Source organism: Symphalangus syndactylus, chromosome 18, assembly GCF_028878055.3.
Source record: "Symphalangus syndactylus isolate Jambi chromosome 18, NHGRI_mSymSyn1-v2.1_pri, whole genome shotgun sequence".
In the NCBI taxonomy this organism is placed as follows: Eukaryota; Metazoa; Chordata; class Mammalia; order Primates; family Hylobatidae; genus Symphalangus; species Symphalangus syndactylus.
The window spans coordinates 102,222,247-102,362,889 of record NC_072440.2 but is presented as its reverse complement, the minus strand read 5'-3'; the positions used below and the strand labels follow the sequence as shown (position 1 = coordinate 102,362,889).

General features: G+C 49.3%; 3 protein-coding genes, 1 long non-coding RNA gene and 1 other non-coding gene across 14 annotated transcripts in view; 2 read left to right on the top strand and 3 right to left on the bottom strand.

Annotated features, from left to right (window-relative positions):
• The window catches only part of GRHL1 (grainyhead like transcription factor 1), a 51,640-nt gene extending 4,802 nt beyond the window's left edge, over positions 1-46,838 (top strand). Inside the window, exons 3-16 of the mRNA XM_055254341.2 lie at positions 2,337-2,407; positions 4,590-4,980; positions 5,995-6,071; positions 7,426-7,582; positions 7,775-7,886; positions 8,837-8,931; positions 30,922-31,080; positions 35,495-35,546; positions 36,808-36,947; positions 38,007-38,044; positions 40,623-40,714; positions 41,060-41,145; positions 43,237-43,301; positions 45,167-46,838. Coding sequence (XP_055110316.1) covers positions 2,337-2,407; positions 4,590-4,980; positions 5,995-6,071; positions 7,426-7,582; positions 7,775-7,886; positions 8,837-8,931; positions 30,922-31,080; positions 35,495-35,546; positions 36,808-36,947; positions 38,007-38,044; positions 40,623-40,714; positions 41,060-41,145; positions 43,237-43,301; positions 45,167-45,281 — 1,650 coding nt within the window. The 3' untranslated portion in view covers positions 45,282-46,838. The remainder of the gene's footprint in view (positions 1-2,336; positions 2,408-4,589; positions 4,981-5,994; positions 6,072-7,425; positions 7,583-7,774; positions 7,887-8,836; positions 8,932-30,921; positions 31,081-35,494; positions 35,547-36,807; positions 36,948-38,006; positions 38,045-40,622; positions 40,715-41,059; positions 41,146-43,236; positions 43,302-45,166) is intronic.
• A 30,134-nt stretch (positions 46,839-76,972) lies between these two features.
• On the top strand, positions 76,973-101,496 carry KLF11 (KLF transcription factor 11). 5 transcript variants are annotated; one of them, XM_063623981.1, is made up of 4 exons: positions 76,973-77,153; positions 92,824-93,093; positions 94,323-95,265; positions 98,886-101,496. In XM_063623981.1, exons 1-4 carry the CDS (start codon positions 77,109-77,111, stop codon positions 99,164-99,166), a joined length of 1,539 nt encoding a protein of 512 aa, XP_063480051.1. In that variant the 5' UTR covers positions 76,973-77,108; the 3' UTR covers positions 99,167-101,496. The 5 variants fall into 5 exon arrangements, with proteins under 5 accessions (XP_063480051.1, XP_055110322.1, XP_055110319.1 ...); XM_055254347.2 differs by lacking the exon at positions 76,973-77,153 and adding an exon at positions 89,725-89,838; XM_055254344.2 differs by lacking the exon at positions 76,973-77,153 and adding an exon at positions 90,234-90,451.
• LOC129468593 (uncharacterized) lies at positions 81,515-89,633 on the bottom strand. Of its 3 annotated transcripts, none has more exons than XR_008652717.2 (4): positions 89,404-89,633; positions 87,932-88,409; positions 85,246-87,730; positions 81,515-83,387 (listed from the first exon to the last, which is right to left on the bottom strand). It is a non-coding gene; the product is annotated as an uncharacterized lncRNA (long non-coding RNA). The 3 variants fall into 3 exon arrangements; XR_008652719.2 differs by having other exon boundaries at positions 85,246-88,134; positions 88,313-88,409; XR_008652718.2 differs by having other exon boundaries at positions 85,246-88,409.
• Positions 101,497-105,704: 4,208 nt separating the features above from the next.
• CYS1 (cystin 1) lies at positions 105,705-129,235 on the bottom strand. Of its 4 annotated transcripts, none has more exons than XR_010117259.1 (4): positions 128,186-129,235; positions 112,313-112,365; positions 107,038-107,614; positions 105,705-106,640 (listed from the first exon to the last, which is right to left on the bottom strand). XR_010117259.1 is itself a non-coding variant. In XM_055254349.2 (3 exons), the coding sequence occupies exons 1-3, from the start codon at positions 128,501-128,503 to the stop codon at positions 107,509-107,511; spliced, it is 477 nt and encodes a 158-aa protein (XP_055110324.1). In that variant the 5' UTR covers positions 128,504-129,235; the 3' UTR covers positions 105,705-107,508. The 4 variants fall into 4 exon arrangements, 1 of the variants encoding a protein (XP_055110324.1); XR_008652716.2 differs by having other exon boundaries at positions 105,705-107,183; positions 107,289-107,614; XR_008652715.2 differs by having other exon boundaries at positions 107,289-107,614.
• A 9,635-nt stretch (positions 129,236-138,870) lies between these two features.
• On the bottom strand, positions 138,871-138,986 carry LOC129468719 (small nucleolar RNA SNORA26). The gene has a single exon (XR_008652797.1). It is a non-coding gene; the product is annotated as a small nucleolar RNA SNORA26 (small nucleolar RNA).
• Positions 138,987-140,643: the final 1,657 nt, after the last annotated feature.

Genomic DNA, 140,643 nt, shown 5'->3' with positions numbered 1-140,643 from the left:
CTGCAGTGAGCTGAGATCATGCCATACCACTACACTCCAGCCTGGGTGACAGAGACAGACCCTATCTCAAAAAAAAAAAAAAAAAAATAGGGTGATTATTTCCTAGTATGAAGCCATGTGTCTAACTAAGTTGGGGCTGAGGGATTGAGGTAAGCTCTTTTGTCTCTGAATATGAGCAGAAACTTGTGTAATAACTAATGATGCTAGAAGAAACCCTTACCAGGGAAACATAGCCATGAAGAGTTCCTTTGAAGTGGAAATTATTATATATCTGTTCTTACAGCTTGTTTTATTGACTTACTATAAATTCAGTTCCTAAAACATTAATTATGAAGTTACATATTTTTAACTGAAACTTTTGAGAATGGGAGAAACTTGTTGGTACAAGTTTCGTGCCAGAAAGAGCCATGTAATAACACTAGGTATACTACTCCTGTGTCTCATAAGCATATAAATCCTCATGTCTGTCCATGAAGGGTGACAATTTTAGTGGTACTTATTTGTCAGACTTCTTGTGATAGGTGTAAATTTATTTTCTTCTTCTTCTTCTTCTTCTTTTTTTTTTTTTTTTTTTTTAATAGAAGCAGAGTCTCCCTCTTGCCCACGCTGGAGTGTGGTGGTGCAATCATAGCTCACTACAACCTCAACCTCCTGGGGGTGACTGATTCTCCTGCCTCAGCTTCCTGAGTAACTAGGATTACAGGTCATGCCTGGCTAATTTTAAAATTTTTTGTAGAGATGGAGTCTCACTATGTTGCCCAGGCTGGTCTCAAATTCCTGGCCTCAGGTAGTCTTCCTGCCTTAGCCTCCCAAAGTATTAGGATTACGGACATGAGCCACTGTGCCTGGCCTATTTTCTTTTTCAGATAAACTGAATTATTTGTTTCAGGTTGTTGGCTGTATAAGCATCAGTCATTATTACATAATAATTTTGATAAAGCTTAAAAAGCATATTGTTAATACATGAAGCAGTATTTTTTTTTTTTTTGATACAGAGTCTCGCTCTGTCGCCCAGGCTGGAGTACAGTGGCGCAGTCTCAAGTCACTGCAACCTCTGCCTCCTGGGTTCAAGCAATTCTCCTGCCTCAGCCTCCCGAGTAGCTGGGACTACAGGCGTGCGCCACCACGCCCGGCTAATTTTTTGTGTTTTTAGTAGAGATGGGGTTTCACCATGTTGGCCAGGTTGGTCTCGATCTCTTGACCTCATGATCCACCCGCTCGGCCTCCCAAAGTGCTGGGATTACAGGTGTGAGCCACTGCGCCTGGCCAGCAGTGTTTTGTCTTTAATGGTGAAAACAAGGATGCAGGAATAGAGTTTTCACTCTGAAAGCCATTTTTAAGCACCTTAGCCATTTTGGAGTGTGCAGTGGGGTTAAATCTCAGTTGAGTTGTTTCTACAGGACACTTACTAACGTTTGCCTACTTTTCACTTCCCTTGCAAAGAAAAGAACCAAAAAAGGAATAGAACACTGAGTTAGACTTGTCCTTTGGGTGATGGACGTATGAATCCCAGTGTGTCCAAAGACAGTGATCATATGAAGCCCTCATTTGGATCTTAGAAGAAATGAATGGTTAACATGGCTGTTCCTTCTGCCTTTGCATTTGATCTGAATGGAGGGTGGTAGGAAAGCACACTGAGAAAGTTGGAAGAGCTCCGTTGTGTTTTCAGTAGCTTCTTCTCTAATGTTGTGTAGATAAACGAGTAAAACCAGGGCAGAGGTATTTCTTTTTTTCTTTTTTTTTGAGTCAGGAAGGGTCTTGCTCTGTCGCCCAGGCCGGAGTGCAGTGGCGCAATCTCTGCTCACTGTAACCTCTGCCTCCGGGCTGAAGCGATCTTCTCACCGCAGTCTTTCTTGTGTAGCTGAGACTACAGGCACATGCTACCACGCCTGGCTAATTTTTAAAATTTTTTTGTAGAAATGAGTTTCACTATATTGCCCAGGCTGGTCTCGAACTCCTGGGCTCAAACAATCCTCCCACCTCGGCCTCCCGAAGGGGCTGGGATTACAGACATGAGCCACCAGCTTTGGCCAGCGGAGATATTTTTTTTTAAGAGATGAGACCCAAACTCCATGACAAAATAAATTTATCATGCCCTGAGTTTATTTGGCATCTCAATAACAGCTGCTTTTTACGTATCAACCAGATGGGTGACTAGATTTTAAGCTCATTGAGGGCAGATATTATTTTTTGTGTGTCCCCATAGCCTGGTGTTTGCTAAGCAACCAGTAGATAAATGAATGATTGAATTTACTGAAAAATAAAAGGCTGTCTCTTTGGGTAAACTGTACTTCACTGGATAAGAGCTAAATTCTTTTCATGTGTGCTAATATCAGGTTCCAAGAGAGAGAAGGTCATCAACAGCAAAGCCAGAGGTGGAGCACTCCGAGCCAGATCACAGCAAAAGGTAACATTCAGTGCATAACAGCATAAAGAGTGCAGGGGGAAATGCCACGTTTCTGTAACAGCAAAATGGGAGTTTGTTTAAATGAACAACCACTAGTGAAAGAGATAGGTAAGTTGGACTCTTACTATCTAAATTCAGATTTCATCACTGATTTGCCTCTGTTGCTCTGAAAAGTTCCTTTTTTCTTTGGGTGTAGTAGTTGCCTTTTCTAGGATGAAAGCACTAACTTTCTCCTCCTCCAAAGGGATAGTTTTAGTAATAACTTCAGTATTTGCTTATTTGTTTTTGAGGTTTTCTTTAGAAGGATGTGGCAGTAGTCCGTTAAAAAAATTAAGCACCAATGACTCTTGAACAACTGCCTGAGTAAAATTGAATGAAGCAAGTTAAATTGTATTCAAATTCCTGTCGAAATTATTTGTGAAATATTTTAGATTAAAACTTTCAGAAAATTTAATTAACGTTTGGCTAGCCATGAAAAACTTTAAAAAGGCACCTTTTAAATTTTCTTGTGTTTTATTATCAATCAAGGAATAAAACGTATTTAAAGGAAGAATGATCATCACCCAGTATCCCATTATCCTGATGATTGCTTTATTCATTGTTTTGATGTGTATGCAAATTTTATGTAGCCGTAGTTGTGTTCACAGATAGGATTTGGTAGTATACTTTCTTCTACTTAGTTTGTTTCATAAACATTTTCTCTGTGTTTTAATCTTCATAATTATCCTTTGGAAGAGGATTTGTGGCTTTTATTTTTACTTTTCATTATGGGCATTTTCAAGCATAATAAAAATAGAGAAACAGTACAAGCCCACATGTATCCATGACCAGCCTCAACAGTTATCAACACACTTCTTGTTTGATCTGTTCTTCCCTCTTCTTCAACTTTGAGATTAATTCATGTTTTTATTTTATTTATTTTTGCTGGAACATTCTGAAGCAAACTGTAAATATCCTTATAATTGCTGCTATATCTAGTTTTCACTATTATGAAGCCTCAAGGAACAACTTTCTAGACTTTTTCCATTTTAGGATAAATTCCTGGGAGTGAATTTATGGTTCAGGGTTCAAACAGTTTTATTGATCTTGAAATGTACAGAATTCTCAATTTGTCTGTTTCTTAAAGCTTCAGCCTATATGATTTCTGGGGGCTTTGAAAATTCATTCATTTTACCCACTGGAAATCATCTTGTATTGCTCAAATTATTTATCAAACCAAAATTTAATTTTATAAAAAGCAGATGTGTCTACTGATATAATGTAACAATAGGTTTTCTTGGGTGAAAGAGAAAGCCAGGCCTGGTGCAGTGGCTCACGCCTGTAATCCCAGCACTTTGGGAGGCTGAGGCGGGTGGATCACCTGAGGTCAGGAGTTCGAGACCAGCCTGGCCAACATAGTAAAACCCAGTCTCTACTAAAAATACAAAAATTAGCCGAGTGTGGTGGCACGTGCCTGTAATCCCAGCTACTCGGGAGGCTGAGGCGGGAGAATCGCTTGAACCCGGGAGGCAGAGGTTGCAGTGAGCCCAGATCACGCCATTGCACACCAACCTGGGCCATAAGGGCAAGACTCTGTCTCAAAAAAATAAAAAAAAAAAAAGGAGAAAGCCAAATAGCATAGGTGATAGGAAAAGTGGTGACCAAGTAATAATAGCTCATACTTCTTGAAGACTGTGTGTCAGGCATTATTATACACCTTTTAGTGTATCATCTCATCTCAACCTGATGAGAATGGATGCCATTATTGTCCCCATTTTACAGATGAGGATTCAGTTACTAAGAGATGAAGTAACTTGCTCAGGTGACACAGAACTTGAACCCAGGCAGTTTGACCCTGGCATCTATGCTGTAACCCCAGTTGATCAGATCACATAGCTTCAGGTTTCTAGTAAAACATAGTAATTGTTTTTGGGATTATGGAAAGTACAGCTTGTTAGAAGAGAGCTCTGAGTCCTTAGTATTTCAAATGAAATTTTACTTAGTATGTTTGGATTTTATTTGACCAATAACCATAAAGCCTTTTTCCCTTTATCTAGTAATGGGTAGTTTTGATGTTTTCTGTTTATTCTGTCAAGTGTATTGTTATTGCACAGGACCCAACAGCCCAATGCCATTAGGAAAATAAAAATTGTCAAAGAACTACATCAGCATTGCGTTTGAAAGCAGTTTTCTTTTCTTAAAGAAACAGCATACCAATTGTGACAGAGCAGCCCCTCATCTCTGCTGGAGAAAACAGAGTGCAAGTACTGAAAAATGTGCCGTTTAACATTGTCCTTCCCCATGGCAACCAGCTGGGCATTGATAAGAGAGGCCATCTGACAGCTCCAGATACGACAGTCACTGTCTCCATAGCAACAATGCCTACCCACTCCATCAAGACAGAAACCCAGCCACATGGCTTCGCTGTGGGAATCCCCCCAGCAGTGTATCATCCTGAGCCCACTGAGAGGGTGGTGGTTTTCGATCGGAACCTCAGTACTGACCAGTTCAGCTCTGGTGCTCAAGCCCCAAATGCTCAAAGGCGAACTCCAGACTCGACCTTCTCAGAGACCTTCAAGGAAGGCGTTCAGGAGGTAAGGAAATAAAAACATCTTCCTAAGACGCCTGTGTGTTTGTATAAGTATTGGGTTCCACCTTTTCCTTGTTATGTAAGCGTGAAACTCAGCCTGAAATGAATGGATTAGGAATAAAAGATTTTTTTTTTTAAGAGAAAAGGCCCATGGGTATAATTTGTAAACTAAACCTATACAACCAGAAGTTATTATCAAGAGTGCAAGGCTAATCTTACCAGCAGCTGAGTTAACAATTATGATTTCAGCTAAGGGATTTGCTGGAGAAAGAGAACCCCATATATAATCTTCTGTTGACCACAGGTAGACTCTCATAGTCTGTTTTCAGCACTTCTCCCAGTGCCAAACAAGCTCCCCGGAGCTCATATAAAATGAGTTATTATGCCTTTGCTTGGTGTTTCTTGGTTGGTAATATAGTCAGGGAGAGCACAAATGCATTGTGTGAAGTTTACAAATTAATTCCAAATAGTTCTGGGGGTTTTATGGTGATGAATACCTCACTCAGCTAAAAGCCACTAAAGGTGTTAGAAACCATCCTTAGTGACTTGGTGGGGTAAAGAGCATCCATCTCTGCGTATGGAGTTAGGGGCAGAATCTTAGCCTTTCCTGAGAAAATGCACCACATCTCTTCAGCTGTGGTGTGACCTTGATGCTGTGTCTTAACTTGGTATAATGATAGGGTGACTTTTAAAAGTCATGAAATTTTGGTTGCAGATCCTAGTGTTTGAACAGAGTTGGGATGTGTGTGAAAGACAGAAAAGGGGGTCCTGAGTCAGAAGCACTTAATGGGAGTACCTACACAGCTTGTTGTAATTTACTTGAGTGGCATATAAAAGTGGATTTTTCTCCGTTTTAATTTTTTAAATATTTGTAGAATCAAAATTTTTATTCAAAAATAAATATGGAAAGGATAGTGGGTTGCTGTAAGCCACATACTTTTATGCGGTACCAGAGCTTGGTCTTTAGTAACCATGATAACCAGTTAAATAGTTGTGGCTTATCACATTGATATTTCAGGTTTTCTTCCCCTCGGATCTCAGTCTGCGGATGCCTGGCATGAATTCAGAGGACTATGTTTTTGACAGTGTTTCTGGGTAATAGATGTCTTTTAATTTGATTTTTAATTTGCAGCTTTTATAACTTATTCCTTTCTTGTTAACTTGATAAATCAAAGGTGGCTTTAGCAGGCTTTCCCCTTATCTTACTACTTTTACTGTGGTACGGTCTTGGGTAGAGGACATCTGCTTCAGTGCTTTTAATTTTGAACTCTTTGAACTATGTTTCAAGTTTCCTTAATTCTTGGTGTTGGTGCTTTCTCTTTCTTTTGGATTCTTTATGTGATGGTAGTAGAATGGAATCTAATAGGAGAGATGAGGGGATTAAATTAGGTCTCTGAGGTCCTTTCTGTTACCAAAAATATATAATTAGGTGAGAATTTAGGAGTAATATCAAGTGACAAAAGCTTTTTTTTTTTAAATCAGCCTCACTAATGATAAAATAAATTAAGTCAACTTTTTTCTGAGCTGACAACTTTCTTTTGACCTCACAAAATTGTATCTCACTCTGGGAATATGAATATTTTCCACGTTAATTAGGAACTCATATTTTGTTTTATGTGTTTTTTACATGTGTTACATTTTACAGTTTTAAAAGTGTCTAAGATTTTATGGGAATTGAGACTTCCCTTATAGATCTGCCTCAAGATGCAGGAATCCCAAACAGAAATACCTTTAGGGTTTAGGATAGGGGTCAGCTAACTTTTTCTGTAAAGAGTCAGCGAGTAAATATTTCAGGCTTTGTGGGCCATACAACCTCTGTATGTTTTTGCAACTACCCCAGTCTGCTGTTGTGCAAAAGCAGCCGTAGGTAATATGTAAACACATGATGTGGCTATGTGCTAATAAAACTTTAGTTACAAAAATAGGTGTAATCTGCTGAGCCGTGGCCTGGGAAGGTTCTTAAGTAACTTTAGGGGCATATATGAGTGGTAGTGTTAGGTAATAGGTAATGTCGAGAATTGTGGAGTGCCTGCCTATTAAAGACATTTAAATTACAAGTAGAAACAACAAAAAGGTGCTATATAGGCCAAAAGGAATTTAGTCAGAGGAACACCAGCCACCTGTCTGAAACCTCTGCTGGATAAATATCAGATTGGCAGCATGTCTTGTGAGAAGTTCCTTCCAAAGTCCTTTCCACCTATCAGTATCTTTAATAATCTTGAGCCCTCAAACTCAGGATGTCCGATTACTGACATCCATAACATCATAGAATTTTTAATCGGCAATTTGTACTTCCACATCTGAGAGACTTGAGAATTTTTAGCTGCTGAGTACTTTTGTTCCAGATTTTCTTTAAATGAAAAAGATAGCAAATGCTATTTATAATATGATGTATAGCAAGCTTCCACGAGAGTAGATTTAGAGACCTGTGACTTTTTTTGTCCTTTAGGAACAACTTTGAATATACCCTAGAAGCTTCAAAATCACTTCGACAGAAGCCGGGAGACAGTACCATGACATACCTGAACAAAGGCCAGTTCTATCCTATCACCTTAAAGGAGGTGAGCAGCAATGAAGGAATCCATCATCCCATCAGCAAAGTTCGAGTAAGTTCTGCTCTTAGTCCTGTTCTCTAGGAAAGCTAGTCAGAGCCTAACATTTCCAGGTCTGAAGCAGCTCTGAATGACTGCCTGAAATTGCAGCTTTAAGCCTTCACTGTAAAATATAGTACTAAATACGTTTTCCAAAACATACTCACCCTTTAGTGTCTTTATGTTGTAATGGATTCTCTTTCACAGAGTGTGATCATGGTGGTTTTTGCTGAAGACAAAAGCAGAGAAGATCAGTTAAGACATTGGAAGTACTGGCACTCCCGGCAGCACACTGCTAAACAAAGATGCATTGACATAGGTAAGCAGCTCAAGAGCCCGCTTTTATTCCCAGAGGTGCAGCCATCCAGTTTTCTAAATCCAATTATTTTTGGCAGTGATCAGCTTCCTGCCGAAAGCATTTGAATTTTTATGCCAGCTACTGATCTGTTCCAAACACTGTCCTCGGCCTCCTGGAACCAGTGTTCTCACCATTCCTCCCATGCAGTAATGGGACATGTGCCCACGTGGTGGCTTTCCACAGGACACTAGGGCCAGAAGCCATGTAGCTGGCTAATCTGAGAATGTCCCCACTGTTCAGTCTGCAATTGCTTTAAGGGGTAATATCTTCTTTAAAAGATTCTGATTATTATTTGGAGATGATGGAGGTAGAGAAAAAAACAAGTAAAAGAAAATAAGTAAAAAAATGATACTGCTGCTGTGCAGTTGCCTAACAGTCTTCTCTAGTCATGTGCTAAACTGTGTAACCTATCTGTGAGCTGTAGTGGCAAACCTGTGCAAATCTGTATTTACTGAAGTAGCGTTACACAGACCTCTGTTCTTGCCATGTACGTAATTTTCTTGTAAAACCATTGTCTGTATCACAGATGGCTGTTTAATATTAGTGTTACTTTTTTTCTTTACCTTTTGTAATGCTCTTGTTGCCTTTTCAGGAGAATGAGAACGCAGTTCTAATTTTGGTTCTACAGAGTAGTTTTGTGGCCTTGGGACTGTTATTTAAACTTTTTAGACCTAAATTTTCTAATTGTGACATAATGAGATTGAATTAAATATGTCTAACCTTGCCTCTATTACAAAAACTCTGTAATTCTTTTTCTTCATATTTTGAACTTCTTCTAACCAAACAAAATGTTAATTTAAGTTGTCCAGAGGTGATAATGTTAAAAACTAGATCTTATTTTGAACTGCTGGGATCCCATGTTGAAACTAAAACTCATGAGTTTTCATTTTCTCTTCCACTGCTTCCTATAGCTGACTATAAAGAAAGCTTCAACACTATCAGTAACATCGAGGAGATTGCGTATAATGCCATTTCCTTCACGTGGGACATCAACGATGAAGCAAAGGTGGGTGGTGAGGTCTGGGCGCCTTATGTCCAGCCATTTGAGAAATGGGAGGAATTTAATGATTTGACAACTGATTTTTTTTTTCCAGTTTTATGTGTTTTCATTCTCAGGTGTTACGAGACTATCCTCTCTGCTTTCTATTCTCCCCTCATCCAAAACAGATCATTTTTGTTGTCATCCTTTGCGTGGAGTCCAGTGTGTGAAACATTGAAATTAAGTGGCACTCTGCCACTTCCTGCCTGTTCAGCCTTGAGTCTGACTCCTCATTTGCTTTGCCTCATTTCCTCATTTGCACAGTGGAGATGATACCTGTCTCCTCCCTCTGTTCCAGGAGGTGTAAGGAGTAATGAAACAATGTCCATCAAACTGTTGGAGTGGCTTTGAGAAAGGCTCTTAAATATAAGTGATTATTAGTAGTACTCTGTTTCATATCATCACCTTGTAAATATGACTCCTCGTTAAGATTCTTCTGTCTTGGGCTCTTCCCATTGAAGAATTGCCTCCAGTTCAGATGGAGTAACTTTAATTGGCTAGACTTACTCTATCTGGGTGACTCTAATGGGAGTTTTTGTGCCCTTTAAGAAAAATTCAGCATATTCTTAAGTCCTTTCTGCCTTTCCCCTGCCTTCTTCCCTGTGAGTGTGATCCTTCTCTTCACTCAATTATTAGAGTTCCTGTATTTCTTTCTTTCTTTAGATTACTTTAAAAATTGGGAGCTCAAGAAACTGAATAGAGGCCGGAAGTGGTGGCTCACACTTGTAATCCCAGCACTTTGGGAGACTGTGGCGGGTGAATCACTTGAGGCCAGGAGTTTGAGACCAGCCTGGCCAACATGGTAAAACCCTGTCTCTACTAAAAATACAAAAAGTAGCCAGGTGTGGTGGCACACGCCTCTAATCCCAGCTACACTGGAGGTTGAGGCAGGAGAATCGCTTGAACCCAGGAGACGGGGGTTACAGTGAGCTGAGATCATGCCACTGCGCTCCAGCCTGGGTGACAGAGTGAGACCCTGTCCCCCCCCAAAAAAGAAAAAAAAACTCAATAGAAACATAGGTGATTTTTCAGACAGTTGTTAACAGATGACTGATCTTTAGTTTTCCTTACAATAATAGGTATAGCATTCTCTCAGAGACCTGGTAGAAAGAAGTGATGTTCATCTTCTTCTCCTTTTTCAGTCTCTTTTTTACTTTTTCTTTCATTTATTCAATAAGAATTTTAGTAACTTTTAGAATAAGACACTGTATTAGGTGCTGACTATTAGGGTTTCATTTTATCCTGCCCCAGAATGCTTTCGAAAATCATGTGACTGGGTCTTGAGAGCCATGTTCTGCTTGTATTATAATTGCTTTTCTTTCTTATCGTTGTCATCATGTCCAAGACAAACATGTGCCTTTCAGACTGCAGACTCTAGGCAGTTGGGCCCACCAGGCAGTGAGGAAGCTTAGGTGATTGTGGCTTTAGAAGAGTTTTCCTGCCAACCACCTCAATCACATACAATTGTCAGGTGGCTGCATAGTCCAGAGTTTGTTGCTTGGCTAAGCAATAAATAGATAAACTTTCCATTTTATATAATTGTTGTTACAGTTGTTTTGAAATTAAATATCATAATAGGACTCAGTCCACTGGCTACTACGAACAGCCTATAAAAAGTGTTGGCCTTGTGCCCCAGGATGCTTCTATTCTTAAAGCAAACTGGAGTGTTACTTGCTTTTGCCATTGGGGCCTCACTGAGAAATTGTGGAGGAGGTGATAAAGAGCCCGTAAGTCCCAAGTTCCCTTTTCCAACGTATCCATGACCTTGGGTTCGTCCCTCAGTTCACTAGCTCAGTCCTTTCGCCTTGATCCCCCAGGAGAGTCACGAGGTTAGAGTGGCCAGCTCTTCTTCATTGGGTGTTGTCAGGATTAATAAGCGCTTGTCAGAGGCTTGGAGATCTTGGCCGAAAGGCCCAGCGCATGGGCAGGGCGCTTTGTTTGTTTGATGTGTCACTCTTTGGGGTGGGAGTAATGAAAGCCAAGATGACGGGTAGGGATAATGGCTTGTTTTATTCTGAAGGCCTGCAGCATATTTGTATTAGAAATATTGTTGGAGGAGTGGCTTAAGTAGCCTTAATAGCATTGCTAATTAATGTGGGTAAATTCAATTTCATTTCCCCTTTCAGACCCCTAGCACTGACGTGATTTTAAGCCTTTGCCTGCCGCCAGAAGGGTGTTGTGCCATTTCTTAATGAGGCTGCTGTCTTTTGAAGCTAATATCAGGCAGCATCTTCAAGCGTGTGTTCTAATTAAGTATCGAGGTTTTTTGCTTTCCCTGGCCAACTCGATGTTTTCTGTTTTTATTCTTAAAGTAATTAATGCCTCAAGGCAGCAAGAGCGAACAAGTGTACACGCAGAATCCTGTAGAGTTGTTTTTTTTTTTTTTTTTACTATTTTCTGAAAATATCTACTTTCTTTGCCCACTTTCTTGTTCTCATTTAGGATGCATTTGTTGATTTCTTTTTTTAATTTTAAGATTTATACTTGGCACATAATTGTACATATTTTTGTGGTATTTGTTAATATGATTTCCAGTTCTTTCTCCCTCAAAAACATAAGGGTTTATTGGAGCTATGTGGCATTTCCTCCCCTCCCCTTTTAGTGATCTCTAATTTACCCTTTTGGCCATGCCAGGATGAGTAAAACTGAAAATCTGGCCCAGTGTCAACATCTGAATCTTACCTGTAGCTTTTGCTTCTCTGTTTGGAAATGATGATAGTTTGAGGATGTTTTGGGTTGGAATGCTTTGGCTTACATTCCACTTTGGGAAAAACACTGACGAAGCTAGGACCCATCTTACACTGCTCCTGTGTGCACTCCGTTCATCACCATAAACATATGTCTGCCATTGTCATGGAAACTTTTGGAAGTTTTGGAACTTGTGAAAATTTGTTCATTTTCAAAGTGGTGGAAGAGAAGGAAGTTGCTTTTCGAAAAGCAGAAATGTCTCAGGAACAGGCCCTTAGTGGGATTTGTCTGCTGTGTAGATGTATTTCATTCCTTTTATTGTCCTCCCACAAAATTAGATTTGTTTGGGTAGTTAAGAGTCAGAGGTCTCTGGACAGGTTAAAGGCCATCAGGCATTCACATTTCATTGTGAAATAATCAGTTTTCTTCCTGATGCACAGCTGAGATTAGCTGCTTGAGGAAATTTTTGCAGAGAGAAGAAGCAATTGCCTTTGAAGCATTAAAAGATGGAGCTCTGGTAAGATGCTGAAGTTTAGGATTTGCAGGACAAGATGAGGGCACTGGTCTCCTGCAGAAGAGAGGCCTAGGAGCTGAGGGGAGGGGTGCGTACAGCGAGGTGGGAGAAAGATATACACAAACTCGGCTGGATCAACATTTTCTCTGGAGCCAGCGGTGCAGCTTTGCAGGAATTCAGAACTGAGCCCAGCACATATGCGAGAGCCTGCTGTGGACAAGGCGTGGACTGGATCTAGGCTCCTGGCACTAGTTCCGCAGGCCAGGTAGATAGTGGCATAAGTGTCCCCATTTGTGGGGACAGCCTGAGATCTTAAATATGACATCATGTTTTCTTAGGAAAAATGTTTTTATCCCACTTTAAAAATGAACTTTGGGAACACAGTTTATAAATTGGGGCTATTTGTTCTGCGACAATTTCAGTATTTTCCAAACCAAGCGAGTTTAGAATAGGCTGAACTGAATGGGCTGCGCATCTTGGCCTAGAGTGTAATTTCTTGCCTGAGTTGTAAATCTTAAGAGTCTACAACAGCATTGAGATTTGCTGAGTGATAAGAAGCAAGGGCCTCTCGAAGCCTGAAGATCTAAAATAAACAGAGGAAAAAGAAGTTCGGGAGAGAGAATTAACTTCTTTGAGTGCCTGTTATATGCTAGGTGCTGTGCTAAGGTGCCTCACCTATGTCCATAGTGGAGCATGGCTGCCTGCCCAGCACCTGTAAAAAGCACCCAGGACTCTATGCTATTACGTGCTTGGTGCTTGGTCATCCAAATCAGGCCTTCTGAGGAAGCTAAACTCTAGACCTTCAAATGGATAGAAAACATTCTTGACAGGGAAGATTACCTAAAAATGTAGGTATTACTATTAATAGAGCAACATTATGGACTCACTAATATAAATAAGAGCACCTTTGCTAGTAAGAAATAATTTATGTTGGATTATATTATAACGTTTGAGTTGGATGAGTAACATTTAAGCACAGAGGAGAAATTACAAACTAAAAAGCTGCTGTACTGGAATCCAGTGAAAACTGGGCCAGCCAGCTCTGAGGGAGGCCTGTGAGCCAGCAGGCACTAAAGGAGGGGATGTCTAGGGGTGGTGTAGGGACACCTTTGATAGAGTCAGCTACCCAGTATGGCAGATGGGAAAACAGCTGCGGTCAAAGGAAATTGCAGGATTTCTCTGATCATCTGTGCATAGGTATGACCTTCATGAATAGTAAGCACACTTTTAAAGGATGTAATGAATCCTGGGAATATAAAATAAGAGGTTTTTCCAGTGGTAACATCTAAATCCTTACACTGTAAGGTGAATTATGTTGTAGCTTTCATTCACACATTTAATTTTAAAAATAGTAACAGCAAGAACTTTCTGCCAGACACGCGCCAAGCTCCCGCTGGAATAAGTGGCGTCAGAGAAGTAGATAGATGTAGAGTCTGACTTGGTTTTACTGTGTTGTGCGTTCCATGCTAAAACACCCTGGAGATTTGGGCATTTCTCCTAAAGAGCTGTTTTTGGAACTTGGTTGCTTTGGAAAGTCTTTATCAAACCTTCGGAAGGAAGCTCTTTGTCCCAGTTTGTGAGCAGGTTGCTCGCAGACAGATGGAACTGCGTCTTTTTCTTGATGGCGTGATCTTATCTCTGGGTGTGCCAGAGCCAATTTCAACATACTTTTGTCTCTTCCCAGTTCAGTCCCCGTCCATTTTTTCCCTTCAGTGTGGTGTCTCAGCCTGTGGAGAAGGGGAAGGGGCAGTCAGAGACAGGACAAAATCAGAGTGCCTTGTTCCGTGGGGGAAGAAAACCCTGTCAGATCAGAGGACGCTGTGCTTTTAATTATAATCTATCAACTATAAGAAGGAACTCCGAGGCCTTTGGAAGGGTTGTCCTTCAGAGCCAGATGGTTTATGTCATGGAAAGGCTCATGTTACAAAGGAAAGAGGATTAAAGTAGAATTTGGAGCCCAGCTAAGTACCAAGAAGCTTTTCCATGAGGGAGCCTGTGTTTGGATGGGAAATCGGTATCTCTCTGTTTTGTCTCCTTGTCTCAGCGAAAGCTGATGGAGTTCTTGGTGAGGGATTATTGAGGCTTGTAGAGTCCATTCTGTAAAAGAGGGGTGTAACCATCCTGGTAACCTGAACGTAAGTCTTTCTGCTTGTGGGATGCAGGTTTATGAGTTTAATAAGTTTGTTGTTTTGTCTAAGCATAATATTTGGAATTCATTGTGGGAGTAATTTTTAGTTTGTTTGAACTGAACATATTGCTTGCATTTATAAGAATTCCATTCTAGTGAAGCACCCATCAAGTGTGCCATTAAAATAAGGTGTTGCCACGTTTGGTTCCATTAGGCAGGGACAGGTTTGGTTTGTTTCACAACTTTGAATTTCCAGTGTGATGGGAGGAAGGAGGGGGGAGAGAAGTGAGTCAAACATCCTACTTGCAATTGCAATTAAATGAAGACAGGAGATTTAAAACTAAAGGGCATACTCCCTGGCCTAAATAGAAAAAGAAGTCAGGAAGCACTGTTACTTTTAAAATGAAGGAGAAGAGGCTTTTAGTGTCTAGGCAGATCACGAAGCTAACTAGACTGAGCTGGATTATTCATGCATTTCTATCCCTAGACCCCAAGGAAAACTCAAGGTATAGCCGTGGAGGCGTCTGAATTGAGATTCGTTTGATCCCAGGGGTTTTCTCTTATGCAGTTTAACAATAAATATCTATTAAAATAAAAAATGAAATGCTCTTGTACCAGAATCGCGATAGTCACATTCCTTTATAGGGAATTTTAGAGTTGTAGCTTGACCAGTATTGGAAATAACAAGAAAAGCTCCTTGATTGGAAATTTGTAGAGAATGCCTTTAATTAGCTGATACAGAATGAAGTATTTAGCAACTGGACATTTTGCTTTGACAAAGCTGCTGTTCTGGGGTTGATTGTGAGGATGATTTTTCCCAGAAACTTCTAATTTTTTTAAAGCTAAGTCTGTTGGACTTTGTCTTGAAAACACGTTCCATGCAGATGTAAAATAAGTACATCGAACCACGGTAGAACTTGGAGTCCACAGGTAACAGAAGCGTACGTTTGTCATCACGCAGGCCGGAGGGTAACGGCCAAGCGGAAGCTGTCTCTGGACCAGGGAGGGACTTGGCAGCTGAAGAAAGCTTTAGTTTGGTAGTGAAACTTGCATCTTGTGAAACGGGTTTCAAGCACCCATGTCTATGTAGCCTGTATCTGGGCTGTCACTTGAATTCCTTTTTCTTTTTCTTTTTGGTCAAATTTTTCCCCTTTCTCCACCCTGCCACTGTCAAGAAACAATGGATTCCTGTATAGAACTTTTTTGACAGCTTGTCACCTTAACCCTCTTTCTCCTAGGTCCTTCCTGGAAATTCTATCGGTGGTAGCTTTCTTTCTGTCTTTTCGACCACTTTTGCTACTTGGAAACTAAAGCAGAGAGCTTGACTGTGACCTGACATTATTAGTAGTAACTGAACTTGCCCAGCATAGCAATTTCAAGGCAGCATGGGGCCTTGGAGTTCAGATTTCTTTTATGTGGAGCTCTTCTGCACACAAGACCCTCAGTCCTTTAGTAAATACAGGGCACTCCCTACATTCACTTAGGGATTTTGCTTTTAGCTTTTCCTTGTAAATGAAAGAGAACTTCTGATTGGAAGGCAGCCTGCCCACCAGATCTTCCTTTCTGGCCCATGGGCTTGCCTGCCCTGTTCCGTGCCTGGTGAGGATGGAATGTGGCCTGTGTGCCTTGTGTCACACCTGCATCCAGTTCTACATATTTCAGAGCAAACATTGTACTTATTTGAGACAACAGGTGCCAAATCACTGTATATGCCAAGTGTCCTTAGGTTCACCAGCTCCTGTTTACAGGACCGTGACACAGGGGAGAAGAGTGTGCAGGTACCTCCAGAGTGGTTTTTTTTCTGTCTCTCTTTTTATCTCTGTGACTTTTTCCCTGGCTCCCTGCACTCCACAGAAACCAAGCCCACATGTGGGCGGTGTGGGAAGGCGGTGCTGAGGCAACAGCCAGGCTGCTGACTTGTCCTTGTTTTTCTTCAGGGAAACGCCCCACATAGATGTGGGAAGATTTCAAGTTAGTGCCTCTCTATTCCCACAACCCTGTCCTCCCTGCCCGCCTCCTGCCAACTCTTTTTCTTTTCCCTTGATGGTGATTGGATAGTCTGAGAAATAACACAAATGCTGGCTGCTGCTGGAAGTCTTTTATTTCTTGGGGGTAGCATTCTGCCCTGGGAGAGGCTGGTCTCCTCCCACCATCAGAGCAGGCGTGCTGGGGTTCTCTCGGTGGGACTGGGTTCTGCTTCCGAGTCTGTGACTCAGTTCCCAGTACCTTCTTGGGCCTCATGAATTAATGGAGCCCGCACACATGGAGGACTAGCAGGGGACCACGAGGCCCAGACAGAAGGAAGGTCATCAGTGTTGTTTGTTTATTTTGGGTTGGGGAAGGAATGCTATGATGATTGTCTGCCACATCATACTTAGTAAAATGTTCCTGGCTAATTCGACTTTGATTTGTTGGTTTAAACTATTTCCCACTCTACTGGCTTCAGTTGAATTCTATAACTGTATATAAATGTCTTAGAAAATGGGGATTTCATTCTCTTTAGTGCTGTTGGATTCGGAGTTAGAATAAACTACATTATGGGCCTCACATTTTAATTTTGGTTGTTAGATTTCTATGAATTGTCTTAGAGCAATCTTTTTGACTGATTTAGAGAATTAAATTAGAAATTTCCCTAGGGTTTCTACATTCAGTTTAGTAGATAGGTTACTTTCTGAAATGATACTATGTTGGCATTTGACTAAGTTGAATTTAAATAAATACAGAGATGGGTTAAAATGATAAAGACTCTCAGAGGCAACTGGGCCTGTGTCCACAACCGCTGCTGCTGTCTCTTGGAACCACGTCACCGGCTAGACTCATGACTTATGTGAAGTCAAATAGGAAGTTTGGAACAGCCTAGCTATTTGGTTCGAAATGTAGAGACCTTTAATTTCATGCCTCATGACCAAAAAACAACCTGCTCAGAACCGTTTGGGGTTCGCCCTTTTCTCTAAGTTTGTCTGCTTCACCAAACAATTTTTCCACAGGGTGCTTCTCTGGCTGTCTATCTGTCACTGTCGCAGTGTGGTTTTGAGAAAAGAGCCTTGAGGTTGGAGTCAGGAGACTTGGGTCCTGGCCTTGGCTTTGTCACCTGTTTAACTGTGTGTCTTTTGCCATCTGTATCTTCAAAGCCTGAGGCTCAGTTGCAGCTTGACACTGTCTCTTGAGTTCAAAGATATTGAAAGCCAGAGACTGCGTGCTGTGTGATATTCTCTGAAAGGTGAATGTTTTTAGGGTAGGCAGTGAGGATAAGTGCATTTTGGGAATGTAAAACTTTTTTCTGTGACCAACTTTCTGAAGCATCTTCCACAGTTAAATCAACCTACATTACTTTTTTCTTCCTTCTAACAGATATTTTCTTGATATATTTACCAGGCAGTTAGAACTCACTTGAAGCTTTTTAGTTGGGCGTGATAATACACACATGACAGCACGCGATACTGACGTGGGCCAGCAGGCACTCTCAGCTCTACGGGCTAGTGCTCCCAGAAACCTGCTGTGGATCATCCTCTGATTCACAAAAGCAAAACACTTCCTCAAAGTATTTTTTTTTTTCTCTCTCTCTCTCATTATTGACCAATTTGACTGTTTTCTAACATCCAGGAAATTCTATGCAAGGTGATCACTCTGTTGCTACCCTGTGGAAGAACTGGCTTAGGAAATCATGTTGCAGGGAGTCAGCTTCCCGAACTATACATCCATTCATTGAGCGAATTGTTCGTTGCACTTCTCTATGCAAGCACTGCAAAGGAATAAGAAAATGACTGAAGCATAAAGCCTGACCTTAGAGGAGATTACACTCTGTATTCTGGTCCATATTGTAAGTGAGGGTAAAAACATGCTTTTAAGATTTCCAGGGAAATGGACTTTCAGCTGAGGGAATCCCCAAAGTCTTTGCTGGAGCTGCAGAATATTTTTGCAAAAGATGTTTGATTGGGTCTTATTTCTTTTTCCTTATCTTTCCCCTCATAGAGTCGCTGTTGTGAATGTAAGTGGAAAAGGGGCAGCTGGAACAGCTTAGTCTGAGGAGGTGCTTTCACCTTCTAAGGCCTGTGTAGTGCAGAAGCAAGAGCTGCAGACTTGTCTTCTGCAGCCCTAAGTCACAGAGGAGTCTGAAGTCATGGACATTACCACATGTGTAAATGCACCATGAAGGGATAAACCTGTATTTATCAAATAAAAATTGTTAGGTACCTGCAGCTTCTGTAACAGAAAGATAGTCACTGGAGATAGCAATTGAAAACTAAAAGTGAATACACACAATAGGAAACCAGGTCATAGCCTGTGAGGTGGGTTTATCTCTACCCTGGCACTTATCTTGTATATCTCAGTGTATCTCAGGCAGTCTCTAAATACTATAATCTTTTCTGAAATAATTCAAGGAATATAAATAGTCAATTTAAGTATTCAGCAAATATTTACTGTTCAGTATGTGTAGAAAACTGCTTGGCATTTTGGATTCTACCCAGATAACCTAGGAGTTCAAGTCAGCTTGAAAGAAAGATATAAACACAGTCCAGGCACAGTGGCTCTTGCCTGTAATCCCAGCACTTTGGGAGGCTGAGACGGGCGGATCACCTGAGGTCAGGAGTTCGAGACCAGCCTGACCAACGTGGTGAAACTCCATCTTCAGTAAATACAAACAAACAAAAAAAAATTAGCTGAGTGTGGTGATGCGTGCCTGTAATCTCAGCTACTTGGGAGACTGAGGCAGGAAAGTCACTTGAACCCGGGAGTTGGAGGTTACAGTGAGCCTAGATTGCATCATTGCACTCCAGCCTGGGCAACAAGAACAAAAACTCCATCTCAAAAAACAAAAAAAACAAAAAATAATAAACACAAATAACTTGTGGATTTGGACAACAAGTTACCTAACCTCTAAGCCTTGGTTTCCTCATCTATAAAATGGGTCCAAAATAGTACCAATTTCATAGGTGTTTTTGAGGGTCAAAGAATGGTATAAATGTAGCCCAAATACCACAGCAGCATGCAGTTTTATTTGGCTGGAGTTTAGGAAAGTGGGTCATTCGTCCAGGAAACGTATTTTTAATTGGCCAGGCACTGCCAAGATGCTCTTGGAATGGAAAGATGAGTAATCCATGATCCAAAACTCAGAACTCAGTGGGAGGATTCCACTCTAGTAAGCGTAGGGATGCAGGTGACACGAAGGAAGGGAACCTCACTTGGAATAGGAAGATTCGTCACGCTTCTCAGGTGACCCTCGGTGGGGGGTGGTGGTGGGGGTTCCTAAAGGGTAGTGGAAACCAGGCCGGCATGCAGAGCCCAGAATGAGCTGTGACCTTTGATGTCTTCTGAGCCAGGAGCCGTGGGGACTGCAGAGGAAGGCCCTGGGGTGCCCTCGCAAGGAGCTTGTCTCCAATCCGTGGGGTCTGTGGACCAAGGGTCTTGGGGTTGGAGGTTCTTTGAGGCTGTGTAATGTTGTGACCCCAAGGGTCTTGGGGTTGGAGGTTCTTTGAGGCTGTGTAATGTGTTTTCAAGTCAGTGATGAGACTTCTTAGTCAGAAGCATATCCTGCATGCCACCACAGCCAAATGCTGCCAGGAGACGTCAGTGCCAGGGTGTGCGCTTAGGTTTGGGGTTGAAGCCAGATAAAGGCCACATGAGGTCTTGGGGTGCTGGGTGATCAGACAGTTTGCAGTTGTTTGAATAGAGTGGCATTTCTCAGACTCAGATCTGGGTTTATTTTTAGGGGTGAAACAACTTTTGCCTTTTAAAGAGGATATGTATAGTGTTCACATTTGGGAAATACTGTTACAGGTGGTACAAAGTATGGCTGGAAAAGTGGATTGGAGTCACATAAATAGCTTGAATGCTAAAGAATGTTGTCTTTTTCACATAGACTGTGGTAAGCTACTGAAAATGTTTAGGAATACATGATTAAGATTCTGAAGTGACACTAATATTTGGCAATTGCCTAATATTAAGCAATCTGTCTCTTTTTCATTTAATTGCATGATTTGTAGCCATTTTATTGTTTAGGGGGTCCTCTACTAGAGGTTGGAAGAAAATGTTTAATTTCTGTAACTTTATATTAGCTCTTTTTATTGTTTGTGTTTATTTGGTGGGGGCACTGTTGTGTATTTAAAGTTTTATGAGGATTTGAAACTTGTTGAAATAAGATTTGGAGACCGTATATAGATTTTGTGTGCCCATCGTTTTTCTTTCTCTTATTACTAGTATTTAATTCAGTACTAATAGATAACAATAAACACTGGAAGAAAATTTTTTTTTTTCAGACGAAGTCTTGCTCTGTCACTCAGGCTGGAGTGCAGTGGCATGATCTCAGCTCACTGCAACCTCCACCTCCGGGGATCAAGCAATTCTCGTGCCTCAGCCTCCCAAGTAGCTGGGATTACAGGCATGCGCCACCTCACTCAGCTAACTTTTTATATTTTTGTTAGAGACGGGGTTTCACCATGTTGGCCAGGCTGGTCTCAAATTCCTGGCCTCAAGTGATCTGCCCGCCTCAGCCTCCCAAAGTGCTGGGATTAACAGGCATGAGCCACCACGTCCAGCTGGAAGAAATTTTTAAAATGAACAACATCCCTGCCTTCGAGGGACCTAGGGAACTTACTAACTGCAGTGTTACAGGGACAGGAGTTAAACAGAGGTGAATGTTAAGGTTCTCGCTCCGTCCTCCCTGTCCTTGATTCAGGTGATGACCTTGACTGAGGCGATGAGAGTATAGAGAAGTGGCCATTTCCCTAAAGAATCTCATAGTCTGGTGTATTAGTCCATTTTCATGCTGCTGATAAAGACATACCCGAGACTGGGTAATTTATAAATAAAAAGAGATTTAATGGACTTACAGTTCCATGTAGCTGGGGAGGCCTCACAATCATGGCGGAAGGCAGAAGGTGAAAGCCACATCCTACATGGCGGCAGGCAAGAGAGAATGAGAGCCAAGCAAAAGGGGTTTCCCCTTATAAAACCGTCAGATCTCATGGGACTTATCCACTACCACGAGAACAGTATGTGGGAAATCGCCCCCATGATTCAGTTATCTCCCACAGGGTCCCTCCCTCAACACGTGGCAGTTATGGGAGCTACAGTTCAAGATGAGATTTGGGTGGGGACACAGCCAAACCATATCATCTGTCCTCACAGGGAGTGTGAGGGAAGGAAAAAGCTACTTAGTCCAACTTGGTAAGTGGTAAAATGGAGCTGTACATAGAGTGAGGTGGACACAGCTGAGAGCGTGAGGGATTCCCTTTGGGCAGATGAGGGGATGGTGATGAGAAAGGGTGTATCCGTTGGTGCTAGGTCTTTATCCATAAGGGAAATGTATGTCAGTAGACAATGGGGGAAAGGGTATTTTAAAATTCAGGGGCAGAGAAAATGAAGATCCCCAAAGTTTGGAAGTGCCTGTAAAGGAGATGTGAACGAGAATGGGCATTTGGAGCTGGATTTTGGAAGGCCTTGAGAATTTGGATTCCTGCCTTCAAACTGCAGAGAACCATTGAAGGCTATTAGTGGTTTTTCCTAGCTAGGCTCTTTCATTTTCCCAAGCACTGAGATGATGCTGCCTCAATGAGCACCTGTGACATTTCACTTGGTCTTATGAACTTACTCTATTTTAGTTTGAAAATCAGGTCTTTAAAAAGGAAACCAGCCAGGCATGGTGGCTCATGCCTGTAATCCCAGCACTTTGGGAGGCCGAGGCAGGTGGATCACCTGAGGTCAGGAGTTTGAGACCAGCCTGGCCAACATGGTGAAGCCCCATCTCTACTAAAAATACAAAGATTAGCCAGGTATGGTGACAGGCACCTGTAATCCCAGCTACATGGGAGGCTGAGGCAGGAGAATCACTTCAACCCGGGAGGCGGAGGTTGCCTTGAGCTGAGATTGCGCCATTGCACTCCAGCCTAGGCAACAAGTGCGAAACTCCCTCTCAAAAAAAAAAATTCAAAAATTAGCCAAAAATTAGGCAGTGGTGCATGCCTGTAATCCTAGCTACTTGGGAGGCTGAGGCACGAGAATCGCTTGAACCCGGGAAGTGGAGGTTGCAGTGAGCCGAGATCGCGCCACTGCATTCCAGCCTGGGCGAGACTCTCTCTCTCTCAAAAAAAAAAAACCTTATCCAAACTGTCATAAAGTTGCTTCATATTTTTTTTTTTTAACTCTAAAGACAGGGTCTCATTCTGTTGCCCAGGCTGGAGTGCAAAGGCATGACACAGCTCATTGCAGCCTCTACCTCCTAGACTCAAGCCATACTCCCGCCTCAGCCTCCCAAGTAGCTGGGACTACAGGTGCACACCACCACGCCCAGCTAATTTATTTTATTTTTTAGAGACAGGGTCTCGCTATGTTGCCCAGGGTGGTCTCAAACTCCTGGACTCAAGCAATCCTCCCACCCACAGGCGTGAGCCACTGCCTGGCCAGTGCTCAAATTTTGAAATTGTTTTATTCTATTCATTTGAGCAAACTATATTATGAAAGTCTTATGGAAATTATTTTCAGCATTATAGCAGCAATGCTACAAAACCATGTAAAATTCTACCTAAATTTCTCAGTGGAAAAAAAATTAAGATTAATATTTGGATGTTGGATTATTTTCTTGTAGTGAATGATAATACAGAATGAGTATTACTGTCATTGTGGTAATTTTTAAAGAGTAACAGCCTTTTTGCTAGTTCATGAAAAATAGCCTGATATGTATTAAACATTTTCATCTCTTAGCTCCTAACTTCACCACTTAATGTTTTTTAACTTTTAACTGATGAACTCCAAGTGCTTTGTTCATGCATTCTTTTCTGTGAATTAGGAGATTTAAAAATATTTCTATAATTTCTCTCCACAAATTAAATTCACTTGTTAAAAGTTCATGTTCCTGACTACTCTCGTTAGACTAGACAGTTAGCAAGCTTTACTGGAATTGTGTCTTGGTTTGTGGTGTCGATAAAAGCTCGAAAGGAGTGGGTGAGTTGGGGGTTTTATGAAATTGATTCTCAGTTACTTTCCCTATACCTGCTGTGAAATGAACCTCTGATGGTGATCTCTGAGCACACTGGGTTTTTTTGTTTGTTTGTTTGTTTTTGTCTTTTTCCTCCTTGTTTTCTCTTTGAGGACTAACTTGGCAGAAGCAACCAAGTGTGAACAGTGTTTATGTGGCTGCCGCAGTGCTTCCTGGAAGAATCATTATAAATTCGTTCAAGATCCAATTTCTTGTTGGTTTCTGTGCTTGTGAGCATTTAGAATAAAAGTCTGTATCAGTTAATCCTTTGATCATGTAAATAATTTTATTTTGTTTTCCTCTCATTTTCAAACTGAGGTTTGGAAACCAAAAAAAAAAAATTAAATATTTTGAAACATTCTAAGTGCATAAATTCTTGGTCAGGAATGAGGAACTATCCTTAGAAAAATGGGCTAGACATTTAAAAAGGAATCTTGTAGAGCACCTTGGCCTGTTCAGCAGTTTTTATGTTTGTGGTTAGTTTTTTTCTCTTCCGATAATTTGGGTGGGAATATTAGTTGCTCATCTTTTGAGATTAATGTTCTAATTATCTGAATACAAATGTTTTCTCTCAAAATAAGTGGGAAGGAAGTATGAAAACAGAAAAGATCATCTTTTGAGTTCTTAAAGTTTTATGTCAGAGATCTTCACATCTTTCTAGAGAAGGAAGGTTGTAAATCATTCAGCCTACTCCGATTCTGAAATGGGGCTTTTTAAGCATGCGTGCACTCCCGTATGTTTTATAGAGGAGGAGTTGGATGTGTCCTCATTCATCTTACTTTTTACCTCTTTCCCATCCTCTGTAAAGATAGTGGAGTGCTTTCTGTAATCACACTGATGATTTGTCTGCAGGATAAGAATGGTCCGAGCCTGGTTTTACCTGGATTTGGGTGAATAGCCCTGTGGTCTTGCTCACTCAGGGCTGCCCGTTAGGTAGAATCCATGTGAAGTGTTAAAACTGAGGAACAAAGTGTGCCCATCTTGTTGCTCCCAGTGGACCCAAGGGAGAGCTCTGGCTTGTGTTTCTACACTCGCCATATGTGTATGCCAGCAGGTTTTTAACATTAAACAAAACTGTTTAGTTGTAGACTAAAGAAGGCTGCCCTCCTGACCATAAAGCTCCCCGGAAGCTGCACTTCTCCCTCAGAACTTACCTGGTCCCCTCCATGAGTGTGGGCTGCACTGATGGGGACAGTGTGTTTCCACAGGCGAGTGACGCATGGGCACAGCACACACTGGATGTCTTGCCAGGAAGTCGCTTATGCAGAAAGTGGAAATACTCAATTACAAACAGAGAAATACACCTCCTCCCTATTTACTCCGTCGTGATGATGTAAGGATAAATTAATGTCCAAGCAACTTAGAGGATGGTTTAGATCAGTGGTCAGCAGATGACAGCTCTGAGGTGCGGGCCAGCTAGCTGCCTGCTTATATAAATCAAGTTTTATCGAAACACCACCACACGATATCTGTGGCTGCTTTTACACTATTATTGCAGAGTTGAGTAGTTGCATATGACCTACGAATGTGAAAATAATGTCGGGCCCTTTACAGAAAAAGTCGCTTCTGATTTAGATAAGGGTATGAAAAGATATTTTATATATCTACATTGTACTTATTCTTAGCTATACTTATTTACTACCCAGTATGCATTTTCCTCCTTTTATTAAAAGCATGTGTTAAGCATATGTTATGAGCCAGGTGTGAGACATAGAGATGATTAAGACAGGGTCATCTCAAGGAGGTTGCCATTTAGTGAGGAAGACATCACATCATGCTTTGTCCCGTGGTTCAGAGTTACAACTGTAGCCTTCAGCTGAACACACAAGTTCATCCACAAATGCAAATCCCTATGAAATCAAACATAACATGAGTAATAAAAATAAGCGGGAGAGTTTAATGCGTGTGTAATTGTTTTTTTCTGGTTAATATCTTCAGAATTCTTGAGTATTTGAGGATTTGCATGACCTTATTGAATAGTAGGGTTGAACAAAATGGCTTTAATCTAGATCTTTCTGTTGATTACATGAATATTCTTATTTGATAGGGCTGTGCCTTTGTAAAAATTTTGTTTAATGTTAAAAACCTGCTGGCATACATATAAATACATATAAAAATATCTTAACTCTTTAAGGAAAGGAAACCATGTATTGGAACTTGCTTTAATAATCTCAGAGTTTTGGAGCCAAGGTAGACCTTTTGTGGATCACAGTGTATAAGCAGCTAGAAGACTAATCACATTACCGCAGTGGTTTCTATCTTGGCCAATCACTCGAATTACTCGAATATGGTAGGGAGCACCAAAAAAACAGTCCCAGCATCTAGAACCCACTCCAGGACAATGAAATCAGAATCTCTGGGGTGTGGCCAGGATATCCGACATCCGTATGTTTTAAAGTCCTGCCAGGCGATTCTAATTCAGTCAGAGTTGTGAGGCACTGTTGTACAGACAGGATTCTGAAACTTTAGTGTGCATAGAATTAGCTGGAGAGCTTGTTAACCTCCCCCTCCACTCTCCCTGAGTTTTCGGATTCAGTGAGTCTGGGGTGGGCACCAGGATCTTCATTTCCAACAAGTTCCCTCATGCTGATGCTCCTGGCATCACACTTTGAGAGCCATTGCCGTATGAGATTCTTAAGTTTTACCTAAGTAGTTATTGTGATGACTTTAACTGGCAACTTACATGGTATTTTTAAACTAATACGACTTATAAAAAGGTGATAGGTAAATGTCTTACACAAAATTATTCTCACCAGTAAAAACAGTATGGATATAGGATTCATCCTTTGTCACTATAAGTATATAATCACAGAAGTCCAGAGGTGGTCATCTAGAGATCCACGAACTCACCCTACCCTTTCACAGGCAAGGACCCTTGCACTGGGTGGCAGCGCTAGTTAGGGGCCAGCTCAGATGCTTTGATGTTCAGACCTAAGCTGCTTCTGTTGGGCACGTGGCTCCCCTTGTAGACTTTGGTTGAGGGTTAAACCCAGCACGCATGTCCCCTCTATGCCAGCATGTCCCCTTGATCGTCTGTGTTCTTACCTTGGATCCTTTCCTAAGAGCAGGGGCATCGTGAGCACCGGCCCCATCTTCTCTTCGGCATCTTCGGCCCACTGCTCCGTCTCTTATGTTCCTGACCTGCAGTGCTTACATTTCACAGCTTTGTCACTTTCTCCTGGGATGTTTGTGTATTTATCTAGGCAAGGTAGCATTTTTTTTTAATGCTGAATTAGGACCATTGTAAACTTTCCTTAATACATTTAGAAAACTGCCAAGTTTGGAAAGAATTGATTTTTTAAAATAAGAGAGAAATGTGTATCAGTAGGAGACCACAAACCATCACGAATGCACAGTAGCATGGGCAAAGCTGTGCCGAAGCTCCGTGTTTGCCCCGATCCTGGGATTTGGCCCCTGCTCATTTCTTTTTTGAATAGAAACTTGAAACTGGGAAACCAGGGGAGGTTAGGTTTTGGGTTGGATTACTGTGAAATCTTCTTATAAAGGGAATATCACTTCCTGGAATCGTGAGGGTAAAGTCGAACTTTCCCAGGCAGCTGTTTTCGAACTAGGAATTGAGCCATGTGGCCTAGAATGACAGAAAAAAATCAGATTTTCCATTTGGTTATAAATTGAAAAATATATGGTGGTTTGGTTACTTTGCTTAGTTGTTTGCATGGACTTTTTTTTTAAACCTGAATGCATTCCACAGACTCTCCTTACCTCTGATTTGTGGATTTGGGGATTGTACTTGAAGTGTTTAAAAAAAAAAAAAAATTGTGGCCGGGAGCGGTGACTCACACTTGTAATCTGAGCACTTTGGGAGGCCGAGGTGGGTGGATCATGAGGTCAGGAGTTCGAGACCAGCCTGGCCAATATAGTGAAACCCTGTCTCTATTAAAAATACAAAATTAGCCAGGTGTAGTGGTGGAAGCCTATAATCCCGGCTACTCAGGAGGCTGGGGCAGGAGAATCGCTTGAACCCAGGAGGCAGAGGTTGCAGTGAGCCAAGATAGCTCCATTGCACTCCAGCCTGGGAAACAAGAGCGAAACTCCATCTCAAAAAAAAAAAAAAAAAGAAAGAAAGAAAAAATGTAAAGTCAAAGCACATATTTTCTGTAATGCTGTTGAAATTTATATGTGCCACTTTTGCTTATATATCTAGATCTAGGTATTCTTTAAATTAAAGCTATTTGCTTATTTACTGGAAATAAGTTTTAAGTGGAAAGAAAAATCATAGCAGGCAGGATAAGGTACTGTGCTCGGTGTTAGAAGGGACACAGTGTAGAATTATGGACCCGGCCTGCTAAATATTTACAGTCTAGTCAGGGAGATAAACCATGCACATATCAAAAGGCAAACCATCCCAGGTAGGAGATCAAAGCCAGCTAATCGGGGAAGATGTTGGTTTGGGAGATGTATTGGGGTGTGAAGGGGAAAGCCCTCCGATGAACTCCAATGCATCGCTTTCTACCTTGGGACAACTTTAAACACCATCGTGGGCTTCGTCTGTGCAAGAAGGACCATGGTCCCTTTCCCTGTGTGGTGATTTGGTGAGACAGTGCCTGACATGCCCAGCACAGGTCCTGATGCCAGGCGCGCAGTGTGTGGTTCCTCTGCTGTGTGGCCAGCCCCGTGCTGCCATCTGTGTGCTTGTGACCATGTGTGGGGTGGGACTTGGGCCGGCCTTACAGATGGAGACAGATGGGGAGCTGTGGAGGCAGGTCTGCCTGGGAAGCCATGAGCAGGAAGCGGACTGAGGTGAGGTGGGAATGGATGTGCAGATTGTGTTCAGGGATAGCGAGGAGACTAGCGTGGGTGGAGGGTTTGTGAAGGGACAAGATAAGAGATGACTTTTAAATCTGTTAACTTGGACAAGTCCTTCATCTTTTTAGGACGTGTTGGTCTTTTCCTGCTGAGAAACAGTGTGTAGCCTAGAGTGAGGGTAAAACCCCGACCTCAGCATGCCTTCTAGAGAGCTGTCTTTGTCACCATGATCCTGACTTTCCTCTTCTCCCTCCCTTCCTTCTCTTTCTTTTTTTACTTCTTTTTTTTTTTTTTTTTTTTTTGAGACAGAGTCTTGCTCTGTTGCCCAGGCTGGAGTGCAGTGGCACGATTTCGGCTCACTGCAAGCTCCGCCTCCCAGGTTCACACCATTCTCCTGCCTCAGCCTCCTGAGTAGCTGGGACTACAGGCGCCCGCCACCACGCCCGGCTAATTTTTTGTATTTTTAGTAGAGACAGGGTTTCACTGTGTTAGTCAGGATGGTCTTGATCTCCTTACCTCGTGATCTGCCCGCCTCAGCCTCCCAAAGTGCTGGGATTACAGGCGTGAGCCACCGCGCCTGGCCTCCCTTCCTTCTCTTTCATCTTAAAGTTTTTATAGCTGGGCCAGACACAGTGACTCACTCCTGTAATCCCAGCACTTTGGGAAGCCAAGGCGGGCCGATGACTTGAGGTCAGGAGTTCGAGACCAGCCTGGCCAAAATGGTGAAACCCCCTTCTCTACCAAAAATACAAAAATTAGTCGGGCGTAGTGGTGGGTGCCTGTAATCCCAGCTACTTGGGAGGCTGAGGCAGAAGAATCTCTTGAACCCCGGAGGCGGAGGTTGCAGGGTTGCAGTGAGCCGAGATTGCTCCATTGCACTCCAGCCTGGGCAACAAGAGCAAAACTCCATCTCAAAGAAAAGTTATTATAGCTGCCCCCCAGCCCCATTATAACTTAAATTTCTCCCCATCTGCCCTAGTTCAGCCAGTGACACCCAGTGCTGCTCATGGTGGACCCATTCTTGGTTGTTGACCCAGGGGCTAGAAGGAATCTTCCCCTGTCAGCACGTGGTTGGGTCTGAAATGGGCCAGTCTTAGTTTTAAAAACTGTAATTCCAATAATGTCCACTATGTGGTGCACATGCATCCGAAATAAATTCTAAAACTAGTTGAAAGGGAGCTCAAAAACATTTTAAAAATCTACAATGATAAAAAATAGTGGGGAAATGGCACATGTTTATTTGCTGTACACTAGGTTCCTCTTAAGTACAGCTTCCAGTGTCATATTCATAATGTGACCCAGCTTATTTTAACTTTTGAGAAAATGTACTGGGAGATAACTGATTTGGAGCCCAGGAGAGGAGAGAAGGGTGTGACATCTTCTGCCTTCCATTTCGAAGGTGGGGGATCCCCCTGGATGGGTTCTCGCTGGCTTAGTGCATCGCTCAAGCACATGCTAGCGGCTGGAGTGAGTGTAGCCGGTGCTAACCTACTGCACTTGGAAGTCATCTTTAAATATTGTTCTTGTGGGCTGGGTGTGGTAGCTCCTGCCTGTAATCCCAGCACTTTGGGAGGCCAAGATGGTAGGATCGCTTGAGCTCAGGAGTTCGAGACCAGCCTGGGCAACATAGTGGGACTCTGTCTCTAAAAAAAAAAAAAAAAAATACAAAAATTACCTGGGCATGGTGGTGCACACCTGTGATCCCAGCTAGTTGGGAGGCTGAGGTGGGAGCATAGCTTGAGCCCAGAAGGCAGAGGTTGCAGTGAGCTGAGATCACACCACCACACTCCAGCCTGGGCGACAGAGCCAGACTGTCTCAAAAAAAAAAAAAAAAAAAAAAAAAAAATTGCTCCTGTGGGAAGTGGTGGCTTGGGCACTGATAGGAAAGCAGACTTTTGAAACTGTGGGTTGAGAAGCTCAAAGTCTGGTTTAGACAGTTTCTCTGAAGTAATTTCATTATTGAATAGTAGAACTGTTGCTTAAGGAATTGGATTCTTCTTTTCTCTCATGGAAATAGAGCCACCAGCATAACATCTTCCCCGGTTATTCTAGGGAGTTTTGACCACATCTGTGTGGAACTTCTTGAATGAGGAACACATTCCTGAGTGTTTAGTGATCGTTAAGTTCTCAGCCTATTAACAGACTTTACCACTTTTGTCTTAGGTTTAATCTGGGCATGTAAAGAATCCAGTTATGTTTAAATAAAAGACCCTTGCACTGATATTTCCATACCTAGAAAGGAGTATGGAAATAATTGTAAATTACAAATCATTCCTTGAAGACTGGGCCCAATGTGATTTGATAACCAAAAGATTAATAAGAACAAACTGGAAAGCAATGAGGACTGTTTAGTCTGGATGGGCAAAGATTGAGAGAGAACTTTATTGGAATCTTATAAAAATTGTGGATTAGAGGAACACCGATGTCATAAGTTCTAGAATATGAGGACACAGAGTACTACAGGTTATCCTAAGAGGTGGTGTCAGCGCAAATATAGATGGATTCCCAGGAAGTTTTTACTAAGTTACAGGACAGCTGCAGAGGGAACTATGCTATTGGTAATTTGGAAAATGACATCAGGAAAGCTAACCAGCCTCTTCCTCTGTCCTAGCTGATATTAAATAGGGATTCTGGAAGGGAACATGAACAGAGGTTCAGAGCTGCCGACTCTTCCTCCTCTTTAAGGTCTGCTATTTCTATGACCAAAAGCAGTTTTAAAATAAACCCCTGATCACCTCTTTCTAAAAACCCTTTTTTAAAAAATGAGAAGCTGAGCTTCTCATTTAAAATAGACTTGAGTAATTTCAGTGATGTTAGTATTTTCATGAGCTGTGCTAGGTTTGACTTGGTGCCTGTTGCTTATGGAACCTTCTCTTCCCTTTGCAGGTTTTCATCTCTGTGAACTGCTTAAGCACAGATTTCTCTTCCCAGAAGGGAGTGAAGGGGTTGCCTCTTAACATTCAAATTGATACCTATAGTTACAACAACCGCAGCAACAAGCCTGTGCACCGGGCCTACTGCCAGATCAAGGTCTTCTGTGACAAGGTAAGATCGGCAGGGATGCTTGGAACAAGTGTTTGAGACACACTCATGGAATAAAACCAGGGGCTCTTTAATATTTAATGTCAAAATGAGAATATAGCTGTTAATATAGAATAACTTTTAAAATTATTTTTATTTATTTATATATTTATTTTTGAGACAGAGTCTCGCTCTGTCACCCAGGCTGGAGTGAAGTGGTGCAATCTCGGCTCACTGCAACCTCTGCCTCCTGGGTTCAAGCAATTCTTGTGCCTCAGCCTCCCCAGTAGTTGAGATTACGGGTGCTCACCACCATACCCGGCTAGTTTTTTGTATTTTTAGTAGAGACGGGGTTTCGCCATGTTGCCCAGGCTGGTCTCCAACTCCTGAGCTCAGGTAATCTGCCCACCTTGGCCTCCCAGAGTGCTAGGATTACAGGTGTGAGCCACCGTGCCCAGCCTTTATCAGAGATGAGGTCTCACCCTGTCATCCAGGCTGGAATTGAGTGGTGCAATCACTGCTCACTGTAGCCTCAACCTCCTGGGCTCAAGCGATCCCCTGAACTCAGTCTCCTGAGTAGCTGGGACTACAGGCACATCCCATCACACCTAGCTAATTTTTTCATTTTTTTGTGGAGATGGGGTCCTGCCATGTTGCCCAGGCTGGCCTTGAACTCCTGGCCTCAAGTGATCCTCCCTTCTTGGCTTCCCAAAATGTAAAACAGCTTTTTTTTTTTTTTTTTTTGAGACAGAGTCTGGCGCTGTCACCCATGCTGGAGTGCAGTGGCACAGTCTCGGCTCACTGCAGCCTCTGCCTCCCAGGTTCAAACGATTCTTGTGCCTCAGCCTCTCCAGTAGCTGGGATTACAGATGCACACCCACCATGCCTGGCTAATTTTTGTATAGAGACAGGGTTTCGCCAGGTTGGCCAGGCTGGTCTTGAATTCTTGGCCTCATGCGATCCGCCCACCTTGGCTTCCCAAAGTGCTGGGATTACAGGTGTGAGCCACCATGCCTGGCCTAAAATAGCTTTTAAGTATTGTTTTGGTCTTGCAAAGACACATTATATAGAGATTTTTTAAATTACGTTTTAACTGAAAGATTAGAAGTGTTGATAAGTACGTTTTGTTGGGCATGTCTGATAAGTAAAGGAGGTGCACACAGGACCCTCTGAGCCCAGCTGCTGGAAGTGTAGGCAGTCACCCCTGCACGGGAGCTCTTCTTTAGCTGTCTCTGTCCGTGTAGCTGAATCACAAAGGGCTGTGCCTTCACAGCCCTCTTCCGCAAAGGCCCTTCAGTAAGCATGGGGAAGGAGAAGTGCAGATTCTTCTCTACAGCCACAGGGAGGCAAGAAGAGAAAGTGCAGGGCCCAGAGGGATCTCTGCATGACCTGTTTTCCCTGGTGTGGCTCTTTTTTATCTGGAGAAGAGAGGCTTACTTTTGCCCAGTGCAGAGCCAGGGGCTGAGCTGGATTTGATGCAGGGAGAGTCTGGAAGGTGCATCGAGTCTTGAGGGGAAGGTTTGTGCTGGCTCGGAACCGGGGAGCAACCGTGGATGAGTGGATGGTCCATTGAACTAAGACAGCAAGATCTTGAGTTTTTCCTTCTCAAAAATATTGAACCTATTTTTGGCAGGGAACGGGGGCAGTTCTTTTCATCCTGTTAGGGGAGCTTGTCTTTTATTGAGATTTTTAGAAGGGGCTAGGTAACTGGAAGTATGTTTGCTGTCAGAGGCCTGGTCTGTCACCCTGGCTTTTGCATCAGGTACACAAAGCGCAGTGGCTGAGCACAGTGAATAAGCCTGAGGCCTTTTTCGGATTTTTTGGATGGTGTTTACTCTTTGTGTGGCATTTTGGTGATTTTCACCTTCCTGGGTGCTCGACATTTTTGTATTATTGTGAATCTCCTTGGATTTTGTCCTGAAATCTGGTTAAGTTGCTTGGAAACCATTTGCTCGTTAAGATCTTATGTCTGTGATTTGATAGGCGGGTCTGGAGCTGTGCTCAACGTCAGGCTAATCATTCTGCGCTCCTGGGCAGGATTTTTCGGAATATTCTACCAAGTGCCCTGCTCATTACAAGTTTTTCCAGTCATATTATTTCCTTGTAATAATCCTCATGACAGGGATTTCCAGTCCACCCCATATGGTGGGAACAGGTACTGTTTCTGGCTCTATGTGAGTTTCAGGCACTGTTTCTCTGATCTTTTCGGATGTCAGTTCCCAACCCTGACCCCCAGGCTTGGGCAGCTTCCTGGTACCTGCGTACCTGTTGGTACCTGGCCACGTACTGCAGTGGGGCTCACTGAAGATCTCGGAGCTCTTTCCTCTTTGGTACTTTGTCCTGCTGCCTTGGTCTCTGTGGACTTTCAGCTCTGCTCAACCCTGGGCACCTGGATTGAGAATACACGAGAATTCCCATGCCGTGGCCTGGGAACTCTGAAGGCAGCAGCCAGCATGGTTTTAGGACTTGCCACGGGTTCCTGTCTCCCAGGGATCACTGTCCTTTAGTTGCCTGCTGGTCAGGGCCTTCTCATTCTTGTTTCATGCATTTCATCTGGTTTTTGTTGTCGTTTCAGGGTGGAGGGTAAATCTGATCTGTGTTGCTCCATGTTATGTAGAAGCAGAAGTGCCTTATTCTTCGTAGATACACAGATAAATAAGGAGCGACAGTCCTATTTTGTAACAGGACTGCACCCTCCATCTTTTGAAGGAGGGTGGTGTTTATCATCAGAATGAAGTTATGGTTAGACTTGTTAGAAGGGACAGAGAGACCCAGACCAACTTCATACAGTAATGGCTAGGAGATTGGGGATATTTACCTGTTTTTCTGTGTCAAGGAGGGACTGTTGTGTCAATGTTACATAGCAATTTTTATAAGCAGGTTTTATATTTACTATGTTGTTATGCTACCACCTTCTAGAAAAGGCAGAAGGTGGTTTTATATTCTGTTTTTAAAATGTGGTCCTTATTATATAATAATGCTAAGATCAGTGGGATTTTTGTTGCCTCTTTTTGCTATCAGCAAATTGATTTAACAGAAAAATAAGCTACCAGTTCATCCTTAACTGGAGCACTATGTAAAGAAATCTGTACCATCCAGAAATTAATTCCAGTAAGTCAAGCAAAATGATTAAACGTAATGTTTTTAAATATGCTTCATTGCCTGATTTTGGGTTGTGTTTGTTACTAATATGGTTCTTTTGAACATTGTTGTTGTGGGTTCAGCTGCATGGTACTATCAGTCTTTGCGCAGTTGATACACAGAGTACATGAGTGTCTTTTTCTGGGACTCTGAGTATACTTTTTCTCTTTTTTCTTTGAGGGAATCTCACTCTGTCACCCAGACTGGAGTACAGTGGTGCGATCCCGGCTCACTGCAATCTCTGCCTCCCGGGTTCAACTGATTCTTCTGCCTCAGCCTCCCGAGTAGCTGGGATTACAGGCGTGCATCAACACGCCTGGCTAAATTTTTTGTATTTTTAGTGGAGACAGGGTTTCCCATGTTGGCCAGGCTGGTCGTGAACTCCTGGCCTCAAGTGATCCACCCACCTCGGCCTCCCAAAGTGCTGGGATTACAAGCGTGAGCCACCCCGCCCAGCCCACTTTTTCTTTTAAGTAATGATGCAGATTTCTAGTTCCATCTTCACTTTGTGAATTCTGCTTGGTCAGATCTGCCACATGGTTGATGCCAGGCCCTTGGACTGAATCACAGCTTTCATGATAACCTTGGCCATATAGGAGAGTATACTCAAGAGTAGGGCCAACTTGGGTTTTTTCTTTCATTTCCTTTTCCTACTGGACAAAGGGAAAATACCCTTGTGTCTTTGCAGGCATGTGGTATACTCACAGATTTTCTCAGCTTTCATTTAACACAACCACACCCACTATAAGGAGAAATTTTGCTTTTTTTGAGACAGCGTTTCGCTTTGTCACCCAGGCTGGAGTGCAGTGGTGTGATCTCAGCTCACTGCAACCTCCACCTCTCAGGAGTGCAAGCAATTCTCCTGCCTCAGCCACCCAAGTAGCTGGGACTACAGGCGCCCGAGTCCACGCCTGGCTAATTTTTGTATTTTTAGTAGAGGCGGGGTTTCACCATGTTGACCAGGCTGGTCTCAAACTCCTGACCTCAAATGATCCATCCACCTCGGCCTCCCAAAGTGCTGAGATTACAGGCATGAGCTACCGCTCCCGGCCGGAATTTTGCTTTATTTGTTTTTCAAATAAATGTTGTTCCCTGTGATTTCATAGAATTAAAAATAATTTTAAGACTAATCTTTTTAGAAGAAACTACTATGATAAACCTCATGAATATAGTAAGTAATGGAGTTCCTGTCCAGAGAAGGGAGAAAGGCTTCTTCCTCCATTGGTCAGGATAAGAGTTAAATATTTTAAAGAAGATCAGAAAACAGAATCATATCTTGTCTTCTCTTAACCTACAGGGAGCTGAGCGGAAAATCAGGGATGAAGAACGAAAGCAAAGCAAAAGAAAAGGCAAGTGTCCTGACCCCAGCTCCCAGTTGAATGCCTGTAAGTAGAAATGGTCCCAGCAAGCTTCAGACCTTTTCCATTGAGAATGGTGGCTGGAGTTTGCACGCAGAAGATAGTGGGTGTTCTTCCTGTTCTGCAGTGTGGCACTGCCTCTTCCTTAGATCAGCAGCAGATGCCAGCTCAGCGGGGGGGTTTTCCTGAGGGCTACAGGATAGATCCCTGGGTTTTCCCGACCTCGGCGTTTTTGGCTCTCAGTTCTAGTTCAGACTCCTGTTTCCAGTCTTGAAAAATGACAACACGTTCTGCGTGAATCACTGTTAGAACTGGGACTTGTCTGGATTTTTTAAAGTAATAATAATGGTCTTGAGAATTCAAGATGTCTTAACTCCAAGTAGAATCATATTTTGTATCTAAAGTATAGTATTTTAATATTTGCAGAATCTATAGGGCTTCTGTTTGGACATTTCACCAGGAAAGCTTTTTCTTTTTTTTTTTTTAACTGTGACCAGTATTCATATTCACAAAATCTTGTATCTAAAATGAAGAAAGTGCTGCTCCGTGCCTGTAGGGTTCCATCTGTAGTACATGGGCTTCTGGCATGCTCTTTCAAATGGTCTGTCTGGCGCAGCAGACATTTGCCCTGCAACACCTTAGTCAGGATTCTCCTACTGGTATCAAAGTGCAAACTCCCAGTCCAGTGACACCTCAGAGAGCAGCTGACTAACTAGGAGACCTCATTACTGAGTACTTCAGGGCCAGATCATTGGGGAAGATGGAGCCTCTAACTTACTAAATTAAAATTGGATGGGCATGCTTACACTTCACCTCATTGTCAAGTTTCTTGGTATGTTCTGAAGTCAGTGGGTCCATGAGTGTTGGAATGTAAATTATTTAATGAGGACAGCTGAGATGAAATTTCTTCCAAATTATGTCTACACAATTATAAATTGTAGCCTTTCCAATGAAAACTAAATACGCTGTGCCTCTGTCGCACATCTTCTGTGGATATGTGTCTGTGTGTGTTTGAAGATACCTTTTCCCTTTTGATTTGATAAGACATTCAGTTGATTTTAGTGGAAATACACACAACAAATTCCTTTACATAAACTGGGATTCTTAGGCAGGCAGCGCGCCCTGTTGTATCTTACAGAGTGCTACACTTGGAGCATCTTACGCAGAGGCGAGCGCTCTGTGGCCTGCATCCAGTCTGTATGTAATCCTTTGACCTTGGCCTCCTCTTTTTTAATTTTTTTTTTTTTTTCAGTTTCTGATGTTAAAGTGCCACTGCTTCCCTCTCACAAGCGAATGGATATCACTGTTTTCAAACCCTTCATTGATCTCGATACTCAGCCTGTCCTCTTCATTCCTGACGTGCACTTTGCCAACTTGCAGCGGGGCACTCATGTAGGTAACCAGGATCCCAGGGGAGGTTACCAGGAAGGAAGGCATGGCAAAAGGAAATTCTTTGGCATTATTCATGGGAAATGGAAGCCAAAATTGAATGAGGTTTGACCAGTTAGTCAGCTCTTTGGAATATTCTGCTGGGGTGACATGATGCCTGTGCAATAAAAATGGTAAGCATCGTTGATTTGAAGGTGCAGTGCAGCCTGTCAGCTTTATTCTGTTTGTATTCATTCATTCATTTGTTCATTTTTCATACCTACATATCCTAGCTCATTTAAAAGATTCTAGAATAGTAGCATAATTTGGAGTTTCAGCCTGTGATCTTTTTAAATTTAACTTGGGGGAATACCTAGGTTAAGCAGCTCTCATAACATAAGAACATCCGAAGGCTTTTCTCACGGTTGCAGTTACTGAGCGTCCTTGCCACGTGTAGTTACCAATGGCCATGTCTTAGCAACTAAAGCTAAATTTTAAAAAACAGCCATGGCCTTTTTTGTGGCAAAGGCTTACAAGAGATAGGAACTTCAGTAGAATGAAGCATGGTTTTATGCTGAGTGCAAATAAATATCAAAAAGACAGTCTTTCATGCACTTTGTAGACAGATTTATAAGGACTAAAGATTTGTCAGAGTTCTTGGGGCCGTGGCCAGTACGTTTAGTTTCTAATGGGAAGCTGGAGGTGAGCAGGGGTTAGCACACTGTTTTTGTGAAGGGCTAGGCAGTAAAGGTTTTCGGCTTTTGGGACCCCATGGTCTCCACTGTGCTGCTCAGCCCTGCCGCACTAGTGCACACATGGCCATAAGCAGCATGTGAATGAATGAGCATGGCTTTGTTTCAGTAAAGACTTTATTTACATAAACTAGCTTTAGACCAGATTTGGCCCAACCATTGAGTTAGAGGAGTTCAAGACATCTGTAAGAATCTGTTATTGAAAAATAAGGTTAAAGGATTTTATATTAGATTGGTCAAATTCAAAATTATTTCCATTTTAGGAATAATTCATTTATGGTCAAACATTTTGAGCATACATTTGAAAAGCAATCTATTCCTTTGGTCTTAGGTCCTTCCCATTGCCTCTGAAGAATTGGAAGGTGAAGGGTAAGATTTATGTTTTGTTTTGTTTTGTTTTAATAATGGAAACCATCTCAAACTCGCAGAAAAACTGCAAGTACAGTACAAAGAACTCATTTTTCCCTGAGCCATCGAGGATAAGTTGCCAACCTGATGGCCCATCACTCCTGAATATCGTGGTATATATTTCCTACCAACAAGGACATCCTCCTGTGTCACAGTCAAGATTAGAGTATCAACATTGCTACATTAGCACCAATAATGTCCTTTATAGCAAAAAAGGATGCAGTTCAGGATCACACATTGTAGTTGGTTGCCATGTTTGTTAATCTTCTTCAGTCTAGAACTAAGCCACTCCTTAACGTTTCTGACCAAACATTTTTGAAGATTACAACCGGTGGTTTGTAGACTCTTCTCAGTTTGCATGTGTCTGCTCCTCTCTCATGGTTAGATTCCAGGCCTGGCAGGGATGTCATAGAGGCCAGGCTGGGTTCTCTGTGTGTCCTAGCAGATGGCGCTTGATGTCAGTTTATCTGTTACTAATGGTGTTCTTTGGTCACTTGATTAAGCTGGTATCTGCCAGCTTCTCCACTGCAAAGTGGCTCCTTTTATAGTAAGTGTTGTCTGGGGAGGTGCATTGTAGCTTTGTAAATATCTCATTCCCCATCAAACTTTCAGTTTACTCATTCATTTATTGCTATCAGTATGAACTCATAGTTTCCTGTTTTATTCAATAAGTTGTGATTCATTAGTCATTTACTTTGATGCTCAGGTTGTCCCAGAATTGGGCTCTGCCTTCCTGTGCCGGGCAGCCCCCTACTCACGCTGCCTAGTGGAGGGGGGCTGACACTACCCCTCTTTGGGCCATCAGAACCTTCTTGATGGCTCTGGGACTTTTTCAACAAGGCAAAGATTCTTTTTGTTTTTATTTCATTTTACTTTTAGAGACAGGGTCTTACTCTGAGGCCCATGTAGGAGTGCAGGGGTGCAATCACAGCTCACTGCAGCCTTGAGCTTCTGGGCTCAAGTCATCCTCCTGCCTCAGACTCCCGAGTAGGTGGGACTACAGGCACATGCCACCATACCCATCTAATTATTATTATTATTATTGTAGAGATCCTGGTCTCAGGCAGTCCTCCCGCCTCAGCCTCCCTCTTTCTGTTATCTACCCTCAGAAAGGTGCATCCTGATGGAGAGAGCCAAGATTACTATGGGAAGTTCATTCCTCAGCATCCCTCTTCCCTCATCCTCCATCCATTCCCAGGGCTTAAACCATCATACTGGGGACATTCATGCCCCACACGTTACCCATTGTGCCTCTCTTTGAAGGCGAGGCCTGCACTGCCCCTTTGATTCTTAGTGTTTCAGCCTTGAGTCTTGCAGGCACTTTCACTAGACGGCTGCTGTGTGCTAGGAACTGAGATGGCAGAGTCTCGGAGGCTCAGCCCCTGCTCCTGAAGTGGCCATTCTGCTCCAAATCCAGCACTCCCTCCCTTCACTTTCAGTTATTTACCTCTTCTCTTGCTCACCGTGACACCACCTGCTGGACCCTCCATGCCAGGTGCCCCTGGTAGCCAGGCGTTCGATCTGAGTTTTTCTTTCCTCAGACTCTCCGTCTGTTCTCACCTTTTGGCTTCCAGGACACCACCATATTTTAAACCCGTGGAATCCTGTGCTCGGATTATACCAGCCTCCTTCCCCTGTTTTTTCTGCTTGAAGGTCCTCGGGTCCCCTCCAGTCTTGACCACACACTTTGGGTACCACACTCAGTCTCACAAAACTTTCAAATATTCCCTCTTCTCTGCCATGTAAAATTTAATTCCTTAGAGCTGAATGATCAGGACATTCACGGTAGAGCTGGCTTCCCGAAATTTCTAGATATGGCTTCCTGTGGGCCATTCTGTTTGAGCCAGGCTAGCCCTGCGTTTTCCTGCTCACACTTCCTCAGTGTTTTGAAACATCATCTCCTTTGTCACTGCCTGTACAAGGTTATCTCAGATCCTACCTCCTCCATAGAGTGTTTCCTGAAAAGAAGCACCCGACAGCCAGGCGTGGTGGCTCACGCCTATAATTCCAGCACTTTGGGAGGCCAAGGTAGGAAGATCGCTTGAGCCCAGGAATTTGAGAACATCCTGGGCAACATAGGGAGAACCCATCTCTACAAAAATAAAAAAATTAGTTGGGCATGGTGGTGTGCACCACTTGGGAGGCTGAGGTGGAAGGATTGCTTGGGCCTGGGTGGTTGAGGCTGCAGTGAGCCGTGATCCATGATGGCACCACTGCACTCCAGCCTGAGCAACAGAATGAGACCCTGTCTCACAAAAAAAACCCAAAGCGCCTCATCTTCAAGAAGGCAGCTTTATCTAATGAGAGTGCAGATACCTGCAGGGAACCTGAGTGTGGTCCCGTGTCTGCCTGTAAATATCCATGAGCCCTGGAGTCAGGATCTTCCTTCAGCCTGATTTTTCATCCACAAATAAGGAAGCTGGACCAGATAAAGAATGAAAGTCATTTTAAATCGAGTTCCATGATAGGCTCTAAAAGACCTTATGTTGATGCAGCTGGTTAAGTTGAATCACTAACGGCATATTTTGGATCACTGCAGCTCTGTCTTGAAAAGGGGGCCGTATGGCACAGAAGATGACTTTGCTGTCCCTCCTTCTACCAAGCTGGCCCGGATAGAAGAACCAAAGAGAGGTGTGTTGGTTTCCATTTCTTAGTGGGAGTTTTAAATCAGAAGTGAGTTCAGAATCTATCAAAAGCATAAATGGTTCAAGCACATTTTTTCCAGTTTCACTTGCTTGGGAATTCTTCCATCAGACTGACATCTAGCTTGAGCTAGGACTTAGAGCAAAGTTCAGAGAAGCCGAAACCTGTGTTCCTTAAGACAGAATTGATATTGGCCGATGCTTGTCATCCTTGATGTGAATGTGGTTTTTATTTTAGCTGGTACCATGGTCTGTTTTCCTCTTTTGCTCATGTGAACTGTATCCTTTTTTTTCTCTCTTTTCCCTTCCTTATTACTGGTTGGGGATTGATTAGTGCTGCTCTACGTTCGAAAGGAGTCAGAAGAAGTCTTTGATGCCCTGATGCTCAAAACCCCATCTTTGAAGGGCTTGATGGAAGCTGTAAGTAGGATCAACTCTGTAATCCCCTGTACAAAATGAAAGGACAAGTACACAGGATTTCATTGAAATACTTTATCAGTTGATCCAAATCCTTCGTCAGACCTTCTGGAGTCCCTGACACCTTTCTCGAGTCGTCGTGCGTCCCACATTTTATCCTCACCCAGGGGTCTTAACTCACATAGTCACTCAGTCATACCTGTTCCACTGAAGTGAATGCATCTGTGATGGCCTATGAAATAGTTTAATTTTTATATATGTGGTTAAAGGGAGATTGCCATTTAGCAAACCACTTAGAAGCTAACAAAATTGATTTTTAATCAAGTACAATCTTAAAAACTTTATACATAAAAACAGTGGCTCCTCAGTCTACCTTTAAAACTCCCAATCCTAGGAAATTACCGAACTTGTATCAAGACCTCACTACAGCCTGTTGCAGAGAAAGCAGACGTGTAACCAGTGATGGCCGTAAGTCCGTCTTACAAGGATCTCAGCATGAGGCTGGAATAAACTGACCCCCTTCTCCCTGTGGGGATATCAGTAAGAGAGGAAACATGGAAGGCTGCTGTGTTAATTTCCCGTTCCAGCTGTGCCCTGGAAAAACGCATGTCATCAGCACTGAGTGCAGATATTTACCAGCCTGTCTCCTAGAGACCATAGAGACCTTTAAGCTCAAAGTGTGTCCATAATTGGGCCAAAAGCATCTACCCCAGCTCCCTCTGATGACTGTAGTGTGTTGAATTCATTTAACACATCTTGATAAAGGGCTTGCTTCATGCCAGGCGCTGTGGCGGGCACTGGAGTTATGAGTGTCAGTGACACAGTGCTGAATGGAGTTTATTTTCTAGTTAGGAAGACACAGACACCAAAATAAGCAAAGAAGTTGAGGTCATTTTTCAGGTACTGATGAGTGCAATGAAGATTAATAAAGCACGGAGATGGGGCATGGGTTTGGGAAGCTGCTGTGCGGTCTCTCAGCCAGGTGCCTCAAGTCCACGGGTGTCACTCAGTGCATCCCTGCCTGCCCACAGCACAGGCAGCGCCGTTCCCACTGTCGCTTCCTGCCTCCTGGGATGTCCCCTGGGTTTCTCTCTTCTTGCCTTTTGATGACCCTTCATCATGTCTTAAGAATCATGCAAACTGGCCAGGTGTGGTAGCTCACACCTGTAATCCCAGCACTTTGGGAGGCAGAGGCAGAAGGATCACCTGAGGTCAGGAGTTCGAGACCAGCCTAGCCAACATGGAGACACCCTGCCTCTACTAAAAATACAAAAAATTAGCCAGGCTTGGTGGCAGGCACCTGTAATCCCAGCTACTTGGGAGGCTGAGGCAGGAGAATCACTTGATCCAGGGAGGTGGAGGTTGTAGTGAGCTGAGATCCCGCCACTGCACTCCAGCCTGGCATAGCAAGACCCCATCTCAAAAAAAAAAAAAAAAAAAAAAAAAAAAAAATGCAAATTCTGATTACAGGGAAAGAGGAGAGTGAAGAGGATGCAGAATTACTGGGCCAGCATAACTCTTCATGGCTCACAAGGAACTCATAACAGGTCTTATATGTCAGAACACAAAGTATTATCATCCACTGGTACAGAAAAGAAAAAGGGTTTGTGTGGTGAGAACTCGGAGCTGGGGTCTGGTCTGAAACACATGTGTTTGGAAGGTTGGTGGGATCTGCAGGTTCGCCACCTGAGGCTCCGTTTCTCAGTGCCACCTTGAGCTTTGCTCTGTGGCTTGAGGTGAAGCTAGTGATGTCAACCTGAGGATGGTCTGGATGACAAGTGTAACGTTTGATCTAGAGTGAATCACCTGTTTGTCCTTGGAGCAATTCACCCATTCTCTTTAAAAATACTAAAAATAGCCTCTGTGTCCCAAAAGGAAGACAGCCACAGCTCCCCAGATGCTCATTACAGTGAGGGGCAGCGGGGCTGAGGAGAGGTGGAGGCCCCCAGCACACAAGCTGGGGCTTTTCCATGTCTTTGTGTCTGCGTTTTTGAAAAACAAAAAGTCGAGTGACTATGCATATATATATATTTGTTGTTCGGTTTCTAAAGCCTTGATACAGGGTTTTGTAATTATTTTTCTTTCCTCTTTTAGATCTCAGACAAATACGATGTTCCCCATGACAAGATTGGGAAAATATTCAAGAAGTGTAAAAAGGGGTAAGCAGCCACTGTTTCCTGTGTACCTCGGAAAGTGCTGATGCCCCCCGCAGTGCTAGTGTGACGCACCCCCCAGTGCTGTTGACACCCCCCAGCACCAGTGTAACACACCATGCACACTAGTGACACCCCCCTGTGCCAGTGACACACACCCTGTGCCAGTGTGACGCGTGTGCATTGTGCCCAGTCCAGAAGCAGCCAAAGAAACCTGGGTGCTAGAATGTGGCTTTTCTAAATTATATATGAAATTACTTAGATAAAATTGATCTGCCTTGAGGAGATCTTTGTGTATTGTTTCTCCAACTCACCTTCTTTGCCCTCATGCCTGGCAGCAGTGCCATGGCTCCACACTCCAGGGTGTGTGGCCAGCACCACTGAGGATGGCCAGGGCAGCACCTCCATGTGTCGAGCCTGTTGGAGCCAGGCACTGGGTTGGGCACGTCCCACGGTGCTGCACTTGGTCTTCACGTCTTCTTTCTGAGCTGGTCTTAGGGCTTGTTCATAGTTTATAGACAGGTGGCTGAGGCTCAGAGTTCAAGAGGCTCTTCGGGGCTGTGGTTGATATCCCCTGCCTCTACAGCCCGTGCCCTGCTCTACCCTCCTGCCCAGGATCCTATTTCCAAGTTATATCACATTGCTGCTTTGTCCAGAAATTAGTATTTTTAGTGTTTTTTTTGCCTGTCTGTGATGTTTGGCATGGATAAGCAGTGGCTAGCATACGAATTTTTTGGCTTAGTTTTAAAACAAATTCTAATGGGAAATTTCTAGATGGTTCTAGTGGAAAGAGTTGGACTTAATAGTAGTTAATTTATTTTTATTTTCTTTTTGTATTCTTTATTTTTGTTTGGTAATAGTAGTTCATTTAAACTTTAAGGCTCACTTGCTGGAGTGTGTAATTTGTCAGGGGGCTGTGACTTCACATCATGTAAGTTAATGTTATTGATGTGCTTTTGCTTTATTCGTTTAGAGATGGTTTCACTCTATCACCCAGGCTAGAGTACAGTGGTACAATCAGAGCTCACTGTACCCTTGAACTCCTGGGCTCAGGCCGTCCTCTCACCTCAGCTTCCCAAGTAGCAGGGACTACAGGCATGTACCACCATGTCCAGCTAGTTTTTAAAATTTTTCTGTAGAGGCCGGGCGCGGTGGCTCACGCTTGTAATCCCAGCACTTTGGGAGGCAGAGGCGGGTGGATCACGAGGTCAGGAGATTGAGACCGTCTTGGCTAACACGGTGAAACCCCGTCTCTACTAAAAAATACAAAAAATTAGCCGGGCGTGGTGGTGGGCGCCTGTAGTCCCAGCTACTCGGAGAGGCTGAGGCAGGAGAATGGCGTGAACCCAGGAGGCGGAGCTTGCAGTGAGCCGAGATTGCGCCACTGCACTCCAGCCTGGGCGACAGAGCGAGACTCTGTCTCAAAAAAAAAAAAAAAAATTTCTGTAGAAATGGGATCTTGCTGTATTATCCAGGCTGGTCTCAAACTTTTGGGCTCAAGTGATTCTCCTGCTTTAGCGTCCCAAAGTGCTGGGATCACAGGTATGAGCCAAGTACCATTTACCAAGTGACTACTATTAAATACATGCTGGAAATAAGAATCATAAATAAGCTAGTATATTTCATTTTCCAAATGCTGTGATATAAATATATCACCTGATTTCCTCCTAACTCAATTCTCTCAACAATCCTATAAGATAGGTACTATTATTATCCCCATTTTATAAAGGAGGAAGTTGAGGCTTAAGGAGATTTAAATAATTTGCCTCACATGCCGCAACTAGTAAGTGGGAGAGCTAACAGTTAAATCTAGACCTGACTCCAGAACCAAGTGGCGGTGAAGTTGGTTTTTCTTGTCCCTCCCGATCTAGGATCCTGGTGAACATGGACGACAACATTGTGAAGCATTACTCCAATGAGGACACCTTCCAGCTGCAGATTGAAGAAGCCGGGGGGTCTTACAAGCTCACCCTGACTGAGATCTAAAGGCCTGCGGGCCGCAGCTCCCCAGGAGTTCAGTGCAGGCGTTTCTGGATCTTATGGTTTGGCAAGTGCAGGTAGCCGCAGTCAGCCGTGTCGCCAGCACAGGCCTATGTCGAGGGAAGCGGTTCCTTGCAGGTTGGAGGCGGGGCTGCATCTGGCTTGGTGGTAGCATTTAATCTATTGCATTGGCATTTTCAGATGAAAGAGAAATCCATATACCATTATGTTTGAATTTCCTGATATATACAGGATTTAAAGTGAAAACTTTATTCCAAGAGTTAACAGAGTCTCTGGGAAGCTTTAGGACGTCTGCTACGTTACTTATCAAAATATTGGGATATCTGCCTTGTGCCTACAATGTCGTGGGCCTGCTCGCTAGCAGAAGTCAGAAAAGGCTTGGCTTTAAGGATGTCGTGCCCTTGCCTGAATTCAGTACAACTCCACTGCCTCACGTTAGCGGGAGCGCACCTGAAGAGTACAGGGGTGAGCCCGCTCTCCCCTACCCTCTCACTCTCCAGCAGATGTTTACTAAACAGGGCATGTTACTGAAATCTTCCTTTGCGACTTTCTCGGACATATCAACTGCCTTTCTCATGAAGAATTTTAATGGGTTACAGTATGAAATCAGTTAAGATAAAGCTGCATTGTATATAAGTGCAATATATTTTTGAAGGTCTGTAAATGTGTACATACATGTCTTATATAAATATATAATATATAAATATGGTGTCTGTGTACATATAGTGAAGATACGCAGTAAGAGCTACCTTAAAGACTTTCCCTAGACAAAGGTTAAGTTATTTTTGATCGTGTATACCAAGCAGATAGAATACTGTGCTTAGTGGAACTCGCTAAAAACCTTTTTCTCTGTTTTTCCAAACACAGTCATTCTGTAGCAGAGCAAAACCTTCTCAAATGACAGAGATTCTGTTTGCTGTTGAGAATGTTGTTACTTGGATTTCTGCACTGTTTAACAAATGAAGTAAAAGAAAAACACTACTGCAATCATGTCTTTTGTTATGCTAGTATCAGTCAGATGCACTTAGAGTGAAGAAACACTGTAATTACAGCACACAGATTGCAAGTATTGCGTACCAAGTGATACAACTCGAAATGCAGTTCTCATCTTCCTGTTTTGAGAAATGATTATTTTATCATGCATCAGAGCCTTCGTGCTTTGATTATCTGGTATGTTAACAATTCTGGAAGACATTCATGAATTCATAAGAATACGTTACTGTGGCAGGGGAACATTTTGTACACATTTAAGTATATAAAAATACTAAAATATGTAATTTTATAACAAAGTCATGGGTATCTTTAGGTTCAGGGAACTAGACTAGGTCTTTTGTGTAAATGGACTGGTAGTTACAGTCTTGGGTTAAAGTATTCTAATGAAGTATGGGAACTAAATTGCTGGTTTTCTAAGATAAGATATGGGATATGGGTCATATAACTTTTATATTTTTTATGAAATTGATTTTGTCTTGTGTGTTATTTTTAATTGTATCATTGAAGATGTATTTTAAAACAAAGGGATTAAATTTTATATGTCTATTTCGTAATATGTCATTTCCTGTTTTTCAATTTGACTTTGCATTGCTCAGTAAAACATGAGAGCTGAAAAGCATCTCATTGCTAGCACTTTCTGCTTATTTCTTAATATGTGCACTTAGGTTGTTTTCTTCATGTTAACTTTTCCTTACTGATGCCTGAAATGATCCACGTAATTGTTAAGTCAGGGATCCCTGAATGATTTTCCAATTCTTACCAAAATTTAACCACTAAAGCTGAAGATAAATGCTTTCATACCTAAAATCTTAGTATGCTTAGTGTTTAAAAGCCTAACAGAAAACATTTAGTTAAAAAATTTACCAATATTTAAATCATCAGAATCTCTAAAACAGGCGTCCTGAACATATTCCAGGGTAATCCAGGGCCTAAATATGATAGACGCTAGGATATATTTTTAATGGATACATGATCAGATTAATGAAGTAAATTCCCTGTTAGGGCTCCTGGGACATCTGCACTTTTCACAGTAACCCTCGGGCGAAAGTCGAGACTCTCCTGCAGCCTGGGTTCCCGTTCACTCAGTGGTTCCAGAGTCCAGCTCCACACAGGAAGCCTGGGGACCCGGCCGGCGCATCCTCTCCGTGGGAGCCCTTCCTCACACCGTGGGTTTCCTTCACCCCCTGGCTTCCTGGGACTTACCTTTGCCTCAAAACTCATCTCTTCCCGGGCCTCCCCAGGGCCATTACCTCTGCTTCCTCAGCCCAGCACCCACTCACTGCTCTCACGGCTCCAAGTGCTGACAGACACCTGCTGGCCCTCTTCGCAGTCTCTCGTTTCCTGGAGATTAGGTTTTGGTGTCTTAGTCAGCTTTGGATCTCTGGCACCCAACCCAATGCTGGTTACATAGCCGATGCTCAGTGAATGATTCTGTAATGATAAAGTAACTAGTTTATCATGGGAACTGCCTTCAAGTAACACAGTCACTTGCAAAACATCAGCAAGGAGTGTTTTTAGACATTACAAGCCCAGAAATCAGTCGGGGATGGACTTGGACCAGTAGGCCACAGAGCAGGACCAGTAGGTGGAATTGTCTGGGACTCAGGTGTGTGCCACTGTGCCTGGATTTCTGGCCTGGATCTTTGCAGTAACCCAACTGGACTCATCATTTCCATCCCTGGGCCCCTTCGTTTTATTCCTAATCTAAGAGCCATGATGATTCTTCTAAAATATAAATTAGGACTCTGCTCAGAACCCTGCAGTAGCTCTCTGCTTCACTCATAATGTAGACGGGATCTGTCCTCCGGCCACTGACCTCAAATTACACGATAGCTGAAGGTCCTGCAGAGTTAGGCCTGCTGAGGTTACGTGATGTCGAGAGCAACTGTGGGCATTCGGGTAAAAAACCCCTTTGACTCTTAGTTTTCCGTTGCTGAAAGTCATGTTGGAGACGTTTGCCCAATCTTGGTCATGTTTCCAAGAAGAAAGACTCGTTTTATGAGCCCCATGGGATATTGATGGTATTAATAACAAGATGAGTTGAAGGCTGAGTGTCAGGATTGCCATTCTTAGCAAATACTTCTTTCTCCCTATTAAAATTCATCAGAAGCAGTTCACTTGCAGCTGGCAGGGCCAACGATACACCTTCAGTGTCCCCCCTCGGGCTCTCCTGGATTCCTCAGCCCGGCATTCACTGTGTGAGGGGGTCTGGTCTTCAGCAACTGTGGTCACCTTTCCAGCCCACAGGGCGTCAGTCAGCCCATCCCATTGCCGAGAGTGCAGGAAAGACCTGGAGAGCAGGGGGTAGCATCTTCCCCAGACAGCATTAGGAGGTTACGTGAATGTCAAAGGGTATAAAACAACCCCTGCAAAAATGCAGAGGCCACCTTAGTAACATTTCTAGGGGACCAGCAATCTGGGGCATGTAACAGATCCCGTACAGGGTGAAGGACAAGTGTTGCGTGCGCCCTCCACCCGCTCCAGCTCTTTGTTCCCCGCCACCCCCTACTCTCCAGCCTCCTTCACCTGCTGTATTTTTTCCCATCACATTTATCACTCTCTAACCTGTTATCTATTTTACTTGATTATTGTACTTACTGCTTGTCATTTGCCTTCCTTTGCTAGAATGTTCCCTCCACCAGAACAAGGTTTTTTGTCTGACCTGTTTGCTGACAAATCCCAAATGCTCAAAATATGCCTGGCACCTTGTAGATACTTGTGTGCATACCTCCTATTAGCCCTCCAGGTCCTCTCTCCACTCCTGTCCCCGGGAGGCTCGCCTGTGGGGCCCACACCAACCCCTGTGGGTTGGGGAGAGATGGAAGGAGAGCGAGGTCAGGTATTGATTCCCCACCTCTCACAGGCCTCTCAAGCAGGGTGTTCCCGAAGCCCACTGTGCCTCCTCTGTAGAACTTTCCATGTCCTCGCAACCACGTCTTATTCCCTCAGGAATTAGGACGCTAGCCCTGCAGGTTCCCCTCCATTCCCATCTTGGGAAATAGTCCCTTAAAGAAGCCCTTCTTGAATTATCCTCTTTTGAATGTGCCATGTTTTCGTGTCGCAGTCCTGGTTGATACAGTGGTCAATACATTTTCACCAACTGAATGAATGATGTAAGTTCTGGTCTGAGTCCAAAGGTCTCTTAGTGCAGAGTATCTTCTATTGGCCTTTCCAGATCCCCTCTCCACCCTTCTCCCCGAAAGGGTCACCTGTGGGGACCACACCAACCCAAAGACTAAAGGCCCCTTAGTCTATCCCACTCCCCACCCAGTTCTCAGGCCTTCAGACTCTGACTGACACCATCCGCTTTCCCGGTTCTCCAGCTTGCTGACAGCAGATCTTGAGGGGACTTCTAGGCCTCTAGAATCGTATGAGCCAATCCCCATCGTAAATAAATACAACATACTGGTTCTGTTTCCCTGGAGAACCTAGCACAGATGTGGTTCCCAACATGGCTTCAGACGAACAGAAGTTTTCCAAGCTGGTTCTGAGGTTTCCAGACCTGGCTCTCTAGATGGATTAGATTTAAAGGTGCTAATGACACCATTTCAATTAGTAAGGAGAACAGCAGTAGTCCATGGTGTGAACTGTTTATAGTGATACACAAAATATCTGTATTGAATACTCCTAATCAACCACTTGTAAAAATCAAGAAGCTAAGTGATTCTGTGGATAACTTCAAACATTTTTTTGAAGACTAAGAAATATGGCATTGGTTGGTTGGTCCTAATGTCACCAGACAAAGTGGCGAAAGAAGATGAGCTCAGGGATTCAAATTCCCACCCCAAGCCAGCTAGGTTTCCCTCTGGCCCCCCCCCCCATGTCTGTGTCCTCTTGTGTCCAGAATTGGTGGGTTCTTGGTCTCGCTGACTTCCAGAATGAAGCCATGGGCCCTCCCGGTGAGTGTTACAGTTCTTAAAGATGGTGGGTCCTGAGTTTGTTTCTTCAGATGTTCAGACATGTCGGGAGTTTCTTCCTTTGGGTGGGTTCGTGGTCTCACTTCAGGAGTGAAGCTGCAAACCCTTGCGATGAGTGTTACAGCTCTTAAGGGTGGCACGTCCGGAGTTGTTCATTCCTCCCAGTGGGTTCCTGGTCTTGCTGGCTTCAAGAGCAAAACTGCAAACATTCATGATCAGTGTTACAGTTCATAAAAGCAGTACACACCCAAAGAATGAGCAGCAGCAAGATTTATTGCAAAGAGCAAAAGAACAAGACCACCACACTGTAGAAAAGAACCCCAGCAGGTTGCCTCTGTAGGCCCCCACCCGTGGCCTGCTTTTATTCCCTTATTTGGCTCCACCCACATCCTGCTGATTGGTCCATCTTACAGAGCGCTGATTGGTCCATTTTACAGAGCGCTCATTGGTCCATTTTACAGAGAGCTGATTGGTCCGTTTTGACAGAGTGCTGATTGGTGCATTTACAAACCTTTAGCTAGACACAGAACGCTGATTGGTGTGTTTACAATCCTTTAGTTAGAAAAGTTCTCCAAGTCCCCACCCGTCCCTGCAGCCCAGCCTGTTTCACCTTTTACTGGCACTCGCCGGGGTCTTTGCAGCACCTAGCCCAGGCACTCTGGCAGCCCAGAGGGAGCTCGTCCCCGACAACCAAGAGGAAAAGAGTTGGAAGCAAGAAAGACGGAGACCCGCCATCGTGGCCAACGACCCCGTGAAGAGGGAACGGCGGTCCACGCACGGGACCCAGCCTCCAATCAAGCCCAGCAGGCGCCAGCCGGCCGCGCCGAGTGCGGGGGCCCGCAGGCCCGCGTCCACCCGGAACCCGCGCCGGCCCACTAACGCCGCGCGCAGCCCTGGCTCCCGCCCGCGCCTCTCTTTTCACACTTCCCCGCGAGCAGAGGGAGCCGGCTCCGGCCTCGGCCAGCCCCACAGAGGGGCCCTCATAGCTCAGCGGCGGGCTGAAGGGCTCCTGGAGCGGCCAGAGCGGACCCTGAGGCCGAGGAGGCGCCGAGTGCGAGCGAGGGCTGCTAGCAGGTTGTCACCTCTCACCGTGGGGCCTGTGTGGGTTGGTGGAGTCCCTCCCCTGTCACTGCAGACGGGGCACAGGGAGAGCGTGGCAGCCAGCAGGGTGGCTCAGTTGCCAGGCGCCCACATGAAGCACTTGGCTCTGTTCACATGGCTGGTCTTGATAAGAGAAAGCAGATGTCCTGCGGGCCATGCAGGCTGGGAGTGAGGCTGCCAGGCTGCTCCTGAGACCAGTAGCCCCTCTGGAAGCATCCCCTGAGGGAGAGACCAAAGAAGAGGAGAACCCCGCCCTCAGGCTGCTGCTGCACCTTCAGGCAGACAGGACAGGGCTGACCAGGCAGGATCGTCATCCCCAGGGCTGTGGACAGTGACTTGTCACAGCAGCAGACAGAGTGGCAATCTTTCGACTGTCCCCAGAGCCCTGCACGGTGTACAAAGGCTGTGCCCTTTCCAGTTTCCATCCCACACCCAATACCCAACTCCCCCTTTTTTTTTCTGCTCTGTCACCCAGGCTGGAGTACAATGGCGTGGCCATAGCTCACAGCAGCCTTGATGAACTCCTGAGCTCAGGAGATCTCCTGCCTCAACCTCCCAAGTAGCTGGGACTACAGGGTCAAGCCTAGCTTATTATTTTTATTATTATTATTATTTTGGAGAGACAGGTTCTCACTACGTTGTTCAGGCTGGTCTCGAACTTAGCCTCAAGCAATCCTCCTGCCTTGGCCTTCTTAGTGGCTGGGATTACAAATGTGAGCCACTGTGCCGGGCTCTTTGTTTGTCATTTTTGTTCTTTTGGATCCATCCTCAAAGCAGGGTGCGCCCAGCTCAACAGTGCCTGAGGACTGCCCCCTCTGCCTGAAGCCACCGCCTCCTCGGAGGCCAGGGTGACTGCTGCTTTCGTTCCAGCTCCCTGGGACTTGAGAGGGCTCTTAGTGCCTCCTCAGCCCGATTTCTAATCTGGTAGCTGTTCACAGGCAACTTTTGGAGGGTGGGGTGGCTCTGGCCTGCAGACGCGGAGGTGCTATGCAGTGAGATCATCGTCCTCATATTTTAATTCTTTAGATATGCTGTCCTTTAGTTTAGCATATTTTAAACAACAGATTTAACGTCTCTGTGTAATCCAGTCTCTGGGATATTTCAGGAAGTTTCTGTTGATTTCTCCCCTGTACATGGGCCATAATTTTTTGTTTATTTGCATGTCTGGTAAGTTTTTGTTAATAACTGGACGTTTTAGGTAACATAATGTGGCTACTGTGGAAATCAGATTCTCCCTTTACCCAGGTTTTCTGGCTGCAGTTTTGTTTGGTTAGTGACTTCTCTGGATTAATTCTGGAGTCTGCTTTCTGTGTTGTGTGTGGACCCTGCAATCTCCACTCAGCAGTGCGGTGGGTGGCTAATGATTGGACAGAGATGGCCTTCGACGCCAAAGCTTCCCAGTCCTTGCCAAGGGCTCCGTGGGATGATGGGGGTACCTTCAACACTCAGCCAGACCAGCGGCATCTCTGCCCTGGCCTGCACTTCCTGCTGCTCAGAGCCTCAAGGTCACCCAGAAGTGAGATCTCAGCTGCCCCAGGTCCTTCCTGAGCACTTGCACAGCCCAGGAATGTGCACAGCCTCCCGGGTGCCTGGGAACGTGCACGGCCTCTTAGGAGCCCAGGAACACGCTGGAGCCTCTGAACGCACCTCTGCACTTTTCACCGCCCAGTTTTTCCTCCTAAGCCTTTTGGTGAGCCCAGTGTCTACTCCAACGGCCATGTGCCTCCTCAGCCATGAAATTAGGCAATTTCTTCCACATCATTTTTGACAAATCCCCTTGAGAAAAAGGCTTTTCTTACTGGGGGAGCTCCCAGGCAGGTCAAATGAGGGCGGGCTTACAAGTAGGGTTCTCCAGGGAACCGCCAGACGGCGAAATAACGACAGTTCTCAGGATTAAGCCTTCGAAGGAGTTCCAACCCCGATCTGCCACTCCCAGAGCTTCCAGGCTGCTGGGTGTTGATGTGATTGTGGCTTTTGGTTTTCAAGGCTCCCGCAGGAGATGAAGAATACAATGGATACCACTCAGCAGGAGAGGAACAAACCACGACCACACAGAGACACGAATCTCAAAATAACTGCGGAACTCAAGAAGCCGGACCAAAAGAACACATTCCATGTGACCCATTCGTCTACAACTCTAGAAAATGCAAACTGATCTATGGTGACAGAAAGATGGGAGGCTGCCTGGGATGGGGGCAGGGTGGGAGAGAGGGAGTAAAATGGGGCTCGAAGAACCCTTTGAGGGTGATGATGGAGATGTTCAGTATCTGATGTGAGGACAGTTTCAGGAGTGTAGACGTCAAAACTTACCAAATGGTATAATTTAAGTAGGTGCAATTCATTGTATATGAATTATATCTCAATGAAGCTGGGTTTTTTCATGAAAAGATGACCTGGATCTCTCTCTACCTGAAAACAGCTGTCTCCGTCTCCTTCTCCTGGCTTCCCCCAGTTCCGGTCTGCCTGCATCCAGAGTTGGCAGGACCCTGTCTCTGTGTGAGACAGCAACTCCCAGTGGGTCCCTGTGGACACGGCTCTGCCCTTGCCCACCTCTGCCTGCACAGCTCCCCAGCGAGAGTGCCCCCTCGCCCTTGCCCTGGTGAACACCTACCGACTGCCAGCCAAGCCCATGCCCACAGCCCCTCCTGCTCTCCCTGTCAAGGGCTCGCCTCTGGTTGTTCTGGAATCCTCTGTGTATGGAACTGCTTCTGTCCACAGCAGGTGGCTTTGGAAGGGCACTGGGATGCGGTGGCAGGAGCCGGGCTTCCGCATCTGCTGTTGAAACAAACTCAGCAGCAATCTGGAAACAACCTAGAAGCCTGGCGTAGCGCCCGGCACCCGCGCTCGGTGGGGGCTGTGCGGTCCCGGCTGCAGCCTGGAGGGGACGGGCCTAGCTGAGGGACGAGCACAGTCCACTGCTCTCCTTCCTGCCTCTGCCTCTCTCCTCTATGAGGAGGCTCATAGAGGAGGGCCGGACAGTTAGCAGGGGCCCCATGGGGAGGCTCCACAGCCACCAGACCCCTGTCCAGCCAACTCGTCCCCTCCAGCCATCGCACCCTGGCATGCCCTCCTGTTGGGACAGCAAGGGCTGGGGCCTGGAGGAGCCTTTCCAAGCAGGAAGAGGGAGGCACCACCATGAGGCCTCCTCTTTCCACAGCCCTCCATCCGCACGCTGGCCTGCACCTGCCCTGGAGACCAGAAGCTGGCCAGGCCTGTCCGCAGGTCTGTGTAGCTGGCCCAGGTGGCTGGTGGCCAGGCCAGGGCTGGCCTATGGGTGTCTGGCCCAGCTGGCTACCGGCCACCTTTCTCCCACTGGCGTTGGCCACAGCCCCACAGCTGGCGCGACGCTGCGACCTTTCCCCTACTTCCAGCTCTGGCCTCCAGATGATTCCAGGCCCCTGAAGTTTACATGAGTCACATGTCGCTGGCAGGCTCCCACCCCATTCCCTCTCTTTGCTCTGGGTTTAAAGGGCCACACTGGAGAGCAGGTACGGGGCCTTGCGCCCCTGAGCAGGGCCAGGTGTGGGACCAGAGCCTTCGTCGTGCCCGAGGCCTGCAGGCCTCAGAAGCCCCAGCCCCACACCATGCCGGTGCTCCCAGCTTTCCCTGAATGTCATTCGTCATGAGGGCTGAGGTTCAGTGACCCACTTACTCTGGTGGCCGACAGGATGGTGTCCGTGGGCCACACCCCTCCCACAAGAGACTCTGACCTCTGCCCCCTGATTACTGCCCACACCCACCACCTCAGCCACTTCTCTGCTCCCTGCAGCGTGGCACAGCCTCCCAGGCATCCCCTCCCGCACACCTGTCCCCAACACAACAGTGACAGGTGGGCCCCTCGTGTCTGCCCTGAGGAAGCCTGAGGCCCGAGCAATCTTCCCAGAGACCCGCAGCAGGGGCACAGGGCTGCCCGCCTTCAGGGCAGGGGCTGGTCCCACTGCACCACGTGGGCCAGATGGAGAAACTGAGGCCCAGGGGGGAAGCCTTCCTGAAAGCAGGGCCAGATACACGAGGCCCTGGTGACCCCCAGCCCTCGCTCTGCCTGGATCAGGACTTGCGGACCCAGGGGCACAGAGCTGAGGGTGGGAGGTGTAGGGGGAGCTGATGGCTCCACACCTCTCACACCTGCCTGAGGGTGTGGGGCAGGAATGTGGGGAGGTCATCTTGACCCTCGCCTGGCGTTAGGGGAGGGAAGTAGGGTCCTGGGCAGAAACCACTGCCTGCTGTGGAATCCTCCAGACACCACCCGCCTCTGCCTGGCTTCTGCCTTCTGAGAGCCTCCCTGTCTCCAGCCTGGTGCTTTGTGGACCTTGGGCAGGGGATCCGCCCGACTGCATGTTGATTGAGGGTAAACGGCACCAAAGCCAGCTCTCGGCTTCTTTCCCCCTCCCCTCCCTTCTGGCAATCCTTGTTCTTCAGGTCTGGGGCAGGACTCAGTGAGCAAACTTGGGAAGTGGCATCCATCAGGCCACCCCAAAGAGCCTCACGTCTGCCGCCAGGTCCCTTGGGTCTGTGCCCTTCCCAGGCTGAGGCTCCTCGGCCTCCCAGCAAGCAGCGGGTCCGCCTGCACCTGCCCAGCTCCTGGAATGGGCTCTTGCTACTTTCCCGTCCCCCCGGGAGATCCCCCATGGGCACACAGGTTGCAAGAGGTCACTGCAGTCCCCAAGAGGAGCCTTTCTTATCTAAAACTCGCAAGGACCACCACACCTGTGTGAGGAGACCCCAGAGCTCAAGGGCCTGGGACAAGTAAGAAAGGGAATCTGTGTTTCCAGAGGTGGGTGGCCTGTCTGCCTGCTGCACTTAGGCTGTGTGACAGGTGACTCGCTGCACCCCTTCTGAGCTTCCATTTCTGCAGTTTGAAAATGGGAGCAATGATGAAACCGACTCATGGGCGAGCGTGGCGATGGAGATGGCGCACAGAGCATGCGCAGTGCATGGGTGCTCCGTGCAGCTGAACAACGGTTGCTATGGCAGCACTTCTGAGCACAAAGCACAGGCCTCCGGCTTCTATCCAGAAATAACATTGGCTGCACACGGTGACTCATGCCTGAAATCCCAGCTCTTTGGGAGGCCAAGATGGGAGGATCACTTGAGGCCAGGAGTTCGAGACCAGCCTGGGCAACACAGTGAGACCTCATCTCTACTAAAGATTTTTAAAAAATTAGCTGGGCATGGTGGTGTGTGTCTGTAGTCTCAGCTACTCAGGAGGCTGAGGTGGGAGGATCACTTGAGCCAGCGAGTTTGAGTTTGCAGTGAGTTGTGATTGCATCACTGCACTCTAGCCTTGGCGACAGAGCAAGACACTGTCTGAAAAATAAGAGTGGGCATGCGTGTGTGTATGCACGTGTGCACCCATGTTACTGTTGTGAGTGTGTGTGGCTACTGTCTCAGGTGCAGGGAGACACTCTAATAAGAACAATCACGCTGGTGCCCAAATCTTGGCTTCTAAGTGTCATTCTTCACTAAAAGAAACCAAACCTCCTTGGAAAAATGGCTGACTCCAGGGACAGGGCAGGGAAAGGAGTAGGTAGGCCTGGAGTAGCTTATCGAGCCAGAAAGCAAAGACTTGCTGGAAGAATGGTGGGATGTGTCAAAAGGCCACAAGAGCCAGGGCGAAGGGGCTGTGTCTTAGTCTGTGTGGGCCTCTATGACAAAATTCCATAACTTGCTGGCCTCTGCACTATGGGAACGTATCTCGCGCGGTCTGGGGGCTGGGGAGTCTGAGATCGGGGCCAGCATGGCTGGCTGTGCTGTGGGCTCTCTTCAGGGTTGCAAACGGCTGACTTATCACGGTGTCCTCCCGTGATGGAAATAAAGGAGCCGGCTTTCTGGCCTCTTATACCCCCGTGACCCAATCACCTCCCAAAGGCCCAGCCTGCTAATGCCATCACCCTGGGGAATGAGGATTTTGACACCGGAATATGGGGAGGGTACAGATGTTCAGACCATGAGGGCTCCCGCCAGCCAAATCTAGGAGAGTTTTGAGCATCTAAGTAAATAAATGATTATAACACATAACTCACTGAACAAAACAGAATATCACCCCTCCACACGGATATAAACTAATACATAAATAAATTGAAATGTTAACGAGAAATGGATATTTACATAATTTCAATGTATCTCCCCTCAAAACACTTAGTAATTACAAAATAAAAAAGAGTAACTTTACATGGAGATGCCTGGCAGACAGCACCTGATCAAGACCACAGTGAACATTGCTGGTAACAGGAGAAATCAATCGTATTAGGCACCACCAGCCCCAGTGAGAGGAACACAGCATTGTTGGGGAGATTTCATGCCAAAGATGCAATCCTGAACCCAATCGTAAGGAAACATCGCACAAACCCAAATGCAGACCCGCCGTGAGCATTTTCCCTCGCCGGACACCGCAGAGAACCCTCCTGCCTGAGAGTGTCCTAAAGCACAGTCCGCTGCTGTCTGTTCCCGGGGCGCAGCCACCTCTGCCTCACCTTGCCGGTGCAGACAGGGCGGGGCGGCTGCAGAGGGGGGTCCGTGCGCAGGGTCTCTCTTATGGATGTCGTGCCTGAAGGGCTTCATGAGAAAGAGGGGAGGGGTTGGACCCCGAAGAGTAGAAGGGAACTGAGGAAGACGAGGAAAGAGATCGGGCTCAGTGTAGTCAGGGAACCCCACTGAAAGTGGCCGGTCACTGGGGAAGCCCCAGCAAAGCAGCCCCACAGCACCCCTGCTGTTGTGTGCTTATGGGGGCTGCCCTGGGAGGGGCAGAGTCTCATGTGGCAGCCAAGGACTTATGCGGGCAAGGAGTGGCAGTGAAAGGTGCATGCGTGTGTGTGTGCCCCTCTGCACATAAGCATGTGTGTATAATTGCATGCATGTGTATGTGTGCGTATAATTGCGTGTGTGTGTATAATTGAATGCGTGTGTATAATTGCATGTGTGTGTATAATTGTATGCGTGTGTGTATAATTGCATGTTTGTGTATAATTGCATGTGTGTGTGTGCATGTGTATAATTGCATGCATGTGTGTGTGTGTGTGTGTGTGTTGGGGGGCGGGTTCCCTTGGCTGGTGCTGGTAGCTTGACTGCTAACTTTGTGAAGGGAGGCCATGTGGAAGGGTGGGCCCGGGGCTTCTCAAGAATCCCTGTGTCATGGGACATTTTTTGCTGTTCTGTTTCTTCCCCAGGGCAATTTGCCATCAGGTGGGGCCTGTCAGCCTGGAGAAAAAGGGATACCTTCCAAAGGAAAAGAGGAAGAGGAAGGAGCTCACCTTCCTGGGCTCTCACCTGGTTCTGGGCCTTGCACTGGATGCTGGGGATTCAGCTAATTCACACTGATGTCAGTCAGCCCTCTTGGTCACAAGCAACAGAAAACTCTCCAGCTAACTTGGGCAGAAAGGTAGCTCTAAAAATCCATAGGAAGGCTGGAAAAACAGGAACACGGCTGAGGTCTCGGCCCAGGAACTGCCCAGGACACAACCTGCTGTACTGGGAGAGGTGAGACTGCAGGACAAGGGCTTCCTGGAGACAAGAAGGGCGCGGTGAAGGCACCCATGAGTGACACAAGTCCCTAGGCTGCCCCGGGTCTCTCTGAAGGGGGACGGTGGCAGTACAGCACCTGGAATGGCAGGAACTGGGCAGGGAATCCCAAGGTAGTCTTGGGGACCTTCACAGAAATGGTGACGTGGCGGCAAAGGCTGGGCCGGAGCTGGGAGGAGAGCGTGGAGGAGGGCGTTCTGGGGCTGGGGCAGGTGGGGTGGGAGCCTGGCCTGCCTCAGAGTGGCACAGCTGTGATGTGAGGGCTCCGGGCCGGGCTGGAGAGTTCGGGAGAGGAATGCAAGGAAACTGTTGGCCTCTTCCCTCTTCGAGGGTCTCCTGTCATGGGAAAGGGGGTGGGCACCTGTGCAGCTCCTCAGGCTGGACTCTCCTCCTCTGGCCTGTCTCAGCTGATACAGTCCCCTCCCTGTCACTCCCTGGAACGCCTGCATCATCTCCAGCAAGAAACAGCAGAGCCGGGGTCCACGTCCAGGCCTGGGACTCTGCATCCCTCACTCTGCTGCCCGAATTGTGTTTGGAATTGGTCCAGAGGGAAGTGGGGGAGCAGAGAGGGGTTTGAGCAGGAGAGTTCCAGAGCAGCTGGGCTGTGGAGAGCTGATTTGGCTGCGGCTGGACAATGGACAGGAGAGACAGTGAGGCAGGAGGCAGAACTCCGGGCACAGAGGAAATGATGGCAGGGACACAGGGCAAGCGTGGGCTCGGCAAGAGTGTGGAAAGAGGAGGAATTGGTCCAGCTTGGTGACTGACTGGATGTGGAGGGTGAAAGGGAAGTGGCTTTACCAGAATAAGCCCTCTTGTCTAAGGGAAGGCACTGTGGTTTTCAGGCCCCCTGAGCCTGTGGCCCCTCTGACCTGTCCTGGCCCCGCCTGCGGGGACATCTCCTCCCCACAGCAGGGCCCTGTGCAGCAGGCTCAGAGCCACGGGGTTTTCTGGAAAGGTCTGATTTCCTGGAAGACCCAGGCAACAAACACATAGCATATCTCTGCACTTGTGACTGTGCCAGGGCCTTGACTTGGGGAGATAAGGCCGTGTACACAGTGATCACATGCAGAGGGCTCACCTTGGCTCCCTGGAAGCTGTTGGGAGATGAAGGGAGGGACAGGGAAGGAGTCTGAGGGCACAAAGGCCCAGGAGATACGGTGCCCTCCTCACAGGGCTGCATCTGAGACAGGGGCCCCAGCTAGAGGCCCGAATACGCCAGGCTGTGAAGCTCTGCCAAGTACCTGGGAATCTATGTGCATGCGGGGCACCGTCTCAAACTGCATGAGTCAGGTGGGCAGGCGTGCGTATGGGCGAGTCAGGTGGGCAGGCGTGCGTATGGGCGGGTCAGGTGGACCGGCGTGCGTATGGGTGAGTCAGGTGGACAGGATCGCGTAGGGGCTAGTCAGGTGGACATGCGTGCGTATGGGTGTGTGTATGGACGAGTCAGGTGGACAGGCGTGCGTGTGGTAGAGTCAGGTGGACAGGATCACGTAGGGGCTAGTCAGCTGGACAGGCGTGCATATGGGTGTGCTTATGGGAGAGTCAGGTGGACAATTGCGTATGGGCAGGTCAGGTGGGCAGGCGTGCATATGAGCAAGTCAGGTGGACAGGATCACGTAGGGGCGAGTCAGGTAGACAGGCATGCGTGTGGGAGAGTCAGGTGGACAGGATCACGTAGGGGCTAGTCAGGTGGACAGGCGTGCATGTGGGCGAGTCAGGTGGGCAGGATTGCGTACAGGCTGGTCAGGTGGGCAGGCGTGCGTACGGGCGGGTCAGGTGGAGAGGCGTGCGTATGGGCGGATCAGGTGGAGAGGCGTGCGTATGGGCGGATCAGGTGGAGAGGTGTGCGTATGGGCGGGTCAGGTGGACCGGCGTGCGTATGGGCGCGTCAGGTGGACCGGCGTGCGTATGGATGTGCGTATGGGCGCGTCAGGTGGACCGGCGTGCGTATGGATGTGCGTATGGGCGCGTCAGGTGGACAGGCGTGAGTATGGGCAAGTCAGGTGGACAGGATCGCGTATAGGCGGATCAGGCAGGCAGGCATGCATATGGGCGAGTCAGGTCGACAGGATTGCGTATGGGTGGGTCAGGTGGGCAGGCGTGCATACGGGCGGGTCAGGCGGACAGGCGTGCGTATGGGAGAGTCAGGTGGACAGGATCGCGTAGGGGCTAGTCAGGTGGACAGGCATGCGTATGGGTGTGCGTATGGGTGAGTCAGGTGGACAGGATTGAATATGGGCAGGTCAGGTGGGCAGGATTGCGTACAGGCTGGTCAGGTGGGCAGGCGTGCGTACGAGTGGGTCAGGTGGACAGGATCGCGTAGGGGCTAGTCAGGTGGACAGGCGTGCGTATGGGTGTGCGTATGGGTGAGTCAGGTGGGCAGGCGTGCATGTGGGCAAGTCAGGTGGGCAGGATTGCGTACAGGCTGGTCAGGTGGGCAGGCGTGCGTACGAGTGGGTCAGGTGGACAGGCGTGCGTATGGGCGAGTCAGGTGGACAGGCGTGCGTATGGGCGCGTCAGGTGGACAGGCGTGCGTATGGGCGAGTCAGGTGGACTGGCATGCATATTGGTGTGTGTATGGGCGAGTCAGGTGGACAGGCGTGCATATTGGTGTGCGTATGGGAGCGTCAGTGGACAGGCATGCGTATGGGTGTGCGTATGGGCGCATCAGGTGGACAGGCGTGCTATGGGCGCGTCAGGTGGGCAGGCGTGCGTATGGATGTGCATATGGGCGCATCAGGTGGACTGGTGTGCATATGGGTGCGTCAGGTGGGCAGGCGTGCGTATGGGCGGGTCAGGTGGACCGGCGTGCGTATGGGTGAGTCAGGTGGACAGGATCGCGTAGGGGCTAGTCAGGTGGACAGGCGTGCATATGGGTGTGCTTATGGGAGAGTCAGGTGGACAATTGCGTATGGGCAGGTCAGGTGAGCAGGCGTGCATATGAGCAAGTCAGGTGGACAGGCGTGCATATGGGTGTGCGTATGGGCGAGTCAGGTGGACAGGATTGAATATGGGCAGGTCAGGTGGGCAGGCGTGCGTATGAGCGAGTCAGGTGGGCAGGCGTGCATGTGGGCGAGTCAGGTGGGCAGCATTGCGTACAGGCTGGTCAGGTGGGCAGGCGTGCGTACGGGCGGGTCAGGTGGACAGGCGTGCGTATGGGCGGGTCAGGTGGACAGGCGTGCGTATGGGCGCGTCAGGTGGACCGGCGTGAGTATGGGCAAGTCAGGTGGACAGGATCGCGTATAGGCGGATCAGGCAGGCAGGCGTGCATATGGGCGAGTCAGGTCGACAGGACTGCGTATGGGTGGGTCAGGTGGGCAGGCGTGCATACGGGCGGGTCAGGCGGACAGGCGTGCATATGGGAGAGTCAGGTGGACAGGATCGCGTAGGGGCTAGTCAGGTGGACAGGCGTGCGTATGGGTGTGCGTATGGGTGAGTCAGGTGGGCAGGCGTGCATGTGGGCAAGTCAGGTGGGCAGGATTGCGTACAGGCTGGTCAGGTGGGCAGACGTGCGTACGAGTGGGTCAGGTGGACAGGCGTGCGTATGGGCGAGTCAGGTGGACCGGCGTGCATATTGGTGTGCGTATGGGAGCGTCAGTGGACAGGCATGCGTATGGGTGTGCGTATGGGTGCATCAGGTGGACAGGCGTGCATATGGGCGCGTCAGGTGGGCAGGCGTGCGTATGGATGTGCATATGGGCGCATCAGGTGCACAGGTGTGCATATGGGCGCGTCAGGTGGACAGGCGTGCGTATGGGCGCGTCAGGTGGACAGGCATGCGTATGGGCGCGTCAGGTGGACAGGCGTGTGTATGGGTGAGTCGGGCAGGCATGTGTATGGGGGGGTCAGGTGGGCAGGCGTGCGTATGGATATGCATATGGGCGGGTCAGGTGGACTGGCGTGCGTATGGGTGTATGTGTGTGCACAGGTGCTACTTTATTTCTTTCTGTGTTCAACACGTGTTCGTGGAAGTGCTCCAGGCCCAAGGCGAAGGAATAGGATGTAGCAGGGGCAGGGTCTCCGCCCCACACTCAGAGTCCTTGGGCTCTGGGGAGACACAACTGATAAGTGGTTACGGGAATCCTGGGAGCTACGGGCACACACAGACCCTCCTGGGCCCAGCATAAGGGCCAGGGAAGACTTCCTGGGAGTCCAAGTGGAAGCTGCAGGGTGAGTAGGAGGAGGGAGGGTGGGTGTCAATGTTCTAGAGGAGGGAGGGTGGGTGTCAATGTTCTAGAGGAGGGAGGGTGGGTGTCAATGTTCTAGAGGAGGGAGGGTGGGTGTCAATGTTCTAGGAGTCAGGGGCGCACAGAGTCCAGAGTAGGCACTCCGAGCATGAGATGCACACTCTGGGGATCGCTCGAGCCGCCTGAGCATAGCGCTTATGGAGATGAGGTGGGAGGAGTGAAACCAACTTTAAATTCTCACAGGTCTGCTGGGACTGCTGGGTCCAGCCATAAGACGGTGACAGATAGCAGACTTACCTTTCCCCCATAAACAACTAGAAAACTAGACAAATTCTACGAAGCAACTGTTTTTAAGCATAGGTGCCATGGCAGGGCTGTGACCCTAGAGAAGGACACACATGAGGGAGTTCCAGCTTCACCCTGGCTCTCTGCCCGGAGGCGGTTGGGGCATTTTCTGAACACAGCACAGGGAAGTAGAGCTCAGAGAGTGGTGATGGAATGCGCCGGAGCAGGCAGAGACTGGAGTTCAGGACCACCGAGGGGACTGGAACTTGTGGGGTTCCAGAGAGGAGAGGGTTGAGCAGGGAAGGAGCTTCAGACATTTGCAGAGGAGCTCCCTTGAGTCTTTGGGTGAATACTAAACTGCACGCACACAGGATGAGACTCAAAGTCTGGCAGAGAAGAGCTGCTGGGAGCTGGGAGCAGAAGGGGGTGCCAGAGGACGCACGGGCACAGAGACCTTGGAGTTCTGGGCAGCCAGAGTGAAGAGACCACACCAAACATGCCAGGCATTCAGCCGAGACCTCAGAAAAGCTACCCTTTTTTAAAAAGTTAGATTTATTCAGGTATCATTTACATACAGTGAAATTCTCCATTTTTAGGTGTACAACTCTATGACACATGCATACAGTCATGTAATCACCACCACAATCAAGATAGAAAACATTTCTACTGCCCAATGTTCCCCGTGTCCTTTAGTCATCCTTTCCTCCCTCCACTCCAGCCCCTGGTAACCACTGCCCTGATCTCTGTCCTGTTGAAAAACACATGCCTTAGGTGTACTACACTAACCCTGGGGTAACGGCTGCTCTAGATCTGTCCTAACAAGCCCACAAACAAGCCTTGAGGGGACAAAACATCTACCAATAATTTAACTAGTTGCCAAAACAAAATTCACTAATCTTTGAAAGAAAACAACAAAATTCAGATTCCCAACAATGTCGTATCATAATGGCCAGCATCCAATCAAAAATTATTAGACATGTAATAGAGCAAGAAAATTTGAGTCATAACTGGAGAAAAACTAGCCCATAAGAAACCCTGTTGAAGCCGGGCATGGTGGCTCACTCTTGTAATCCCAGCACTTTGGGATACCGAGGTGGGTGGATCACCTGATGTTAGGAGTTCGAGAACAGCCTGGCCAACGTGTTAAAACCCCATCTCTACTAAAAATACAAAAATTATCTGGGCATGGTGGTGTGTGCCTATAATCCCAGCTACTCGGAAGGCTGAGGCACGAGAATCGCTTGAACCAGGGAGGCGGAGGTTGCAGTGAGCTGAGATTGCGCCACTGCACTCCAGCCTGGGTGACTCTCCTTCTCAAAAAAAGAAGCCCTGTTGAATTCATGGGGCAAAGACAAGGTGTCTTTTGTCACTGAGTATTTTCCACTGATAGATAGTATAGCTACCACAAAAAAATATTAACATTAAAAGGAGTCTTCAAAAGCAAAAGAGAACCACGGGTATAGGAGCCAGCCAGAACCCAAGTGCACATCTAGATGGCCAATAGGTGCACAGTGTGGGCAGGCCTGGAGTTAAACACTAGGACCCAGACATGTGCACAGCCATATCACTAAGGGGTTCAGCTGGGTGAAGACACAGACATATGAGCACCACACAGAGGGTAGGCACAAGAGAGGCACAAATGTCCCAGGCATCAAAGAGTGACAGATCACTTCTGCCTAGAGGAACTGTAAAAGACTTCATGAAGGAAAATTTTTTTTGAGACAGTCTCACTCTGTCACTCAGGCTGGAGTGCAATATGATCTTGGCTCACTGTAACCTCCACCTCCCGGGTTCAAGCAATTCTCCTGCCTTAGCCTCCCAAGTAGTTGGGACTAAAGGCACGTGCCATCACACCTGACTAATTTTTGTATTTTTGGTAGAGACAGGGTTTTACCATGTTGGCCAGGCTGGTCTCAAACTCCTGACCTCAGATGATCTGCCCGCCTCGACCTCCCAAAAGTGCTGGGATTACAGGCATGAGCCACTGCGCCTGGCCAGCAAATTTCTTTTGCACTGGGCTTTTAAAGATGATTGAGAAACAAAGAAAATAATTTTAACATCACCTCTAAAGTCATTTATTACCCAAATGTGATCGCTGTTGGTATTCTGGTAAATTCCTTCTCTCTGAATTATCTTATTTTTTCCCAAGTGGAGCTCCATCTCCTCAATTCTGTTTTGCATTTTTCAGTTAATGTTATTTCAAAAAGCATTTTCGGAAAATTCTTTGTAGCAGCTATTTTTAACAGCTGTGAAATATTAACTGTCCGTGACATAATCCAATTAACTGATTCTCTGTTGTTGGACATTTCGGTTATTTTCAAGTTCTAACTAATCCTGCAATAAGCATCTTGTTCTCCCGTGTTCTGGTTACTCTCTTAAGTTAGATTCCAAGAAATGGGATAATTGTTTCCAAAGATATTTGGGAGCATCTGGGAAGTTCCTTATCTGTATTGCCAAATGCCTTTTCTAGAAGGTTGTACAAATTTACACTCCCACTACACGCACTCTCTTATGTTGTAATACATGTTTACATGCCTTTTTCCCCACAAATTATGCCCTATCCACCTTCCTGTCCCCGGTGCCTGCACAGGCAGCTGCCCAGCGGCATCCCTTGCATCACACATGCCCATACTTGCACCATACGTGACCGTACTTCCACAGAGGAGAAGGAATATCCAGGGTCAGGGGGAACATCCCTGACAGACACTCCAGGAACCAAGATGTGGACAAGTGTGGATGGACACGTGGGTCTCTGGACTCTTTCTAAAACACCTGGCATGGAGATGAGATGGCCGTCAGAGACCTGTCAGTTCTGCTTTCTCGCTTGGCAGCAGGGAAGCTGAGATCTAGGTGGGGCAAGTGGGTTCCACACGGCACAGTTCGTCCATGTCAGTGCAGTGCCTGCTTCTCAGGGTTTGGCCAAGCCTGGGTCTTGCAGCCTCAGCTCCCAGCAGGACCTGCCCAGCCAGGGTCCTCAACCCTAGGCTGACATCTTGGCCTCACTGGCATCACAGCTCAGCCCTCACCCTGCGACTCTGTGCACGTGAGGAGAGGGAGATAAGAGCTGGAGGCCAGACCTCCTAAGAGGAAGGAAAACGATGTGGACTTGGGGGAGGAAGGATCTGCCTTCCCTTTCTTCAGCGAGAGTTTCCTCTTCTCATAGTACAGGGAGGACCTCAAGATGGCTGTCTCCCACTTTAGAGATGCTGTGTCCCAGCAAAGGGGCACCTAGAACAGGAATTCTCAACCTCCCAGGATAACGGGTGGCCACTGAGAAGCTGGGAGACCTGGGGCAAGCGTCTCGGGCTTTCCTCAGCCGCTCCACCTGGGAACTGGGACTGGCAGGACCGCCTCTCGAGGCTGCTGTGAGCGTCCAATTAGACCACGCGGGTGGGCGAGGGGCTTGTGCCTTGCCCCAAGGGGGAGCTCAACACACACCTTTATATAGGACACATTCAAGGAGGCCAGGCTCACCAGGCCACACTGTGAGGCCTATTTTTTGGAGGGACGGGGGCGTCGGGGGACAGGGTCTCACTCTGTCACTCAAGCTGGAGTGCAGCGGTGCAATCATAGCTCACTACAGCCCCAGCCTCCTGGGCTCAAGCAACCCTCCCACCTCCCGAGTAGCTGGGACTGCAGGCATGCGCTACCGTGCTTGGCTAATTTTTTAAATTTTTCGTAGAGACAGGCTGTCCTCACTATGTTGCCCAGGCTGGTCTCAAACTCCTGGCCTCAAGTGGTCCTCCAACTTTGGCCTCCTTAAATCCTGGGATTCCAGGGATGCGCCACCCCACCCAGCTGGAAGACTGCTGCCTTGATGGCACCTAGTGAATCCCCCGCTATTGATGATCTTCCACAGTCCCCTCCCACACCAAATCTGGACAGGCCTTGAGACCCATTTGGCGGATAGAATGTAGGGGAGGCCTGGCAGCTTCCGGGTCTCTGGGAAGCTGCCACGCTGTGAGGAGGTCAGGCCATCCTACTGGCGGGAAAAGCCACGCGCACAGCTGCAAGAGTGACCTTCCTCAATACCACATGGAGCAGAAGAACCACCCCAGTGACACGCAGACTCGTGAGGAGGAATCAATCACCGTCATCTTAAGCCACTAAGTTTTTTTTTTGAGACGGAGTCTCGCTCTGTCACCCAGGCTGGAATGCAGTGGCGTGATCTCGGCTCACTGCAACCTCTGCCTCCTGGGTTCAAGCCATTCTTCTGCCTCAGTCTCCCAGGTAGCTGGGATTACAGGCACCCACCACCACACGCCTGGCTAATTTTTGAATTTTTAGCAGAGATGGGGTTTCACCATGTTGGCCAGGCTAGTCTCGAACTCCTGACCTCAGGCCATCCACCCACCTCAGCCTCCCAAAGTGCTGGGATTATAGGCGTGAGCCACTGCACCCGGCGAAGCCACTAAGTTTTGAGGTGGGCTGTTACTCAGTAATCGATACCTGAACCTGGCTGGGCGCTGAGGCTCACACCTGTAATCCCAGCACTTTGGGAGGCTGAGGCAGGCGGATCACAAGGTCAGGAGATCAAGACCATCCTGGCTAACATGGTGAAACCCCATCTCTACTAAAAATACAGAACATTAGTCGAGCGTGGTGGCGGACGCCTGTAGTCCCAGCTACTCAGGAGGCTGAGGCAGGAGAATGGCGTGAACCCAGGAGGCGGAGCTTGTAGTGAGCCGAGATCGCGCCACTGCACTCCAGCCTGGGGACAGAGCGAGACTCTCTCTCTCAAAAAAAAAAAAAAAGATACCTGAACCTCCCTCCTCCCCATCCCAGCCTTATCCTCTGGGTCTTCTCCTGTGGTGTGCTGGTAAATGTTTAAAAAGCAGCTCTCTGTAGGGGATTGAGGGGAGCTCATGTGAAGTGTTTGTCAACATCTGTGGTGTAAATATTCTCATCATGGCTGATTTCAAGCTGCCAACATGACGTGGCTGAACACGAGATTGAGGAGAAATGTGCACCATCCGTCCAGGAGCGGGCGAGCTGGATCCAGCACACTTGGGTTCTCCTCCCCTGACACGTGACAACCCTGCAGAGATTTGAGATCAGCAGCTCAGATTAGGTGATCAGAAGCGTTTTGTCACAGGGACACAGAGTTCTGGGCTGGCTCTTATCTTCAGGGCATCTGGTAGGGTGGAAAGGACTTCAAGTCATGCGCCAAGCCCACGTCCTATTCCCTGGGCCTGTTCCCTTCCCTTGAAGTGGTGGAGGCAGAGCTCGCGGCTGAAGAGCTGCAGGCGGCTCTCCCTCATGTCTGGGCATGAGAGGTCTGTGGAGGCAGCAGCCAGGCTGTGTCCAGGTAGCCCTGACGGCCACTGCACAAGAGCGGCGTCAGGTAGAGGGAGTCTGAGCACCCATCAGCTCAGCCCCAGGCTCCATCAGAGGCGGTGGAACAGGGCCTGAGGATGCCTCAGTCCTGGGCCTTAGGGGCAGGCCTTCCAGGTGAAGCCCTGGGGACCAGGTAGCCCTGCCCAGAAGCCCCGGACCCCACCTCAGCCGCCCCGGGCCCCACCTCAGCCGCCCCAGGAAGCCAAGCGGATGAGGGACCAAGTCGGGAAATGGTGGATGAGGCTGGTGGCTCCTGGAAACGCCGGTCACCAGGGCGGCAGCACGGGTCCTCACCCCTACCTGCCAGGACTTCAGCAGCTCTCAGCCCCTAGGCATGATAGTTAGTTTCTTGGGTCAACCAAATAGTCATCTAGGGGTTGCTGTGAAGGTGTTCTGTCGGTATGTCACATCTGCAGTCAGCTGACTGGAGTGAAAGGCCATTACTCTCAATCATGTGGCAGGGGTGGGGGTGGGAAGCCTTGCGCAACCAGTGGAATGCCTTACGAGCAGAGCTGGGGTTTCCCTGAGGACAAAGAGATTTTACCTGTGGACTATAGCATCGCCTACTGTCCGAGAGGCCCAGGTGCCGCCTGCCCTATGGATTTCTGCCTTGCTCAGCCAGCCCCCACCTTGTCTGTGCCAATTTTTAACAATAAATCTCTCCCTCCCTCCTTTCCTTTCTCTGTCTCATCCCCTCCATGTATATGTAATATCTCTTATGTATCTCGTAGAGAGATTTATTGCGAGGAACTGGCTATACAACACATGTACATGCATATCCACGTGTAAACATGTGCACACACACGCACCACACACGCACAGACACCACACCCCTACCCTGTAGGTTCCTTTCTCTGCTGGGCCCTGCTTGCTCCACCAGGGGTGCTGAGCCCCTGTGTCACCAGTGGAGGTCTCGGCAGCACAAGTCCCCAGGCACAGCCCCTCAGCGCCCTGCCCTCGGCTGTGGCTCCAGGGGTGAAGTAGGACCTCGGGGTGTAAAGGCCAGCGCCACGGTTCCTATGGGATGTGCTGTGGGAACCCTTATCTTCACGAACATGTGAACCGTGCCCCCAGTCCTTTCTGTTTCCTTGAGGGAGGCCTTGGCTTCTGGAGCCCAGAGTTGGAAAGTGCCCGGACCTCCTGTGCAGGCTGCCCCACCTGGCTCTCCCCGGCTGTGGGTCCAGGACCTCCATCCTGAGGTGGGGCAGGGAGGCTTGAGACTTGGGGAGGAGAGGGGAGATGCTGGGAGCTGGGAGAGTGTGTGTCCCCAAAACCAGCTCCTGGGGCCTGTGGGCTGTGGCCCAGGAGGAGGGGCAGAGGGCTCGGGGGCGGGGGGGTGGCTGGAGCAGTCCTGCAGCAGAGTTATGGAGACACCAACTGGCTGGTTTGGGGGCAGATAGACGGGACATAGGGGTGAAGTGGCAGCAAGGGGTACCTCTTTCCGCCCTGACATCTTGACGGATGCTGAGAGGGTGTGGCTTTGAATTTCAGGAGCCCTGATGGTGAGACCCCAGCAAAGGTCTCATTGGGACTGGGGCTGTAAGGCTTAGACACTCAGGCTTCTACAGACTTTGTGACCTTGGTTGCCTGGTTCCAGAGTCCTCCACTGTGAAAGGGAGGACTCTTCCGGGCCCGACTCTGTCCCTGGGTATCGAGACACAGGGTCTGGGCGAGGACCTCAGAGCCAGGCACTCGGTGTAGTCACAGTGTGGGGATGCTGCTGCTGTTGCTCTGTTCTTAAACATTTATTTTATTGTAGTTCTGATCCCAGGCTGCTGTTGGGCAGTGAACAGACGGCACTGGATTCAGAGTCGGACAAACCTGGGTTCAAGTCCAATCTGCCTCTCAAGCTGTGTGGTCTTTAGCAAGTCACTTCTTCCCCTTGGGCCTCAGTTTCCTCATTTGCCATCTCACCCTTCACAGCATTGATGTTTGGATTAATGGGATGAGGCAGGTGAAAGCACTGTAAATGCCACCCAGGCACGGAGCTTTCATGGGACAGTTGAAACGCAGGTGAAATGAAAGTCAGCGTCCTGTTGTCCTCTGACCTTAAATTATTAAAGAGAATTGGGCTGGACGCGGTGGCTCACGGCTATAATCCTAGCACTTTGGGAGGCTGAGGTGGGCAGATCACTTGAGGTCAGGAGTTCGAGACCAGCCTGGCCAATGTGGTGAAACCCTGTCTCTACTACAAATAAAAAATGAGTCGGATGTGATGGCGCATGCCTGTAATCTCAGCTATTCAGAGGCTGAGGCAGGAGAATCCCTTGAACCCGGGAGGCGGAGGTTGCAGTGAGCTGAGAATGAGCCACTGCACTCTAGACTGGGTGACAGAGCAAGACTCCATCTTCAAAAAAATAAAAAATTAAAAAAAGAATCGGTGTGTGTGTGCACACACGTGCACTTGAGTGCATGCATAAACATGACAGGTGTGTCATGGGAACACATATGGGCTGGCTTTGACATTTGCCATTAAAAGCATGATCCTGATTAACAACCCAACAAAAACAAATTGGCAAAAGAATCCATCAGACACTTCACAAAGGAAGATACTGTATACAGAAGGCCAAAATCAGCATGCGAAAAGCGTTCCGCTTCATTAGTCGTCAGGGAAACACAAATGAAACCCACAATCATAAGCCACTTCGGCCCCCCAGGACAGAGAAAATGACAGCCTGGTGCAGCAACGTCGCATGCTGGAGAGGAGTGGGGCAGCCGAGGCTCTTGCACACCGCCATCGGGAGTGCAAGATGGTGGAGCTGCTGTGAAACAACAGTGTGGTGGCTTCTTCTAAAATTAAGAATGGCCCAGCAATTCCGCGCCTATGTTTTACCCAAGAGAAATGAAAGCACATGTCCACACAAAGACTTGAACATGAATCTTCATGGCAGCTTTATTCCTAAACATCAGAAACTGGAAGCAACCCAAGTGTGCACAAACAGATGAGTGGATAAACAAACACAGCATCAGGCAGGTGACAATGAGGGTGGCTCATGGGCCCATGGGAGTGTTAGAGGAGCGCCTGCTTACCAGGCCCCTGGTTTAACAAAATAGCACTAGAGTGAGGGCCCTGGGCACAGTGGGTGACGCCTGTAACCCCAGCACATTGGGAGGCTGAGGCAGGAGGATTGCTTGAGCCCAGGAGTTTGAGACCAGCCCTGACAACATAGTGAGACCCCATCTCTATGCACACACAAAAATTAGCTGGGCATGGTGGCGTGCACCTGTAGTCCCAGCTACTTGAGAGGCTGAGGTGGGAGGATTGCTTTAGCCTGGACACTGTGTGCCACTGCAATCAAGCCTGGGCGACAGAGCAAAACCCTGATTCAAAAAAAAAAAACCCAAAAAACAAAAAAACAACTGTGGTACATCCCTACAGTACTATTCAGCAAAACCACATAAACATAAAACAAGAAAGACAGAATTACTGGTACATCCATCAACATGGATTCATCCCAAAAACATGATGCTGAGCCACGCCGCCCCCCCCCCCACCAAAAAAAACAAAATAAACAGACACAGAAGAGTACAAATTGTATAATTCCATTTCTGTGACCTTCTATAATGACAAAAGAGCAGATTTGTGGCTGCCAGTAATTCCAGGGGAGAATTCACTGCAAAGGGGCACAAGAAACAGGATGAAACTGTAATCCCAGCACCCTGGGAGGCCGAGTGGGCGGATCACAAGGTCAGGAGATCGAATCCATCCTGGCTAACATGGTGAAACCCCGTCTCTACTAAAAATACAAAAACAAAATTAGCCGGGCGTGGTGGCGGGCGCCTGTAGTCCCAGCTACTCGGGAGGCTGAGGCGGAGAATGGCGTGAACCCGGGAGGCGGAGCTTGCAGTGAGCCGAGATTGCGGCACTGCACTCCAGCCTGGGCGACAGAGCGAGACCTCGTCTCAAAAAAAAAAAAAAAAAAAAAAAGAAAGAAAAAGGAAAATGTTCTGGGCCATGAATACGGTGGCAGCGTCACGGGTGTGGATAGCTGTCAACACTCATCGAATTGTCCACTCTAATTGAATGTAGCCTCTTGAACATAAGTTCTATCTTCGTAAAGCTGGTTTTCTAAGCATGATAGCTGAAAGGATGGTGCCAGCCTCCACTCCCTTTCCCAGTGGGAACCATACCCTTTCCCAAGATGTGCTTATGGTTTCCCAGGGGGGTGCTCCTGTTGCCGGAAAAGAGGTTCCGGATCCAGACCCGAAGAGAGGATTCTTGGATCTTATATACGAAAGAATTGAAGGCAAGTCAGAGAGCACAGTGAAAGAGGCGAGTTTTACTGGAAACGACTCTGTTACAGAGTGGGGCAGCCTCGGGAAGAAGGAGGAGGAATGCACTGTCCTTTGTTAGTGTCGCTGCTTATAAGAAACTCTGAGGAGGCTGGGCACAGTGGCTCATGCCTGTAATCCCAACACTTTGGGAGGCCAAGGCGGGCGGATCACCTGAGGTCAGGAGTTTGAGACCAGCCTGACCAACATGGTGAAATCTGCTCTCTACTAAAAATAAAAAATAAAAAAAATAAAAAAAAATTTAACCGGGCATTGTGGCGCATGCCTGTAATCCCAGCTACTCGTGAGGCTGAGGCAGGAGAATCGCTTGAACCCAGGAGGCAGAGGTTGCGGTGAGCTGAGATTGCACCACTGCACTCCAGCCTGGGTGACAGAGCGAAACTCTGTCTCAAAAAAAAAAAAAAGAAACTCTAAGGAGTGGTAATGAAACTTGGAATGTGCAGATGTGCTCACTAAAGGCGGGGCTATTGGTGTTATCGATGACCATTAATCCTTCAACCTAAGCTTGCTCATCGATGTTATCTTGAAGTAAAGAGGGCTGTATTCTCCAGGCATGTGGGCATTCTGCAGGCGTGGTGGGAGACGATATTTTCTTGTTTTAATTGGTGGTCAGCTTAGAACGTGGCTATTTTCAGACCTTGAATATTCTTGAGTGCCTAGCTACTCAATTCAAGATGGAGTCACTCTAGTCATGTTTTATTAAACCAGGGGCCTGGTAAGCAGGGGTTCCTCTAACACCCCCATGTGCCCATGAGCCACCCTCATTGTCACCTACCTGATGCTGCCTTTGGGGAAGGCCACAGAGAAGGCTCCAAGCCCAACGAGGGAGTCCGCTGCGGATTTCAGACCCGGCCATATCCAGGGCCTCAGGCAAGCCATCAGGTCACTGTCTCTGCTTCTCCCGTGGTTTTGGCTTCAATCTCTCCTGCTGCTGAGAGATACTCGCCATGTCTGCTAGACCTACAGCCCTGGCAGGCCCAGGGACATCTTGCAGCCTGGGAAGGAAGAGGCTGTGACTCCTGCCAGCCCCAGCAGCAGTCCTGGGAGAGTCCCTGTGGGTCTGGCTATATCCCATGCCCACCCTTCAGCCACACTGTGTCCTGAGGAATGCAGAATTAGGACTGACCCACTTAGGCCACTGGTGGGAGACAGGAGTGGTCAGAGCTCAGTCCCATTTTTCCCATGAGGCCTTTCAGCCCTCAGATGAATTCGTGGATAGAAACAGATACGTGAGCGGAAGAGCTCCGTGCAACTTCCCTGCAGCCTCCAAACCCCGAGGACCCGTGGGGAAGGGAGGAGAGCTCCAGACGCTTCCCAGAGCCAAGAGAGCCAGGCTTGTGTGTGGGTCTGTGTATAACGTCTTCTCAGGTCTCCGTGGATATGAAGGGCTGTGTACACAAATAAACGGGAGGAGGCCCCTGTCGTAGGCAGAATTCCAAGATAATCTCATGATCTCAGACCCTGTGTAAGCCCCTCCACTTGAGCATGGGTGGGACTTGTGCCTTGCTTCTAGCCAACAAGATATGCCACAGAGATGTCACTCGGTGGCCACACTGCTTAGCTGGAGCGTGTCTCCTGTGGCCTGGAAGAAGTGAGCTGAGGTTGCACTGCCCACGGAGAGGGCCATGTGGCAGACCTAGGGGTGGCCTCCAGCCCACAGCCACAGGGAAAGGACAGATTCCTCCCAGGGCAGCTTCCAGATGAGAACACAGGCAACGAATGGATCCGCAGCCAGCTATAAGGCTTCCAGTAGCAGGCTCTAGGCCAGGCCCAGGCTCCTGCCCCACAGAAGCTGTGAAATCAGAAATGGGTGTTGTTTTAAGCCACTGAGTTTATGACAATTTGTTACACAGCATAGAAAACCAGTGTACCTCCATTTTTCCTTGTGGAATAGCTGCCATAGCCCCAAACTGGCCCCTAGTCCCAGTGTGGCGCCTGCTCAGCCCCTCGCCATGGTCCACTTCAGAAGTAGTGTCCTAAAATGCAAAGGGATTGCCTTGGTTCTCCAGCTAAAGCCCACGAGTGCCTCCTCTTGGTTCTCTGAATAAAATGCAAATGCAAACTCTTTAGCAAGGCCATAGGAATGGGCCTTGGCCCTACTCACTGTCTCTGTAGGGCTGGGGTGGGAGAGGTAAACTCCCCCCAGGCCCCTCATGCTCCAGGCCCTCCTGATCCATGCATTTTTCCTCTGGATCTCTGTTCCCTCCTCCCCTCCAACACACATGCAAACACACCCCTTCTCCCCTCCCTTTCCCCTTCCTCTTTAATGCTCAGCTCAAATGTGGCCAGGAGGCAGGGTTCCGGCCCTAGGGGCTGGATGAGGTGTCCGTCTGCCTCAGGCTCCCCTCGCCATGCAGTTCCTCTGGCCTGGCCCCATTGCCTGGTCACATGACTGCCCACCCTCGGATGGTATACTGGGGGTGGCAGCAAAACCTCAGCGTCTCCCAGGACCAGCTCGGCCCGAGCCCTCAGTGAGGGTCTGTTGAAATGAAATCATGAAAAGCATAGGGGGTAGGGGTCATTTCACCCTTTCCTGTCCTCTGAATGAGGAGCAGGCGTGAAACATAAGCAGGGCAGTCTTGGGAACAGATGCTCCCCAGCCCCCTGGTCTGGACCACCTGGGCACCTGGAACCCAGCTGCCATTTGCTGGAACCCAGGGAGGTGGGTTGACGCCCACATGGGCTGTTTTATTTGCTTGCCACCCCCTTGCCAGCATACTGACAACACCCTGTCATTCCAGAGAGGGAACCAAGGCTGGGGCCTGCCCCCACACACACACTGGCTGCTGAGACAATCGGCCTGGGTGTGTCCCTCTGCAGGGGAAGTGGTGGCCCGGCCCACTCTGAGGGCCAGGGAGGGGTTTTCCCCAGGGTGGGAGCTTCTTGCTCCCTGGATACTAGATAAAGCCCTCCATGAGCCCCTGTGAAACAAGGGGCGCCTGGCAGTCCCTTTCCACCTGTCTCCACCCAGAGGAAGGCGCAGGGACTGAGACACCCTCATCTCCTCCCTTCCTGCCCCGCCGCTGGAGCTTTGTAAGCTGGAGCCAGGAAGCCGGAGTGTGGGGAACTTGAAAGATCTGCAGCCCCTGCTCTGACACCGCTGAGCAGGAAACTGCGTGCGTCCAAAAGCAGCCCCAAGGCCTTGTAGGACAGTGGACAGTTTGCTCTCCCGGCTGAGGCTGCCCACCCCAGGGTTCTGGCGGTGCCTCATCTGCCCCCGGAGACCCCAGCCCCTGTCCCTGCCAAGCTTTCCAGGGTCCCCCCATGCTGGGGTGACAGAGGCAGTTCCCCAAGAATGAGGTACCCCAGCTGTCCCGTCCTCCTATAGGCATAAAACAACCCCCACGCCTGCCACACACACACAAGCTGTGTCTGCTTTTGGCCCAGTCAAGCCAAAAACTCCCCTGCTCTGGGTGGGGATTGTTGACTGACTGTAAGTGCCACGTTTGTGCAGCATAATCTCTAATTCTCGAAACAACTCAGCCTGGAGCGTCTTATTATTATTATTCCCATTTTATCTTTTTTTTCCATTTCTCCTAGCCTTGTAATTATTACTCCCATTTTATAGTTGAGGAAACTGAGGCTTCACAATGTTTGGTGGCTCCTGGAGAGCTCATAAAGCCAACGAGCTACAGCTGCAAGTGTGGGCTGGGTGATGACTCCCAGGATGCAAAAAGCCTGGCGCAGTGGAATAGGTTTGCCACGGAATACACTCGTGAGCAGAAAACATTCCAAACCCAAACCAGAGAGAGTGCGTGTGCATGTGTGTGTACTTTACACACCCAAGAAAGCCCAGCCCTGATCGCCTGCCTTAGGAGGTAGGAGGATGCGAGGGACTGAGAGTCCATGTCCCCCTAGACACATACGTTGAAACCCTCATCCCAGTGTCACGGTATTAGGAGGTGGGGCCTTTGGGAGGTAATTAGGTTGTGCCGGGGGAGCCGTCGTGATGGAATCACTGCCCTTACCAGAGGCCAGAGGGCCGGTGCCTCCCCGCTGTCACGTGAGGACATGATGAGAAGGCAGCCATCTGCAAGCCGGAAGACAGCCCCTGCCTGAATCCGAACATGCTGGCGCCTGATCTTGGATTTCCAACCTCCGGAACTGTGAGAAATCAATGTCGGTTGTTGAGAAGCACCCAGTTTATGGTGTTTTGAGACAGCTGACTGGACTAAGGCAGAATGAAAGAGGGGAGGACTCACTTGTTTCTTCACAGGATTAAAGAGGTGAGCAGGTGGATGGAAATAAGAAGGGGAAGGAGGGAAAAGGGGGAGGGGGAGACAGACAGGGCAAAGGAGAGGAGAAAAATGGACTCTCTTTTTATGTACTTTTCTGTATTTCTGTTTTCTGTAATAAGGATGAGCTGCTTTTGCAATAATAATATTACAATTTATTTAAAGCACTACATAAAAATATTAAACAAATCTTCCACTGTGCCAGTCACAAAAGCATTACTTAATGCTCACGCCTGTAATCCCAGCACCCGGCCAACATGGTGAAACCCCATCTCTACTAAAAATACAAAAATAAAAAATAAAAAAATTAGCCAGGCATGGTGGCACGCACCTGTAATCCCAGCTGCTCAGGAGGTTGAGGCAGGAGAATCGCTTGGATATGAGAGGCAGAGGTTGCAGTGAGCTGAGATGGTGCCATTGTACTCCAGCCTGGGCGACAGAGTGACACTCGGTCTCAAAAAAAAAAAAAAATCTAAATAGGGGATTCCCTCCTCCCCCCACCACAATCCACTAACACACGACGATGCAGGCCACACACTCACTAGGAAGGCAAGGCTTGGGGCAGAGGCGGCAGGGGCAGCGGGCAGAGAGGGCTTCACCTGGGTCAGCTGTGTGAGCAAGACTTGGGCAAGCTCTTTAGCCCCCACCCCCCCCACACTCAACCCCCTCTGTAAAATAGGCTGAGGATACCTACAAGTCTGTGTGAAAACTAAATGAGAGACTGGGTACGTGTGTATGCAACAGTGTCTGGCACACCGTGTTTGATAAATAGTGGCTAACATGATTAACTGTGTGTTCACATTATGTGAATATTCTTAATATTGCTCCTGGTCCTAATACTAAGAATGATAAATTAGGAGCATTTTGTTAATCAAGCCCCAAGCTTTGTTAGCCTTCACAAGCAGATTGATCCTTTACACAGTTTTTTAAGCCCCAAATTTCCAAGTGATGTTTATCGCCTTGCTGTCCCTCCCCGCCAAGCTCTTGTTTTTGGGGTTTTTTTTTTTTTTTTTTTTTTTGAGAAGAAATCTCGCTCTATCGCCTAGGGTGGAGTGCAGTGGCACGATCTCAGCTCACTGAAACCTCCACCTCCCAGGTTCAAGCGATTCTCCTGCCTTGGCTAGGATTACAGGTGCCCGCCACCATGCCAAGCTAATTTTTGTATTTTCAGTAGAGACGGGGTTTCACCATGTTGGCCAGGCTGGTTTCAAACTCCTGACCTCAAGTGATCTGCCTGCCTCGGCCTCCCAAAGTGCTGGGATTACAGCCGTGAGCCACCACGCCCAGCCCCCTGCCACTCTTGTATTTTAATGAGCAGTTAGCAGGTGTTCCATCCAAGGGGGCCTCACCCAGGTGCCAGAAGGAGCACAGGGCCTAGGTTTGTGCAGGCACCAGCTGCAGACTAGCCACAGGGCTCTCCCATCCTAGGCCCCTCTGGGACATGCTGGGCACGCCCCGAAGGTTAGCCTGCCATCAATGGCCCAGTAAGCTGGGTTTTGGAGCTCACTTTTAAGGAGCTGTTTATACTCGGTGAGACAGGAGCAGCATGACATGCACCCAGAACCTCCTGCCCTTGGCCCCACACCGCCCTCCCCACTCTCTCCACCCTCCCCACACTGGCTGGTCCCGCTGCCCACTCCTCAGAGACTCACCCCCGGCTGCCTTTTTGTGTCTGGCCAGGTGCATTAGAGGTCCACCTTTCAGGATGCACCCTTTTACCCCCTACGCCATGTGCTGACCCCAAAATCCTGGGGTGCAGAGCCAGACAGTGGTGAACACACGCTGGCAGCCCAGATGTGTGCAGCCCCAGAGCTCTTCCCATCCTCCCGCATGCGTGTGGATAGCATGCCTGGGACAGATGCTGGCCCCCAGCCCCACGGTGTGAGGCTCTCTCAGAATACCTGGGTCCTGAGGAGGCCTCAGCCACCACTGCCTGTGGGACTGGCCAAGCCGCTCAGCCTCTCTTAAGCCTGCACTCACCTGCAGATAATGATCCCTGCCGGGTGATCATGAGGGGATGGCAAAAGAGAAAGTGCCTGGTAAATGTGTGTGTAAAAGATTGGCATAGCAGCCCAGTGTGTGCCAGGCTCCTAACCCAGGAAGCCTTAGACAGTGGAGGCCAGGCTCTGAGAGCAGATGAAACCAGGGTTTAGAGATTCCACCTGGGAGCAGGGTCAAGCTGCCCTCTGGTGCCCCATGGTCGCTGCCCGGGTCAGAGACACCCCACCTTCCCCCTTGAAAGCGCTTTCTCCCACAGGGCAAATGCTTCCACAGCCCCAGTGGTCATGCTACCCTGCAGCCACTATAGCCCCTCAGGCCTCCTCCTTTTCACTTTTTTAAAACATTGTGTGATTTTTAAATTTGTTGTAGAGACAGGGTCTTGCTATATTGTCCAGGCTGCTCTTGAACTCCTGGGCTCAAGTGATCCTTCAGCCTTGGCCTCCCAAAGTGCTGGGATTACAAGCGTAAGTCACCACACCCAGCCCCAGGCCTCCTCCTGAGCCAAGAGGCTGGGGCCTCCAGGTACCAGCAGGGCCAGAGGCCTCAGGAAGCCCCCAGTAAAGGAGCTCCCAGAGCAAACAAGGTGACCAGCATGCAGCACACAGGCGGGGAGTGGGGCTGTGGGGCAGCCCCTGGGGAGGCTGCACAGAGGAGCTGTTTCCCACTGCCCCTTCCCAATGCCAGAGCTCATCAGGGCGGACACTGCTGCTGCCTGTGGGCAGGACAAGGTGAGGGGCACTTCCTGAGGAAGAGGGGCTTAGAGGGCCTCTCCCCGGACCCTGGGCCAGTCTCTGGGGCTGCCATCTCACAGACCCTTGATGTGGGGGCATGAGCTTCAGCGTGACTCCGTGGCAGGCCCCACATGCTTCATGAGCTGATCTGTGTGCTGAAAGGGAGACAGCAAGCCGGGCCTGAGCCCTAGCTTGAGGACTTCTGGGGCATGGCTTGGGGCAGATAACACAGGCAACTTTGGCAAGAAGTAAAGAGGGACTTCCTGGACACGGGGGCTGTTGCTCTGTACTAGAATGGGCTGCCAGGTGGTGTGTTCCAGTCGGGTGGCACTGATTCTCAAGGAGAATCGCTTGAACCCAGGAGGTGGAGGATGCAGTGAGCTGAGATTGCACCACTGCACTCTAGTCTGGGCGACAGAGTGAGACTGCGTCTCAGAAAGCAAACAGGCCAGACTCAGCAGCTCATGCCTGTAATCCCAGCACTTTGGGAGGCCGAGGCGGGCGGATCACCTGAGGTTGGGAGTTCAAGACCAGCCTGACCAACAGGGTGAAACCCCGTCTCTACTAAAAATACAAAATTAGCTGGGCGTGGTGGCACATGCCTGTAATCCCAGCTGCTCGGGAGGCTGAGGCAGGAGAATCGCTTGAACCCGGGAGGCGGAGGTTGTGGTGAGCCAAGATCGCGCCATTGCACTCCAGCCTGAGCAACAAAAGCAAAACTCCGTCTCAAACAAAAATTGCAAAAATAGTACACAGTACCATGTACCCTCTACCCAGTTCCCCCTCACGTTAAAGTCTCGTGTAACCATGGCACATTTGTCAAAACTATGAAATTAACATTGATTCAATACTATCACCAACTGCAGACTTTCTTTGGATTTCACCAGTTTTCCACTAATGCATTTTTACTATTTCCAGATCCAGTCCAGGGAGACCAGGGTGCATTTAGCCATCGTGCCTCATCCAATGTGAGATGGTTTCTCAGTTCTTTCTCAGTTTTCATGACCTTGACCCTTTTGAAAAGCTGTGACGAGGCATTTTGTGGGTGTTCCTCCATCTGGGTTTGTCGGATGTTTTTTTCATGATTAGACTGGAGTTGTGCATTTTGGGAAAGAATAACATGGCGATGAAGGGCCCTTCCCATCACGTCATATCAGGAGTAGGTGATTTCAACACAATTTATCACTGGTGACATTAACCTCTGTTTCTTGATTGAAATGATGAGTGCAAGGTTTCTCCACTGCAAAGCTGCTATCTCCCTTTCCATACTTTGTTAGAAATGTGTCACTAAGTCCAGTCCACACTCAAGGGGAGGAAAATTAAGCTCCATTTCCTGGAGGGGAGTTCTCTCCATATATTATTTGCAATTCTTCTGTACAGAACTGCACCTTTGCTTCCATTTGCTTATTTACAATGCATTTTCGTTACCTCCTGTCCCCTCCCTCCAAGCTGAGTGGCTAGGTGAGCTCCTCCCCTGGGCCGTGTGCTAAGGGAGAGCCCCATCCCTGTGCTTTCTCCTTGCATTTCGTGAACTATACCATAATCATTACTTTCCTTGTGAGCTTCCTTACCATGGGACAGTTTTTAAAAAGTTACGTATTGAGCAGTCACTGGCAGGCACCTTTGTCAAGTATTTTTATGAGCATGATATCATTTTACTCCCATGACATCCTGTGGTTATAGTTTCCATCCCCATTTTACAGATGAGAAAACAGGCTCAGAGAAGTCAAGCTACTGGTCCAAGGTCACACAGGAACCATGTCACACCCATCTCTCCCCAGTGCCCAGCCCAATGGCTGGCAGCATATCCAGCTTCAACAGGAACTTGCTTACTGAAGAGCAGCCCACACGTGAATGGGCATAAAAAAGCAAAACAGCAGACCCCCAGGTGGTTGTCCATCACTGCCTCTGGGAGTTGAGCCTACAGCCAGGGAGTTCAGCGAGTTCGGTCCGGGGCCTTGCCCCCTCCTGCCATGGCCCAACACCAGCAAGCAGAAAGAGGGGTCCTTCTTGTAGTAGAGCGACGGCTCCCACTTTTTCTTTTTTTTTAAAGATGGAGTCTCACTCTGTTGTCCAGGCTGGAGTGCGGGGGCGTGATCTTGGCTCACTGCAGCCTCCACCTCCTGGGTTCAAGCGATTCTCCCACCTCAGCCTCCCAAGCAGCTAGGATTACATGCGCACACTACCACACCCGGCTAATTTTACCCACTTTTTCAAGTTCCCACACAGCAGTGGTAAACTGGGGAGAGGGCAGCTAGGGTTAGTGAAAGGAATGATGATTCTGTCCAAAATGTGAGTGCCAGATGACTGCAGACAGGCGGACTGTGCCTCTCTCAGCTCCCCATGCCATGCAGAGTGGCCCAGAGTAACCCAAGGGGACCCAGCATGGATCTGTGAGTGACGCTGAGCCAGGAAGGTGTCCAGGGAGGGGCTGCAGACCAACCTGGGCACAAGGCCTCTTTCTAAGCCCACCCTGGTTAAGTGCTTTACCAGTTTCTCGGTGAGGATCAGCCTCAGCCTGCACTGGGCCTACTCAGTAAAGGTTTCCACGGTCTTTGGAGTTGGAGCCCCCAGTTTAGGGCAGAGACAAGTATAAGCTGACCAAGCAATAGAAGAGATGCCCACATGAGGACTCCTGGGAGGGGCACTGACTGCAGCCTGGGTGGCGGCTCCTGGGCAGAGGGGGAGATGCCGTGGCTACGGAACAGGCCAGCAGGAGGAGCCAATGGTGATGAGTGCCCTGGTGCCAGGAAAGCCCTTGGCAGAGGGCCTGGCCTGCCTGGGGGAGGGTGGTGACTCCTGGTTCCAATGTGCTCAGCTCTGAGCCAGAGGCTGGCCTGCCTCAGATTGGGCATTTCCTTGAAGTGGTTAAAATTCGTTTTTGTGCTGAGTCAGGAAGCTAGCCGGCTTGGGCCTCCCCGCCTCCAACCCTGAGTGGCACACAGTACCAGTCATCAGCCTGAGCAGAGACCTGGGTAAGTGCCCCCTGGCTCTGCCCAGGGGACAGGAATGACAGCAGCGTCCCAACAGATTCCTGCTCAGGCCCCACAGGGATCCACACCAAGTCACCCTGTGAGATGTTTCTCCACTGGTCACTCTGCCAGTGCCTTGAGCTCCTGGCCTGGCTGGCCCTGCTGCCCCATCTGCGCTGGTGCCAGCACTACGCTGGGTCACTGGGGAAGTCGGGCTGGCAACATACCCAGATGCAGTTGGCTGAGCAGATGGGCTGGGTAGCCACGAGGACCCTTGGAAGGCTGCCCTCCCAGGCCAGTCGGCAGTTTGTGCTGTTGCCCAGAGACATGCTGGCCTCCTGAGGCTTTCTTCTGGGGCGCTCCTGGGGTACTCTGTCCAAGAGGTGGCAGGGTGGCACTGCAGTGTGGTTCGGGGCGGGACTCAGCGTGAGTCTGGAGGCAGGGCGTCTAGTCATTCCTCTGCCCACGCTTTGAGTAACTGAGACAGGCTGCTTCTGTTCTCTGTGTCTCCATTTCCCTTTCTGTAAGATGCAGAGATTGGACTAAATCAGTGGTTCTCATCGCCGCGATTCCTGGACCAGTGGTGTCAACAACATCTGGGAACTTATTAGACATGCATATTTGGCTGGGCGCAGTGGCTCATGCCTGTAATCTCAGCACTTGGGGAAGCCGAGGCCAGCAGATCACCTGAGGTCAGGAGCTTGCGACCAGTCTGGCCAACATGGCGAAATCCCGTCTCTACTAAAAATACAAAAATTAGCTGGGCATGGTGGTGGGCGCTTGTAATCTCAGCTACTCAGGAGGCTGAGGCGAGAAAATTGCTTGAGTCCAGGAGGTGGAGGTTGCAGTGAACTGAGATCATGCCATTGCATTCCAGCTTGGGCGACAGAGCAAGACTCCGTCTCAAAAAAAAAAAAAAAAGATGCAGATTCACAGACCCCACGGAGACCTGCTCAGTCAGCAGCCAGCGGGTAGGCCCGGCAATCTGTGTTTTGATGCGCCTTCTGGGCTCATGCTGGAGAACCACTGGCCTGGACACTGGCCTAAGTTTCTTCCTAGGCTTATTTCAATTCACTGGGCACCCACCGCATAGGACGATCTTGTGCTAAGAGCTGGAGAATGCAAAGGTAGACGAGGTATGAAGCTAGTACCAAAAGGGCACCTCTGTTTCCTAGGTGGCTACCTCCTATCTGTCCTTAACACCCAGCTCAAATGATGTCTTCTTTGGGCACTGTCCCAGACCAGCCCTCCCACCAGTTCCTCAAACAGGAGCAGTCGGGTCCCACCTCTTCCCCGGACGCCTGTGCCAGCACGGCTCTTGGTATATAGGATGTACCATTGTTTGTGAGTCAGTTTCCTGCTGAACAGTAGGGATGGGAAGGGCCGAGGGTGGTTCCTGTTCCTCCACGGTCCCACAGCCCTGAGCACCAAGGGGTCCCATTCCCCACCATAGACTGTACTAGCCCAGCCTCTGCAAGGCCCCTGCCAAGTGCCCATGTCCTCAAAGAAGCTTTCAGGGCCCACTACACCTATATCCCCATTCTGGGGCTTTTCTTTGCCAAAAGTTGCAGATTGGGCCATGTAGCCCCTCTACTCTGAACCTAAAAGCCTAAGCCAATCTGGTTCTCCCTCTTGGGAGGTTTGAATACGTAACACACAGTGAGGTTGTAGCCCAGCCTGGAGACACAGAAAGAAGGCCGAGTGCAGCCACCGAGGCAGCCAGAGCCACGCAGCAGGAGGTGCGTCCAGCGCAGGGAGGGGTATGGCAGCCACAGCACGAACAAAGCGCACCGGCTTCCTCACCCTCCCTGGAGTGATGGGACTGAGCACCCCCTTTCGTGCCTTGTGGGAGCTGCCCACAGCCCCTGACTCTGGGCCGGCTTACAAGGACTCAGCATGTGCTCTTAGCAGCCCCTTTTCCAGGGGCAGGCAGTTGGGAGAAAGCAGCACTGGACCCGAGCTGGAGGGATGGATCCTGGGCCCTCCACTCACTGGCCAGCAATGATGGGCGAGTGGCTTCACCTCTCGTCCCTCAGTGGCTTCATCTATAAATGGGGCTGAAATCAGGGGATCAAAAGGCATGAAGAGCTAGCCCCTAGCACGACACTTGGCCTACTTTTGGTATTTAATAATGTCTTCTGACCTGGTCCTCCTTCGTACCTCAACCACATCAGACACAGCGTCATGATGATTTCTCCCCTGAGCAAAGTGGCTTTGTGTGAAGTTGCTAGGCCTGAGTTTCCCCATCTGTAAAATATGCAGGTCGACCTGGATGATCTGTGCCTCAGCTACCCCTACAGACCTCTCTGCGCACCACTGCGAGTGCCCCTAGCGGAGGGAGACAGGGGCCCTGGGGTGTTGGGAGGAATGGACACTCACTTCCAGTCAGGCATTGAACAGGTCAGTGGATTAGTGGGTCTGTGATTCATTCATCCATCCATTTTGTCAACCATTTGTTAGGTCATTTGTCAACTAGACAGCCAGCCCAGCAGCTGGTCAGCTCACAGCATGTTCTGGTCCTTGTACTGCTTCCAGCCCAGTAAGCTCAACCAAAGAGAAAGACAACAGAAGAATGAGAATAAACAAACTCCAACTGCCCACAACAACACACTGAGTGAAAGAAGCCAGACCCCAAACTGAACATACTCTATGATTTTCTTTGTATTATAAAAGTGTCACACACACACAAAAAGTGTCAATACATCCCAAACCAACCAACGGTGTCAGAAGCCATGATAAGGATTATCCTATGCAGGGGATCAGGGAAAGGGTAAGTAGTGACTGGAAGGCAGCTCAGGGGCTTTTGGGATTCTGATAATATTCTGTTTCTAAATCTGGGTGCTGGCGACACAGTGGGTTGGCTTAGTGAAAATTCATTGAATTGTACATTTAAGTTTTTGCACTTTCCTATATCTACGCTATGCTATACTTCAATAAAAATTTACCCCAAAAATAAATAAATAAAAGAAGATGAAAGAAAAGAAAAGAGGCCGGGCGCGGTGGCTCACGCTTGTAATCCCAGCACTTTGGGAGGCCGAGGCAGGCGGATCACGAGGTCAGGAGATCGAGACCACAGTGAAACCCCGTCTCTACTAAAAATACAAAAAATTTAGCCGGGCGTGGTGGCGGGCGCCTGTAGTCCCAGCTACTCGGAGAGGCTGAGGCAGGAGAATGGCGTGAACCCGGGAGGCGGAGCTTGCAGTGAGCCGAGATCGCGCCACTGCACTCCAGCCTGGGCGACAGAGTGAGACTCCGTCTCAAAAAAAAAAAAAAAAAAAAAAAAAGAAAAGAAAAGAAAGAAAAAGCAAGGAAATGCACAGAGCAGTTGACTCAGCAATTCCAGTTCTAAGAGCTGCTCACCTGTAGTTACCCTTACAGGTGGGCAAATGATGGAGGGGCATGATATTCCTGGAAAACTGGAAACCTAAACATCTTGGTTATTCAACCACAATGTTAAATAAACAACACATCCATATGATGGAATATTACCATTACAAAGTATTAGGTTGATCATTATGTACCAATTGGAATAAGCCCTAAGACTGAAGTCAGTAAGTGAGCCCAGGAGGTACAGAGCACTACCCTCTGCAGCAGCACGCGTGCATAGCCATAGGCTCTCTCTGGAAGGACACAGGAGAAAGTGGTGGCATTCTGGCCTGCAGGCCCACCACGCTCTCCCCTAGGGGATGTTATCTGTGGCCACATCCAGTTTGCCTGCCAGACCATGCTCTTCCCGAGGGTCTACGGAGCCTGGTGCCAGTGGTCTTAGTGAAGTCTCCAAGTGAATGATTCGCAATAATCTGTAGCTTACAAATCGCCATCCCTCTGACTGCGGGCATGGCCAGAATCAGGGGTTTGGCGACAACCACAGCCTGTCTGTCCATTTGGAAGATGGGCTAGATGTGAGCAGAACAGGGACTCATGGCTGAAGAGGGCACAGTTCCCACATGCACCTGCTGTCCAAGGAGCAGAAACAGACCCTGGGGCAAGAGAAGCCAGAGTGCCAGTTCAGGGAGAGCTGCTGCTGCCTTCTGTCCTGCAGGAAAGACGACTTGGCAAGGTCACACCGGCAAAACAAGGATTTGTATCCAGGTCTGACTCCAAAGCCCAGGCGTGCTGCCTTCTGCTGAGGCATCGGCCGTTTGAGGGTATCAGGGAGGGCTTTGCTGGGGAGTCATATGCAGTCCTTTTCTTTTTTTTTTTTTGAGACGGAGTTTCACTCTTGTAGCCCAGGCTGGTGTGCAATGGCATGACCTCGGCTCACTGCAACCTCTGCTTCCTGGGTTCAAGCGATTCTCCTGCCTCAGCCTCCCAAGTAGCTAGGATTACAGGCGCCCCCCCACCATGCCTGGCTAATTTTTTGTGTTTTTAGTGGAGATGGGGTTTCACCATGCTGACCAGGCTGGCCTCAAACTCCTGACCTCAGGTGATCTGTCTGCCTCGGCCTCCCAAAGTGCTGGGATTACAGGCGTTTGAGCCACCGCGCCCGGCTGTCTCATGCAGTTTTGAAAAGTCAAAGCAGACAAGAGTTGGCGTGTTCCACGCAGAAGGAATGCTGTCTAGAAACAGAAGAGAGTGGAGTGACCTTGAGAGTACAGGATTCTGTATTGGGTCAGTGGGGGCAGGAAGGCAGCAGGGAAAGCAATTTGGGAAACTGGTCAGAAATGATGCAGGAAGTGCTGGCTGGAGCCTGGCTACAAAGACTCATGGGTTCCTGGCTATGGAGCCTGATGTCAGTCCTATAACTGGTTGGATTCCAACTGACGGCTTGAATACAGGTTCAGCTCCATCTCTGCTTCCAGAAGATCATTTTGGCAGTGAGGTGAGGGCAGATTGTAGGGCGTCTGGCTGGAGAGAGGGAGACCTGTTGGGAGGCAGTGGCAACAATTCAGGCGAGCAGGTGGTGGCCAGGACAAGGACTGGCGTGGGTGACATAAGAGTTTGAGAGGAACTGAGAAGGAAGAAGGGCATGCTGTAATTGGCAGAAGAAAGCAACTGTGGGAAAGGGATGAGGTAAAGGTGACGCTCAGGTTTCTAGATCAAGGAACAGCGTCTCCAGTTGTACCCTTCACGGAGGCGAGAAATCCAGATTTGGCTGGAATCCGAGTTCAGCTTTTTGTTTTTTGAGACTGAGTCTCTGACATGCAGGCTGGAGTGCAGTGGTGCCATCTCGGCTCACTGCAATCTCTGCCTCCTGGGTTCAAGCGATTCTCCTGCCTTAGCCTCCTCTGAGTAGCTGAGATTACAGGCGCCTGCCACCGTGCCAGGCTAATTTTTGTATTTTTAGAAGAGACGGGGTTTCACCATGTTGGCCAGGCTGGTCTTGAACTCCTGACCTCAGGTGATCCGCCCGCCTCGGCCTCCCAAAGTGCTGGGATTACAGGCATGAGCCACCGCACCCGGCCCTGAGTTCAGTTTTTTTAAGGACACAATTAGAGGTGCTCACGGGATGTTCAAGCAGGGAGGCTGGTAGATACCTTCGATTCGCTCATTCACCTACGTGGACGAATTAGACAGCCAGGCTCCCTGGCCTTGGGAAAGTCCTGGTGGGGAGACAGATGACAAACAAATCACTGAAGTAATGGAAAAGGGACAGTTCAAGAAAAGTGTCGTGGAGGAAGAAAACCAGAGGGCCCACCAGAACGGGACTGGAAGTCGACCCCGAGGGTGCGTCCGCTAGAGGCGGCCTCTCTAGGTGGACTGCGGGTGAGTGTAAAGGGGGCATCTGGGGGAAAAGCATTCTAGGGAACAGCAAGTGCAAGGACCTGGAGACGGCAAAGGGGCTGGTGGGACAGGTGTCCAAGAGGAGGCCAAGGCTGTCTCTCGCGGGCGTGGGGAGAGGCATGGGGCTGGAGAGGGAGGGCCTGGGTCCCTGCAGGAGCTCACAAGCCACAGTGGGGAGAAGCGTTACGCTGAGTACAGTGGGAGCCACTGAAAGGGTTAAAGACCCCTGGGGGTGCTGAGTGGGAAGGGGCTCTGGGAGCTGGAGTGGACGCAGGGAGACCAGTTATAAGGCAAATGCAGGAGTCCAGGCAAAAGAGAATATTCCAGTCTGTATCTAAGACTTAACTCTGCACACACAGAACACTCTGCGCCCCTCTCAGAGCCTCCGGGGTCTTCGTGCGAGCAGTTTATCACGGTTCATTCGTCTTAAACCCTCTTACTATTTCAGCAAACACCCTCTCCTCAGCCGGGTCAACCCCTCTGCCCAACCCGAGTGGGCCCCGCAGGAGCAAGTGGGGACCAGAGTCCTGCTCAGGTGAGTGGTGGGGCCCGGCCTGTTCCCCTGAGACCAGGCTTCTCTCGCTCAGAGCAAAGCCCCGGGGTGCCGGGATTCTCTCTCTGCTCCCCCTCCCTGGATGTGAGCTTTTAAAAAAGGAGGATTCCTCACTGCGGCCTCTGCCCCTTGTACTGAGCGCCAACCCGCATCACATCTCAGCAAACGCGCGCGCAGTGGACAGACGGAGGGGTGGCTCCTCGCTGAGCTGAAGACTGCGGCGACGCAAATAAACAGAATGGTTCCTGCTCTCCACGAACCTGGCGCTGCAGCCGTGGGCAAACCACACCAAGAGACGCGAGCAACCGAAATATAGGGAGAAAAAAAAAGGTGCCCTGGACAGCGGGCTAGATGTCTCCTGCAGGCTCCAGGACTTCCCGGAGGGGGCGGCGTTTTCTCGGGGCCTGGGAAGAATAGGCGGGTTTCAGCGGGCGCCTTCTGGGTGACGACCCGTTTGGGCTTCCCCTGACCCCGTAACACAGCGGAAGAGGCTCAGAGACGCCAGAGGAGGAGCGTCAGCGGGACACTCAGGCCGAGAAGCTCTGACTCCCGGTGTCTGCAAAAATGACCGGATGCAGGAATGTCACCTAGAACCGACCAGCCTTCCGACCTCTCTGGTCAAGGACGCATTCCTAATAGACGAAGGGAGAGTGACAGAAGTTAAAAACAAACAAAAGCCGGGTTGAGGCCTCTAGGTGGGTCTCCGCTACCGATGGATTCAGCCGGTGGGGCTGCAGGAGGTTCCTATAAGCGCGGTCCCCTCTCCCCGCACCGAGTCCGGCCCCGACCCTGGGATTTCCCCAGGCGCAGCCGCCGCCGCCGCGCCGCCCCCTCCGCCCCGCGCGCCCCTGGCGCAGCTGCGACCTTTCCCTTACTTTCCAGGGCCTCAGGCCCCGCCCCTCGCTCCGACCAAAACACGTGCCGCGTCCCGTCCTGCCTGATCACGCCGCGGCCAGGCTCCGATCACGCGGCCCCCCGCGGCGCTCATTGGCCGGCCGGGCATGGGCCGGGCACGAATTGGCTGGCGGCGGCCGGCCCCGCCCCGGCGGGGGCGCGGTGTATTTTGGTTCGCTTCCGCGGCCGCCCCGCCCCTCCCGCGCCTCGAGGGCCGCGCCGGGGCAGAGCCGCGCGGGCGGGCGGGCGAGGCGCTTGCCGGCCGCAGGAGCTCCGGGTAGCCGTCGCCGCCGCCCGCAGCCCACGTGCGGCCGCTGCTGCACCCGAGCTCACGCCCCGCGGCCGCTTTGTTGCTCCCGGCCGGCCGGCACGATGCACACGCCGGACTTCGCGGGCCCAGACGACGCGCGCGCAGTAAGTGGTGGGGCTGCCGCGGCGGGACTACTCGTCTGAGCGAGGGGCGAGACGGAGAACGCGGTGCGGGGCTTGCGCGCCTGTGAAAGCGGGAGGTGGGGCGTGCGGGGCTTCGCTGCGGCCGCGCCGGTAGGGGCCTGGGCGGGCTCCGGAGCCGGACGGGGCGGCGGCCGCGCGGGGCGCGCCCGGGTCGGCGGGGGCGAGGAGGGGGCGTGTGCCCCGCGCAGCTTTGTCTTGCACTTCCTGGGCGGCCCCGCCCCGCTGGCCCCGCGGCTATTTCCAGCCATGACGTCACCCCGGTCCTGTGAGCCGGACGGCCGTTGGGCGGGGGAGCGGCTGGCGGGAACGCGGCACGCGGCCGTGGGGGCGAGGCAAGGGCTGCTGGCGGGAACGCGGCACGGTTCTGGGGGCGGGGCAAGGCTCGGGGGCGGGGCACGCGGCCGTGGGGCGGGATAAGAGCGGCTGGCGGTAGTGCCGCTCGGCCCTGGGGGCGGGGCAAGGTCTGGGGGCCGGGGCAACGACGGGAGGCGGGAACGCGGCACGCGAGCGTTGGGGGCCCTAAGCGTTGCGACTCGGGGGCTTCGGGGAGGTAGCCGTGGACGTGGGCCGAGCGCGGGCCTCCTGGTGTGCGGGCACTGTGGGCCGGGCGAGCCCTTTCCCGCCCGTGTGGTGAGCGGGCCTCGGCCCTCGGTTCTGTGACTTCACGGGGGGTTTCGTGACGCAGCCTGCGGGACAGAGGCTGGGGATTTGAGGTGGCCTCGTCTTGTTTGATCTCGGGGAACCGCGGCAGACGGAAAGCTTTGATACTTTGGTGCATGGCAGATTGAGAGGAAACGTGTATCTTCGTACAAAGTTTCCTTTCCTTTTTTTTTTTTTTTTTTTTGATACGGAGTCTCGCTCTATCGCCCAGGCCAGAGTGCAGTGGGCGCGCGATCTCGGCCCACTGTAACCTCCCTGGGAGGGAGGGATATTACTCTTCTCAGAGTAATATCACCCTCTCACCCCCGGGTTAGTTTTCTTTTGGAAGAGATAGCTCATTCCAGCCTCTTCCCTTCTCTTCCCCTCCAGATTAAAGAGACAGTGAGGGTCGGGTGCGCTGGCTCATGTCTGTAATCCCAGCACTTTGGGAGACCGAGGTGGGTGGATCACCTGAGGTCGGGGGTTCGATACCAGCTTGACCAACATGGCGAAAACCGCTCTCTACTAAAAATACAAAAATCAGCTGAGCGTGGTGGTGGGCGCCTGTAATCCCAGCTACTGGGGAGGCTGAGGCAGGAGAGTCGCTTGAACCTGGGAGGCAGAGGTTGTGGTGAGCCAAGATGGTGCCACTGCACTCCAGCCTGGGCAACAGAGCAAGACTCTGTCTCAAAAAAACGAAGCCGGGCGCCTGTAATTCCAGCACTATGGGAGGTCAAGGTGGGTGGATCGCCTGAGGTCAGGAGTTGGAGACCAGCCTGGCCAACGTGGTGAAACCCCGTCTCTACTAAAAATACAAAATTTTCTGGGCGTGGTGGCGGACGCCTCTCCCAGCTACTCTGGAGGCTGAGGCGGGAGAATCGCTTCAATCCGGGAGGTCAGGAGTTCAAGGCCAGCTTGACCAACATAGCAAAACTCTCTTTCTACTAAAAATACAAAAATTACCCAAGTGTGGTGGTGGGCACTGCAGTGAGCCGAGATTGTGCCACTGCACTCCAGCCTGGGCAACTGAGCGAGATTCCATCTCAAAAGAAAAAAAAAGAAGAAAAAAATACTGCAAAGAGATCCTTTCCGAGATCCTGGCAGGTTGGCTTCCTGTCACCACCTTTTAGCCTTGGGACAGTAACAGATGACATTTGCTCCGAATCTGTGGAGGGAATTGGTGGAACTGCTTGGAGTCCTGGAGGCCTAGGGGGAAGGCCCCAGAGTCTCTGAGAGCATCTGTAGGGACACTGCTTTGGCGGCTTTGCCGCCTCAGAGAGCCATGGTCAGGGCGCCGCGGCCACTGGCAGACCGACTAGATGGCCTCAGTGTTGGCTCCTCCTCCCTGGGCAGCTGCTTTACCCCAGCCACTGTTCGGCTTGAACCTCAGGAGTTAATTTTATTAATCATTTACCCAAGAAAAATACGAACTTAGTAGCCTTTTTTAAGAGTCAGGATTTTTGGTGGCAATGCTTGCCAGCTTAGTTCTATCTTTGAAATGTTGGCTTAAAAGCTGAATTGTCATGAGCATTCCTTGAACGTCTTTTACTACAGCTCGGTGTTTGTTGCTATGGAGTATTGCATGTGCATTACATGCATAGTGTAGGCTTCTGGTATGCATATCCACATGCCCATCATTGGTGGCCTCTGTATTTCCCCTGCACTGAGAAGCCGTTGTGTTGTGTCGCCTTCAGGTTGACATCATGGACATATGTGAGTCCATCCTGGAGAGGAAGCGGCATGACAGCGAAAGGTCTACTTGCAGCATCTTGGAACAGACAGACATGGAAGCTGTCGAGGCTCTTGTTTGTATGAGCTCCTGGGGTCAAAGATCCCAGAAAGGTGACCTGTTGCGGATAAGACCCCTCACGCCTGTCTCTGACTCTGGGGATGTCACCACCACTGTGCATATGGATGCAGTCACACCTGAACTACCAAAAGACTTCCATTCTTTATCGACTCTGGTAAGAGGAGGTGGGAGGGAGGAGCATTTTTGTGAAATGACTAGAGTAGCTGAACTCAGTGTGTTGAAGAACTTGTGAGAAGATTCCCTGGGATGCTGGCAAATAAGTTGCATACCCTCTGTGTGTGGGTCTGAAGGAGTAGAAACTCTTCCTTCAGCCGGGCATGGTGGCTCAAGCCTGTAATCCCAGCACTTTGGGAGGGCCAGGCAGGCGGATCGCGAGGTCAGGAGTTCGAGACAAGCCTGACCAACATGGTGAAACCTCGTCTCTACTAAAAATACAAAAATTTATCTGGGTGTGGTGGCAGGCGCCTGTAGTCCCAGCTAGTCAGGAGTCTGAGGTAGGAGAATCGCTTGAACCCGGGAGGCGGAGGTTGCAGTGAGCCGAGATTGCGCCACTGCACTCCAGCCTGGGCGACAGAGTGTGACCCCATCTCAAAAAAAAATAACAAAAAAAGAAACTCTTACTTCATTTCTGAAAAATGTGCTCTTTCTATGGATGGATCATACCTTGCTAGCTACGTGGTTAATGTCCGTGGGATGAAACCTACAGATTAATGTGAGAAAGTGGAATTTACTTCCCCAGGGGAATCTTGGGGTGGAGCTTAGGTTCTCCTGGTGACCCAGCCTAGTATCAGGATATATCGGTAGCAGCTGGAGAAAGCATGTACTTTGACATCAGATTGCCTTCGTTGGGTGGCACCTCTGCCCTCCCGTGGCAGCCGACTCCTTAATGTGAGTTCTGTGAGTTGGGTGCAGTAAGCCACTCTTGTTTTTTGGTTTTTTAATTTGCTACATCTGTGAAAGTACCTGGAGAAATTGCATCTCAGCTTGGAGAAGTTGAGAACTGTAGGTTGCTAACAGAAGTGGAAATTGTGTTTGTCCTGGGCTGGAAGCTTGCTCTGAAAGAAGAGTGTAGAAAGCAGATTTGGAGAGGGATGGGAAGGGCCTGTGGGTTGTCGGGAGGGTTGCAGAAGTGGTGGGCCTGGCGGCCAGGAGCTCCTCTCAGAGTTCCCTGCATTGGGCTCTTGTGTAGGTTTGGGAGAGGTAAACACTGTGGGAATAAGCTGAGAAAGCAAAGTGCCCCATGCAGCCTTGAAACCCACTGGGATGTTGAAAACAGGGTTAGCTGAGTGTCTCGATGATTCTGTGTAGAGGTATTGGGAGCATTGTGATGAATTAAATCCCTTTTAAAACAATCTTTTCACATGGTACTTTTTTTTTTTTAAGTGCATAACTCCTCCTCAGAGCCCTGATCTCGTGGAGCCATCGACAAGGACACCTGTTTCTCCCCAAGTAACAGATTCCAAAGCATGCACAGCCACGGATGTCCTCCAGTCCTCTGCCGTAGTGGCCAGAGCTCTGAGCGGGGGCGCGGAGAGGGGCTTGCTGGGTTTGGAGCCAGTGCCCAGCTCTGCCTGCAGGGCCATGGGGACCAGCGTGATCCGACACACTGGGGAGAGCCCTGCTGCCTGCTTTCCCACCACCCAGACTCCAGATTGCCAGCTTTCTGACAGCAGAGAAGAAGAGCAGCTTCTGGGACACTTTGAAACTTTGCAGGACACACACCTCACAGACAGTTTACTCAACACTAACTTGGTGTCCTGTCAGCCCTGCTTGCACAAGTCTGGTGGCCTGCTGCTCACTGACAAAGGCCAGCAGGCAGGGTGGCCTGTTGCAGTTCAGACTTGCTCACCAAAGAATTATGAAAATGACCTGCCCAGGAAAACCACTCCTCTGATTTCTGTCTCTGTCCCTGCTCCCCCTGTCCTTTGCCAGATGATCCCTGTGACTGGACAAAGTAGCATGTTACCACCTTTTTTGAAGCCCCCTCCCCAGTTGTCTGTGGGGACTGTGAGACCCATCCTAGCTCAGGCTGCTCCAGCGCCTCAACCTGTGTTGGTGGGACCTCCTGTGCCTCAGGGAGCTGTGATGTTGGTCCTGCCCCAGGGAGCCCTCCCTCCATCTGCTCCCTGTGCAGCCAATGTCATGGCTGCTGGGAATACCAAGTTCTTGCCCCTTGCCCCTGCTCCAGTGTTCATCGCCTCTAGCCAAAACTGTGTCTCTCAGGTAGACTTTTCCCGAAGGAGGAACTATGTTTGCAGTTTCCCAGGTTGCCGGAAGACCTACTTCAAAAGTTCCCACCTTAAGGCCCATCTTCGCACTCACACAGGTAAGCGCCGGGGCAGGTAGGGCATCGGGTACACCAGACCTTGTGGTTAGGAAGCATACCTTGAGCCGCCTTTGGCTGGGAGGGGATCATGAGAACCCCTGGTGAAGGTGGAAGTGTAGCTTTTTCTTTGGCTCTGAAAAGCCTGCACAACCTTTGTAAGGGTGGGGTTGTTAACATAGCCATCAGGAGTTTGCATACAGAGCGCTCGCCCTAGAAGATAAAATGTAGTATAGTTCTGTGATTGTGTCTTTTGGTAGCTTTTAGAGTGACTCACAGTGCCCCCTTCTGTTCGTTCACATTGCAGTAGACGTTTCATGCCTTTTTTTTTTTTTTTTTTTTAAAGAAAACATGCATTCGTTCACATTCAGTAAATATATCTTACCAGTGTGACTTATGTTTATGTGGGAAAAGGTCTGGCCAAACTATAGAAAAGTTCAAATTCTAAAATATTTTTTAAAAGAATATAGTTTTCTTACCGCTGAGAGTAGTTTTTAAAGTAAGTCACACAAGAAACTATGCTGACCTAATGATCTCTCTGTTGTCTAACCAGCTCTGTCCAATATAATTTTCTGCGATGGTGGAAATGTTTGCTGTCTGTCCATTAGGGTAGGCACTGGCTACTTGAAGTGTGTGGCTAGTGTGCCTGAGGAACTGAATTTTACATTTTTTAATACTTGAAGTTTAAATAGCTCCATGGGACCTGTGGCTGCCCTGCTGCCCAGCAGTGGTCTGCGTGTTGCTGGTTAGACAATCGCTTCAGTAGGTGAGGGCACCATTTCTCAGGTGTTCTGTGAGTTTGTGTTCTGTTGCTGTGATCGTGGTAGCCTCCACGTGTAGAATAAAGTGCAGTCTGGTGTTCAGACATTATAAGAGGAACGCTACTACTACATTCTACTGAGTGGCTGCTTGCTTTGAGGATAAGGCCAAACTTGGCCCATGAAGTAGTCGCCTCTGCCCATTCAGAAACAGTCTCCCCAACGTTCTGTGTCTGGGTCCGTATTTGCACCCTTCCCCCTTGGCCCTCTGCCCATCTCTACTTACTGAAACCCTCCGAGGGCCTTCCTAGGATTAGTTATTAGATTGTTTCTTTATCTTCCTTTCTTCTTTGACCCCAGTGGTTTATTGTAGGTCTTACCATATTCTCTTTGTTTTTTAGTTAGTTATATATTTATCTCACCTGGATATATTCCTGGTGCCTGATACAAGGGCCTGACACTACTCAGTAAATGAGGGTTGGTCGTTTGCATGGCAGATGGACGTGGGGCTGTGTCAGGGAACGGGTGTTTCTGAGGGGAATTGACCTGCCTGCCTCATTTAACGGGCTTGTTGACTTGGTGAGCTCTGCATTTCACCGGGACTCTCCAGGGGAACTTTGCATCACACCAGAGCACAGCTTCCAAATTTGGGGAGGTGACTGAGTGAGGTTTTACTGTTTATTCAGTTTACCTTGGTAGAAGTACTGACAGAATGACCTGCAGTGATTGCAACAAGTTGCTTCCATGTTTCCTAAAGTACTTCCAATTCAATAACAGGCCTTGCACAAGGGCTCACGCCTGTCATCCCAGCACTTTGGGAGGCCGAGGTGGGCAGATCACGGGGTCAGGAGTTCGAGACCAGCCTGGCCAACATGGTGAAACCCTGTCTTTACTAAAAATACAAAATTAGCTGGGACTGCTGGCGCACGCCTATAATCCTAGCTGCTCAGGAGGCTGAGGCAGGAGAATCACTTGAACCTGGGAGATGGAGGTTGCAGTGAATGGAGATTGCACCATTACACTCCAACCTGGGTGACAGAGTGAGACTCTATCTCAAAAAAAAAAAATTGGCCAGGCGCTGTGGCTCATACCTGTATTCCCAGCACTTTTGGAGGCCAAGGCAGGCAGATCACGAGGTCAAGAAATTGAGACCACCCTGGCCAACATGGCGAAACCCCGTCTCTACTAGAAATACAAAAATTAGTTGGGCTTGGTGGCGTGCTCCTGTAGTCCCAGCTACTTGGGAGGCTGAGGCAGGAGAATCACTTGAGCCTGGGAAGTGGAGGTTGCAGTGAGCCAAGATTACGCCACTGCACTCCAGCCTGGTGACAGAGTGAGACTCCGTCTCAAAAAATAAAAATAAAAAACTGTAAGAGTTCTGAAGAATCCCCTTGTGCCATTTTGTAAACTTGGAGTTTTCATGAGAACTAGAAACTGGGCAAGTTTACCTTGGATAAGATTGGTTTTTATATATATTTCTACCAACCTGAAAAATATTTAAATTGGAGTAAGGTAGAGTGAATAGATGCTACTTTTTCTTTTTTTTTTTTTTTTTTTTTGAGATGGAGTCTTGCTCTGTCGCCCAGGCTGGAGTGCAGTGGCACGATCGCGGCTCACTGCAAGCTCTGCCTCCCGGGTTCACGTCATTCTCCTCTCCTGCCTCAGCCTCCCGAGTAGCTGGGATTACAGGCGCCAGCCAACATTCCTGGCTATTTTTTTTTGTATTTTTAGTAGAGACGGGGTTTCACCATGTTAGGATGGTCTCCATCTCCTGACCTCATGATCCGCCTGCCTCGGCCTCCCAAAGTGCTGGAATTACAGGTGTGAGCCACCGCGCCCGGCCGGTGCTACTTTTTTTCTTTTTTAGGCGGAGTCTCACTCTCGCCCAGGCTGGAGTGCAATGGCGCGATCTCAGTTCATTGCAACCTCCGCCTCCCAGGTTCAAGCGATTATCCTGCCTCAGCCTCTGGAATAGTTGAGATTACAGGCGCCCACCACCACACCCAGCTAATTTTTGTATTTTTAGTAGAGACGGGGTTTCGCCATGTTGGTCAGGCTGGTCTCGAACTTCTGACCTCAGGTGGTCTGCCCGCCTCGGCCTCCCAAAACGCTGGGATTACAGGCGTGAGCCACCGTGCCCAGCTGGATACTACATTTTTTATTTTTATTTTTTTGAGACGGAGTATCCCTCTGTCGCCCAGGCTGGAGTGCAGGGGCGCAATCTCGGCTCACTGCAAGCTCTGCCTCCTGGGTTCACGCCATTCTCCTGCCTCAGCCTCCGGAGTAACTGGGACTACAAGTGCCTGCCACCGCGTCTGGCTAATTTTTTGTATTTTTAGTAGAGACAGGGTTTCACCGTGTTATCCAGAATGGTCTCGGTCTTCTGACCTCGTGATCCGCCCGCCTCGGCCTCCCAAAGTGCTGGGATTACAGGCGTGAGCCACTGCGCCTGGCCGGATGCTACATTTTTAATTAATTTATTTTTGTTTTTTTGGTAAAGATTGGGTTTTACTTTCTTGCCCAGGCTAGTCTGGAACTCCTGTGCTCAACTGATCCTCTCCAGCCTCCCAAAATGCTGCGATTATAGGTTTGAGCCACTGTACTTGTACTTCTCCTGATTTATTTTTAAATATATTTTGAAAGATTAGCTTGAAATCTTTGGGTGCTAACATATTGCATCTTAAGTGTGGGAGGAATAAATGCCTTTTGGAAGATTTCTTGACCCAAATCATCCAATTCCAGAATAATAAGATATCACTTTCTTCTGAGTTTGATGAACACGATTTTAAAACGACATGAATTAACCCTTTGAATAAGGTGCTTAGCATTTCCTTTCTCTTTAATATGTATTTTCTCACCTCACAGGGGAGAAGCCTTTCGGCTGCAGTTGGGATGGCTGTGATAAAAAGTTTGCTCGTTCGGATGAGCTGTCTCGCCACCGCAGAACTCACACAGGGGAGAAGAAGTTTGTGTGCCCGGTGTGTGACCGACGTTTCATGCGCAGTGACCACCTGACGAAGCATGCCCGGCGCCACATGACGACCAAGAAGATCCCAGGCTGGCAGACAGAGGTTGGCAAGCTGAACAGAATCGCCTCTGCAGAGAGCCCGGGGAGCCCACTGGTGACCATGCCAGCCTCTGCCTGAAAGGTCCACTAGGACATCACTCAGGGGGTTTTTAAAAAGCCTCTTTTCAGGAATGGAACTGATGGATTCCTCTCCCACTGCCTCACCCAAAAAAAAACAGTCTTGGGGGCTAGGAGAAGATCAGGGAGCTGGTTTTGATGAAAGTATGTTAACTTCTCTTTTCCACTTGGGACCCTGTTCAGTATCTTGTAGTTTCAAAAGTTTTTTTGTTTTGTTTTGTTTTTTTAAAGAAATGATAGAAAATTTGATAATCTGAATCACCAGCATTCAAACAAATATTTCGGCAATAAAGTTTACAAAATCTGGATTTTTACAACCTTTCTATTGATGTTTTGGAGAAATAAGACAGGGTACTAATTTTTATACTGTTTTTTATAAAAATATTTATATTGTTGGTGCTCAAATCACCAATTTCTAGCTAGATCATTTTGCAACCTTCTTTTCAGTGTTTAATAACAAAGTTTTTTCTAATGGCCCTTCTTTTAGTAAACTCGACATGTTATTCCACCACAAAAATCACAAGTTATCTGGCCTTTTAGATCTTTTTGGAATCGGACCTGGTTGAATAAGGACCTCTTCAAAGGGAAAAATAAGTTTTGCAGTCAGCTTCTTCATAATGTTTTCAAGGAAATTCTAGGCAATCATTCCTGTCACCCAAGAACTAGAATTTTGGTTGACTGGAACTAGTGAGCCTGTGTCCATGGTGTGTCATGAAGGATGTACTCCAGAGAGTAACAAGCCACTGGGCAGATCCCAGGAACCAGTACTTGCTGCAGGATCTAGTCTGTAATAGTCTTGGCCATGGCTCTGCTGAAAGCAAGCCATTCAGTTTCTTGTTTGTACCTAAAACACCAAAAAAAGGTAAACACTCAAATCCAGCCGCTTTGTCAATTGTCAGTTCTGACTTCTTTTGCTGTGGCCTTATCCGTACTATATTGTGGGTAGAGTAACTTCTCAGAAAAAAAGGAAATGTCTGTATTGGTTGGATGAAACTCCACCAGAGCACAGCTTAGCTGGGGTGAGATGCATTTGAAGGCAGGCAGTGCCAAGATTCTGCTTCCTTTGTTTGCCAAATACTAGAAACGCGAGGAAATGCAAGTTACGCTAAGTGGCAGTAATACTACCCAACTGCCTTTCTGTTCATTTTGTTTGAAGGAAATTGTTTTGACCAAACAGAAAATTACTTGGAATGGCGTGTTTTACAGTCTACCTAGAAAATAGATGGACAATATTTTTCAACTGTATGAGCACATAGATAAACGGGAGAATATGGCCGCCTGTGTTCAAGAAGCCACTGACACTGGTTTTTGTTAAACATTGGAAGTTCAGGCAATGGAATAAATGTAGGAACATACAGAATGTTGCACTAATTTGGTAGCCTGGGAATTTTTTTTATTGTGCAGTATGTATTTAAATTTTGTCTGTGTTAATTACCGGCATTTACCTTTATTTAAATGATGGTAAGGTTGGAATATTGAATAAAATTAGGTTTTGTGTTTTGTTCTTTGTAGTCTGATAAAATCTCCACCTGGTCATTCATTGTGTGTGACTTGATACCCATTAACTTGCCCCTTAGTATCAGCTGTTAACTTGACACAAATGTGTGTGTTTTTCGGAGGTGTTTAGTTTGGACACTCCATAGGTGAGTGTCCTGTCATCGTGAGACAGCACAGTTGTTGTCTCATGTTGGGCATAGTTCATGTTTCCTCACCATCCAGTCCTTTCTCCTGCTCATCAAAATCAGCATACACATTTTTGACTGTACACACTATAAATGGCATCAAATTTGGATATTTTTCTTAATTATGACATGAAAAGTAATGTTAGTCCTGCCAGTATTCTGGTGGATAAGGTCTTTTGAGTATTTGGTTGCTTGTCACAACATTCTCCAAGTAGTGATATTTCTAAAGAAGAGATAGATGTTGAAAAAGGTTTTAATTTACACTTCCATTTCCTGATTACATTTGGAAATACTTTGTGTAAACCATCCCCCTTCCACCTCCATTTGTCTGTTGAAAGATTTTAAGTTGGAAACAGTTCCTGTCTGAAAACTCTTCTGAGAACCACAAACCTTGTGTATGGATTCGGCATGGAGCCCTCAGCTGGCGGCTCTGGGTGCTGACGGCCGCTGGAGAGGCGGGCTCCCCTCGTGCACTTTATTGCCTGGGCAGTTTTGCTTGATCTTTTGTGACTTTGAGCCTTTTAAGTAGTTTGATAAGACTTAAAATGTTTCATAATTATGTTTTATGTAACAGACTTTGCCACTATTTAAATGAGTATGTGTAATGTAACTTTTCTCTTTGAATCATATAAAACTTGATTTTAAACTGGATGTGTGTCCTGTGTCATTTTACTGTGCCTGGTGGCCTAAGTATACCTAGAGACTTTTGGAAGTCTATAAAATTCATTGTGTATTGGCTCAAACTAAACTCTCCTCTTTGTTTTCTGGAGTTTTATTCTGTTTAGGTTCTTATTTTATTTTTTTTTATTTTTTATTTTTTTCAGACGGAGTCTCGCTCTGTTGCCCAGGCTGGAGTGCAGTGGCGCAATCTCGGCTCACTGCAAGCTCCGCCTCCTGGGTTCACGCCATTCTCCTGCCTCAGCCTCTCCGAGTAGCTGGGACTACAGGCGCCTGCCACCACGCCCGGCTAATTTTTTTGTATTTTTAGTAGAGACAGGGTTTCACCGTGGTCTCGATCTCCTGACCTCGTGATCTGCCCGCCTCGGCCTCCCAAAGTGCTGGGATTACAAGCGTGAGCCACCGCGCCCGACCTCTAGGTTCTTTCTGAAAAAAATGTGTAAAGTGAGCCGGGTATGGTGGCTCACACCTGTAATCCCAGCACTTTGGGGAGTTGAGGCAGGAGGATCCCTTGAGCCCAGGAATTTGAGGTGGCTGTGAGCTACGATCACACCACTGCACCCTAGCCTGGGCAACAGAGCAAGACCCTGTCTCAAAAAGCCAACATGTGAAGTGGCCACTCTGACAGTGTGTCTGGTCCAGACAGACCCAGTAGTGTGCCGGGTGACCCTGTGGCCGCAGTGCTCGTTCCCTTCCTGTGCCAGGGGGTGGCTGCAGAGAGGTAGAATTGAAAGTGGTTTTCCAGCTACTCTGGAAGAAGTGCTTGGAAGTCGCTTCCATTATTTCCTTCCACTCCTGGCCCAGGATTACAAAGTACATCATGGAGCCACAGGCTTCAGTCTTCTTCCTTCTTTTCCTTCCCAACTCTTGAAACTAAAGGCTGCCATATATCCTTAGAAAACACAGCCCCTGCCAACCTCAGAAAGTCTGATTTGTCCCCAGGGGGTCCAGACCCTCACCACACAAAAGGTCTGATTATGGAGCCTCCTCCTAGAGGGAAGTATTAGAGCGCAAGTGTGATTATCCCTCTTGTGGCAACTGACAAGACTTATGCCTCATTATTGCCAGAAAGGAAAAAGGAAAAAAAAAAAAAAAAGCCACGGATTCTCTTCTGGGAGGCACTTGGCTACACTTCTTCGACAGCCTTACGCTCTCCCATGTGCTCACATGTGCACGAGCATGCCCCACTCCTGGGAACAGAGAATGCTCTCACGGATCCACCAATGTCAGCAGATGTCCAGGCAACATGTGTGGGTGGGGACAAGTGGCTCTAGGTCTTTGGAACAGCAGAGGAAAGTGTCTTAGAAAGGGCTGTGTCAGGGAGGTGCAGGGAACCTGAGCCAACAGAAGCCGAGGGAGGAGGTCCCTGCCTGAGTGAGGCTAGGAGCCCACTGGCCCACAAGGAGAGACTTGGGAACACACATGTCAGGAGGAGTGCAACAGCAGGACTCTGCTCCTTTCCTAAGAAAACACACCCAGCATTTCTCAGAGCCAGCGGTAGACAGTGTTTTCTCAGATCCTGTGGCTTTGTAGCATCTTCAAGGAACTCTCATACTGTGTCTGGAATTAGTGGGTTCTTGGTCTCACTGAATTCAGGAATGAAGCCGCGCACCCTCGCGGTGTTACAGCTCTTAAGGTGGCGCGTCTGGAGTTTGTTCCTTCTTTTTTTTTTTTTTTTTAGACAGTCTCGCTCTTTCACCCAGGCTGGAGTGCAGTGGCACGATCTCGGCTCACTGCAGGCTCCGCCCCCCGGGGTTCACGCCATTCTCCTGCCTCAGCCTCCCGCGTAGCTGGGACTACAGGCGCCTGCCACCTCGCCCAGCTAATTTTTGTATTTTTAGTAGAGATGGGGTTTCACCTTGTTAGCCAGGATGGTCTCGATCTCCTGACCTCGTGATCTGCCCGCCTCGGCCTCCCAAAGTGCTGGGATTACAGGCGTGAGCCACCGCGCCCGGCCGGAGTTTGTTCCTTCTGATGTTCGGATGTGTTCGGAGTTTCTTCCTTCTGGTGGATTCGTGGTCTACGCTGGCTCAGGAGTGAAGCTGCAGACCTTCGCAGTGAGTGTTACAGTTCTTAACGCAGCGCGTCTGGAGTTGTTCATTCCTCCTGGTGGGCTCGTGGTCTCGCTGGCTTCAGGAGTGAAGCTGCAGACCTTCGCGGTGAGTGTTACAGCTCATAAAAGCAGTGTGGACCCAAAGAGTGAGCAGTAGCAAGATTTATTGCAAAAAACAAAAGAACAAAGCTTCCACAGTGTGGAAGGAGACCCGAGCGGGTTGCCACTGCTGGCTCGGGCAGTCTGCTTTTATTCTCTTATCTGGCCCCATCCACGTCCTGCTGATTGGTAGAGCCGAGTGGTCTGTTTTGACAGGGCGCTGATTGGTGCGTTTACCATCCCTGAGCTAGACATAAAGGTTCTCCACGTCCCCATCAGATCGGTTAGATACTAAGTATGGACACAAAGGTTCTCCAAGGCCCCACCAGAGCAGCTAGATACAGAGTGTCGATTGGTGCATTCACAGACTCTGAGCTAGACACAGGGTGCTGATTGGTGTATTCACAATCCCTGATCTAGACATAAAGGTTCTCCATGTCTCCACCAGACTCAGGAGCCCAGCTGGCTTCACCCAGTAGATCCTGCACCAGGGCTGCAGGTGGAGCTGCCTGCCAGTCTCGTGCCGTGCGCTCGCACTCCTCAGCCCTTGGGTGTTCGATGGGACTGGGCACCGTGGGGCAGGGGGTGGTGCTCGTCGGGGAGGCTCGGGCCGCAGAGGAGCCCATGGAGAGGGTGGGAGGCTCAGGCATGGCGGGCTGCAGGTCCCGAGCCCTGCCCCGCGGGAAGGCAGCTGAGGCCTGGTGAGAAACTGAGCACAGCGCCCGTGGGCTGGCACTGCTGGGGGACCCAGTACACTCTCCGCAGCCGCTGGCCCGGGTGCTAAGCCCCTCATTGCCCGGGCCGGCAGGGCGGGCCGGCTGCTCCGAGTGCAGGCCCGCCAAGCCCACGCCCACCCGGAACTCCAGCTGGCCCGCAAGCGCCGTGCGCAGCCCAGGTTCCCGCTCCCGCCTCTCCCTCCACACCTCCCTGCAAGCTGAGGGAGCCGGCTCTGGCCTTGGCCAGCCCAGAAAGGGGCTCCCACAGTGCAGCGGTGGGCTGAAGGGCTCCTCAAGTGCCGCCAAAGTAGGAGCCCAGGCAGGAGGCGCCGAGAGCGTGTGAGGACTGCAAGCACGCTGTCACCTCTCGATACTACAGAAACCAGAGACACATGGCCGGGTGCGGTGGCTCACGCCTGTATTCCCAGCACTTTGGGAGGAAGAGGCGGGCGGATCACAAGGTTAGGAGTTCGAGACCAGCCTGGCCAATACGGTGAGACCCCCCCCCGTCTCTACTAAAAATACAAAAAAATTAGCCAGGCGTGGTGGCGCATGCCTGTAATCCCAGCTACTCGAGAGGCTGAGGCAGGAGAATTGCTTGAACCTGGGAGGTGGAGGGTGCAGTGAGCTGAGATCGTGCCACTGCACTCCAGCCTGGGCAATAGAGTGAGACTGTCTCAAGAAAACAAAGAAAGAAACCGGGAGACACGTTTGTGGTCACTTAAGATTTTTCCAGACAACATGCGTCATTTTTGCCTTTGAGGTGTGTTTCTTTCTGCCTCCATTCCAGCCACAGTCCTATCCTGGCAGTGAGCAAATCCTACCCGTAGTTCTGAGCAGGACGCTGAGGCTCACCTGCAATGTGGGGCAGCCAGGAAGATGCCTGAGGAGGTGCCAGGCACGCAGGAGGCACCGGGACAGACTCGGGCTGGGCTGCAGTCTGCAGCAAGCCCACCCCTCCACTTCCAGGCACAGCCCCTCCGTCTCACAGGACAGAGACAGGGCCAGCTCAGCGGCTGGTACACACTGCTTTATTTGTTCTTTTTATTATTATTTTTAAGTTCACCTACAGCTGCAGTACACACACACCGCTTTATTTGGCTAGCTGCTATTCAGAAGACACTTTTCTGAATTCAGGAAAAATTTTTTGAAAAACCTGAGAACAATTCCTGTAACTTCTTAGCTTTGATGAAGCGCATTTACTTTGACATTGATATAGCTTGTAACTACTTTTGGAATTTTTTTCCCCTAACACTTTGATCTCATTAAGGATATTACGCCTTTTCCACCAGAAAATGCAAAGGTATCATCTTTTTCTTGGAAACCAATTGAAAGCGTCCCATTTTAATCAAATGACATAAAATTACAAACATTTACATGATTAAATTCAAAGCCTGATCCATCTGGTGATAAGAAATAGAATGTTAACTTATTTTTAAAGATGTATTTGCATTATTAAAATATAGTAACGACTTCCATCTTTATATCGAAAGAAACGGTTAGGCTTGCATAAGCAACGGCTCCCAGCTCCGGGGAGGGTTTGAGCCATGCCCTTGCGGGGGCCGCTCCAAGCTCCGACTACAAAAGTTGGAGTTTCCCAGCTGCGAACAGCTGGTCAAAGGCACTCTCAAAAGTTCAAGGAAATGGCCGTTTGCGGATGGCTGCAGCAGGCCTGTGGGTCTGGGGACGGCGCCAAGGAGCTGGCCGTTGGTTCCTGAGATGCTCCTGCTCTGTCTGCCGTGTTCTAAGGACGTGCGAGCTGGAGCTCTTCTCGGGAAAAAGAAAACGCTGAGGAGGCCTCCGTGTTGGCGGGTCAAGCCAGATAACCAGGCTTGTACTGGCTTCAGCAGAAGCCGCGCTGTTTCCTCCTTCCCCCTCTGTCTCCTTCTTTCCCTTCTGTCTCCTCCGTCCCCCTCTGTCCTGATGCCCTCCAGGCTGCTGGGGAGGAGCCTACCGCCTGCCTCCTGCCTCCTGCCTCTCTAGACCGCTGTTCTCCCCACAGTTCTCCCCCGGAGCTGTCCCCCAGCAGGCCGCACCTGGGTCCAGGCTCCAGACCTGCTCGCCCACACAGGAGTCCCCTCTAGCCGGAGCTCCGCCCCCTGTTCCCACGGCGTCCTGGGCAGGTCAGTTTTCCCATCTGTCAACCAGGAACATTCCAAGGCTCTTCCTGCCTCACTGCTGTGGTTTCCCATCTTCCACCCAGGCGGGAAGAGAATTTAAAAGCCCCGCAGGCACTGGCCAGGCTGCCTGTGAGAGGGAGAACCGGAAAGCCAGTGTCAGGCAGACCCTCTCCCGGTTGGACCTGGGCGCTGGCTCCCCACAGGGAAGGCAGTGCTGTGCCTGGGGCAAGGGAACAGCAGTGACAGCAGTTCCAGATTGTCAGAGCTGGGGAGGGCCTCCAAGAGCTGCCAGAGCTGATTTTCCAGAGAGGGAAACTGAGGCCCAGAGAGGCAGTGACGAGCTCTACCTCCCACTGCAAGGCAGATCAGAGCTGGGGTTCTCGCTCCTCAAAGTGCAGTTGGGGCTTCGGAGCTTGGGCCTGGACTTGGAGCTGGTTATACGTACAGAACCTCAGGCCCTGCAATGTCAACAGCACCCCCAGGCTGCTCATTAGGGAGTTAAAGTTGAGAAGCACTAAGCTGACCTGGCCACCCCTGGAGAGATGGGCCTGAGACTGAGGGAGCAGCGCGGGTGCACCTTCCACAGCGGAACCTTCCGGAAGTGTTGTGGCGCGGATGCCAGGCCAGGAGGGGCTTGCTTGTGTCACCTAGTCCTCGTGAGCCCTCCCCACTGTGGAGAGCGGGCAAACAAGAGGGGCACGCATTTCAGGCTCCAGAAGAACCGGGCAGGCTCCCCGCATTGGGGAAGAGGGGCCGGGGGCCCAGGCCCACTCACCTGTGAGTCTACACAGCTCATCGCCCCACCAGCAACCATGGCCGCCAGTGGCTGGCCCAGGTCAGCATAGTCTGAAAGTGGATTTGAAAGGTCAGCTTTGAATATCCGGGAGTGACTGCGTTTTGGAGGTGGTTCAGCTCCTGCTAGAGCTCTGGGCGAGCAGGGGGTGCCCCAGCCAGCAGGTGCCTCCGATGCCCGGCGGGGGCGGGGCATGCTGTCCTCAGCGGCAGTATTCCCGCTCGATGCTCGCCATCAGCCTCTCTTCCGAGTGGTCGTAGGAGATGGCTGCCGGCCTCTCGGGCTTCTTGCGACTGCTGCCTGGGGTTCTGTGGGTCAGAAATGGGACAGGGTTTTCAGGAGGCAGGACAGTGCCTTCACACTCATTTCCCCTGGCCACCACAGTGGCTCCTAGTGGGCCCATCCTGAAACCCAAACCAAAGCCTTTGCCCTGGGGACACCCTGTGGCTCTCTCGCCCAGCACACATCCACCAGCAGGCTTCTACTGCGTCCGCTTCATCTCCCACAACGCTGAGCCCTCGCAGAGTGGAAGCCAGCACCTGCCCTGTTTGAGGGAGGATGGGCTCCGGGCTGGGAAGACGGAGCTTGAATCCCAGCTCTGCGGCTCACCCACGCGCCTCAGGCAAGGCCAGTGCGTCTCCGAGCCTCTGTGATTTTTCTCAAGCACACAACTTTATTCATGAGTCGTTCTGAGGCATAAGATAATGCATGGGCAGCGTGTGATGTGGAATCAGGCACACCACAGCCTTAATCGATGGGAATCACAGCCAGGCGCAGTGGCTTATGCCTGTAATCCTAGCACTTTGGGAGGCCGAGGTGGACAGATCACTTGAGGTCAGGAATTCGAGACCAGCCTGGCCAACGTGGTGAAATCTCATCTCTACTAAAAATACAAAAATTATCCGGGTGGGGTGGCAGGTGCCTATAATCCCAGCTACTCAGGAGGCTGAGGCAGAACGGCTTGAACCCAGGAAGTGGAGGTTGCAGTGAGCCGTGAATGAGCCTCTGCACTCCAGCCTGAGTGACAAAAGTAAGACTCTGTCTTAAAAAAAAATAAATAAATAAAAGGGAATTACTGTCATATTGGCTGCTTGCTGACATCGGTCCGTGCTTGTACCCTCTTCTGGGGTCTCACAGGAGCTGCTCATTTTGGGGAACCACACGTTCAGGATCCCGCCAGTCCCTCAGCCCACCTGGGAGCCCAGCTGAGAGGGACCGAGGCCAGGACTCCTGCTCCTGCTGCCTGGGCTCCAGAAAGTGGCTGCGCCAGCCTGGACCCTGCTGGCTCGTCCTGCTCTCCCAGACCTTTGGACTTTGTGTAGACACCTGGATGGTGCTGACTGCCCCCGGACCTGCCACGGTTGTGTCAAAATGTGTGGACCTTTGCAGGAGGGAGTCCCAGGAGCCCAGGGCAGGGTGTGAAGCCTCGGTCAGGCTGGGTGCTGCCTCCTGGAGATGCTGCCTCGGAAGGGGGTGTGCAGGTCTGCCGCTGACAGGGTCCAGGAGAGGCAGGCCAGCTGCCCATGGCCAGGTGTTGGACGCTGCCCTCCCAGTGGCCAGCCAGGAACTCCGGGCAAGGGGAACACTGCCAACTGCTCTGCCACTTGCCAGACATTGGGGTGAGCTGCCCCCCACTTCCCAGCCTGGTTCCCCCTCTGCGAGCTTAGGGGGCTGGGCTGGATGGACTTAAATGTCCCTCTGACTACTGCGGTTGCACTCCCACTGATGCTCAGAGCACAGCCTCCGGGTCCCCGTCTGGCTCTCTCAGAACTCAGGGCAAGAGCTGGGCCCCTGGCACAGCCACTTGACTTCATCCCCCAGGAAGGATTGGCATCTAGCAGAGGGCCTCCAGGCGTCCAGGGGACACACTCCTCCCATGTCCCAGAGACGTCATGCCCCTATTGACCAGCTGGCTCCAGGGACCATACTTATTAGCACCGCCCGCGGCCAGTGCGCAGAAACAGCTGCATGGTCACTGTTGACGCCTGCAGGGCTCCTGGCACACTGCCTGTCCCTGAAAGTACTGAAGGCAATACGTGTTCCTTGCAGCCCTGAGACACAGTGGAAACGCAGACATTCTGGAACCAGGCAGATCTCACCTGGCTCTGCCACGCAGTCGCTGTGTGGCTGTGGGCAAGGCATGCACCAGGCCTCACGCCCCTGTGGATAAAACCCAGCAGCTACTCCACGAGGCCAGCCTGAGGGCTGGACCAGGCGCCGTCTGCGGTGTGTCTACCACAGAGCTGGGCACTAAGGAAGCACTCAACAGAAGTCGCTGCGATGCTGTTAGTTTCGCAGTGGCTCATGCCTGGCCCGGTGCAGTGGCTCATGCCTATAATCCCCAGCACTTTGGGAGGCCGAGGCAGGTGGATTGCTTTGAGCTCAGGAGTTCGAGACCAGCCTGGCCAACATGGTGAAACCCCATCTCTACAAAGAGTACAAAAATTAGCCGGACATGGTGGCACGCGCCTGTAGTTCCAGCTACTCAGGAGGCTGAGGCTGGAGAATCACTTGAGCCTGGGAAGTGGAGTTTGCAATAAGCTGAAATTGCGCCACTGCACTCCAGCCTGGGCAACACAGCAAGACCCTATCTCAAAAAAGAAAAACCAACCAAACAAATAAACAAACAAAAAAACAGAGTAAGGGACTAGCAAAGCACCCAGTACAGAGGAGAGACCCGGTCACTGCCCTTCCTGTTTCCCACCATCCTCCTGGGCTCCCCTGAGGATTGTTGGGAAGAGGAATGGGCACGGGATGCCCAGACACCATCAAGGGCAACAGTGTTTCCTGGCCAACAGGAATCCCAAGCAGCACTTCTGGACCTGGGGACCCCCACAGGAATAAAAGCCCCTCTGGGCTCACCAGGCAGCCCCCCGCTTGCCTATGGATGTGAAGCTGAGCCCTGAGGGAGGTGGCCGTCCAGAGTCACCCAGCCATTCTCCTCACTCGTCCTGTCTCACTCAGCACCCGACATGCCCTGTAGGTGGAATCTTGGGGAGAAAGGAAAGCAGGGACTGGCGCATGGGAAGCTGACGGGCAGCCCTGGGGCTGGGGTGGGCAGGACGGCAGGCAGTCCTGGGCCTGCGAGGGGCCAGGCTCCACTGGGCTCCACAGCCAACCCTGCCCTGTCTGCCTGGCAACCCTCCACCAACACCATGGGGCAACTGGTGGGGCTTGGAGAGCCAGGTGGGGCCATAAGCTCTTTCCTTCCCCTGCTTGGGTGGGGGCACACAGATAAAAGGGAAAAAATGATCCTAAAGGGATTCTTGGGGAGTCTCCCCACTCTTGAGGGAGTCAAGAAATGAATGTTCATTTAAATTCTCATTCACTGTCAGGTTTTCCATCAGCAGGGATTCCTAAAGCCATGCTTTTTTTTTTTTTAAGATAGGATCTTGCTTTGTCACCCAGGCTGAAATGCAGTGGCGGGATCACGGCTCACCATAGCCTCCACTTCCCAGGCTCAAGCCATCCTCCCACCTCAGTCTCCTGTGAGCAGTTGGGACCCCAGTCATGTGCTACCACGCCTGGCTAATTTTTGTATTTTTTGTGGAGACGAGGTCTCCCTATGTTACCCAGGCTGAAAGTCACGAATTTCTTAAAAAGAAAAGGACCTTTCCAAGGAGAATCACTCCAAGAAAAGAAAGCAATACGCTTCTCCAGAGAGAACAAATCCTTGTAATTGGGCCTCAGAAACCCACATGTTAAATGAGGCAAGAACATTTGTGTTATTCTATTGGGTCTAGAATTTTCTTTTTTCTTTTTTTTTTTTGAGATGGAGTTTTGCTCTGTCACCCAGGCTGGAGTGCAGTGGCGCACTCCATAATCTCGGCTCACTGCAACCTCCCCATCACAGGTTCAAGGGATTCTGCTGTCTCAGCCTCCCAAGTACCTGGGAATACAGGCACGTGCCACCACTCCCAACTAATTTTTATATATTTTTAGTAGAGACGGGGTTTCACCATGTTGGCCAGGCTGCTCTCGAACTCCTGACCTCAGGTGATCCGCCCACCTCGGCCTCCCAAAGTGCATGGCTGCTCCCCTCTGCTGCTTCCTCAGGGCCCTCCCGGGGGAAGGACCTGGCATTGTCAGGATGGTCGGGACTGGGTCAAGGCCCACATGCCCCAGGCTGACATAAAACAATCCTGTCAACAAGCGTCTATGAAATGCTACCATGTGCCTGGAGCTGTGAGGGACCAGACCCGAATCTGATTCCTTCTGTGATGAAGCCTGGAGAGAAGAGAGGGGACAGGGCAGGACCACATCACGTGGACCTACTACAGGAGAGGCCACATGTGGGAGGGGGCTGGGAAGTTGCACCATGCGGGAGGAGGGACACTAGTTTGACCAGGAAGGGGATAGAGTATGAGGGGGAGATGTTTAAACTGTGCTTTGAAGGGTTTCTTCTTTGATATTTTATTATGAAAAATTTCAAACATACTGAAAAGTTAAAATTTGCAGATTCAACAATTAAGTTGAATTTCCTGGGGTGGAAAGTCATCCCTGGAGCAGACAGACAAGGCCTGGGCTCTGGGGTTGCGGGATTTTAAAGGAGGAAATGAGACCAGGCTCCTCGCCTGCTACCTTCAAGGGTGTTCAGCGTGGTTCCCTGGTAACATGCCGTGGAGCTGCAGGTGGGCCTGCTGCTGGCCCTGGGCTGCGAGTTCCTTAAGGGCTGTGTCTTGTTCCTAGATCTGGCCACAGCGCACAGCATGGCACCTGAATATTTTTCAATGAGTTACGGCGCAAATAGGAAATGGGTTGGGCGTGCCCTGGTCTGATCCAGGTCATGGCCTTTTTTAGGAGGAAGAGCAAAGCTGCGGTGAGATGGTGAGCCTTCTGCAATCTCCTTGGCAGGACCTTCCCTTGAGGGCTAGGGCTTTGCATTTAGAGGGAGCTGCCTCTGGAAACCTCGTGAGGACCTGGAGGACAGGAGGGCTCTGAGGCTGGCTGGAGTCAACAAAAAGAACCCGTGGCTTCTGGGAGAGATGTGCCTCCCCGGTACTTACTCAGAGACACTGCTGCTTCCCGGGTGGCCCTCTGTGCTCTGCTCTGCACACACCTTGAGAAAGATGAAATGAAGAGACATTCAAAGATTGTCAACAGTGCAGCCTGCCTAAGGCTTTGGCTTTGTGTGGACAGACGATGGCCACCACTTTCAACCCAGGATCCATAAGCCTGAGAGCTGGAAAGGCTCTCGAGCTGTCAAGTTCCATCCACTCATTGCACCGGCAAGAAAACGGAGGCTGCAAGAAGAGAGCGACTTGGAAAGCTCACGCACAGAGCAAGTGGCAGAGCCAGGGCCAGACTCGCTGCCTCCCAGACGACCACCCATGTGAGGGTTGTTTCTCACCTCCAGGGATCATGTGACCCACTGCCACCTAGCAAGGACACACCCCGTGTGTCACCTCCAGGGGTCATGTGACCCACTGCCACCTAGCACGAGGACACCCCGTGTGTCACCTCCAGGGATCTTGGGGCCCACTGCCACCTAGCATGAGGACACCCCATGTGTCACCTCCAGGAACCATGACCCCGACCCCACTCTAAACATTGCCCAGAACCCTCTCCCTCCCCCACTGAAGTGCTTTCTCTTCATAAGGCAAGGACGTGTCTACACAGCATGTGGCTGCCATGGATTCTATGGTCCGACAGTCCACTTGCCTACCCATGCAGTGCCAGAACCACCCTGTCTCATTCCTGGCATCAGGCAAGCCTTGCTGTCCGCTAAAGCCTGTCTTCCCGGCTTCTTTCTTTTTCCAAGAGAGTCTTGGTGATTCTTGGCTGTGGGCACTTCCATGTAGAGGTGCTCCTCGGCTTACAATGGGGTTACGGCCCGAAGAAAACATTGTAAAGTGGAAAAATCCTATGTTGAATCATCAAAATCAGGGACCATCTATACATGTATTATAATCAGCTTGTCATATTTAGGGGAAAAAAACCTTGGGGATTTTTCTAGGGTTGTATTAAACTACAGATCATTTTAGGGGGACTTATAGCTTTACAATAATGAGTCTTCAAATTTATAAATAGGGAATATCTATTCATTTAGGACTCCTTTAGTGTCTTCTAAGAAGTTATCATTTTCCCTATAGAGATACCATGGATATCTCTTTTTATTTTATTTATTTTTGAGACAGAGTTTTACTCTTGTTGCCTAGGCTGGAGTGCAATGGTGCGATCTTGGCTCACTGCAACCTCTGCCACCCGGATTCAAGTGATTCTCCTGTCTCAGCCTCCCGAGTAGCTGGGATTACAGGTGCCTGCCACCACGCCCAGCTAATTTTTGTATTTTTAGTAGAGATGGGGTTTTCCCATGTTGGCCAGGCTGGTCTCGAACTCCTCACCTCTCAGGTGATCTGCCCACTTTGGCCTCCCAAAGTGCTGGGATTACAGGCATGAGCCACCGTGCCCAGCCAGCAATGTTATCTTTTTAAAATAAAATTTTCTACCTGCTTGATGCTTCAGAAATGATGGCGATATATACATTTTTTTAAAAAATTTCTTTCTTTTTTTTTGAGACAGGGTCTTGCTCTGTTTCCCAGACTGGAGTGCAGTGGCCTGATCATAGTTCACTGCAGCCTCTTCCTCCCAGGCTCAAGCAACCCTCCCATGTCAGCCTCTCGTGTAGCTGGGACTACAGGCTCCTGCCACCATGAACAGCTAATTTTTCATTTTTTGTAGAGATGGGGTCTCACTATGTTGCCCTGGCTGGTCTTAAACTCCTGGACTCAAACAATCCTCCCATCTCAGCCTCCCAAAGTGTAGGGATTACAGGCGTAAGCCACTGGGCCTGGTCAGAGATATATGAATTTATCTTGTGCTTAGCAGTCTTACTGAATTCTCTTATTAGTTCTAGTAATTTATGGATTCCTTTGGATTTTCTTATTTCCCATTCACATGATCTGGGGATAATGACCATTTGATTTTTCCCTTTCTGGTCCTTATACATTTTTTCCCTAACCTTTCTGCACTGGCTGGGACCTCCAGTAGTACAGTGAAAGGAAGTGATGATGACAGTCATCTCCATCTTAATCCTTTATTAAAAGAAAAAGTTTCTGTCACATCATGACTGAATATGATATTTGCTGTAGTTTCTTCTCCGGCTATCTTTTATCAGGTCCTTGTCTCTCTATGTTGTGTTCTGGGTCATTTCTCTCTCCCTCTCTCCATCTCACTGATCTTCTCTTCATCTCTGTCTAATCTGTTAAACCTATACCATTGATATCTTTCATTTTGCTTATTATATTTTCCATTTCCAGATGTCCTATTTGGTTCTTTTTCAAATCTTCTAGGTCACTTTCTATAATCCTTGTCCTTTGCAGGTGTTTTCTTTAAACATAATAAACGTAGTTGATTATAATCTGTGTCTGGTGATCTTAGTAACTGAGATCTTCATTGGTATATTGTTGTTTATTGTTTCTTCTAAGTCTTCACTTGGTTTTTTGGGGAGGTGGTTATTTTTTGTCATTGGCAGCTTATCATCCTTGAAAAATTCCCTATGGGTATTCTTTGAAGCCTAAGAGGCCTTCCTCCAGAGGGGGGATGCATTTGCTTTTGCCAGACACATAGCAGGCATCCCCGGTCTGAAACCACTTTAAATTAAATCTATACTTTGAAGTATTTTGGACCACCCAGGTGATGAGAATTTAGGCTGCAAACATAAGAGGTGCCTGGGTTGAGCTTACAGCTTCTTAGAGCTTGCAAGATCTTTCTGTTCAAAGGAAAAAACTTTTAGGTAAATAGGTGTACACGACTACAAAGAAACCCACTCCAGCTGCATGTGCTAGTCAACCAGTTTTTGGTTAGTGAATATAAATGGTCATAAAAGGACTCACAAACATTTAAAGGGGGAGGGCGCATGAAAGAATAATCAAGATGAACCAGCTAGGCGTGGTGGCTCACTCCTGTAATCCCAGCACTTTGGGAGGCCGAGGCGGGTGGATCACCTGAGGTCAGGAGTTCCACACCAGCCTGGCCAACGTGGTGAAACCCCGTCTCTACTAAAAACACAAAAATTAGCAGGGCGTGGTGGCGGGCACCTCTAATCCCAGCTACAGGGGAGGCTGAGGCAGGAGAATTGCTTGAACCCAGGAAGCAGAGGTTGCAGTGAGCTGAAACTGCACCACTGCACTCCAGCCTGGGTGACAGAGCGAGGCTCTGTCTCAAAAACAAAAAAAAAATTAAATTTTTAAAAATTAAATAACTAAAAGTCTCCAGGAAGGGATGAGCAGGTGGAGACAGGCCACCTACAAGAAACCAGGAGTCAGGTGGCCTCACCTGCTCATCAGTGACACTGGAAGCCACTGTTATAATGGCTACAAAGGTATAAGGGAAAGCTGTTTTGAACTCGGAATTTTAATTCCAAATAAACCATTAATCAGGTATTAAGAAAATGAAGATATTTTCAGACATACAAAGACTTAGAGTTTATATCCTATTACCCTTTCTGCAGAAAAAAAATTTATTTTTATTTTGTTGTTGTTGTTGTTGTTGTTTTTTGAGACAGAGTCTTGCTCTGTCACCAGGCTGGAGTGAAGTGGCACAATCTTGGTTGACTGCAACCTCAGCCTCCTGAGTTCAAGTGATTCTCCTGCCTCAGCTTCCCGAGTAGCTGGGACTACGGGCGCCTGCCACCATGCTCAGCCAAGTTTTGTGTTTTTAGTAGAGACGGGATTTCACCATGTTGGCCAGGATGGTCTCGATCTCTTGACCTTGTGATCCACCCACCTCAGCCTGCCAAAGTGCTGGGATAACAGGTGTGGGCCACTGCGCCTGGCCGAAAAAAGTATTTAAAAAAATTTTTTTTTTAAATCATAGAAGATAGAAGTTTCATGAGCCTAATGGAATTAACCCAGGAATGCAAGGTAGTGGAAACTTCCGGATAATGTGTAATAAGGCCAGAAAGCAACCTGTCAATGTCCAAAGTTCCCATGACATAAATTGAGCGATCAGAGTAGCTGCCTCAAATATCTGAAGAGCTCATGTGTAAATAGGCCACACTTCTTCTGCCTGTCCCAGGGGCTCAGTGTGTCCGCACTAAAGGGAGGTGGGTTGTGTTCAACACAGAGGACTAAGTCAGAGCTGCCTGCGAGGGAGAGGCTGCCCCAGGAGGCGGTGAGATGCCTGTCACTGAAGCCAGACAGTGGCTGGGTGATCCAACAGCTCATGCCCCCCATTAGAATTCAAAATCAAGGCCAAACACACACCCTGAAGTCACGCACTTCTATTTCTAGGGTCACTGTGAACGCTCAGGAGGTGAGGAGGGGGAGTGCAAGGGTGAGAAGGGATCACGACAACAGCGTCTTCATGCTCCCGTCTCCTCACCATGCAGGCCTTGGTGTACTTGGTTCAACACCAAGGAGCTGTCCAGGGTTCCCTCCTCTCCCAGCCCGGCCCAGTACCCTGTGATGGGTGTGGCTTTGCCTTGACCTCTATCGCTGCGCTCCCCGTGCTGAGATGGAGAACGTGTTTTATTTTTATTTTTTACTTTTTTTAAGATGGAATCTTGCTCTGTCATCCAGGCTGGAGTGCAGTGGTGTGATCTCAGCTCACTGCAACCTCTGCCTCCAGGGTTCAAGCGATTCTCCTGTCTCAGCCTCCAGAGTAGCTGGGATTACAGGTGTGTGCCACCACGCCTGGCTAATTTTTGTATTTTTAGTAGAGGTAGGGTTTTGCCATGTTGGCCAGGCTGGTCTTGAACTCCTGACATCAAGTGATCCACTCGCCTCAGCATCCCAAAGTGCTGGGATTACAGGTGCGAGCCACTGTGTCTGGCCTATTTATTTATTTATTTGAGACAGGGTCTTGTTCTGTTGCCCAGGCTGGAGTGCAGTGGCCTGATCGTAGCTCGCTGCAGCCTCAACTCCTGGGTTCAAGCAATCCTCCCATCTCGGCCTCCTGAGTAACTGGAACTACAGGCACATGCCAACACACAAGGCTAATTCTTGTATTTTTTGTAGAGACGAAGTCTCCCTCTGTTGCCCAGGCTGGTCTGGTACTCCTGAGCTCAAGCGATCCCCCCACCTCAGCCTCCTAAAAAGTGCTGGGATTACAGGCATGGTGAGCCACCATGCCCAGCCTGAGAACCTTTTCTGTTTGTTTGTTTTGTTTTGAGACAGAGTCTCGCTGTCATCCAGGCTGGAGTGCAGTGGTGTGATTTGGCTCACTGAGAGGTGACAGCCTGCTGGCAGTCCTCACAGCCCTTGCTCGCTCTCGTCGCCTCCTGCCTGGGCTCCCACTTTGGCGGCACTTGAGGAGCCCTTCAGCCCACCGCTGCACTGTGGGAGCCCCTTTCTGGGCTGGCCAAGGCCAGAGCCGGCTCCCTCAGCTTGCAGGGAGGTGTGGAGGGAGAAGCGCGAGCCGGAACCTGGGCTGCGCACGGCGCTTGCGGGCCAGCTGGAGTTCCAGGTGATGGGCTTAGCACCTGGGCCAGCGGCTGTGGAGGGTGTACTAGGTCCCCCAGCAGTGCCAGCCCACCGGCGCTGCGCTCGATTTCTCACCGGGCCTTAGCTGCCTTCCCGCGGGGCAGGGCTCTAGACCTGCAGCCCGCCATGCCTGAGCCTCCCACCCCTCCATGGGCTCCTGTGCGGCCCAAGCCTCCCCGACGAGTGCCAGCCCCTGCTCCACAGCGCCCATCGACCAACCCAAGGGCTGAGGAATGCGAGTGCACGGCGAGGGACTGGCAGGCAGCTCCACCTGCAGCCCCGGTGCGGGATCTACTGGGTGAAGCCAGCTGGGCTCCTGAGTCTGGTGGAGACCTGGAGAACCTTTATGTCTAGCTCAGGGATCGTAAATACACCAATCAGCACCCTGTGTCTAGCTCAGGGTCTGTGAATGCACCAATCGACACTCTGTATCTAGCTCAAGGTTTGTAAACACACCAGTCAGCACCCTGTGTCTAGCTCAGGGTTTGTGAGTGCACCAGTCCACACTCTGTATCTGGCTACTCTGGTGGGGCCTTGGAGAACCTTTGTGTCCACACTCTGTATCTAGTTCATCTAGTGGGGAGGTGGAGAACCTTTATGTCTAGCTCAGGGATGGTAAACGCACCAATCAGTGCCCTGTCAAAACAGACCACTGGGCTCTACCAATCAGCAGGATGTGGGTGGGGCCAGATAAGAGAATAAAACAGGCTGCCCCAGCCAGCAGTGGCAACCCGCTCGGGTCTCCTTTCACCCTGTGGCAGCTTTGTTCTTTTGCTGTTTGCAATACATTTTGCTACTGCTCACTCTTTGGGTCTTTACTGCTTTTATGAGCTGTAACGCTCACTGGGAAGGTCTGCAGCTTCACTCCTGAAGCTAGTGAGACCATGAGCCCACCAAGAGGAACAAACAATTCCAGACGTGCTGCTTTAAGAGCTGTAACGCTCACGACGAAGGTCTGTAGCTTCACTCCTGAGCCAGTGAGACCACAAACCCACCAGAAGGAAGAAACTCCGAACACATCTGAACATCAGAAGGAATGAACAACTTCAGATGTGCCGCCTTAAGAGCTGTAACACTGAGAGTCCGCCGCTTCATTCTTGAAGTTAGTGAGACCAAGAACCCACCAATTCCGGACACAACTGCAACCTCTGCCTCCTGGGTTCAAGCAATTCTCTTGCTTCAGCCTCCCTAGTAGCTGGGATTACAGGCACCTGCCACCACGACCAGCTAATTTTTTGTATTTTTAGTAGAGACGGGGTTTTCACTATGTTGGCCAGACTAGTCTCGAACTCCTGACCTCAGGCCATCCACCCGCCTCGGCCTCCCAACATGCTGGGATTACAGGCGTGAGCCACCGTGCCCAGCTCTGAGAATCTCTTAAAGCTAAGGCAGAACATCCAGCCAAGCCCAGGGCCTGTCAGGGTGGACACTGAGCTGCCTGCTGCTGCCCTTCTGAAAGGGCAGCGGGACCCTTGCAGCAGGGGGCTTGGAATGCCTGGCGTAGGGACCTGACTTTGCACTGCTCGCTAACCTGAAGATACTGCAGCCTCAGGGCAGCCTTAAGGATGGAATGCCATCCAGTGCGTGAACGGCCCCGCAGAGCGGATGCAGGAGGAAGCAATTTCCCTGATGGCTCAGGCTTGCTGTTTCTGTTTTCACCTGTGTTTTTCTCTGCCTGAGATTTTATTGTGCGGCCCTTTATCTGGCCAATTTAAGCCTTGAACTTACTTTCTCAGCTGAAAAGCATGAGACTCCCAGTACACACAAGCTTGCTGAAGCAGCAAGGGGGAGCTGGTATGAAAAGCGAAGACAGCAGCCCCAGGCGGTGGCTCCAGCCTCCTGCAGACAGGGGCTCTTCTACGGGGCTGCTTCACCTGAAGATCACTGAGACACCTGGACGTGGGGAGCTGGCGGCGCCTGCGCTGGGGCCCTGGGAGGTGGGCTGAGTTCAGGACCAGTTTGTGTGTGCACCTGTTTGTATGTGTACGTTTGTGTGAGTGCGAGGGGTGTGTGTCATCCCTTGAAATTCTAGGGGGGCTTTGGAAAGACCAAACCACAGCTAAACAAGAAGCAGAAAACATACGAGAATGAACTGAATAAGATAATCTCTTAAAGTTTTTGACTCTTAAAACCAAAGTTTTTGTGAAAATTAAAGTTTCAAAGGTTACTTTTTTTTTTTTTTTTGAGATGGAGTTTCGCTCTTGTCGCCCAGGCTGGAGTGCAATGGTGCTATCTCGGCTCACTGCAACCTCCGCTCCTGGGTTCAAGCGATTCTCCTGCCTCAGCCTCCCGAGTAGCTGGGATTACAGGCATCTGTCACCACACCTGGCTAATTTTTGTATTTTTAGTAGAGCTGGGGTTTCACCATGTTGGCCAGGTTGGTCTCGAACTCCTGACCTCAGGTGATCCGCCTGCCTCAGCCTCCCAAAGTTCTGGGATTACAGGCACAAGCCACCGCACCCGGCCCAAAGGTTACTTTTTAGAAAATCCACTGCATATTTATCAAAAACAAAAATATGCAGTGGATTTCTTCTCCTGAAAGAGTTCTTCCATTAACTCTTAATTTTTAGCAGCTTAATATGTATGTATGTACACATACCAGTTATATGTGTAATTGACAAAACAATTCCATTCCTTTTATTCCATCGTATGGATACACTTCCCCCTTCCTCTTTAAGAATTATCGTTCTTTGAAGCCCAGGTTTGGTTTGTTTGGCTTTTCTGTTTTCTTAAGGAAACTTGAACATGTACAGTAGAGAAACTCCTACAACGGCTCTCCTGGACCTGACCCAGCTTTCACAATTTTGCTAGTCTCGTTCCTTTGCTCACCACCAGAGGGCACTGTTCTCCCCACACAGAGGCCAAGATCCCAGTGCCCTGGGGAAGCTCCACTGCAGGGCTTTGCAGGCAGCAGAAGCTGAGCAGTGCAGGTAGGCTCTGAGTGGGAGAGTGGTGCGGGTGGGGTCTACGCGGGGGAGCAGTGCAGATGTGTGGGAGTGGTGCAGGTGGGCTCTGCGATGAGACCTGTCTTGCATGGCTCCCATGACAAGGGGCTCTGGGAAACCCCCCTGGCTGCGGGCTGCCAGTCCGGGGCCTGTCTCCACTGGGAAGGCCTTGCCTTGAAGGAGGTGTTTCCAAAGCCATAGGGAAAAAGGCAAGGGAGACCCAGCGAGGCTGTCACTGGACGCAGGGTCTGAGAGACTGGCCCATGCTAGCAGGGTGTGGATTGCAGTTGGCCTGACCTCCAAACAGGCACGCTCCCACTGGCCCTGCCGGTGTGGGTGAGGTGAGGGTCACACCCTTGTACTTGGTTTGAACCCTAGTCCTGCCAGGGGACATAGACAATCACCTTGCTGGGCCCCAAAGTCCTCCGATGTAAATCAGAAGGTGGGACTGAACCATCTGTGAGGTCCCTTAAGCTCAAGTCACCTTGGATTTCAGCAATAGAAAGAAATGACAGCAGTCTGCCATTTACTATCAAGAAACAGAGCTTGGTGGGAATCGGAATGGGTGGCCTTGGGCAGGGGGCTGCTTTCCCTGCTGGGTAATGGGCTCACGGCATTTAGGGGCAGAAGGGCCTCTGTTGTGCACAAACCACTGCTCTGACCCTCCTCCCCGGAGTCTAGTTAGGGTCATGCCCCAGCCCTATGGGACTCAGAGCTCCAAGGCTAAGAGGTCTTGGTCAGCATCTCTCAAAGAGTGCATGGGCCAACATCATCCTGACCATGGCATTTCCACACCCTGCTGTGCCCAGTACTCAGCAGCAGCCACCATGGCCTCTCAGCAGGGCAGGAAACGTGAGGCTGTACCCCTGACCGTGATGCAGCCAGGCTTCTAATCACCTACAGCAGCCGGCAGCCAGGGACCATGAAGCGAGAGAGCCTCTGAGGCTGCCCGCTCCTCCCCCGGGTCGAGGCACTGGGCTTCTAACATTTTCAAATCCTCTTTTTATAGAACTCCAGAGAGGACAATTCTTCCTTCAGTTTTTGATATTCTCCATGTTCCAGGCTTGGCATCCTTCCCCACCGATCCACACGCTCTCCCTCAGCAACTGTACTCTGGTATGGCATCCGCCACTATCCAAATGCTGATGTCTGCGAAATGACAGCTCCAGCTCCAACCACTTTTTGCAGTTGACAGGAATTTCGGACGGCCCACGGAAATTATCCACCTAGGACTCAAAACTCAACTTGTACAAAACTAGGCCCATCCCGTTAATAGCATTCTGAATCTTCTCAACTGCACAAGCAGGGAATCTTGGATTCTAGAAACTCGCTTTCCCTTGCTTGTCACACTCAGTGGCTTACCTCACTTCCTCCTCTACCTCTTACCTGGATTCCTCCCTTACAAGGGCTCCTGCCCCCATGCAGTCTCCCCCAGTACAACCTCCCCCGCCACTGTGGATCCTTCTATTACACAGGCTGAGAAGACATACAAGAAACTGAGAAGCTGCTTATCTCTGGAGAGGGGAGCTGGGGAAAGAGTTGGAGAACAAGGAGGAAGGGAAACTTTCTTTGTAATGCACCTTTTCTTTTTTTTTGAGACGGAGTTTCGCTGTTGTTGCCGAAGCTGGAGTGCAATGGTGCAATCTCGGCTCACTGCAACCTCTGCCTCCTGGGTTCAAGTGATTCTCCTGCCTCAGCCTCCTGAGTAGCTGGGATTACAGGCGGGCGCCACCACGCCCAGCTAATTTTTGCATTTTTAGTAGAGATGGGGTTTCACCATGTTAGCCAGGATGGTCTCGATCTCCTGGCCTCGTGATTCGCCCGCCTCAGCCTCCCAAAGTGCTGGGATTACAGGCGTGAGCCACCGCGCCTGGCTGCAGTGCACCTTTTCAGTGTCCCCTCGTGTGCCTGTGTATTACCTCTTCTAATTTTTAAAATAAACATTTAAAAATTATGAAACACAGAAAACTTCACCTAGCTCCCCACTGCCTACAGGACAGTTCAACCTCTGAGCCTGGAATCTCGTGAAAACGTGATCCAAACCCGTCTCGTTGGTTTCTGCTCTCCCACATCGCCTGGCTGAATGACACATAAACTCCAGGCTGTTCAAAAGTGCTTCTGGGCCGGGTGCGGTCGCTCATGCCTGTAATCCCAGCAATTTGGGAGGCTGAGGCGGATGGATCACTTGAGGTCAGGAGTTCGAGACCAGCCTGGCCAACATGGCGAAACCCCGTCTCTACTAAAAATACAAAAATTACCCGGGCATGGTGGCACATGCCTGTAGTCCCAGTTACTCAGGAGGCTGACACAAGAGAATTGCTGGAACCTGGGAGGCGGAGGCTGCAGTGAGCCGAGACTACGCCACTGCACTCCAGCCTGGGCAAGACAAAGTGAGACTCCATCTCAAAAAAAAAAAAAAAAAAAAAAAATCGTTTCTGGACCTCTGGAGTTTTTTTTTTTTTTTTTTTGAGACGGAGTCTTGCTCTGTCGCCCAGGCTGGAGTACAGTGGCCCTATCTCGGCTCACTGCAAGCTCTGCCTCCTGGGTTCATGCCATTCTCCTGCCTCAGCCTCCTGAGTAGCTGGGAGTACAGGTGCCCACCACCGCGCCCGGCTAAGGTTTTTTTTGTATTTTTAGTAGAGACGGTGTTTCACTGTGTTAGCCAGGATGGTCTCGATCTCCTGACCTCATGATCCACCCGCCTCGGCCTCTCAAAGTGCTGGGATTACAGGCATGAGCCATCACGCCCGGCCTGGAGTTTTCTACACATTGTTTAAGCTCTACCCTTTGTCAACTGCTGGAACACATTAGTGATACTTTAGAACCAACTCAGACACCAGATCCACTGGAAGACTTCTGCCTCGGGTGGGATTCCCACGCCTCCGTGTGTGCAGACACACTGGAGCATGCCTTTCCAACATGCTTCCACGGGAACTTGCAAACGCGCATTTACGCACCCTTTCCCAACACGGTTATGAGCTTTTTGGGGGTCCACACCATCCTTTCTTCTTGTCCCCTGGAACAATTGAAATATCACTCATTGCCATTTAAATTTGTGTTCTTTGCTACAGACTTGAACACAGGCAGATAGTCACCGTCTTCAGGACAGTGACTTTGTTTTGCTGCAAGTCCATTAAGTTACCCATCACCTTGACGTCCTTCTGTGGAGCTGCTGTCCCGCCAGGCACTCACTGTAACTGCTCTCTTTACACCGTGAGTTCCATGGCAGCTGCATGCCAGGATTACTGGGAAGTCCTGGCTGGGGTAACAGGCAAGAAAGAATTATCCGGATGCTTTATGGCTACAGCAAATGGAACCTTTCCAAAAATGGTGGATGACAGCGTCCCTCAGCCTAAGGTGAGGACACTATTGCCTGAGACTTTCTTGCAAAACAGAAAAATTCTCAGATAACGTACTTCCCTTGACCTTGAGTGACCCAGGTTTATAGGCAGAGGGAGGAAAACAGTCTGAATTACCACCTGCTAGTAAAAATACTGAATCTGGCCAGGCACAGTGACTCACGCCTGTAATCCCAACACTTTGGAAGGCCAAGGCAGGGGGACCACCTGAGGTCAGGAGTTCAAGAACAGCCTGACCAATATAGTGAAACTCCATCTCTACTAAAAATACAAAAAAATTAGCCAGGCGTGGTGGCGTGCTCGTGTAGTCCCAGCTACTCGGGATGCTGAGACGGGAGAATTGCTTGAACCCGGGAGGCAGAGGTTGCAGTGAGCCGAGATTGTGCCACTGCACTCCAGCCTGGGCAACAGAGCAAGACTCCATCTCAAAAATAAAATTAAATTCAAATTAAAATTTTGTGTCTACTTGATTAAATCAAAATTTCTTCTCCAAGAGTTCCTTCAAATTTCACGAGGGCATCTAATGCTCAAAACCTCCTCTTATCCAGCCCATTCTGGGACTAAGATTTTCTGGTGAATTCCACGTCCAGCAGCGCCATCCCTACCGCCATCCACTACTGCTGCGCTGTAAAAAGAGCCTTCCTACAAGAGCTGACTGCACCGCACTCCTTGTGTCCTATTCTCCATGAACTCCAGCCCAAGGCGCCTCCCACCACTCTCTGACCCATCTCTCACCAAGGACCTTGAGACCGCCAAGTGGCTCAATTCGACCACCAGCTCTCAGGCTTCCCGCATATATCCCACCAAGCAGCACTTCCAACAGCTGAGCACGCCCTCCGTCCTAAGCCCCTTCCTCCCTTGGCTTCCGGATGCTGCGTTCTCTTGGTTTTCTCCCCTTTACTGGCTGTTCTTTAGGATGCCCCTATCTCCTCAACCTTTGAACAGTGTGCTCAACCCCTGGCCTCGTCCCACGTTAGTTCACATACATGAAGCTCCCAGGACAGAGCCCGGTGCCCATCCATGCTTCCTAAGCACACGCTGGCAGCATCGTCACTGGTGATCCCATCTAATCTCATGGGTTTAAATCCTCCCATGTTCTAATGGCTTCTAAACAAACTCCAAACCTGACCTCTCCCCTGAATGCCAAACTCTTACAAAGATCTACTCACTTGACATTTCTGTTTGGATGTCTGACAGGCATCTCAAATTTAACATACTGAAAACCAACTTCCTGGTTAATGACACCCCAAGCCTGCCCCTTCCACATTTTCTGTGTCTGTTCATGGCAGCTGCATCCCTCCAGCTGCTCTGGCCAAGAACTCCTGGGTCAACTTTGATTCCTTTCTTCCTCACACATCCCAGTCATCACCCCACTAGTAAGTCCATAAGCCAACCTCCCCTCACCACCACCCGCCAACCTGGTCCAAATGACCCCACATCTCACTTGGATGACTGCAGAAGCTCCCCTCCCCCAGCACAACCTCAGCTTCTGTGCCTGCCACCTCACTCCCGCTGTCTTCACTCCAGCGAGACTCTGTCTCAAAACACAAAAACAAAACAAAACATAATATTCAGAATGATGATTCAGGGATAAACAGTCTCTAAGACATTCCCAGTCAGCAGTGGTCAAAATTTTTAAATGTGAGTGCTTAAAAGAATAACTTTCACTCGAGTTTGATGTTCTCTTATGAAGAATATGTCTCTCCTCCAAAATGCTAGTTATGAAGCTATAAAAGGTTTCCTTTCCTCCTTTCTTCCTAAAGAAACTAAAAGTAGTGTTATTGGCCGGATGCAGTGGCTCACAGCTGTAATCCCAGCACTTTGGGAGGCCAAGGCGGGTGAATCACCTGAGGTCAGGAGTTCAAGACCAGCCTGGCCAACATGGTGAAACCCCGTTTATGCTAAAAATACAAAAATTAGCTGGGCATGGTGGCGCACATCTGTAGTATGTAGGCATTATCTAAAAATAATGAACTGGACCCAAGGGCTCCCTTACACCTCGAATAATCTGTGATTCTAGGATTCATTCATTGATTCAAGAAACATTTATGGTGCAGAAAATACATACAGTCAGCTGGGTGAGGTGGCTCACGCCTGTAATCCCAGCCCTTTCGGAGACCAAGGTGGGCGGGTCACTTGAGGTCAGGAGTTTGAAACCAGCCTGGCCATCATGGCAAAACCCCATCTCTTCTAAAAATACAAAAATTGGGCATGGTGGCAGGTGCTTGTAATCCCAGATATTCAGGAGGCTGAGGCATGAGAATCACTTGAACCTGGGAGGCACAGATTGCAGTGAGCCGGGATCACACCACTGGACTCTAGCCTGGGCAACAGAGTGAAACTCCATCTCAAAAAAAAAAAAAGAAAAAAAGATACACCACACAGTTCACACCCAGAAGGGCAACTGCAGCTGGCTGACCTCCTCAACAATTCCTGAAACCATTTCCTCTGCAAGCCTCTCACCGCCACTGTCTCCGTTCAAGACTCAGCCATCTGGACCACTGCAGACTCCCCCACCCACACACACAGGTGGTCATGTTATCCCCAGTCTGACTCTGTCCAGTTCATCCTCCCCACAGTTATCGGTGTGACCTTCCTAAAATACAAATTGTCGCAATCCTTACCTTTCAGATACCCACAGCTTTCATAGTAATCCAAACTCACTAATGTGGAATACCCTTGGCGTGGCGCACTGCAGCCTGGCATACTCTCTTAAGACCACTCTGACCCATGCCCTGGGCACCAGCTGCCCCAGCCACCAGTGACATTAGGCATGAAGTTCTCTCTGCACAGAACTTGCTGCCTGGATCATGTCCACAGACCCTTCCAGATTCAGGACAACTTCCAAATTCATCCCTCCGGGAATGCCTACCTGCCTCCCTTGGGATTAGCCGCTTTCTCCTGCGGTCTTTTGATACGGATCTCTCATCGCCCTGCTTTCTACTTTCCCCCATCGAGCTGCAGACTTCTTTAGGGCAAGGGCTATGCCGTGTGGCCTCATCCCTAGCACCCACAGCGGGACCGGTGCTCAAAGGATAGCTGGAAAATGACTTAAAGAGCCAGCAGTCACCATGATGAATAATATTAGCAAATCAGAGGGCACAACATCCACTCTTGTTATTTGCCTCTCATTTTCACCTCTGAGTTTCCAAAGCACTTGAAAATAAACACTAAAATTAACTGCCTCCTTGCTATGTGTGAATTCCTCCCAAATTTCTCAGCTATTTGTCCAGTCAGTGTTATATAACTGCAGGCTGATGTGGTATTAAAGGAATCTTGTTATATAATTCAGCCCTACTCACTGCAGCTCGCTTTTCCTTTTTAAAGACCGTAAGGGAGAGTAGCAGGGAACCAGGGCCAGAGGGAGAGAGCTCTGTGCACTGTCGCCTGGGGCTGTCCCTCTCCCCCACCCTCCCTGGGGCCTTTTCAGGATTCCTCGGTGCGGAGGCCACCCAGGAAGGCATCTTCCTCGGCCCCCAGCGGCTGCTAAGCAAAGCCTCCGGGACCCCAGGGAGGAGGACGCGGCCTTTGGCATCCTCCCCGAGCCCGGGAGCGGATGTTAAAGATCTTGTTCATTCAGCTCTGCTGGAGCGAAGACGGTTGCCAGAGTGCTCGTTTTATTGTTTTTTTTTTTTTTTTTTAGAACAGCAGGACTGTTATTACGAGTATTCAGGGAGAGAGAATAGGAAGCGCAAAAGAAATTCCGCAGCATCTTAAAAATAGCAGTAACATGAGAATTGCCTGCCCAGCAAGGCAAAGATCCGGATCGGTAGGCGCGGCAGGGCGCTTCTGAGCCACCGTCTGGCGGCCGTGCCACCACCCCCGGCGCCCCGCTCCAGGGCGGCCCGAGAAGGCCAGGCGGGGGCGCAGGCCCGAGGGGAGCCGGGAGCCCGGCGCGCTCCGCCTAGAGGTGTCCTTCCTCGGCCGCTCCCAGCGCGATCGCCCCCAGGCCTGGACACAGACCCGGAGACGGGACAGAGAGAGAGGAAACCCGGGGGCCCAGGGGCGGGGAGGCCGGGGCAGCGGGGAGCACGCAGGTCGGAGGCTGGAAGGGGGCGCAGCGCGACCGGCGCCCAAGGCTGGAGCGGGGACGCGCGGCCGGTGAGTGGGGTCCCCGCCGTCCCCCGAGGCCCTGCGGCTCCCACACTCACCGCGCTCCCCGCGACCGCGGTGGGTCGGGGCCAGGCTGGGTGGCGCGGGGCGGGCTCTGGGGGGCCCCAGGCCACCGACTCGGCCAGCAGCTCGTCCAGCAGGCGCAGCGTCTCGTCCCTGCCGTCGGGGGGCGCTACGGGGCTGGGGTCGCGGCCGGGCACCTCCTCCGCGGCTGCCCCCCGGGCCTCGGCTGCCGCCACCGGCACCCGCCGCCCGGTCCCGCCCTCCAGGGCTGCCGCTCCGGGCCCCGCGGGGAGGCTCTCGGGGCTGCGCCGTCGCCTCAGAGTCCGGCCGCTCCGGCTGCTGCCGCTGCCCATGGCGCGCCCGCCGCCTCCGGGACCGCCGAGAGGGCCCCGGTGAGGGGGCGCGGCCGGGGGCGGGGACGCTCGGGGGGTGCGGCCGGGGCGGGCTGCAGGGGGAGGCGCGGGGCGAGGCCCGGGAAGCGGCCGCGGCCAGGGGCCAGGACGCCCGGGCGGGGGTCGCGGCCCGAGGGTGGGGGTGCGAGCCGGAGCCTGGGGAGGGGCGGGTGAGGCAGGGGCTGCATGGGCGTCCCGAGGGGGCGCACACCTGCCCTAGGGAGGGGCTGGCCTGAGACCCCGGCGAAGGGCACCGGGTGCGGGCGCGGCTTCCCCTCCCGGGTCTCCCCCTACAGTCCCCCCACTCCCGCCCACGGGCCCCCTCGCTCCCCGCCGTCGGGTCAGCCCTGTCCTAGCCGCCTGGAATTGCTGAACACGCGGGGGCCCCGGCTGGGTTTGTTCATTTATGGAAACGCTCCCCAGACGACGCTCGCCGGGCCCGTGGGAGGCGGCGGGAGTGTGGGGGCACTTCCCAGCGCCTGAGCCCCCTAGCGATGCGCGGGGCGGGCGGGCGGGCGGGGGAAGACCATGAGGGCTGCGCGCGCTGCGTTCGCGAGGTCCCGCCGTCAGTGCGCCCCGACCTTTCAGTGTCCGCCAGGCCTAAGACGCCCCGGGAGGGAAGGGGCGATCCTCCGGGCACCAACAGCCCCCTCCGGCCTTCTCCTTCCCTCTGTTGCCCCAGCGGGGACTGGATGTGTGAAGGCTGAGCCTCATCAAAACCCCCAAATAGTCACTATTTTTGGGAAAGAAAAACTTTAAAAACGAGGGAGAAAGGCAAAGCAACCCCCGCCCCGCCCCCCCACCCCAGGAAAGAAGCAAAAGGAAATACCTAGGTGGTGGTCATAAGTCTAGCTTTTGGTCTTGGATTTTTTTTTTCCTTAACCGCTTTTCTTTTTAAGTGAACTAACCACAACCCAGAGTAGAAAACGCTCCAAAGCTGCCGAATTCAAACCCAGCGAGCCTTCCTGTTGGTTGGTCCTTTGTTTTACTTAGATGTGGTTACTTCCTTCCCTTGCCCACCTCCGGCAACTTTAAATTCCAGCCTTTCCAAGACAGGGCAATTCAAAAGTCCTGGGTTTAACTCACCTATCTTGACTTGACATTAACTTTTATCCTGATTGATTGGATTCCAGAATAATTGTGAAAATGGAATTTCGGCTAAACTTTCCCAACCAGACTTGAAATTTTACTATTTTATCACTTCAGGAGTCGACATTAAAAAACATATGCCTAAGAAAATTGAATAAAAGGGCCGGGCGCGGTGGCTCACGCTTGTAATCCCAGCACTTTGGGAGGCCGAGGCGGGCGGATCACGAGGTCAGGAGATCGAGACCACGGTGAAACACCGTCTCTACTAAAAAAATACAAAAAATTAGCCGGGCGTGGTGGCGGGCGCCTGTAGTCCCAGCTACTCGGAGAGGCTGAGGCAGGAGAATGGCGTGAACCCGGGAGGCTGAGCTTGCAGTGAGCCGAGATTGCGCCACTGCACTCCAGCCTGGGTGACAGAGCGAGACTCCGTCTCAAAAAAAAAAAAAAAAAAAGAAAAAGAAAATTGAATAAAAATGGGACTCAAATTCACATCCATTTATTTTTATAATTAAGAGAGAACAAGAGGCCGGGCGCGGTGGCTCACACCCGTAATCCCAGCACTTTGGGAGGCTGAGGCAGGTGGATCACGAGGTCAAGAGATCGAGACCATCCTGGCTAACACGGTGAAACACCGTCTCTACTAAAAATACAAAAAATTAGCCGGGCGTGGTGGCGGGTGCCTGTAGTCCCAGCTACTCGGGAGGCTGAGGCAGGAGAATGGCGTGAACCCAGGAGGCGGAGATTGCAGTGAGCCGAGATTGCACCACTGCACTCCAGCCTGGGTGACAGAGTGAGGCTCGTCTCAAAAAAAAAAAAAAAAAAGAACAAGAAAGTATTTATAATCTAGCTGGACGTGGTGGTTTACGCCTGTAATCCCAACGCTTTGAGAGGTTGAGGGGAGCAGATCACTTTAGGTGAGGAGTTTGAGACCAGCCTGGGCAACATGGTGAAACTGTCTCTACTAAAAAGACAAAAATTAGCTGGGCATGCTCACTTGAACCCAGGAGGTGGAGGTTGCAGTGAGCTGAGATCACACCACTGCACTCCAGCCTGGGCAACAGAGCTGGACTCTGTCAAGAAAAGGAAAGGGTAGGGTAGGGTAGGGCAGGGCAGGGCAGGGCAAAGAAAAGAGAGAGAGAAAAGAAAAAGAAGAGAAAAAAATGAGGCTGTAATCTCAGCACTTTGGGAGGCTGATGCGAGCAGATCACTTCAGGTCAGGAGTTCGAGACCAGCCTGGCCAATATGATGAAACCCTGTCTCTACTACAAATACAAAAATTAGCCGGGCATGGTGAAGGGCACCTGTAGTCCTTGCTGCTCGGGAGCCTGAGGCAGGAGAGTCACTTGAACCCGGTAGGTGGAGGTTGCAGTGAGCCAAGATCACACCACTGTACTCCAGCCTGGGCACCAAAGAGACTCCGTCTCAAAAAAAAAAAAACACACAGAACAAAACAAACAACAACAACAACAACAAAAACAAAAAGAAAAAGCAAAAAGAAAAGAAAAGAAAAAACAAATTTAAAAAAGAAAGTATTCATGATCCCCCCGCCTTTTTTTTTTTGAGACGGAGTCTCGCTCTGTTGCACAGGCTGGAGTGCAGTGGCCCGATCTCTGCTCACTGCAACCTCCGCCTCCTGGGTTCAAGTGATTCTTCTGCTTCAGGCTCCTGAGCAGCTGGGATTCCAGGCGTGCCCCACCACATCCAGCTAATTTTTGTATTTTTAGTAGAGACAGGGTTTCACCATGTTCGCCAGGCTGGTTTTGAACTCCTGACCTCAGGTAATCCACTTGTCTTGGCCTCCCTAAGTGCTGGGATTACAGGCGTGAGCCACCGTGCCTGGCCTCTCCCCACCCCCTTTTTTTTGATGTGCCGTCTTAACCATCCAGGTGTAGGATGTGGGGCCAAACACAGATGTCATTTGGGTGCGCTAAGTCCACAGATGTGTCTTGTTTGGAAGCTATTGATATAAGTTTTTAAGAAAACAAATCTCGTCTTGAAACTCTTTAAACCCCAAAGAACAACAACATTTAGAGGGAAACAAGATTTTTCTTGTTTAAAGAAAATTCACTCAGTTCACTCAGTTTAATCATTTAAAGGAAAACATGTTTTGCTTCTGCCTAAATAGAAGCTAGTCATGTGACTCACATTTAAATACATCCACAGCTCCCTGCGTTCACCTCCCAGGGCAACCAATTTTTCTGGCCACTCTTGATTCCAACACTGTTTCCCAAAACTTGTCATTAGCTCCGCTTCAGCGGGAGGAGTGCCAGAGCCAGCATTCTTTCCACTTTGAGAGAACATTTTAAAATCTGCTACATTTGTAGACCTGGCTTCCATCAAATACGCTGAAAACCCAGATTGATTTTATTAGAAGCTTCCCATAATAAGCAAACAATCTAAAAGCTTTCCACATGACTAATGCCCCTAAGATCATCTCTAGAAATAAATAAGAATTTTTGTCCAAAAGAGTTAGCAACGTCTCAGGAATATTGAAGAATTGAAATGGGGTGTAATCCTTCTTAAGAAAATAGCTGGCAGGCACACCTGCAGCTGAAGGACTCTTTTATGCGGTGATAGTGCTCGTGGGTGCTGGTGATGGTGGGTGGAAGGTGAAGCCCAGTTTGGGAACTCTCTGCTTAACTCTGGGAAAATAGAACTTCCTTTCCTTAAATTAAACCTTGGAAGAGGACTACAGTTGGTGATACTTTTTGGAAGGACTCGGGCGCCTGAATGATGTTTTCCTTGGCTTCAGGAGTAGCCAGGCATCTATCTGCAGATGAAGCCAGTTCCTCCCACCACGACTCGTGGACCAGTCATTACAATGGCCTGCCAAACCAACCCACCTTTCAAAACCCCACTGCAGGGCCCCTGCTTCAGGACTCGCAGAATCTACTCTCCCTGCTCAGATATCCTGCAGTTTCCCACCGTTCATGGCACTCCCAAGCCGTTACATAAGAAAGATATGTTGTGCAGGTGCTGGTTCTTATGAATATTCAGACAGATAGTATTTGCATTTGGGTGATAAATGAGACGGCATTTGAAACATAAGCAAGCCATGTTTCTATTTTTAATGCTTAATCGGTAACTTGAGAGAGCCACAGTGCTATTAATGAATGCTGATATGTTTGGACGGCAGCAGCCCACATAATTGCTATTGTCTTTATCAAAGTGTCCAAGCTTTTGCATTTGGTTTCATGGTTTCGGCATCAAGAGGGGAAAACAAAATATAAGGGCGAATCACCATTATTCATTAAGGACAATTAATGAGTTGCAGAACTCCTTTCAATATTTACTAAGAAATAAGATACGTGAGGTCCGCAGGGTTGGCAGGTCCAGGTCATGGCTGATTTGGCCCATTCTATAACACTGTAAAAAATTCTGACAGTAAAATGACAATGACTTGTACCCCATCTAAACAAAAGGTTTAGCACTGGAATTTATGATGCGTACTTTCCATGACTAGAGCCGTTCTCGTTGAGAGGCATCTCATGGCTTCCGGCTCAAAATGGCAGATTGGGTGCAGAGTTGCCTTCTCTTGGTACTTGTGACTTTGCTGGAATTAAGATAAAAGAAAAAGGGATAGAGGAGGAGTTGTAAGAAGGAGGGAAAATCACAAAGGAGATGTTTCAACGCATTTCTGAAAGATGGAAAGCTGACAGTAGAGAGCTGCCAGATGACACAGGCTGAGCAATTGCAGTCTATGCCATGACGACAGACGCTGGAGAGGAAACGGGGTCAATGGACTGACAGATGAGACTCCGGGACACGGTCAGCGGGTATAAAAGGAGGTGGGAGTGAGAAGTGGGCATCAGACCTAAGGAGCGATTAAGATCTTTACATGGGACAAGGGCATCATCCCCCACTGACTCCTGCTTATATTTAAGAAAAAAAATGACCAGGTAGCTGATGTGGTTTCACTCTGCTGCTGTGTGTATAAGACTCTTTTCCCATTGGATTTTTACTCCGGCTAGGAATTTAGACCGGGGGGGCAGGGGGTGGTGGGTTTGTGGGGTGGGGTGGGGTGGGGTGGACAGGCTTCGATTAGCTGAGCAGGCGGGAAGCTGGCCGCCTTGAACTGGAGCTACTCGAGGTTCTGGTGCCCATCCCTGGCCCACTAAGTAGGATGATGTTTGTGTGGCAGGACTGTCCTGTCTCCAGGGGCTGTGCACACAGCAGCTGAGAAAGGTCCAGTACAGTGTCCACAGCCGCTGGCCTCAGTGAACGTAAGCTTCCTTCTCCTTGCAAATCTGCTACACAAAGTGATCTGTGAGCTGACTCCCCTGTCCATGAACCCACAGTTTTGAGCGTGAGATTTGGAGGCCACTCAAAACATACTCGGACCCTAGGCTTTATTGGGGTCATTTATCATCCTGAGGACAAGGTGTGAGGGGAGAGGGAGGGCAGTGCTGGGAAAGGGAATTGAGTCTGTGTAAATTTGACCATTAACATGTAATAATTATTACGGAGGTTAACCTTTAAATACTGTTGGCTAAAAAGAGTGTGCAACAAACACAAAATGTCCAACTTCAAGCTCAAACCCCCCACTGTGAATATCAACTTCTCGAATGTGGAAGCTGCCCTGTGGGGGTGGTCACCTCTGCACACATGCATCCCATGGTCCCAGACACCTGGGAAGATGCTTAAGTTCTTTCTTCTCATCAGAGAGCTGAGAACCAACCAGTCAATTAATCAGCTCAAAGGAATAGAGTGCTGTAGTCAAGGCCCAGGTTACATATTAAAAGCGTCTCTTAGCTCTTTTATTTGTAGCTGTTTAACTTGGTAAGTGGAGTTGAAGTCCCAGCCTGCTCATGGCGATTACTGATTAATGCCTGTGCACATTTGTACAAGTCCCCCTGGCTGCACCATCGCCTGTCCTCTGGAGTGCAACTTTCCTTCACCGCCCAGTCATCCTCCACCCAACGGGGACAGCTGACACTTCGAGAGGCCACCAGGCCCTGCCCTGACCCTTTACCGACTGTGGCTCGTTAAATGAGCCTCACAGAGATCTTGTAAGATAGATATTTTCTGCCTCTATTTTACAGATGGCAAAACTGAGGCTCTGAAGAGTGGGGAGCTGGCCTAAGGTCTTGAAGCCAGTGACAGCCAGAGCTGGGACTCAAGCCACTCTCTCTCCAGACCCCATGGTTCTGTCATTATGCTATCTGTACCCAAATAAATGACAAACCTAGCAGAATAGACCAGCCGAGCTCTGAATATATGGAACTATTACCGTTACCCAGGGCCACCATGTAGGTGGGGTGACTGATATGGTTTGGATTTGTGTCCCTGCCCAAATCTCATGTTGAAGTGTATTCCCCCCAGTGTTGGAGGAGAGCCCTGGTGGGAGGTGATTGGATCATGGGGGTGGACATCCCCCTTGGTGTTCTCGTGATAGTGAGTGAGTTTTCATGAGATCTGGTTGTTTAAAAGTGTGTCCCCCTGCCTACTTCCTCCTGCTCTAGCCATGTAGGATGTGCTGGCTTGTTTCACCTTCTGCCATGGTTGTAAGTTTCCTGAGGCCTCTGCAGCTATGCTTCCTGTACAGCCTGCAGGACCGTGAGCCAATTCAACCTCTTTTCTTTATAAATTACCCAGTCTCAGGTAGTTCTTTTTTTTTTTTTTTTGAGATGGAGTCTCGCTCTGTCAACCAGGCTGGAGTGCAGTGGCGCAATCTCAGCTCACTGCAAGCTCCGCCTCCCAGGTTCACGCCATTCTCCTGCCTCAGCCTCCCGAGTAGCTGGGTCTACAGGCACCCACCACCACTCCTGGCTAATTTTTTTGTATTTTTAGTAGAGATGGGGTTTCACTGTGTTAGCCAGGATGATCTCGATCTCCTGACCTCGTGATCTGCCTGCCTTGGCCTCCCAAAGAACTACTAAAGGTAGTTCTTTATAGCAATGTGAGAACAGACTAATACAGTGACCACCTATTTTTGTTTCCCCAGAACTGAGAATATTCCCAGGTCATGGTGGTCAACCAGATTAGTTGGTCACCCTACATGTAGGGTTGTACAGGTTGTTCACTAAACAAGAGTGCCTGACCAAGAAGTAAATAGAGGCTGCAAGCCAGTCATGTTCCATTCACCAAGCTGTTCTCATGGAGCAGGGCTGTATCCCCCTAGAGGAAGGTACAATATGGGCTAGCTAAAGCCCCACTAGTTTCTCTGACAATATGAACCCAGAAGTTTGAGCAGTTCAGTGATTTGGGTAATGATCTCATTGTAAACCAACCTCTCTCTTGCCAGGGAATTTCTCCATCTCCCCTAAACACGCACACATGATCAACACACACATTCCTAATCATGTTCTTATAAACTGTTCAAGTCGTGGGAGATGAGGCTGGAGAAATAGGAGAGATCCAAAATGCCATGTCTGATAGCCCCGAATGCTGTTCTTCAAACATCTCCTCCTGGATACACAGCAGGAAGGCACTCCTCCCCCGTGTGATCAGGTGTCACTTCTGGCCTGGAGCATTCAATCCTGGTGAAAGATCCCATCCAAATTCTCCTTCTCTTGGCTGCAGCAACTGGTACCACTCGATATAGTGGCAGCTCCATCAACCAGGGTCCTGGAAGGGGAGTCGTGGAGCAGATCCCCTGGCTAGCTGGTGATGGACCTCTAGCCTAGCTGACAGCCAAACCTTTGCTGTCAGAAGTCATTTCTGCTGGGGGCTGTTTCTTGCTGTGGCACAGCCTAGCTGTCCTCACTGACACTCCAAAGTAAGAAAACGTGCACTTGATTCTATGAGCCACACAGCTCCCCTGGAGAGTAATGGAGTCAACTTTGCAGTTTTCTTCTTCTTTTAAAGAAACAAGAGGCTCACTCTGTTGTGCAGGCTGGAGTGCAGTGGTACGATCACAGCTCATTGCAGCTTTGAACTCCTGGGCTCAAGTGATCCTCCTGCCTTAGCCTCCTGGATAGCTGGGACTACGGGTGCATGGAACCACACCCAGCTATTTTTTTTTCTTTTTTTGTAGGGGTAGGGGTCTCACTATGTTGCCCAGGCTGATCTTGAACTCCTAGCCCCAAGTGATCCTCTTGCCTTGGCCTCCCAGAGTGCTGGGATTACAGTCCTAAGACCCTGTTTCCTGTACCCGGTCTAGGTTTGCACTTGTCAAAGATCAACCTTCTGTATCTCTTCGGAGGTTTTAAACATGAATACGTTTTATAGTGGATTTAGTCTTAAATAGATTCTTAGAAACTAAGATCTTAATAATTGTGATTATACTTTTTGGTAAAAGTTACTTTAATGGTAGTCACATAAAATCTCTCTGGGTAATAAGCAAATTGTCATTCCTACATATTTTTAAAATTTGACATTTCTAGTTGGTTGTCTTGGGCTTTCTCTGTCACGGAGCTAGCCCATGCTTCTGTGTAGCTTTGTGGCCTTCCCAAGTGTAAAGCGAATCCCTACATCTCAGCCCATTCCCTTCATGGTCTCTCACAGCTCAAAGTCAGTGGGGACTGGGTAAAACAGGGTGTTAGTGAAAGCCAGATACGCCATTGAAGGCACCAGGAATAAAGAGAGGGGATGTCTACCCAGGTGGAAGGTGAGTCATGCTTTCTACCATCCAGACACACATATCTGACATCTTTTTTTTTTTTTTGAGACGGAGTTTCCCTCTTGTCCAGACTGGAGTGCAATGACGTGATCTTGGCTCACTGCAACCTCCGCCTCCTGGGTTCAAGCGATTCTCTTGCCTCAGCCTCCCGAGTAGCTGGGACTGCAGGCACGCACCACCATGCCTGACTAATTTTGTATTTTTAGTAGAGACAGGGTTTTGCCATGTTGGCCAGGCTGATCTCGAACTCCTGACCTCAGGTTACCCGCCCGCCTCGGCCTCCCAAAGTGCTGGGATTACAGGCATGAGCCAGTGCTCCCGGCCTCATCTGATGTCTTTCCAGTCCTGAGAGGTGTGTTTTTTTCACTTATAATTTGGTCATGGCTGGGAGCGGTGGCTTGCACCTATAATCCCAGCACTTTGGGAGACTGAGGCAGGCAGATCACTTGAGGCCAGGAGTTTGAGGCCAGCCTGGCCAACATGACAAAACCCCATCTCTACTAAAATATAAAAGTTAGCTGGGCGTGGTGGCTCACGCCTGCAATCCCAGCTACTCTGGAGGGTGAGGCATGAGAATCGCTTGAACCCAAGAGGCAGAGGTTGCAGTGAGCCAAGATTGTACCACTGCACTCTGGCCTGGGCGACACAGTGAGACTCTATCTCAAAACAAACAAACAAAAATAATAATAATTTGGTCCCTGTGACATATGGACCTTACAACTTTGGTGGACATCTCTTCCTTTTATATAAGCATGCTGTGTGTTATGGACCAAAGGTTTGTGTTCCTCCAAAATTCACAGGTTGGAATCCTAACCTCCAGTGTGTTGGCATTAGGAGGTGGGGTCCTTGGGAGGTAATTAGGTCATGAGGTGGAGCCCTCGTGACTGGGATTAGTGTCCATATAAGAAGAGACTTTAGAGCTTACCCCTTTCTTCTCTCTGCATCATGCGAGGAAACAGCAAGAAGAAGGCTGTCTGCAAACCAGGAAGACAGCCCTCGCAGGACACTAGATCTATTGGCGCCTTGATCTTGGACTTCCCAGCGTCCAGAACTGTGAGAAACATTTATTCTTTAAGCCATCCAGTCTGCAGTATTCTGCTAGAGCATCCTGAGCTAAGACGGTGTGTTTAAGAGAATGGGAATACTTAGACCTGAAAATAGAGTGTTGCATTCAGGGGTCAGCAATCTGTAGCCAGCAAGCCAAATTTGACTTCCAACTGTTGCTGTAAATAAAGTTTTATTGCAACACAGCCACATGCCCATTTGTTTGCATGTTTCTCTGGCTGATTTTGCATCACTATGGCTGAGAAATAGTCACCATCTGGCCCTTACAGAAAAAGTTTGCCAATCCCTGGTTTAGTTAATAGTTCTCTGTGTTTTGCCCATTAATCCCAGGTGGTATGGTTTATTCACGAAAGAAAAGGCAGTTAATATTAACCACCCAAGATCTTTAGTTACTTATTTCTGCCTTCATAGCTAACTCACTGTTCTCACCTGGGGCCTCAGGGAAGATTGTTGAGTTATGAAACCCAAAGTAAAAAGGGGAAATGAATTAGTCTCCCTCATGTTTAAATTCCTCCTTTTGGAAGAACGAGAAACTAGATCTGAAAATCATTTTTCCTTTTCTTCTTCTTCTAAATTTCTTTATTCCTAACAGATAAATGTGTTTTTGTTTTCCAGCTGTGACTCCAGACAGGATCCAGAGAGGGGTTCACAGAGTCTTCCCTGGGTTTTATGGAGACTTACTTTGCCCTTCTGTGTTAGCCTTTTAAGGGCTGTGTTAACCTTAGGCACAGGAAGGCAGGAGAATCGCTTGAACCTGGGAGGCGGAGGTTGCAGTGATCCGAGATCACGCCATTGCACTCCAGCCTGGATGACAAAGACTTTATCTCAAAAAAAAAAAAAAAAAAAAAGGCACAGGAAAGGGGGCAGATAAAATGTTAAAAGCATTTCCCCTCCCTTGTTCTTTTTCTTCTTCAGACTCTAATAAAAGGATAAAATCTCTTAGATTTCTAGTTTTGCAGCATCAGCACTAGAAATCAATTAAAAGCTATTTATAGTCCACTCAAGAATACTTATCCAAAAAAAAAAAAAAAAGAATAGCTATCCAAATGTTTTGACTAGTTAAACTGAAAGCAAACTTACACCAAAATGAAATTATCAGAAAAGAAGCTCAATCTGTTTGCATAAGCGTACACCCCACATGTTCCATTTGATTCAACTCTACAAATGTTTGTTGAGCACCTACCATGTGATACATTTAGTGATATAGACATGAATAATCCATAATCCCTACCCTCAAGATGCTCAGGGGCCAGTGGAAGAGACAGATAGGTTAAATAGTTAAAGTAACTGGAGAAACATGTAATAACAGGTACAAAATACAAAGGAAGGGCCGGGCACAGTGGCTCACGCCTGGAATCCCAGCACTTTGGGAGACCAAGGCAGGCAGACTGCTTGAGCCCAGGAGTTCAAGACCAGCTTAGGCAACTTAGTAAGACCTTATCTTTATAAAAAAAAAAAAAAATTAGCCAGGTATGGTGGTACACACCTGTAGTCCCAGCTACTCAGGAGGCTGAGGTGGGAGGATCCCTTGAGCCCAGAGGGTGGAGGCTGCAGTGAACTGTGATCACACCACTGCACTCCAGTCTGGGCAACAGCGTGAGACCCTGTCTCAAAAAAAGAAGTAGGAGTTTCTCCTAGCAGAAGAAAAATGAGAAGGGAAGGTACTGAGGTAGTGAGAGGTGACAGCATGCTGGCAGCCCTCCCAGCCTTCACTCGCTCTCGGTGCCTCCTCGGCCTTGGCGCCCATTCTGGCCGCGCTTGAGGAGCCCTTCAGCCCGCTGCTGCACTGTGGGAGCCCCTTCCTGGGACGGCCGAGGCCAGAGCCGGCTCCCTCAGCCTGCGGGGAGGTGTGGAGGGAAAGACACGGGCGGGAACCGGGGCTGCGCATGGCGCTTGCAGGCCAGCTAGAGTTCCGGGTGGGTGTGGGCTTGGCAGGCCCCGCACTCAGAGCGGATGGCCAGCCCCGCTAGCCCCGGGCAGTAAGGGACTTAGCACCCAGGCCAGCAGCTGTGAAGGGTGCGCTGGGTCCCCCAGCAGTGCTGGCCCACTGGCGCTGCACTGGATTTCTCGCTGGGCCTTAGCTGCCTCCCCGTGGGGCAGGGCTGGGGACCTGCAGTCCGCCATGCCTGAGTCTCCCCGCCTCCGCCGTGGGCTCCTACGCAGCCTGAGCCTCCAGGACGAGCGCCACCCCCTGCTCCGTGGTGCCCGGTCCCATCGACCGCCCAAGGGCTGAGGAGTGGAGGGCCACGGTGCGGGACTGGCAGGCAGCTCCACCTGCGGCCCCAGTGCGAGATCCACTGGGTGAAGCCAGCTGGGCTCCTGAGTCTAGTGGGGACTTGGAGAAACTTTAGGTCTAGTTAGGGGATTGTAAATACACCAATCAGCA

Excerpts from the sequence above, each read along its gene's own strand:
- CYS1 (XM_055254349.2), bottom strand. The coding sequence starts at position 128,503 with ATGGGCAGCGGCAGCAGCCGGAGCGGCCGGACTCTGAGGCGACGGCGC. Across the intron at positions 112,366-128,185 it reads CCGCGGTCGCGGGGAGCGCG|GTGTGTGCAGAGCAGAGCAC; the intron begins GTGAGTGTGGGA and ends ATCTTTCTCAAG. Across the intron at positions 107,615-112,312 it reads GGAAGCAGCAGTGTCTCTGA|AACCCCAGGCAGCAGTCGCA; the intron begins GTAAGTACCGGG and ends TCTGACCCACAG.
- KLF11 (XM_063623981.1), top strand. The coding sequence starts at position 77,109 with ATGAAAGAGGGGAGGACTCACTTGTTTCTTCACAGGATTAAAGAG. Across the intron at positions 93,094-94,322 it reads TCCATTCTTTATCGACTCTG|TGCATAACTCCTCCTCAGAG; the intron begins GTAAGAGGAGGT and ends TTTTTTTTTAAG. Across the intron at positions 95,266-98,885 it reads CCATCTTCGCACTCACACAG|GGGAGAAGCCTTTCGGCTGC; the intron begins GTAAGCGCCGGG and ends CTCACCTCACAG.